The 132,935-nt window shown below is 50.7% G+C and overlaps 7 protein-coding genes, 1 long non-coding RNA gene, 3 other non-coding genes and 1 pseudogene across 13 annotated transcripts; 6 read left to right on the forward strand and 6 right to left on the reverse strand.

Moving 5' to 3' along the window:
- Positions 1 to 13,774: 13,774 nt before the first annotated feature.
- Positions 13,775 to 16,174, reverse strand: LOC110146412 (testis-expressed protein 19.2-like). The gene is made up of 2 exons (XM_020907265.2): positions 15,938 to 16,174; positions 13,775 to 15,669 (listed from the first exon to the last, which is right to left on the reverse strand). The coding sequence occupies exon 2, from the start codon at positions 15,411 to 15,413 to the stop codon at positions 14,358 to 14,360; it is 1,056 nt and encodes a 351-aa protein (XP_020762924.2). The 5' UTR covers positions 15,414 to 15,669; positions 15,938 to 16,174; the 3' UTR covers positions 13,775 to 14,357.
- Positions 16,175 to 34,323: 18,149 nt separating this feature from the next.
- LOC110146410 (testis-expressed protein 19.2-like) lies at positions 34,324 to 37,886 on the forward strand. Its single transcript, XM_020907263.2, has 2 exons — positions 34,324 to 34,400; positions 36,025 to 37,886. Exon 2 carries the CDS (start codon positions 36,293 to 36,295, stop codon positions 37,346 to 37,348), a length of 1,056 nt encoding a protein of 351 aa, XP_020762922.2. The 5' UTR covers positions 34,324 to 34,400; positions 36,025 to 36,292; the 3' UTR covers positions 37,349 to 37,886.
- A 10,772-nt stretch (positions 37,887 to 48,658) lies between these two features.
- On the forward strand, positions 48,659 to 50,340 carry UTS2R (urotensin 2 receptor). The gene has a single exon (XM_020907262.2). The coding sequence runs from the start codon at positions 48,718 to 48,720 to the stop codon at positions 49,870 to 49,872; it is 1,155 nt and encodes a 384-aa protein (XP_020762921.2). The 5' UTR covers positions 48,659 to 48,717; the 3' UTR covers positions 49,873 to 50,340.
- An 11,156-nt stretch (positions 50,341 to 61,496) lies between these two features.
- On the reverse strand, positions 61,497 to 76,625 carry OGFOD3 (2-oxoglutarate and iron dependent oxygenase domain containing 3). Its single transcript, XM_020907305.2, has 9 exons — positions 76,542 to 76,625; positions 73,756 to 73,973; positions 70,557 to 70,632; positions 69,367 to 69,409; positions 67,488 to 67,552; positions 66,510 to 66,566; positions 66,090 to 66,243; positions 63,893 to 64,016; positions 61,497 to 61,832 (listed from the first exon to the last, which is right to left on the reverse strand). The coding sequence occupies exons 1-9, from the start codon at positions 76,613 to 76,615 to the stop codon at positions 61,696 to 61,698; spliced, it is 948 nt and encodes a 315-aa protein (XP_020762964.1). The 5' UTR covers positions 76,616 to 76,625; the 3' UTR covers positions 61,497 to 61,695.
- Positions 75,452 to 75,558, reverse strand: LOC139039228 (U6 spliceosomal RNA). The gene has a single exon (XR_011492551.1). It is a non-coding gene; the product is annotated as a U6 spliceosomal RNA (small nuclear RNA).
- A 529-nt stretch (positions 76,626 to 77,154) lies between the features above and the next one.
- HEXD (hexosaminidase D) lies at positions 77,155 to 91,924 on the forward strand. The gene is made up of 14 exons (XM_020907302.2): positions 77,155 to 77,245; positions 77,566 to 77,615; positions 78,617 to 78,757; positions 81,939 to 82,048; positions 84,684 to 84,771; positions 86,018 to 86,182; positions 87,302 to 87,485; positions 88,355 to 88,426; positions 88,557 to 88,752; positions 89,498 to 89,580; positions 90,371 to 90,449; positions 90,525 to 90,626; positions 90,842 to 90,931; positions 91,534 to 91,924. The coding sequence occupies exons 3-14, from the start codon at positions 78,674 to 78,676 to the stop codon at positions 91,718 to 91,720; spliced, it is 1,440 nt and encodes a 479-aa protein (XP_020762961.1). The 5' UTR covers positions 77,155 to 77,245; positions 77,566 to 77,615; positions 78,617 to 78,673; the 3' UTR covers positions 91,721 to 91,924.
- Positions 91,925 to 92,989: 1,065 nt separating this feature from the next.
- CYBC1 (cytochrome b-245 chaperone 1) lies at positions 92,990 to 98,700 on the reverse strand. 2 transcript variants are annotated; one of them, XM_020907306.2, is made up of 7 exons: positions 98,610 to 98,700; positions 98,039 to 98,167; positions 97,180 to 97,221; positions 96,308 to 96,381; positions 95,643 to 95,739; positions 94,924 to 95,068; positions 92,990 to 94,522 (listed from the first exon to the last, which is right to left on the reverse strand). In XM_020907306.2, exons 2-7 carry the CDS (start codon positions 98,121 to 98,123, stop codon positions 94,402 to 94,404), a joined length of 564 nt encoding a protein of 187 aa, XP_020762965.1. In that variant the 5' UTR covers positions 98,124 to 98,167; positions 98,610 to 98,700; the 3' UTR covers positions 92,990 to 94,401. The 2 variants fall into 2 exon arrangements, with proteins under 2 accessions (XP_020762965.1, XP_020762966.1); XM_020907307.2 differs by lacking the exons at positions 98,039 to 98,167; positions 98,610 to 98,700 and having other exon boundaries at positions 96,308 to 96,377; positions 97,180 to 97,330.
- A 4,924-nt stretch (positions 98,701 to 103,624) lies between these two features.
- NARF (nuclear prelamin A recognition factor) lies at positions 103,625 to 122,280 on the forward strand. 2 transcript variants are annotated; one of them, XM_020907298.2, is made up of 12 exons: positions 103,625 to 103,970; positions 104,894 to 104,974; positions 105,058 to 105,166; positions 107,860 to 108,003; positions 110,288 to 110,420; positions 113,236 to 113,370; positions 117,196 to 117,314; positions 117,884 to 118,013; positions 118,211 to 118,274; positions 119,172 to 119,309; positions 119,583 to 119,740; positions 120,621 to 122,280. In XM_020907298.2, exons 2-12 carry the CDS (start codon positions 104,919 to 104,921, stop codon positions 120,860 to 120,862), a joined length of 1,428 nt encoding a protein of 475 aa, XP_020762957.2. In that variant the 5' UTR covers positions 103,625 to 103,970; positions 104,894 to 104,918; the 3' UTR covers positions 120,863 to 122,280. The 2 variants fall into 2 exon arrangements, with proteins under 2 accessions (XP_020762957.2, XP_020762958.2); XM_020907299.2 differs by lacking the exon at positions 105,058 to 105,166 and having other exon boundaries at positions 103,665 to 103,970.
- Positions 110,427 to 113,229, forward strand: LOC110146434 (ubiquitin-like protein 5 pseudogene; annotated as a pseudogene).
- A 2,163-nt stretch (positions 122,281 to 124,443) lies between the features above and the next one.
- TRNAQ-UUG (transfer RNA glutamine (anticodon UUG)) lies at positions 124,444 to 124,515 on the reverse strand. Its single transcript has one exon. It is a non-coding gene; the product is annotated as a tRNA-Gln (tRNA).
- A 233-nt stretch (positions 124,516 to 124,748) lies between these two features.
- Positions 124,749 to 124,820, reverse strand: TRNAM-CAU (transfer RNA methionine (anticodon CAU)). Its single transcript has one exon. It is a non-coding gene; the product is annotated as a tRNA-Met (tRNA).
- Positions 124,821 to 128,615: 3,795 nt separating this feature from the next.
- On the forward strand, positions 128,616 to 131,956 carry LOC110146432 (uncharacterized). Its single transcript, XR_002316556.2, has 2 exons — positions 128,616 to 129,676; positions 131,633 to 131,956. It is a non-coding gene; the product is annotated as an uncharacterized lncRNA (long non-coding RNA).
- The last annotated feature ends 979 nt before the right edge of the window (positions 131,957 to 132,935 follow it).

Here is a 132,935-nt window from a genome sequence, read left to right on the forward strand (position 1 = left end):
AGGTGGTGGAGGAACCTTCACACACAGAGTCTGCTCTCTCCTTTCAACTTTCTGCCTCCATTCCCAGAATTACCCGAGAATCAGGACGCTTCTCTGGGAAGACTCTAACCCCGGAGCAACGAGAGGGCATGCCGGGGCCTGGATGCGGCTTCTTCTGATCCCGGGAGATGCCCTCCCTCTGTGGGAGTTTCCAAGCGGCATCTCAGAAAGAGCGCTGCGGACAGAAGGAGACTCCTCAGATGTTCCTGGGGGAGGCAGGAGCTGGAAAGTCTTTCTTCAGGGGCTACTTGAAATGGTCCTCAAGCGGGGAGGGCCCCTGGGGTCTGTCGAGTGGCAGAGAAGGGCCCTGCTCCTGGAAGTGCCACTGACCTGGAGGAGCCAGTGCTCCTGGGACCACCTGAGGGTCTGTGGGGAAGCAGAGGGTCTGTTTGGGGGCGCTCCTGTGACAGTAGCTGCATCAGTTGCAGGTTCCATACACAGCTCCTGTGTGTGACGTGTCTGCTGTGGACTGAGGGGCTGCGGTGAAGCCTGGCACGTCTGACATTACTGTCAGGGCATCAGCAGAACCAGGCAGCCTAAACCCCGACTCTGCAGACAGCATAGTCCCAATTTCCATTTGAACGCCTACATGCGTGCATGCTCAGTCGTTTCAATCCTGTCTGACTCTTTGGGACCCACGGGAGTGCAGCCCACCAGGCTCCCGTCCATGGGATTTCCCAGGCAAGAATTCTGAAGTGGGTTGCCATGCGATCCTCCAAGAGATTTTCCCAATCAAGAGATCGAGCCTGCATGTGCTTTTATCTCCTGAATTGGCAGGCAGTTTCTTTACCACGAGTGCCACCTGGAAAGCCCCTTCCATTTGAATCCATAGAAACATATACTTCCAGAAAAGCAAAAAGAACAAAGAATGTGATCAGGAATTAAGGCTGAGTCTGGGGACTACAAGTTTTTACAGTGTCTTCAAATTTTTTTCTTCCAGAATTTCTACAGTGATCCTGTGCTCAACTAATCAGAGAATACTGTGTTCTTTAAGAATAAACAACAATTATTTGATTAAAGAGAGAGGGGTTGATGGGAGGAGAAGGGACAGTAGGATGACCCCTCACTTGGCTATTTCAGGCCCTCCCCAAGGCCCCGAGGCAGTGGGTGGAAGGGGTGGGGCCAGGTTGAAATGCCCACGGGCTCTAAGTGCAAAACCATAGGTCCTTTGAAGGCCATCACCTCACCCTTCTGACCCATCCCTGGCCTTTCCCAGGGGAGGAGCTGTGGGACCCTGGCACCACCATGCTGCCTTTCCTGGGTGGAAGGGCACCCCAAGACCATCTGGAAGGAGCGGGAGCTCCCAGGATCTCCTGGACGAGCACCAAGGCCGAGGGGCCATCCCCGAGTGACTCTGCTGAGGGTTCCAGCCTGGTGGGCCTGACCCTGCACACAAAGGAGGAGCAAAGAGTGTCTTGCTCACTGTCCAGTTCTGCAGAGATTGATCCTCTGCGGCCGCTGACCCACAGTGCACTTCTGTGCTCAGACAGGAATTAGAGACGTTACCGGACACTGTGTGCTCTGGACAAGAAGCCCCTTAGATGGTTAGATGTGAGCCTCAGGAAGAACTTAGGTGACCCCAGCTGGTTGCATTTTCCCACACAAAGAAGAGCACCATCATCCTTAACTTGAGATACATCTGTTCTTTGTGGCAAGCGGTAGAGTCACCTTCACCCAGACCTATCCTTGACCATCTGTGCATGCCAAGTCGTTTCACTCGTGTCCGACTCTGTGACCCTATGGCCTGTAGCTGGCCAGGCTCCTCTGTCCATGGGATTCTCCAGGCAAGAATACTGGGGTGGGTTGCCATGCCCTCCTCCAGGGGATCTTCCTAACCAGGGATTGAACCTGGGTCTCTTATGTTTCCTGCATGGAAGGCAGGTTCTTTACCACTAGTGCCACTAGGGAAGTCCACCTGTATTCCTGGCCAGAAGCCCCACAACAGCTGGTCTCTCCCATCTCTTGGGATGGAATCTCTCACTCCACTCATAGCTCCCTCACTGTGTGGTTTTCTTTCAGTCAACTGCATCCCCACCTAAAACACGCCCCCCAACTCCACCCTGTTCAGAGGCTCACTCAGCCTTGAATAGGGGTCGGGTATTTCAAGGGTCTTCCCGCCTTTCCTGCCCTGAGACGATTGGCCCTCAGCTCCAGGACACTTCAGAAGCAAAGATGCCCCACCTGTCCTCCCTAAACACAGGACAGTTCATTCATCCTCCCCATTCTCATTTGAACTCTGACCTCCTCTCCTGGTAGGGGCTTCCGGGCCCAGGGCTGGAATATACAGGTCAGAGGCCACCAGATCTAAGACTGACTGAGGGTCAAAGTTTAAAAGTGGGTGTTTTCCCATAAGGGGCCCAAGGAGGGCTGTGAGCAGGAGACTGACGGCAGGTGCCCTGGGGACGGTCCGGGTGCCCGGGCCTCAGCTGGTCAGCACACATCTGAGGGTGCAGGTCCCCACCTTCTGGAATGTGCCAGAATCAGCCTGAGGGGGAGGTCCATAGGCTGAGAGCAGAGCTGAGCCAGCTGACCAGGCTTCATGGGAGCCCCAGGGGACGGTCCACACTGAGGCTGGGCCCCTGGGGTCGGGGGGAGGGGGGAGGGAGAGTGCAAGTTTCCTGCTTTGAGGGGTCAGTAAACAAGGGTGTTTTGCTCTGATGAGGTCCCTGCTCTTCCAGCGGGGTGGAGGCCCGCCATCCTGAGCACAGCGGGTTCTCCGTGAATGGTGCTCAACAGCCATGGGTGTCCCTGGGACGGAGGAACAAGTGTTTACAGAGCGGCCCCGCAGGCCCTCCCCACTTTGGAGGTGGCCGCTGCTGTTTTATTCGCTAAGTTGCGTCCAACTCTTTTACCATCCCATGGACTCTAGTCCGTCATGCTCCTCCGTCCCCAAGATTTCCCAGACAAGAATCCTGGAGTGTGTTGCCATTCCCTTCTCCAGGGGATCTTCCCCACCCAGGGACCAAACTTGCCTCTCCTGCTGGGTAGACAGATTCTTTACTTCTGAGTCACCTGGGAAGCTTTTGGAGGCAGACTGCTAAAGAAAGGAGGTGAGTATGGTTTTTGGAAAACTCTGAGTCCCACCTGCTTCATAAAACATGCATCCTATTCACAAAATCTGGTTTGTTGCCATTTGGCACAGAATCTCTGTACTTGACTGGTGGCATGTGAATGGAGGCCCCACACTCCTTCACTCCATCATTTTTGCACATGGAGTATCTGCCACCCAGTTTCCATTTTACTGTTGGATTTTGACTGGCTCAGGTGATAAAGGGTTCAAAAAAGGATTCAGAGGCTAAAAGAATGTGGGGATTGTTTGCTACTAAACGGTCAGATGGGATTCCCTAGTGGCTCAGACGGTAAAGAACCTGCCTGTGAGGTAGGAGACTCAGTTTCCATCCCTGGGTTGGGAAGAACCCCTGGAAGAGGGAATAGCAACCCACTCCAGTATTCTTGCCTGGAGAACTCCATGGGCAGAGAAGCCTGGCGGGCTACAGTCCATGGTGTCACTAAGAGTTGGACATGACTGAGCAACTCACACACACACAAAGGAGCACATGGACCTGGAACCGATGAAGTGGACTTGGGCCTGGAATTCCTCATCACTCTTGCACGTCTCTGGTTTGCACTCTGCTGTGGGGAGGGGAAATGGGTGGGGAAGGCACTTGTTGGGAGCGGAAGGTCATCCTGTCTCGAAGCCAGACTAGGGACTAGACAGAGGCCTTGACAGAATGGCCAGCCCATGGAGCAGCCCAGCCTCCTGCCTCCATGTGCCCATGATGGCTATCCTCCCAGAAAGCTGAGACATTTGCGATGCAGGCAAGAAGATGTGTCAGAGTTGAGTGGTGGTGAGTTGAGTTCCTTCCTCACTTTTTCCAATTGGTCCATGTTTCCTTGTAGAGCCCAGTCTCAGCAGCGTCTGCACAGAAGAGATGAGTCAGCCACACAGCTTCTTCGTGCCGCCCGCCGTCCCACGGGCTCAGCATGCTGCCCTGAACTGTGTCCACTGTTCTGGGAACTGGTGCTGGTCTGACAGGCTGTCTGTGGCCTCAGCCCTAAAATCAGAAGAAGCTGGAAATGTGGGCCCCTGTTCGAGGATGCAGGTGCTGGGTGTTCAGGCTGTGAGCCCAGATGGAGACCAGGCACACGGCGGGAGGCCTCTACCACCCAGGCAGGCCTTCTCAGGATCAGTTTCATCACTCAGTCGTGTCTGACAGTTTGCAACCCCATGGACTGCGGCATGCCAGGCTTCCCTGTCCATCACCCAGAGCTTGCTAAAGCTCATCTCCATCGAGTCGGTGATGCCATCCAACCATCTCATCCTCTATTGTCCCTTTCTCCTCCTGCCTTGAATCATTCCCAGCATCAGGGTCTTTTGCAAAGAACTGACTCTTCGCATCCTGGGGCCAAAATGTTGGAGCTTCACCTGCTGCATCAGTCCTTCCAATGAATATTCAGGACTGATTTCCTTTCGGATGGACTGGTTGGATCTCCTTGCAGCTCAAGGGCCTCTCAAGAGTCTTCTCCAACACCACAGTGCAAAAGCATCAATTCTCTGGTGCTCAGCTTTCTTCATAATTCAACTCTCACATCCATACATGACTGCTAGAAAAACCATAGCTTTGACTAGATGGACCTTTGTTGGCAAAGTAATGTCTCTGCTTTTCCATATGCTGTCTAGGTTGGTCATAGCTTTTCTTTTTTTTGTTGTGTGGTCATAGCTTTTCTTTCAAGGGCAAGTGTCTTTTAATTTCACGGCTGCAATCACCATCTACAGTGATTTGAGAGCCCAAGAAAATAAAGTCTGTCACTGTTTCCATTGTTTCGCCATCTATTTGCCGTGAGTGATGGGACCATTGACTACAGCCTTGAAATTAAAAGACGCTTACTCCTTGGAAGAAAAGTTATGACTAACCTAGACAGCATATTAAAAAGCAGAGACATTACTTTGCCAGCAAAGGTCCATCTAGCCAAGGCTATGGTCTTTGCAGTAGTCATGTATGGATGTGAGTGTTGGACTATAAAGAAAGCTGAGCGCTGAAGAATTGATGCTTTTGAACTGTGGTGTTGGAGAAGACTCTTGAGAGTCCCTTGGATTGCAAGGAGATCCAACCAGTCCATCCTAAAGGAGATCAGTCCTGGGTGTTCATTGCAAGGACTGAAGTTGATGCTGAAACTCCAGTACTTTGGCCACCTGTTGCGAAAAGCTGACTCATTTGAAAAGACCATGATGCTGGGCCAAATTGAAGGTGGGAGGTGAAGGGGATGACAGAGGATGAGATGGTTGGATGGCATCACCAACTCAATGCACATGAGTTTGACTAAACTCTGGAAGTTGGTGATGGACAGTGTGTCCTGGAATGCTGCAGTCCATGAGGCTGCAAAGAGTCAGACACAACTGAGAGATTGAAATGAACTGAACTGACGGGACTGGATGCCATGATCTTAGTCTTTAGAATGTCAAGTTTTAAGGCAGCTTTTTCACTCTCTTCTTTCACTTTCATCAAGAGGCTCTTTAGCTCCCGCTGGCTTTCTGCCCTAAGGCTGGTGTCATCTGCATATCTGAGATTATTGATATTTCTCCTGGCAGTCTTGATTCCAGCTTGTGATTCAACCAGCCCAGCATTTTACACAATCTACTCTGCATATAAGTTAAATAAGCAGTGTGACAACATACAGCCTTGACATACTCCTTTCCCAATTTGGGACCGGTCCGTTGTTTCATGTCTGGCTGTAACTGGACAGGCCTTCTAGCAGCTGCTGTCGGGCAGAGGAGGGTGGGGGAATACCATTCTGAACTGGGCCCCTTGTTGGCAGGTCTGAGTCAGCATGCCTGGGGGGCCTGGTCTGAGGGTCTGCTCACGGTGAGGGAGACTGGTGTGCGGGTGACCCCCTGTGAACATGTGCACCTGACCTGGTCTCCCCTCGACTGCCCTGCCCTCTGCTGGAAGAGGGGCCTCCTGGTGCTGGTCTGCAGTGGGGCATCCGTGGAACAGGGGCCTCCACCCCTTCCCTGGGAGCCTGCGCAGGGGGCCTGCGCCACACGGTCCTTCACGGGTCCAGGCAGCCAGCGCCCCTCCCCCTGGTGACACTGCCGCTGTCAGAATCACACTTGGGCCTGCCCTGGCTGCGTGTGTCGCTGTCACGGTTGCAGGGCGGTTCACGGAGGATAGGGAGCGCCCTGGGTCACTTTTGCCCCGTGTCTCCTTCCAGCCCAGATCTACACCTTTTTCTCAAAACAGTCTTCTACACAGTGTGCATTTATTTTTTTCTTTTTTGTCTTTTGTTTAATCTTTACTTAGACAGCTTTGAGACTCTGCAGAGCGACTTGACCTTGGAGCTCAGCGTGGCTGGAGCCCCTCATGCCACAGGAGGTTGCCCCAAAGCACCCGGGGCGGTCCCGCTGGGCTCACCGTGCACTTCCGTTAGCCCACCTGCCCCATGACGGTGGCCACTGCCCTCGGGCTCGACTTGGCCCACAGCCGGTGCTCTCACAGGCCCGGGCTCACGTATGGTCACATGGGGCATGCCATGGAGCCACGGGGCTGGGAGCGATCTCTGCTATCCTAGTGTCAGACAATGAATAAAGCTCCATGACAGGCTTAGGGTTAAAAGTTTTCAGGAGAACCTTTTAGAATTAAGCACTGCTGAAGAGGAGAGGGCAGTACACTGCTCATAAACACACAGGAGACCACATCAGATCTCAGGACAGTGCCTGGTGTGAACGACCGTGCCTCGTGCCAGTGCATATCTCGAGCACCGGATCACATGGAAGCTTTGGTTCCGCAGGTCTGGACAGCTGCCATGCTGTGTGCTGCTCACGGCTGCTGCTGCTCCTGGACCACACGGGGAGAGGGGTCCAGGAGCCATGTCACATGCTGGCCCACACCTCACAAACCTGGTGGCCACAGATTTGCTTCAGGTGGGTCCAATCCACCGTCACAGGCAGGCACCTTGGCCAGCCCTCTCAGGCGCAAAACCTTCCCCTGTGGCTGGAGCCCAGAGGGAGAGGGGTCCCTAGCTTCACGGGCTGATCAGTGGCCAGAGCTGTCTCTATCACCCTGCAGGACACACAGTCAGGGCAGATCACAGCACAGCACTGGGCGAATGAATGCCAGAGACGCCAAAGGACTCGCGTTTTTCCTTCATTAGAGCTAAAGCCTTCTGACTTTCTGATTCCAGTTTCCTAAGAGGGGCTTCAGGTTAACCTGTCCTCGAGGTGGAAAAGTGGGATTTGGGTTTCTATTTCAGTTCTGAGTCCCAGTGGTTGGAGGGATGGAAGATACTAAAGCCTCAGGACACACAAAAGGGACCCAGAGTTGGAGGAACGGGCCCCCACCTGCTGGGCAGGGGAAAGGGGTCATCAGGGCTGAGGCCCCTCCATAAGTCTCCTGCGATTCCTTGGGCTGGCTACTACCACCGTCCTGCCCTGGCCATCACCTCACAACCTTTCTTCATCTCTCTCTCCTCCTCCAACTCACCCACCCCGACACCTGATGCATTTTCCCTGCCAGGTTTTCTTTTGAGACCTTCCTTTGACCAGTTTCCTTAGGGGAGCCTGGAAAGCACACCTGTGCTCCAGGGGCGAGGGCATGATGATCCGGTACGTCGCTGAGCCACCCTGCAGAGGGCGCCAACCGCACAGGTGTGGAAGGGTTTCCAGAGACTGGGAGGGGTTAGGATGAGGGTCTAAAAAACTCCATGGTGATCCACCGGATTCATTGGGATCACGGTGGAAAGTCAAGATCACAGGGAAGAAATGTGGAGCTTGGCAACCTATTGCAAAAGCAGCAAGTTCCTCCTCCTCCTTCAAACACAACTGACCAGAATCAGGGCAGCAACTAGCCTGGCCCTTCTGTGCCATTTCTTCCCTGTCTCTCCTGTTTCCTCCAGCAGTGGCTTGGAAGCTAAGCCTGAGGGGACAGCAATGGCTTTGATTAGTGAATGATTCTATTACCTCCTCCACCGCACTCCTGGCCCTCTCGGTTTTGGTTTCCTGACACCTGGGCAATGTGCTTCCTTTTCTGATTTGCCTGCAGCTTAGATTGGAGACCACGTACATGGTTTAATATCATCTTTCTCAGCGGTTTTCCTAATTATAAGACTGTTGCAAAAGGGGAAACATCTGCTAAGACCCACAAATCCTATTTTCCCAAATCATTGATATAAAGGACTTTTAAACTTCCTCTATTACTGAGAGAATGGCATTTAAATTGACAGAGAATTCCTGTGTCGTCTGGGTCTGAGTATTGAGTACATTTTAGCCCAAATGATCCTGAGAGCCCAACATCTAGAGTCTTGCTTTCCAAAAAGGAGCAGAATTTGCAGCTTTAACCAAGGGCCGGGCGTGGGGTGGCTGGGACAAGGCTCGTTTCTTCCTCCCCAGACAGGCCCCATCCCACCACAGGGACAGCGTGTCACTCTGTCCCATTACTCCGCCTGTTCGAAAAGCTTGGATGTGAAGAGAGTGTGTTTTAGGGTGTGACCTCCATCCACCAGGCCGATTACCCAGCCCACTCCCGAGTCACCGCTATGGTGACCTCCTTTCTACTGCGGCAAAGACGAGCCGGGGTACTGAAGACTGTGCTGCTAGAAGCCGGAGTGTTCTTAGCCAAAGTGGAAACAACGCTCAGTCATGGGTGTTTCTGCTGGTGAACTTAAAGTTAGGGCAGAGAGGGTCATTTTCAGGGTAAGATGCCCAGAGTGTGAACCAGTCAACACCAGACCCTGAACAGGCTGCACAGAAGATTGTCCCCATGAGAGTGACCTCTGGCGCAGGAGTCAGGGCTTTCGGTCTGACACGGCACTTTCTGTTTCTCTGGTTCTCTGTGGGCCTGACCCAGGCTGCAGCTGCTGCTGCTAAGTCACTTCAGTCGTGTCCGACTCTGTGTGACCCCATGGACGGCATCCCTCCAGGGTCCCCCATCCCTGGGATTCTCCATGCAAGAATACTGTAGAGTCCAGCTGAAGGGCCACACCCAGATGTGGGGGCCCTGAGCCCCACCAGTCTGGCATGAACTTGGCTGTTTTGAAGTTTCTCAATGCTGGCCTCACACCGTCTCGGGGTTGGATGCCCTGTGTTAAGCACACACATGTCATATGCGGCCTGGCACAGGATGAACCCCAGACAAGCATGACTGTTTCTGGAGTCTCATTACAGAGATGAGCTCCAGGACCCAATTTGGAAACCACCCCTGCCGCAGTATCACTTGCTCCCGGCATCGCAGGGAGTGTTCATGGGCACCTATGCTGCCAGCACATTCTGTTGAGATTGCAGAGAATCACAATTGTCACCGAAAGAGGTAAAATGGTCCTCAAGGATGATGTGCCACATCACACCTAGCTAGGTGACCTCAGACCCACCCCCTCCCCTCACCATTTTGCTGAAAGTTTTACTTTTGATTTTGGTTCGAAGGATTCATTAACAAAAGAAACCACTTGTCACACAATAAACACTTTCAATAATTACTAGGAGATTATCTGGCTTAATTTCAATATACAGCCATTAAAAGAAGAGAAATAGAATCAATAGAGAAAAGTAACAGCACATACATCACCACATGGGGCCGACCAACATCCAGACTTAAACAGAGTTGGAAAGTCCCTCAGCAATAGCCATATGGAGTCCCAATTGGGAAAAGGTCCACATCACACAGGTGAGACTTCAAATTGCAGTTTTGGAGGCTCCTGCTTATAATCCCAGGATGCAAGCTGATATTATTATCCGAGGGTGTGCAAAAATGCAGCTCTGGTTTTTCTTTAACTTTTACAATGTTGTTTGTTTCACCTTGTGGGTCACAAGATTTTCCGGACCCCAGGGAGTTGGCCAGAACTCCAGGGGCTCAAGAAAATCCAAGCCCCAGTCCCTTTCTTATCCAAAGTGCCACTTGACTTGCTGGTAACAATTTGTGTGTTTGCAAGCAGGCACACAGTCCAGGCAAGATCAGCAGTCAGTCAGAGGCCTGCTCTCCAGTTCTGAAACCTGAACAAGACTTCCTCCATTTTAATTTCCCTAACACCACCCCCTGCCCCTTTGGTGTCGAACCCAGCACATTGACATAGCACCCACACACCAGCACCCCACTCACAGTGGGGTTTCTGCATGGCCTGGGTTTTCCATCTGCCAGAGAAGGCTGGATGGGTTGCCCCTTTGTCCTTGATGCTTCTCTGTGTTTCTGCTTCACCCAGACTGTGGGTATAGGCTACACACTGGGTGAGAATGTTACAGTTGTGTGTTTTCTTATTTCCACAGTAGTTCATGTTCATTTTAGAAGCCTTGGAAAACACAGATAAGCAGAAAATCCTTCCCAAAAGTGGCCTTGGCCAACATCTGGTTCTCAGTCCTCTAAGTTTGTGGTTCCTGCCTTCGGGGTCCAGCCCTCTGCATCTCAAGGTCCTATGGTTCTTAATCAAGTCTTCTATCGACTTGAATTCACTAGACCTGGCCTAGGCAGGGGGGATCTAGGAACCAAGGTACCTGCTCCAAGGGCCCCGGGAACACACCCAACAACAGGGGCACATGCGTGCACACTTAGACACTGCACACCCGCACTCACAGACCAGCACACAAGTGCACACTCACAGCAGGTCTCTGGGGCTGGTGTGGCAGCAGGGCTGGACTGGGGGATGGCTTCCACATGCCCCCAACCCACCAGACAGGACTCTGCCGGGAGAGAACAACGGACCCTGAGGATGCCATATCAATATCCTGATTCCACAGATCAGACAATAGAGGCCAGAGCAGATCACAGTCGGGAGATCTTGGATGTTTTAAAGGACAGGCTCTTAGTTTCAGTTCTGACGAGAGCCAGGCCGGCATTGGGCTGGGGCTCCTTTCATGAGGCTGCAGTTTGGGGTGGGGACACACCAGTCCATGCAGCCTGAAGTCACCACCAGGGATGCCATCGGCAAACAGTAAGTCAGGACCAGAGTTCCAGGCCTGAGAGCCAATGCTGCCACCCCAGGGCTACTCCCCAGTGTCATTGGGATCCCCAGGAACTTCAGAGACCTGCCATAGGCCAGTGGGGCAGGTCAAGAGTTCCTGGAAGCCTCCAGTTTCCATAATCTTCTCATCACCCAAAGACTTATGGGTGTGATTCAGTCTTGTGTTTACGTGCTGGTGTTGTTTAGTCGTGGGTTTTTAAACAGAAGTGCAACACACAGCAGGAACAGGGGCACCTGAGAAGGGTCTTTGTCACATCTATGTTCCTGCTTCCAGGCAAGGTCCTCATTTGGCCAGGGGTGGGCATGTTCTTCCCACTTGCAGCTGGGAGCTGAGCCACTAGGTAAAGTAGGAGGCGTGGCTATGCCTCCGTGGGACAGTTTGTGTGCCTATCAATGTCCCCTCATGGCACACCCCCCTGATATCCCCTCCGAGAGTCCTCTCAGTGTTTCCCTCAAGTTCCCCACATGGCTGTTCCCCTTGATAGTCTCCTCGTGGCATCTCCTCAGGATGTTCCCTCCTGGCGTCCCCGGATGATGTTTCTTTCCTCATGGTGCCTCCTCCTTATTATCCCCTCATGGAGTCCCCTAATCCCATTCCTCTCATAGTGTACCCAATGGTTTCCCTCATGGCGTCTCCTCACGATGTTCCCTTCATGGCTGCCCTCATGGTGTCCTCTCATGACATCCCCCGATGATGTTTCCCTCATGGTGTCTCCTTGTGGCATTCTCTCATGATTATCCTTCATAGTGTCTCCTCTGTGGGTCCCCTCATGATTCCCCTCAAGACGTCCCCTCATGGACATCCCCCACCATGTCCAGCAGCAGAGTTCGTGGCGATGACGAGAGCTGCCCACGTATATCCTGTGGTTTCTCTGGTGTAGGATAGTCTACAGCCTATGGGCAGGATCATCTTGGAGTGAAAGCTGAGTGAGTGCGACCTGTGCCTGTTTCAAATATCTGAACCTCCCAGCTCATTCTCCATACTAGTTTGGTTTTTCTCTGACTTCAAAACAAATAAACTGAAATAAATCTTAGAAATTCTTTTTAACTGAAAAATGTGTTATTCATCGAGCACCTCAACCATCCACTCAGATGACAGACAGTGACGAGCCCGGTCTCCATGAGGGCAGGCCTCCAGTCACCGAGGCCGCATTGTTATGGTTTGCCCAGAATGTTTAATCTTCAGCATTTTCTGTTAACTTCCTAGAATGTGTGTTTTGAAGGAGATGATATTTTTACAGGGTGGTGAAAGAAAAAAAAGAAAGACTACCAAAAGCATCCCAAGTTTACGTGTTTCATCTTTGGTGTATTTAAGTGAAGGTCTATGGCTGATGGGTTCCGTATCTGTGGGGCCACCTCTCCATTTGTCAGGTGGGGCCAGAGTGGGAGGTTTCATCCAGATCAGCATCACTCAGGCCTTTAGGATCAGAGACTTTCCTTAATCCATGCAATCCAGAAGCATGAATCCTAAGTCCCCTTGGTGGCCTGGTAGGGAGGGGCGGGGGTAGCTGGGCCCAGGTCACAGAGCTCAAGTCCTGCTCTGTGCCTCAAGGGAATCAGGGGAACCCCAGCCTGGGTCACAGGGAGTATCTGTTCCTGCAGGTGGTGGCAGGGCGGACACGCGGAGACCTGAAAGCCAGGATGGAAGGGGTACCTCCCCCACCACCTGTGCATTGGGGAGGCAGCGAGGCAGGAGTCAGAGGGAATCTGAGCAGAGGTGTGGTGCTGCCTTCCCTCCTTGGGAACTTTCCAGCAGGGGAGCCTGTGGCCCCAACTCCAAAGGTACTCCAACTTCCACATGTCTCTAGGCATCTGGGCGGGGAGCACCGACAGGGCCATGCCCAGGGCACACTGGGCTGGTGGCAGAGGTAATGGCCTGACTCTTGCTGGAAGTGACAAGACTGAGCTTTCTGCCAGTGGTGGCAGCAGGGAGCCATCGATGGCAAACAGCTCTCAGTGACAGTGGTGACAGCCGCCCAGTCCCTTCTGCCCCCTCACTTGCCACCCCCACCCAGCCTTCAGTGACCTTGCCTGCCTCAGGCACCCATGAGACAAGGGGCATGATCCCACAGCCCCTCTCTTCCTACATGGGGAGATGGGCATGCTCACCATGAACTGGGAGAGCCGGTGGTCTGAAACCAGAACCCTTTGCAAGAATAGGTGGCTTTCAGCCATGATGGGGAGATGGACATTTTGATAAATCTGGTTTCAGCTGCTAGCTGCCCACATAAACTTTATGAAAGAAAAAAAACAATATTGCTATATTCCATGGAATTAAATACAGTAAGCCCAGTTCGTCTGTGTGGCCATGGGATGTGACTGGGAACCCCAAACACTGGAGGAGGCTCAGCCAGATGCAAAGGCATTTTCGACGGTCACTCTGTGGCTTCCCTGCTGGCTCATATGGTAAAAAAAATCCACCCTCAATGTAGAAGACCTGGGTCGATCCCTGGGTCGGGAAGTTCCCCTGGAAATTGGAAAAGGGAATGGATACCCACTCCAGTATTCTTGCCTGGAGAATCCCATGGACAGAAGAACCTGGCAGGTTACAGTCCATAGGGTCGCAAGGAGTCGGACATGACTGAGCACATTCACACCTTCGCTTCCATCTTTCCCACACAGGGTCACCCTCAGGTTTCCTAACCATCACTAATCTAGAAGCTAGAGATTCTTAGCCATCCTGTACAACTGTGACTCATGAAGTAGGGGTTGCTAGGATTGATTTGTCCCTGAGAGGGAGAGGACAAGGAGAACCAACAAAGATTTTCTGCGGAAGAGCTCTGAACAACAGTTCGCTGCAAACTCTATGACTTTATTTAGTTTAAAATGACACACAAAGAGACAGAAACTAAATAGCCAAACCACATAAAACAGCCAATCTTTGAAACAAGGTCTCTCACACTGCCGAGTCCTCAGTGCTGATAACCGGGTCCTGTGGAGCCCAGAGCCCACTGACTAAAGACAAGCACATATCCCTGTGGTCCCGAATCCACCACCATGTTCCCGGGAGTGAGTTACACTTCAGACATCCCTCCCCAGGGTAGGGCTGTTACACAGATCAATTCGCTATTCCCTTCTTCACATATCACACAACATCCATTCACCCAGAACATCCTGAATAGCTCAGATTCCTAACTCCATGACATCTGACAGAGAACTTCCCTCCCAGTTACAGGTATTTGTGTCCCTTGCCCCTGATGCTGTGGTGGGCCCCCATTTCTCAGTCTCTGGGCCACTCACCATTCTTCCTCTCCAGGCCCAAGTCCTCATTCATTGCTAATGGCTACCGGGGCTGTCGTGGAGAGGTCAGTCCTTCCCAGCCTCTGGTGTTGTAGGGAGGCCAGGACAATGGTGACCATGTGGGCCTCAGTCCCTCAGTTCTGGGACCCTGGGTTGAGGGGCTGGAAACGTGGCAGCTCTCCCAGGGCCGAGGCTCCCACAGCATCCAGGTTCTCCCCAGGCGTTCTGGGCCCACTGGTGCCGGCATCCCATTCTTGTGTGGAGGACTGTGGCCTAGAGGCTGAGTCCCCCTCCTCTGCCTCCCTCTTGGCCCAGGGTGAAAAAGAGAGGATGGTGAGTCCCCTCTTAAGCAGGACTGAGTCCACAGGCACCAGATCTACATTCTGCTCCAGAGAAGAGGATTCCAGAATACTTAGTTTCCAGTGGTGCAGGTCTTGCATCTGGGGTACATCTTGGAGTCTTACCACCCACCACTCATCAGGCTCCAGCAGTAGTTTCCAACACTGGCCTGGGGTCCTCCAGGCCCTTCTTGGCTTCATCTTCTGGAGGTAGATGACATCACAGCAGCTCACCAGGGAGAGAACCTGCAGGTCCAGTAACCAGGTCTCAGTCTCAGCAGGGTCCACGTTCTGGGTGGTGCCCAGCTCCAGTACCATGGGTTCCCCCAGGGGCAGGTCCACTTTGAAAACCCCCCGCCATGGAGGAAGGGGGCTTGGCCAGTGGGAGCAGATAGGGAGCCCCTCAAGTCTCCAAGGAAGGCCCTGGGTCCAGTCAGCATCTTCAGCATCCAGGTCCAGGGGTACCGCATCCTGAGGCTGCAGCTCGGTGGGCACAATGTGATTGTGCAAGCCCACATCTTCTGACTCCACAGGGCCTGATGCCAGGGTGCCTGACCCCCAGCCCACAGCCCCACCCTGTGCAGGCTGCCCTTGGCCCTGCCCCCAGCTTGGCCCCATCCCTGGGGATGACCCCTGCTCAGACCACGCCTCGGAATCGTCCATCAGCTCAGAGTCCCAGTCTTCATCTTCCCAATCTTCTGATTCAAGCATCCGTTTAAAGTCCAGAAAGGCAACCTTGAAGCAAGCAAAGCAGAGCCTTAGCTGGCTGCCATGTTGAAGCTGATACATCCAGGACACGTAGAGGTAGGACAGGCCCTCTGCCACATACCGCTTGCTGACTGGAGGGCACATGGCCAAGCTGCCTGCTTCCTGAGAGAGAGACAGCAGGAGCAGGATTGGCTGTGATCTTAGGGGGTCTGGCCCACAGGTAGGGGCACAGTAAGGTGCAAGGGGCAGGGAGGAGGGGCAAGAGAACAGAGGAGAAAGATGAGAATCACCAGGAGAAGAATTTGGGGTGGGGGTGGATGAACTGGGTCAAAATAGAGGTTGGGAGGGAAGAAACTCTGGAATTAACTTCAGCTGATGCAAGTGTTCTGTCCTCTGGGAGCTGCAAAGAAAAGCAGTGAGGTTAGGCCCCCACCAGCAGGCAGGTGGGCACAGGTGCCCTGCAGGGAGGAGCAGGGCACAGGGGGACCTTGGGCTCAGACCTGGCCCTTTTACTCTGTCTCTGCTCAGTTTAGCTGACCTGGGGCCTGTGGACCACACAGCCTCCTCTCACCCCTCCAACTCCCCACCCCACCCCCATCTCAGGGATCCTGAGACCCCGTCAGCCTCACCTGGGGGAAACTAAGAGAACCTGACAGAATCTGACTTACCCTGAGAGAATCTGTCAGAAACTGAGGAAACTTATCAGAATCTAGCCAAATGGTTAACCTGACTTAACCAGATGGAGCGTAACAGAACCACCAGCACCTGAGCTGGCCCGTCTGGCCTGAGGCCACACTGAAACCTCAGGCTTTTCAGCCTCCAAGCCCCACACTCTGCCAGCCTGTAGGCCCCAGACACACTTCTTACTCAGAAGGACTCTCACCCTCCCTGGTGCCTCCCTCCTGTAGGTAACCCTGAGGGGAAAGGAGGGATCAGAGCCAGCCTGGGCATTTAAAGGGCCATTCCCCATGGTGCTCTGGGCTCATTTGCCTATTTCCCATGAGCCTCAGCCCACCAGGAAATGAAACTGCTGAGTCATCCTCCCTCCCCACCCCCATCCCAAAAGAGTCTGTACTGCCCCCAGGGAGGGCAGTCTTATTCCCCTAACCCTGTCCCCAAGGTGATTGTGTCTGTGATATTCTCTCCTCGAGGGGTGAGAAGACTATCCACATCACTCTTTCTATCCACAGGTTTCTGAAATTGTGCGGGTGAGCGTCTCCCTTATGGTCATTGTCCCGTCCCGGGTCCTGGGTGACCTGCTTGGTCAAGGGCCCTGTCCTTCAGTGGTTGAAATAGATTCCTCCTTTGTATCTCTTGGTTACTTTTTTTTTTTTTTTAATGAATATCAGAAACTGATTGCCAGTTATTTACGTTTTAAGCACTGAGAAATGGAATATTTTCTGGGATATCAATAAACAAGGATGTCACTGTCATCAGTGGATTGCAGCCCTCCAATATGAGCCAGTGAACCCTGAGGGAACTCAGGAAGGAGAAGAATACCTGCCATCTGGACTGTAGCCAACTCCCTACCAGTGAGTCCTGAGGAAAGAAAGCACAGGGCATGAAAACAAAGGAAACTGGCCCCACAGAGTTGAGGTGCATATCAAAGGAATGATTTCCGGGAGTCCAGGCGGTTACATCTTCCCATATACAGAAACAGGCTAAATTCCTTAATTTGGGTTATCTCGTTTTCTTTAATTTACAAAAAAACTTTTGACATCCAGGCTACCTGTACTTTGTTGCAAAAGTTCTACATAACCTGCTCCCCCACCTCTGCCTCCTTGGAACAAACAGTTCTCTCATGCTTGTTTCAGATGCTATCTCCTGGGCTTAAGGCCTAAAAATTTCTGCTGAATAAAACATAACTTTCAACCTTTAGGTTGCGTGTATTTATTCAATTGACAGCACATTTCTGTCTCTTTAGCTCTTCTCAGAGCTAAACACTTTTAAAATAAAGTGTTCTTTAAACAAACACTTCTTTTGAAAATACATTTTAACCACATTTTACACTTTTGTGGTTCACTGTTTCATTTTGTTCAAAGTCTTTAGTTATGGTGAAATGTGTCCATCTGTTTTCAAGAAAATATTTTCTTGGTCTTTGTAAAGAACAGCTTCAGTTCCCCAAGAACACAATGTTGGTTTCTTGTATCTTCATATAAATGATTTCACATTTTTTTATTTCCTTTGCTTCTTAATTTTTAACTTAAGTTAAATGTAAGTAAGTTGCTTTTGTAAAAAAAGAAAATTGTAATACAAGAGAATACATACAGGTATAGAATCCCATGGATGGATGAGCTTGGTAGGCTACAGTCCACGGGGTCGCAAAGAGTCGGACATGACTGAGCGACTTCCCTTTCTATCCCCCGCTTTGCAAAAGTTCTCTTGATGCCACTTCTTTTTTATGAAAAGTGAAAGTGAAAATCCCTCAGTTGTGTTTGACTCTTTGGGACCCCATGGACTATACAGTCCATGAAATTCTCCAGGCTAGAATACTGGAGTGGGTAGCCTTTCCCTTCTCCAGGGGATCTTCCCAACCCAGGGATTGAACCCAGGTCTCCCACATTGCAGCCAGATTCTTTACCAGTTGAGCCACAAAGTCCTATGTTAATATCCATTTCTGAAATCCCAGGCTATTTCAGCTTATGAAAGGTTTCATAGGTAGTCTTTGCTTGAATAATGGGGGAAACCTGAGAATGGCTTTTAAAATAATTTGCTAAATTAATCACGTCATCTAGCCCTTCCTTCCAAACTTCCAACCAGTACATCCAGCTGCATCTGCATCATCTCCCCAAGGACATCTGACGAGTGTCCGCAAGTGAACGAGTTTTCATCTAGGCTCCTGGTCAAAACACATGGGTCTGCCAGAAGACCCACCCACCTCTGGAATTAGATGACAATAAAATTCCTTGGATCAGTTGTTTCCCAATTTTGCTGCATGTTAAAATTGTCTTGGGACCTTGAGAAATCCCACATCATAGCATGTGGCAGACACCCTGAGGTGACCCCCTAGGCAGTCATGACCTCCTTCTGATTGGAGGGGAAAATGTGAGTTGCTTCTAACCAAGGAAGTGGCAAGGTAATGGATGTCATCCCCTTGATTACATTATTTTATAAATACATACATACTGCATACATTATATATGACACATTATTTTCTATACATACATATACTATCAGATATTTCTATCTTTATACATATACACATCACCTACATGTACACATACACATGTGTACATGTGCAGACTCTCGGTTTGTCTCCCATGTACTTAGGGAAGGAAAGCTTCATGCTGTGAACTGTGGCTAGAGGCTGGAGGTCTGGGGCCCCTGACTCTCATCTGCTGGGCAGGGACCGCGAGGGATAGGTGGTTGCTTCAGGTGGTTTGGAAGAGCTGCGGACTTGGAAGCTAGGAACATTGTGTGACCTATAGGGACACCCCCTCTAAGCCTGGGACACTAATGAATAGCAACAGCCCTCAGGGTGAGTTTTCACTTGTTGAGCCCAGTGAGCCATCACCTCCCCACCACTGGTCTGTCTTCTCTACACATCTTTATCTTTTCCTCCTTGTCAGCCACCCAGTGGAGAAGGTAATGGCAACCCACTCCAGTGTTTTTGCCTGGAGAATCCCAGGGACGGGGGAGCCTGGTAGGCTGCCGTCTATGGGGTCGCACAGAGTCGGACACGACTGAAGCGACTCAGCAGCAGCAGCAGCAGCAGCCACCCAGAGTAGATGACTTACTTTGACTCAGGTCTCTAACATAGAGAAGAAACTCAGAACACAAAACTCAATCATTGGGGGAATCATTCTCCCATCCCTTTCTTAATACCCATGGTTGTCAGGCTTCAACTCCACCTGGGACATCTTTATGGCAGAGTCTGTGCCCCCAACCACTTACCTGACCCCCGCTGCCCTTTCCAGCAGATGAACAGTGCTGAAGCCTGGGGGGCAATGACCCCACAGCAAGGCTGCCAAGCACGGGCATCTGAACCCTGGCCTGTTGGAACTTCCTCTCGAGCGCCCAGGCCCCTTCTGCCATCTGATGCTGGGGCTCACAATGGAGGGGTCTACCCTCAACCATGATTTCTCCAGCATTCAAGGTGACAGCCTTGGCTCCTGGACCCTGGGTCTGAGTAGGGATGGCTACCTACCTGGCTTCCTGGCTGTGTGTGTGTGTTGTATAGGGGAGAGCATAGGCACTTAGACTCCCAGTGAGGGCAGCCCCCACCCCCCCACCCCTGCATCTTCCCATTCCCCTTCCCCTCCCAGCAACTCTAGATCAGAATAGAGGATTAGAGGACCGTCGCCTCTCTTCCTGTGAATCCGGTCATTGGTTTTTCATTGATCCATTTACATATCTGTTCAACAGGCACCAACAACCCCTGACCCAGGCTGAGCGCTCACCCCTACTGGATGCCCAGTTATCAGAAGAGGGGCCAGAACAAAAGGTCAGCACGGTGCCAGGACAACAGAAACAAGGCTCTGCAACAGCTTCACACACTGGGGGCTGGCACGGCTTCTGGAGCAGTTCCCAAGCTGGGAGGGATGGCAACTCAGTGTCATGGTGTCCTGGGCACGGGCTTCCCAACATCCACGCATCCTTCAGAATGCTCAAGAGAGTCCATGGGAGGAATGATATAGAATTTAGGACACCCTGGGGAGCCTCAAACCCATGGATTCTCCTCTCAGGTCTCTTCATAAACCAAAGGCAGTGGCTGAGGGTGAAGACAGTTATGAACACGAGAGAGACAGAAGGAAATGATCCCGCACTACAGAAAGACTACAACTCATTTCCACAAGATGTCAGCAAAGACACTGATGTTTACAGGAATAAGTTTAAAACTGCAAAACTGGACATCCATTTTGTAACGATGTGAGGAGTGGAAATCGGGAAACAAGACCAGTGTCCACCAGTAGGAATGCTTGTGTTACGGAACATGAACAGCTACAGACAACAAGCGTCAAGGAAGATATACTGTGAAGTGATCAGCATCTGTTCAATGAAAAGAAAAGATCAGGTTGTAAGTTATGTATGTAGTATTGCTTTGATTTTTTAAAAGAAAAAAATCTGTGGCCACCTGTGCAAGTGTCAGATGTGATGTGTGCAAGTGGATTCTTGTCTATCTGCACATGTAAGTGTCACGGGTCTGGGAGACTCTGTGCCGTGTACACACATGTTGGGTATTACATGTCTTTGAGGATGTTCAGTTCAGTTCAGTCACTCAGTCATGTCTGACTCTATGTGACCCCATGGACTGCAGCACACCAAGCCTCTCTGTCCATCACCAACTCCTGGAATTTACTCAAACTAATGTCCGTTGAGTCAGTGATGCCATCCAACCATCTCATCCTCTGTCGTACCCTTTTCCTGCCTTCAATCTTTCCCAGCATCAGGGTCTTTTCAAATGAGTCAGCTCTTCGCATCAGGTGGCCAAAGTATTGGAGTTCAGCTTCAGCATCAGTCCTTCCAATGAATATTCAGGACTGATTTCCTTTAGGATGGACTGGTTGGATCTCCTTGCAATCCAAGGGACTCTCAAGAGTCTTCTCCAACACCACAGTTCAAAAGCATCAATTCTTAACACTCAGCTTTCTTTATAGTCCAACTCTCACATCCATACATGACCACTGTAAAAACCATAGCTTTGACTAGATAAAGGAATGTCTCTGCTTTTTAATATGCTGTCTAGGTTGGTCATAGCTTTTCTTCCAAGGAGCAAGCATCTTTTAATTTCATGGCTGCAGTCACCATCTGCAGTGATTTTGGAGCCCCAAAAATAAAGTCTTTCACTGTTGCCACTGTTTCCCCATCTATTTGCCATGAAGTGCTGGGACCAGATCTCATGATCTTAGCTTTCTGAATGTTGAGCTTTAAGCCAACTTTTTCACTCTCCTCTTTCACTTTCATCAAGAGGCTCTTTAGTTCTTCTCTTTCTGCCATAAGGATGGTGTCATCTGCATATCTGAGGTTACTGATATTTCTCCTGGGAATCTTGATTCCAGCTTGTGCTTCATCCAGCCCAGTGTTTCTCATGATGTACTCTGCATATAAGTTAAATAAGCAGGGTGACAACATACTGCCTTGACATACTCCTTTCCCGATTTGGAACCAGTCTGCTGTTCCATGTCTAGTTCTAACAGTTGCTTCCTGATTTGCATACAGATTTCTCAAGAGGCAGGTCAGGTAGTCTGGTATTCCCATCTCTTTCAGAATTTTCCACAGCTTATTGTGGTCCACAAAGTCAAAGGATTTGGCATAGTCAATAAAGCAGAAGTAGATGTTTTCCTGGAATTCTCTTGCTTTTTTGATGATCCAACAGATGTTGGCAATTTGATCTCTGGCTCCTCTGCCTTTTCTAAGTTCAGCTTGAACATCTGGAAGTTCACAGTTTATGTTCTGTTGAAGCCTGGCTTGGAGAACCTTGAGCATTACTTTACTAGCATGTGAGATGAGTGCAATTGTGCAGTAGTTTGAGCATTCTTTGGCATTGCCTTTCTTTGGGATTGGAATGAAAACTGACCTTTTCCAGTCCTGTGGCCGCTGCTGAGTTTTCCAAATTTGCTGGCATATTGAGTGCAGCACTTTCACAAGATCATCTTTCAGGATTTGAAATAGCTCAACTGGAATTCCATCACCTCCACTAGCTTTGTTTGTAGTGATGCTTCGTAAGGCCCACTTGACTTCACATTCCAGTATGTCTGGCTCTAGGTGAGTGATCACACCATCGTGATTATCTGGGTCATGAAGATATACCCATTCAAATGGGTATATCCTTTTTTCCTTTGCCTTTTGCTTCTCTTCTATTCACAGCTATTTGTAAGGCCTCCTCAGACAACCATTTTGCCTTTTTGCATTTCTTTTCCCTGGGAGTGGTCTTGATCCCTGCCTCCTGTACAATGTCACAGACCTCTGTCCATAGTTCTTCAGGCATTCTGTCTATCAAATTTAATCCCTTGAGCATGTAAAGAATGGAAACATCAATTATCAGCGTGATTACCTCTGAGTGTGGTATTGTTAGGGGAAGCACACTGAATGAAACCTCCCACCCTGGTCAGGCCCTTTAGTAACCATTCACATGAGTTGTTTTATGACAGGAGATCCTGGTAAGGACTACAGAACTAATAAGCCACCACCAACCGGAAGAGTTCGGGAAAGCTCAAAAGGAGACACCTCGTGTCCGTCCACTTCCCAGAATCCCTTCGCTAGCATCCATCTTGGCTGAGCCATGCGTGCACCACCAGGAAATACTCTGAATTAGAATGATTGGCCAAAGCCACCCGGAAACTAATCCCATCACCATAAAACCCAAGACTGCCAGCCACGTGGCAGAGCAGTTCTCCTGGGTTCACTCACACTCCTGCTCTCCGCCCGGGTGCCCTTCCCAATAAAATCTCTTGCTATGTCAGCACATGTGTCTCCTCAGACAATTCATTTCCGAGTGTTAGACAAGAGCCCAGTTTCGGGCCCTGGAAGTGGTCCCCCTTCCTGCAACAGTATTGTGAGTTACTGAATTTTCTTCATTGATTTCCATATTTGCCTAATTTTCTAGAATAAGTATGTGCTATGATTGCCCTCTGGCAGCCGCTGAAAGCCCTTGGAAGTGCTTCAAGGGCGGTGGTGAGGTCTACACCAGCCCCTTCTGGTTGGAGTCCTGAGCATGGCTCTTTCCACTGCCTGCCTACCCCAGGCACCCTCCAGTGCCTGCCTGTCAGGCTGTCATGGACTGTGAATCCTCACACTCCCAAACTCCACTGAGGGACTGGCATTCAGTGAATGGACAAGAGTGTAGGGTGAGCACTGTCTCCAAAGGGCCATGACAGGGCTGGGATCTCCTTTCCAGGGGCCTTCCAGTGCCCAGAGCCCTTGGAGGGATAACTCTAGAGCCTCTGGAACCATCCTTAGGTTCTTTCATGTCAACCCTTGTGTCTGAAGTTCCACAGTAGCCATAGGCACCACATCCATTCAGACTGTGCGGGTGTGCACACATCCATCAGCTAGGCCGTTGACACGGTTACCTCTAGGCATTGGAGGTTCCAGTAGTTGTGGTCACCATAAGAAGAGCCAGATTCAGGGTGAACATCCCCCCAGCAAGTGATCATCACGTCCTCCCCATGTTCCCACAAGCAGTGATCATCAGCCCAGCCCAGCCCTGTTCATGCACTGCTGGGAGGCACGTATCCCCTTGACACTGTCCTTGACACAGCTACTTCAGGGAGAGATTTGAAAATGGGGCATCTCGATGTCCCCTATGCCAGAGCCCCCCAGAACCATCCAGGGAGAAACACGTTCATCCTGTGAGTTTGCAGTGGCTACCAAGTCATCACCACTCAGCAACTTGAAGCCACATAATTTCTTCTCTTGAGTCTGTAGGTCTTGCATCTGCAATGGGCCCAGGGCTGGCTCTTTCTGGAGGCTCCCAGGGAGAACCCCTCCATCCCTGTTTCATCTTCCAGAGGAGCCACATCCCTTGGCTTGCAGCCCCTTCCTCTGTCTCCGGGTCAGCAGTATAACATCATCTCCTGTGATCTCTGCTTCCGTCCTCACACCTTCTCTCTCTGACTCTGCCCTCTGTCCCCTCTCTTGTAAGGATGGTGATGATACCATTGGTTCCAGGCTATCCACCCACACCATGGAAAGGTTCCTAACTTAATCACACCTGCAAAGCCTCCATTGTGTGTAGTGACATAGTCATAGGTCCTGGGATTAGTGGACATCTTCGGGGACATTGTCCAGCCGTCTGCTGACCCATCCTATGCTCTCACTGATTCCTGTCCAGTTCTGAAATTCTGGAAAGATCTTATCTCTCAGGACTCTTGGGAACTGCCCTGACTTTCAGGATCTGACTTCTTCCACAGGACCAAACTGGACACTCACATATGTCAGAAGTGGGGGCTCAAGGCCACCCTCTGCTCCAAGTTCTGGCACAACTTGTCGCAAGCGTCTTCTCAAGGGGCTGAGAAAAGCTAGGATCTCGGAGCACACACCTCCTTTCCCTTTTGCTTTGGCCCTTCTCATGCCCCACAGCCGACAGAACAATCTTGTTGTTCAGTCACTAAGTCATGTCTGACTCTTTGATACCCCATGGACTGCATCACGCCAGGCTTCCCTGTCTCTCACTATCTCTTGGAGTTTGCCCAGAAGATAGAAAAATCTGAAACGATGATAAAAATCTCCCTTCATTGTCAGATATGAAGAGGGTTCTACCTCAAAATGACATCTCTGCACAAACCATCCATGTTTCTAAGGGGCATCCGGACAACCCTTGACAAGAGAAGGAATTCATCCAATTATAGTCAATTGGGCCCACAAGACCCAAAAGGCGCATTTGCTGTGAGAAGCAGTAATAGAAAAGAAAATGAAGAATTAAATGGATTCCCTGCCTCTGCCTGGCCAGAGGCTCAAGTTGAGTCTCAAGTCTCCAACGCTCATTCCCCTCCTGCACACATCCTCTTCTTAGTTGGGATCCTGGGATAGTAACGTCAACTCCCGTGGTGGCCCCACTGTGTCTGAGGTGCCCCTTCCCTAGAAACTTTGCAGCCCAAGTTCCTGTTATAAGACATGGCCTATTAGCATCATACAACAAAATCATTTACCTCATTCTGGTAAACCCTTGTGGTTCAGATGGTAAAGAATCTCCCTGCAGTGCAGGAGACTCAGGTTCGATCCTTGGGTGGGGAAGATACCCTGGAGAAGGTGAACAGCTACCCACTCCAGAATTCTTGCCTGGAAAATTTCATGGACAGAACCTGCTGGGCTACAGTCCATGGGGTCACAAAGAGTGGATATGACTAAAGGACCAACACTTGCATTTTTTCTCAGCCCCATATCTGAGTCTGGCAGGTTTGTATGGAAAGCTGGGCATGTCTCGCCACACATGAAGGTCCAGCTGCAGTGACATAGTGTGACTGAATTCTAGAGCCCATTGGGACCCCGCCCATTGGGACTGACAGCCCACTGCCCACCTGTGGGACAGTACATGCTGAGGGCCTGTCCTGGGCGGGGGAACTCAAGAGTTAAAAGAAAAGGGCAGGTCAAATGGGTAGTTCCATGTTTAGTTTTTAAAGGAAACTCCATAAGATTCTCCATAGTGACTTATCAGTTTACATTTCCACCAACAGTGCAAGAGGGTTTCCTTTTCTCCACACCCTCTCCAGCATTTATTATTTGTAGATGTTTTGATGATGGCCATTCTGACCAGTGTAAGGTGATACCTCATTGCAATTTTGATTTGTTACTGATGAACCTATTTCCAAGGCAGGAATAGAGAGACACACCTAGAGAGTGGACCTGTGGACACAGGGAGGGGAGGGAAGGATGGGACGAACTGGGGGATTAGGGTTGACATATGCCCACTACCATGTATGAAATAGACAGCTAGGGGAACCTGCTATAAAGCACAGAGGGTCAGCTCAGTGCTCTGTGATGACTTAGAGGGGAGGGATGGGGAGAGGGGGAGGGGAGTCCAGAAGGGAGGGGAAGTATGTATGCATATAACTGATTCACTTCATCGTATAGCAGAAACTAACGCAACATTATAAAGTAACTATATTCTAATTAAAAAAATTTTTTTAAATGAAAACAAACAAAAGGGCTATTTCTTGCTCTGCAGGTTCCATTTTAATGAGGTATGTGTGTATGCTAAGTTTCTTCATTCATGTCCAACTCTTTGTGACCCCATAGACTGCAGCCTGCCAGGCTTCTCTGTCCGTGGGATTCTCCAGGCAAGAATACTGGAGTGGGTTGCCATTTCTTCCTCCAGGGGATCTTGCCAACCCAGGGACTGAACCCATATCTCTTAGGTCCCTGCATTGGCAGGCATGCTCTTTACCACCAGCGCCACCTGTGAAGCCCTTTAGTGAGGGGGTCTAACAATTATCTCCTCAGCAGAGAAACACCTTAATTTCAGATGGTAAAAGTCCAGGTTGATGTTAAGGAGAGTGTACCATGCATGGGGCATGTCCCTGCAGTGTGTAGCACGTGAAGAGGCGAAATACATAAGGAGGCACAATCTGCATTATATTATCCCCAGGAAGTCCCTGAAGCTTGTGCTGCCCAGAGACTGAAAAAGGCACAAGGCCTGCTTGAGGGGAAGGTGTCCTTTGAGGTCAAACCTCTAATTGGAAGCAGCTAGAAGCAGAAAGGATGATGGGGCCATGCCTGGATGTGAAACTGGCCAACAAAGACCAGTCAGGCAGAAGGGGAACAGACGCAGCTGAACTCTTTAATCGCATTAACTTCTAATGGTAAGAGCGAAACAAGTGAAAATGACTTATGCCTAGGTGCATACATTATGAAAATGAAAATCCAAGACTCTTGATATTTCTTCAGATTTATCACAGCATTCAAAATTTAATGTCCCTATAGAAGCATGTGCCTCTAAGGAAAATTGGAGCATGATGCTGGAGGCCCCCACTAGTATGTGACTCCCGTTTTACCCCCAAGGGGTGCAGAGATAGAAACCAGTGGCTCTGTACATTATTTTTCAGTAAGCTCATGAGCCTTATTCATTTTTATGACTGACTTTGAGTCCTACTGGCGTAAGTTGGTCAGAGAATTCTTATGTGTCCTTGTCTTTATGGCTTCCTGTTCCTTTTAGAAATACGACTCTAATTTTATCAGTAAAATCAGCTTAAAAAGAAAGAAAGAAAGAAAATTAACTGTCAGGCAAACTTTGTGGAGCACATATATTCTCCACAGCAATGATGGTGTCTCACATCCTCTGGGCCTCGCTGGGTGCCTGCTCTCTGTTGAAGCAGAGATTTTCCTTTCCATCAACAGGCAGCATCCCTCTGAAGAGCTCTCTGTAGTGAACTCATGCAAGAAAGTATTAAACCGTTCATCTTCTTTATTGCCTGAGAGGAGGAATGAGAGGGGAAAGCCAATAAAAATCTAGTGAAATGCTTGGGGCAAATGATCCCTGGTTGGGCTTCCCTGGTGGCTCAGATGGTAAAGAATCTACAATTGTAAAGTAATAAGCCTCCAACCAATAAAAATAATGGAAAAAAAAAAAAAGAATCTGCCTGCAATGCAGGAGGCCAAGGTTCCATCCCTGGGTCAGGAAGATTCCCAAGAGAAGCAAACGGCAACCCACTCCAGTATTCTTGCCTGGAGAATTCCATGGGCAGAGGAGTCTGACAGGCTACAGTTCATGGGGTCTCAAAGAGTCGGACACAACTGAGTGACTAACATTTGCTGTAAATATGGAGACAGGAGGTGAGGGCTGGACTCTGCTTTATAATACAAGAGCAACGATGTAAATGTTTAAGATTCAAGTACTTGGACTTCACTGGAATAGGCAGTGATCCCTTCCTCAGCTTGATTATTACAATACTTTTCAAGAAGGTTCTATTTGGTGAGTCATTTGATTGTCTAAACACACTTACTTCTTGTCAGGGCTTGACTCCAGCTGGGTCACTTGCCCTCAGATCCAAGCCCACAGGAGTTTGACGGCTTTGTGGGTTGGGTGGTTTCTCTGGGCATGGCTGGCCGTCTTGAGATCAGATTCCCGGACACGCTGGCAGAGGCTGTGTCTGGGAAAGGCACTGGCCTACACTGACTCTGAACCAGTCTGGGGAGACAGGGGCCATGCCTGGGAATACAGCGGGTCAGGAACAGTGTGACAACTGGCTATCCTGAGGATGGAGGTCACCAAGCCAGAGAAGGAGCAGGAATGTGTCCACCCCACAAACATCTCTGGAATGTTCTGAGCCTCAGGAACTGTGGAAGGCTGAATGGGTGAAACCAGTAACTTCTGCTGCAGCACAAAGGTGCGGGTGAGCCGGCAGCACATGGTGGGGCTTCGGTCTTCTTCCTTCCGAGAGTCTTAGCCAGTGTTTGCACTCAGCTCCCCATGCCATGGGGCACTGAGCTGGACCAGGGCAGTCATCCTGGTGCCTTTCTGGCCTATCAGCCCTGCTGATCATCATCTTCTCTCTCACCCTTCTCCATTAAGAAAACTCCTGTGTCCGGGGTTCATGGGGCTGGTCTTTGAGTCATGGGCAGGGTCTAGGTGTCCTGCACGTTCTGGGCCCTACTGGCTTCTGGACCATGACTCTGGCTGCATGAAGGCCACGTGAGTCAGGAACTCAAGAGAGGTCCAGTCACTCAGCCTGTGGCAGGTCACAGTGGGTTATCTGAGTCACGAGGGGCCCATTGGTCATTGATGGGCCATGGCTACTGAGGGTCCTGTGGAGACTGGCTTGGGTATCGATTGAACTCAGACCAGGTTTACTAGCAAGAGAGGAGGGATCAAAGGACCCAATACATGGGAAAAGTTCTAACATCACCCAGTGGCCTAGGTACTGGTTCTTTAACTGGACAGCACTTTGGAAGCACGTGCAGAGATTGAAAAGACATCAATGCCTGTGTCTCATGTAAGAATTCTGATGTCACTGGTAAGGGGTGAATGTAAATTATCTTTTGCTTTGTAGCCAATTACCAAACTTAGTGGTTTACCAAATAGCACACATTTATTTTTTAAGTTTCCATGGGTTAGGAGTTGGGACATGCTCTGGCTGGCCCCCTGCTCAAAGTCTCAACCAAGGTGTTGGCCGTGCTGTGTTCTCTGCTGGCAGAATTCACTTCCTTGTGGTTTCAGGGCCGATGGCTTTGGCTTTTCTGGCTGTCAGCTGGTCCCAGAGGCACCCCACAGTTCACAGACAGCACGGCTCTTCTCCCTCTTCAAGGCCTCCAGGAGAGAGCAAGAGCTGGGTAAGAGTCTTACTTAATCTTAGAGTAATATCATTGCAGAAGGGACACTTTGTCCCATAATATAACCTCCTTATAGCAGGAGGGACATTCTTCCACATAATGTAACCTCATCAAGGCAGAGACACCCACCACCTTTACCACTGCTCTTGGTTGGAAGCAAGTCACAAGCTCCACCACTAATCACAGTGAGGGTGTAACTGACTGTAACTGAGGGTGTAACACACCTCAGGTGTGTCTGCCACATGCTATGATGTGGCCACTGGGACTCTTCAAAGCTCCCAAGAAAATTTTAACCTGGAGCAAAACCTGGGAGCCACTGGGAGCTGAAGAACCTTTAAGTTGCCTGATTCTAGAGGTGGTCTTTTCTCCTTCCTGCAGGCACTGCCCAATCCAGGCCCAGAGGCCGACTACAGATTCCTTCATCCTGGGATGCGCCACAGACATCTCGGGGGAGACACTGCTGGTGTGCTTGAATATACCTGTTTAAGTTTGGAAAGAAGGATTGATTTACACAATTAAATTGGCAAATCATTGTAAAAGCTGTCTATCTACATTCTTAACACTGTTAATAAAAGCAATTCCCATTTAAATTACATTTTGTACACAAATGAAAGAGAAGTACTGTAAACTAAATAGGTCCCTCCAAAATTCATATGTTGAAGCCCTAGTCCTCACTAGGACTACATTTGGAATAAAATCTTTAGCAGATAATTGGTGGTAGTGGTTCAGTCGCAAAATCGTGTCTGACTATTTGCAACCCCATGGACTGTAGCCCGCAAGGCTCCTCTGTCCATGGGATTTTCCAGGCAAGAACACTGGAGTGGGTTGTCATTTCCTTTTCCAGGGCATCTTCCTGACCCAGGGATAGATCCCAGGTCTCCTGCATTGGCAAGTGGATTCTTTACCTCTAAGTCACCTGAGAAGCAGGAGATAATTAGGGTTAAATAAAGTCATAAGAGTGGGGCCCTAATCAGATAGGATTGTGGCCTTATAAGGAAAGAGAGCTAGATCTCCCTCTCTCTATTATGTGATGACACAGCAAGAAGGTAGCAATCTGCGTAGTCAGGAAGAGGGTTCTCACCAGAACCCAACCATCCTGCACCCTGATCTAGGATTTACAGACTCCAGAACTGTGAGAAAAGTTTTTGCTATTTAAGCTCCTTAGTCTGGTATTTTGTTATGGCAGCTCTAGCTGACTAATACAAGAAGCAAACTAACAAAAGTATTCCAGAATAAGAATTAGATGAAGGAAAGTAACATCATGGCCTTGGAATTGTGGGATACACTTAAAAGCCAAAAAAATTTCAAAAGAAATGTTTAACATTTGATTTTCAGATTCTAAACAAGTCTTTGTTACCAAGAGACTCAGATGTATAGAACAGACTTGTGGACTCTGGGAGAAGGCGAGGGTGGGATGTTTCAAGAGAACAGCATTGAAACATGTATATTATCTAGGGTGAAACAGATCACCAGCCCAGGTTGGGTGCATGAGACAAGTGCTCGGGCCTGGTGCACTGGGAAGACCCAGAGGGATCGGGTGGAGAGGGAGGTGGGAGGGGGGACTGGGATGGGGAATACATGTAAATCCATGGCTAATTCATTTCAATGTATGACAAAAACTACTGTAATGATGTAAAGTAATTAGCCTCCAACTAATAAAAATAAATGGAAAAAAAAAGTGTCTGTTACCTACATAAATATAGTCCGCTGATCTTTGACAAAGAGGCAAAGGCAATACAGTAGAGAAAAGATAGTCTATTTAAAAAACGGTGCTGGAAATAGTGGACATCCACATACAAGTATATGAATCTATTCACAGTTCTTGCACAAAAAACTAACACAAAGTAGATCATAGACCTAAATATAAAGTGCAAACTGTGAAATTCCTAGTAGATAATAGGATAAAATCTAAATGACTTTGAATATGGCAATGACTTTTTAGATGTAGCATCAAAGAGAGAGAATCAGCTGGATTTAACTAAAAATAAAACCTTCTGCTCTGCAAAAGACACTCATGAGAATGAGAAGACAAACCACAGACTAGGAAAAAATATTTGCAAAAGACGTGCATGCATGCTAAACCAATTCAGTCGTGTCCAACTCTTTGTGACCCGAGGGACTGTAGCCTGCCAGACTCCTCTGTCCATGGGATTCTCCAAGAAAGAATAATGGAGTGGGTTGCCATGCCCTCCTCCAGGGGATCTTCCCCACCCAAGGATCGAACCCACATCTCTTACATCTCCTGCAATGGCAGGCGGGTTCTTTACCATTGTGCCACATGGGAAGCCCTTGCAAAACACACATCTGATAAAGAACTGTTGTCCAAAATATACAAAGAACTCTTAAAACTTACCAATAAGAAAATAAACAACCTGATTTAAAACTAGGCAAACAACCTAAACAGAAACCTCACCAAAGAAGGTATACAGATGGCAGATAGCACATGAAAAGATGCTCCACATTATATGTCATTATGGAATTGCAAATTAAAACAATATAAGATACAATTACATACCTATCAGAATGGCCAAAATCCAGAATACGGACAACACCAAGTGCTGGCCAGGATGTAGAGCAACAGGAACTCTCAATCACTGCTGGTGGGAATGCAAAATAGTGCAGCCACTTTGGAAGACTGGGGATTTCTTAAAAAACTAAACATACCCTTATCAAATGATCCAGAAATCCCACTCCTTTGTATTTGCCTAATGAGTTCAAAACTTTTGTCACACAAAAAACTTGCATGTGATTTTTATTTTGCACATGATGTTTATAGCAGCTTCGTTATAATTGCCAAAACTTGAAAGCAGGCAAGAAGTCCTTCAGTAAGTGAATAGATAAATAAACTATGGTTCATCCAATCAATGAAATATTCAGCGCTGAAAAGAAGTGAGTTATCAAGCCATAAAAGACATGGAGGAAACTTAACTGCATATTACAAAGTGAAGGAAGTCAATCTGAAAAGGCTACCTATTGTATGATTCCAACTATCCGGCATTCAGGAAAAGGCAAAACTATGGAGACAAAAAAATATCAGTGGTTGCTGGGGTGGGGATAGGTAGGGTTAAATGGGGAGAACAGGGACAGTAAAACTACCACATATGTATGTCATTAAACTTTTGTCTAAATCCATAGTTTGAACAGCACTGAAAGTAAACCGTAATGCAAACTGTTCACATTGAGTGATAATAGTGTATCACTATAGGTTCGTTGATGGTTACAAATGTACCATGTGGTGTAGAGTTTGATAGTGAGGCTGTGTTGTGTGGGGCAGGGGTAGTTATAAGAATTCTCTATAACTTCTCCTCAGTTTTGCCATGAAGACAAAACTGTTCTAAAAACAGTGCCTAATTCTTTAAGTGTTCATTTAAAGAGTCTTTATTTTATTTTAAAATTTGATTGAAGTATTAGTTGATTTACAATGCTGTGTTAATCTCTGCTGTACAGCAAAGTGATTCTGTTATATATATATATATATATATATATATATATATATATATATAGAGAGAGAGAGAGAGAGAGAGAGAGAGAGAGAGAGAGAGAGACTTCCCTGGTGGCTCAGATGGTAAAGAATTTTCTCACAATATGGGAGACCTGGGTTCAATCCCTGGGTTGGAAGATCCCCTGTAGGAGGGCATGGCAACCCATGCCAGTATTATTGCCTGGAGAAACCATGGGTTTATCCATGGGGGGTCACAAAGAGTCAGACACAACTGAGTGACTAAGCACACACACACATATATACACTATTTTTCATATTCTTTTCCATTATGGCTTATCACTGGATATTGAATATAGTTCTCTGTGCTATCCAGTGGGTTTCCCTGGTGGTTCAGATGGTAAAGAATCTGCCTGCAATGCAGGAGACCATTATTTGATCCTTGCATCAGGAAGATCCCCTGGAGAAGGAAATGGCAACCCACTCCAGTATTCTTGCCTGGGAAATCCCATGGACAGAAGAGCCTGGCGGGCTACAGTCCATGGGGTTGCACAGTCGTACATGACTAGGAGTCTTTCACTTTCACTCCTATACAGTATGACATTGTTTACCCATTCTCTATATAATAGTTTGCATCTATTAATCCCGAACACCCAATCCTTCTCTCCTACATCCCCCATCTCTCTTGGCAACCACAAGTCTGTTTCCTATGTCTGTGAGAGTGTTTCTGTTTGTGTTGTATTTTAGAGTCCACATATAATATCATATGGTATTTGTCTTTCTCTTTCTGACTTCCCTTAGTATGATAACCTCTAGGTCCATCTATGTTGCTGTCAATGGCAATGTTTCATTCTTTTTTTTATGACCAAATAATAATCCATCATCTATATATATATATATATATGGCTTATATATATATATGGATTATTATATATATATATGGATTATTATATATATATGCTAAGTTGCTTCAGTCACGTCTGACTCTTTGCGACCCCATGGACTGTAGCCCGCAAGGCTCATCCATCCACAGGATTCTCCAGGCAAAGATCCTGGAGTGGGTTGCCATTTTCTACTCCAGAGGATCTTCCCTACCCAGGGGTTGAAACTGTACCTCTTGTACCTCCTGCATTGGCAGGTGGATTCTTTACCACTAGTGCCACCTGGGATACATCTTCTTTATCCATTTGCCTGTCAGTGGACATTTAGGTTGTTTCCATGCCTTAGCTATTGTGAATAGTGCTTCTATGAACATTGGGGTGCATGTTTCTTTTCAAATTACAGTCTTCTCTGGATACATGTCCAGGAGTGGGATTACTGGATCATATGACAACTCTATTTTTAGTTTTTTGAGAAAACCATCCTGTTCTCCATACTTGCAGTACCAATTTACATTCCCGCCAACAATGTTTTCCTTTTCTCTACACCCTCTCCAGCAATTATTTATTATTTATAAGAGCTTTTATTTTAAAAGTGAAAATTCAAAGGGACAGAAATATGCCTAAATTGTAAATAACTGGCAATTAATCAGTTTCTGGAATTCATAAAGAAATTTTCATCAAGAGATACAAGAAATAATCCATTTTAACCACAGAAAGACAGGCTCTGTGATCAGGCAGTCACCCAAGGGACCCACAAAGTGACAATAACCATAAGACAGAGGATCACCCACACAATTTCAGAAACCTGCAGAATGAAAAGAACAATGGGAACAGTTTTCTCAGCCCTCAGAGGAGCAAATATCACAGGAGCAATCACCCTGGTGACAGGGTTAGAGGAACAAGACTGCCCTCTCTGGTGGCTACACAGGCTCTCCTGGGATGGAGGGAAGTGAGGATGACTCAGCAGTTTTATTTCCTGGTGGGCTGAGGCTCATGGGAAATATGGAGCCCAGTGCACCATGGGAAACGGCTCTTTATATGTTCAGTCAGGATCCCTTCCCTCCTTTCCACACGTGTACCCACAGGAGCGTGGTACCAAGCTGGGTGAGAACCCCTTGAAGTAAAAGAGTGAGGCCTACAGACTAACAGTGTGAGGCTTGGAGCCTGCAGTGCCAGTGTGGTCCAGCATGGCCTCAGGTCAAACAGGCTAGCTCAGGTGGGGGTGGTTCAGTTAGGCTCCTTCAGGTTTTATAAGGTTCAGGTTCTGACAGATATCTCAGGTTCTGTCAGTTTCCATCAGGTTCTGACACATTCTGTCAGGTTCCCTCAGGTTCTGACAGCTCTATCAGATTCCAAGAGGTTCTAACTAGTTCTGTCAGGTTCTGTTAGATTTGGTCAGGTTCTGACCAGCTCCCTTGGGTTCTGATATTCTCTCAGGTTCCAATAGGTCCCTTCAGGTTTTTTCAGGCTCTATCAGGTTCTGTTAGTTTTCCTCAGGTCTTCTCATTCTCTGGCAGGTTCTATTGGATTTGGTGAGATCTGACAGGACCCTCATGTTCTGACTGATTCTCTGGTTCTGTCGGGTTCTGACAGATTCCATCAGGTTCTGTCAGATTTAGTCAGGTTCTGTCAGATTGGACAGATTTGGTCAGGTCTGACAGGATCCCTCAGGTTCTGACTGATTCTCTCAGATTCTGTCAGGTTCAGTCAGGTTTTGTCAGATTTGTTCAGGTTCTGACAGATTCCCTCAAGTTCTCACAGATTCTCACAGGTTCTAATAGGTATTATCAGATTTGGTCAGGTTCTGACCAGCTCCCTCAGGTGCTGACATTCTCTCAGGTTCCAACACGTTCTTTCAGGTTTTGTCAGTCTCTGGCAGGTTCTATCAGATTTGGTAAGATCTGCCAGGACCCTCACGTTCTGACCAATTCTCTGGTTCTGTCAGGTTCCCTCAGGTTCTGTCAGATTCAGTCAGATTTGGTCAGGTCTGACAGGATCCCTCAGGTTCGGACTGATTCTCTCTGTCGGGTTTTGACAGATTTCCTTAGGTTCTGATAGATTCCCTCAGGTTCTGACCAATTCTGTCAGATTCTGTCAGGTTCAGGCAGGTTTTGTCAGATTTGGTCAGGATCTGACAGGTTCCCTCAGGTTTTCACACATTCTCAGGTTCCAACAGGTTTTGTCAGACTTGGTCAGGTTCTGTCACATTTGGTCAGATTTGTTCAGGTGCTCACAGTTTCCCTCAGTTTCTGACGGATTTTGACAGATTCTCTCAGGGTCTGATCAATTTTATTTGTCAGGTCCTGACAGGTTTCCTTTGGTTCTGACAGATTCTCTGAGGTTCTGACATGTTCTCTCAGGTTTTGTCAGATTTGGTGTGACTCTGACAGGACCCTAAGGTTTTGATTGATTCTCTCTGATTCTATTAGGTTCTGATAGGTTTCCTTAGGATCTAATAGACTCTCTCAGGTTCTGAAAGTTTCCCTCAGGTTTTGTCAGATTCGGTCAGATTTGGTCAGGTTCTGACGGATTCCTTTAGGTTCTGACCGATTCTCTCGGGTTCTGTCAGATTTGGTCAGATTCTGACAGGACCCTCAGATTCTGAGTGATTCTTTGTGGTTCTGTCAGGTCCTCAGGTTTTGTCAGATGTGGTCAGATTCTCCTCCCTGTGTGACTTGCTCCCTCCTGCCTGCTGGGGGCGCCCTAACCTCACTGCTTTTCTTTGCAGCTCCCAGAGGACCGAGCCCTGGCATCAGCAGAAGTTATTTCCAGAGTTTCTTCGCTCCCAACCTCTACAGGTCCCTGTTGGATTGGGACCCAGTTCATCCACACCCACCCCAAATTCTTCTCCTGGTGATCTTAACTTTCTCCTCTGTTCTCTTGCCCCTCCTCCCTGACCTTTGCTCTTCTGTGCCCCCTTCTGTGGGCCAGACCGTCTAAGATCACAGCTAGTCCTGCTCCTGCTGTCTCTCTCTCAGGAGGCAGGCAGCTTGGCCATGTGCCCTCCAGTCAGCAAGCGGTATGAGGCAGAAGGCATGTCCTATCTCCATGCATCCTGGATGTATCAGCTTCAACATGGCAGCCAGCTAAGGATCTGCTTTGCTTGTTACAAGGCTGCCTTTCTGGACCTTAAGCAGCAGCTAGAGTTAGAAGACTGGGAAGATGGAGATTGGGACCCTGAGCTTATGGATAACTCAGAGACAGGGTCTGAGCAAGGGTCATCCCCAGGGATGGGGCCAAACTGGCCGCAGGGCCTATGGCAGCCTGCACAGGGCGAGTCTGTGGGCTGGGGATTGGACACCCTGGCATCAGGCCCTGTGGAGTCAGAAGACATGGACCTAGATGATCACTTTGTGCCCACCGAGCTGCAGCCTCAGGATGCGGTACCCCTGGACCTGGATGCTGAAGATGCTGACTGGACCCAGGGCCTTCCCTGGAGATTTGGGGGAATCCCTACCTGTTCCCACTGGCCAAGCCCCTCTGTTCCATGGGAGGGGTTTTTCAAAGTGGACTTGCCTCCAGGAGAGCCCATGGTTTTGGAGCTGGGCACCACCCAGGACATGGACCCTGTTGAGGCTGAAGCCTGTTTACTGGACCTGCAGATCCTCTCCCTAGTGGGCTGCTATGATGCTGTCTACCTCCAGAAGATGAAGCCAAAAAGGGTCCAAATGACCCCAGACCAGTGTTGGAAACTGCTGCTGGAGCCTGATGAGGTGTGGGTGGTGAGACTCCAAGATGCACCCCAGAAGCAGGAACTGCACCTCTGGAAGCTAAGCATTCTGGAATCCTCCCTTCCAGGGCAGACTGAAGAGCTGGTGCCTGCAGATTCAGCCCTGCTTAAGAGGGGATTCACCATCCTCTTTTATTCACCCTGGGCCAAGAGGAAGGCAGAGGTGGGGGACTCAGCCTCTAGGCCACAGTCCTCCACCCAAGGAGGGGATGCCAGCACCAGTGGGCCCAGAGAGCCTGGGGAGAAGCTGGCTGCTGTGGGAGCCTCGGCCCTGGGAGAGCTGCCACGTTTCCAGCCCTTCAACCCAGGGTCCCAGCACTGAGGGACTGAGGTCCACATGGTCACCATGTCCTGGCCTCCCCAGAACATCAGAGGCTAGAAGGACTGATCGCTCCACAGCAGCCAGGGTAGGCATTAGCAATGGATGGCGACTTGGGCCTGGGGAGGAAGAATGGTGAGTGGCCAGAGGTTAAGAAATGGGACCTACCACAGCCTAACAAGGAAACAACACAAATATCAGTATTGAGGAGAGAAGCCACCTATCATGGAGTTAGGAGCATGAAGCCGACAAGGATGCGCTGGTGTGAACGACTGCTGTAGAATGTGGCATGAAGAGCAGGGTGCAGAGCCGTGCCCTTGACTTGTAGAGAAATGTCATGGGTGGGATACATACTCTCAGTCTTGGGTGACAGGGTCACCAGGTGGTCTCTGGGTCTCCACAGGACCCTGTCAGCAGCACTGGACATTCTGGTCTGTAGTGAGAGAAGGCCTGGTTTTAAATGTTGGCCTTTTAATGCAGTTTGACAGTTTAGTTCTTGTTTTTTTTTAATTTAATAAAGTATTAAGAGTTGTGCATCAAAGCCCTGTCTTGATTCATCCTCAGCTAGTCCTTATTGTCTAAGTGTCCCAGTCAAGTCACCTTTACAGATTTAAGTCCCCTGGAAGCAGGGGACAGAGGGGGGAGCAGCACAGGCCAGATGAGGATTCTGGTCAGTTTTTTGGCTCCTAGTGCTTACAGGTATTTATCACATTATTTGTAAACAACAAATATATACACACATGCTTAAAATAACAAAGGGCCATGCTTTGAACAATGAGACTGTGTCATCAAATGCAGATTTTAGTCAATCTAAATTTGTGCCCCTGATATTTAAAAACAAACAAAAAAACTAGAGGTAGAACCATACACAAAAATTGCTAATGATGTTCATGACACGGGGGAGGGAAATGGGGGACCATGTGCATCAGCCTCTCCATTCTTTGCACAGACTTACAGGAGAAGGAAGCTTTGGAGGTCTTGTCCAAGTGCTAGGAAGAAGCTCTTAATTGGTGACTTCTCTTCCTTATAAACAACCAATCTAGAGGGTTCCACAATCCTCCGCTGGAAGTTTCTGGTTAGCAGAGCCTCCAGTCATTCAAAGATGAGCTGTGTCCCTTTCAGTGAAAGATGCCAGTCTAAGGGTCTACTCAAGGTGTGGGAGTTGGGGAGTTGCTGCCATGTTAGGTATTGACATAGCAGTAAGGTCCTTTCATTGACATTTGGAAACAGTCTTTTTCTCTCATATCTTTCAGATGTGAATCTCCAGGCAGGTCTTAAAGACATCTGATGCTAATTAGATGGAGGGAAGGCATTGATACAGCAGTCACTCAAAATACTTCATTTCAACATGATCTCATAACTCTGTAGGCATTTATCAACTTGGAGTCTGTATTTGAATACACATATGGCTCTTCTTCCAAATAAAGAGTGTGATCTTGCCTTCACCCCCTTCTTTCTCTGTCCCTCCAGGTTAAACAGTCCATTTATTCATGGCTCCAGCAAACCCTAGTTTGAGGCAGGCTATCTTTTTTTTTTTTAATGACCCAGCTGCTTTGCAGTACTGCGGTGATGCTGAGGTCAGGAGGAGGCAGCCCTGAAATAGCACCCAAGCAAGAGTCCCAGCTCTTTGCCAAGAGGCTACAGCTAGTTCCTCAGCTCTTCTCATCTGAAAATGGGGAAAACATCAATTCATAAGGTAATGGTGAAGATGAAATAAGATCAGGTGTATCCTAAAAAAAATTAGACATATAATTTCCATATGACCCAGCAATTCTACTCCTAGGTATATACCCAAATAATTTAATAACATATACCCACATGCTTATAACAGCATTATTCACAATAGTCAAAAGGTGAAAACAACCCAAAAGTTCATCAACTGACAAATGGAGAAACAAACTGTGATCTAGCCATACAGTGGGGTATTATTATTCAGCCATAAAAAGAATGAGGCTTCCCTGTTGGCTGAGTGGTAAAGAATCCACCTGCCAATGCAGGAGACACAGATTCGATCCCTGGGTCAGGAAGATCCCCTAGAGAAGGAAATGGCTACCCACTCCAGTATTCTTGCCTGGGAAATCCCATGGACAGAAGAACCTGGCGGGCGACAGTCCACAGGGCTGCAAAAGAGTGGGACAGGACTGAAGCGACTAAAGCAAAAACGAAAAGGAGTGACGTTCTGATGCTGCAACATGGATAAATCTTGAAAACTGTGATAAGTGAATGGAGTTGCCACAAAAGAGTTTGCATTGTATAATTTCACTTATGTGAAATACTCGGAATAGGCAAATCCATGGAAACAATAGCAACGAATGGTTGCCAGAGACTGAGGGAAAGGGGGAGGAGGAAATAATTGCTTAGTGGGTATAGGGTCTCCTTCTGAGGTGATGAAAATATTCTGGAACTAGATGGAAGTAATAGCTGCACAATATTGTGAAAGTACTACAAGCCACTGAATAGTTAACTATGTTATGTGAATTTCACTGCAATTAAAAAAAAATCAAAAGTAAAATATGTAGAACATTGGCCCAGAGTAGGGATAATTGTCTGTTCTCTCTTTGGAGGACCTGTGAAGAACAGTGCCAACAATACCCCCAGCCCCTCCATACCGCTCCAGTGTGAATTAATCCACTCTTTCCATTAAAACAGCAACAGTCAACTTGGGCCTTTAGTGGAGACTTTGGCCTTCCCACTGTATACAATTACATGGTGATTTTCTCTCAAATCCAGCAGCAGCACAAATAATTATGCTTATTGCATTCACAGCCTGGGCGCCTGTGGAGGGATATTCCTGTCAGGTGTCCCAAACAGCATTAAAAGTAATTTGTCATTGATCAGCAATTCAAATTTAACTGGATTCTGTACTTTATCAGTCGATGGCGCGCCGGCCCCAGGAGGTCAGACCTGGTGTGAGACTCCGTGAGGAACTAGGCCGAGAGCACTGGAAAAAGCACAGGACAGATAGGGTGGGGTCCAAAGGGAAGGGAGAGGGCACGGGCATGTGGCATCCCACCGTCTGTGGTGCAGGCCCCTTCCAGAAACATCTGCTGCAGTGCTGGCAGCATTCCCAGCCCTGGGAAGTGCCGCAGAGAGGGTTGTACAACGTACGCCATGGTTTTTCCAAACCACCCTGAGAGCAGCTGCCCATCAAGTGAGGTGGGGGTGGGGACCTATGACCCCAGAGCTTCTGGTATTTCTGAAGGAAGCAGGAGGACAGGACTGGCCAGATCTCCTGCTATTCTGTGCAGGGAAGGAGCTTGATGGACACGATCAAGATGCGTGTCCATGTCGCTGACCACAACCAGGCCTGGGGCTCCTCCCGCCTCTGAGGGACCTGCTCCAGTCCAAGTCAACCCTGCCCCTGGGGCCTGGGGGCATCTTTGTGTTGCAGGAGCCTCTGTTTCTGCGGTGGTCCGTGATCTCCAGTGCCCAGACCCTGGGCCCTTGGTGGAAACACCGCAGGAAGGATGAAGTGTCTCCACAAATTGTCCTGCCACAGCAATGATTTCTGTGTTGGGGGCAACATGGGTGAAGCACGTGCTTTCAGGAAAGGGGTTCCTGCCCCAACCTACAGACAGAAATCTGCTAACGTTTCTGGGGCTTCTTTAGAAGTATCTGTGTTAGGCAGGGAAGACAACTACAGACTGAGACTTCCCTACCCCAACCTCAGGCACCCCCTCACCAGCTGAAGGCTGGGCTACAGTCACTGCTAGCACCTGAGGAGGTGACATGGGGTCCAGATGTGGCCTGTTCCCGTGGGGGCCCTAGCATGGTATGAAGGAGGCGTGCACCCCCTCCCCTGCAGCCTGACCCTCTGAAGGCCCAGGTCTCGGGGCCTCTGGGCCTTGTGCTATTGCTGCTGATGGGCCACAGCCTGACCTGCACAGGCCACAGTAGCACAGGGCAGATGTCCAGGCACCCAGGACCTCACTGCACGAGGGGACGTTTGACCACTCCTTGGCTTGAGCTGAGACTGTGGCCTGTTCCAGCTTTAATCGCTGTCTTCTGGGGGCTTCAGCCTTGTGCCTAGCAGGTCATACCACACGGACCCCTAAGATTTAGGAGAATCACGTCCCCCTGCCATGTCCTAGCAGTCCCACAGCACAGAGAGCCCCCTCCTCCAGGACCCCCTCCTAGACCAGCCCGCCTCTGTGGTTAGAGGGGATATCTGTCTCTTCCCCTCACTAAGCCAGGAGCCAAACACAGCCCAGATGCAGCTGCCTTTCTGTCTTGGGAAGCCACATGAAAGGTGACCGTGGCTCTTCTCCTTACTAGACCGAACATTTCTTAAAGGCAGGGGCCATGGCGTCACCTTCGCCTTCATTGCCATCATTGTCTTGACCACCAGTGGTTACTGAGAGCCACCAGCACTAACAAGCATAAACTCCTTTAAAGCTCTCAACATCGGATGAGATAACGTCTACTTTTAGTCACATTTTACAGATGAGGAAACTGAGGCACAGAGAGACGGTAGTTCCCCTGAGGCCACGCAGTGGCCCAGGGAAGGCACCCAGATCCACACTGAGGCAGCTGGCGTCCAGACGTCCTTGGCCATTTCCGTATCTGGTCCAGGGCTCTCTGCCTGACTCTGGTCAAAATCTAGCCCTAGGAAAGGCCAGATTAGTTGATGTGTATGGCGTGGAGAACCACAGAGCCTTTCAGAGGGCGAGTGAGCTCATATCTGTCAGGTTAAGAGAAAAAATAAAATGCAAAAAGATAGGTACAGTATGTTCCATTTACAAAAATGTTAAAGCACATTATGAACTGCACATGGAAAAGACATGATCAAAAACAAAGTCTGGGAGTCACCACAAAGTCAGGACAGCGGTGCCTCTGGGGAGAGAGTAGAATGGGAACTTGGAGGACTGGGGATGCATAATTTCCTTAAACAACCATTGGAAGCAAATATGGAAAAATACCATCACTTGAGCTAGACAGAGGCACCCAGGTGTATGTTATGTACAGAGAGAAGGTAAAATACTGCCACTGCTGATCGTGGTGCTGCTGCTGCTGCTGATGGTGATGGAGGTGGTGGTAAAGTTGATGGTGATGATGGTCCTGGAGATTTTTAAACCTAAAGTCTATCTGAGTGTGCGCTTAAATACTCCAGGAGAGACCTGTAGGAACAGGGACCCCCTATCTCAGATTCTGGCCGCAGCAGAGGTGCCTCCATTAGTTTAGAGGCCCAGGCAACCCACTCCACTGCTGTTTTCAGGGGTGGGACTAAAGGGCCTCACGAAGGTGGGGCCCTGACCTTCTGGTTTCCCAAGGAGGCAGGAAGGAGCGTGATGGCCATGCTGAGGGGAGCAGGGCCTCTGTACTCTGCTACCTAGACAGAATCAGGAGTTAGAGCCCATGGAGAATGTGAGGACGTGGCCTTGGTTGTCCTGCTTTCAGGACAGAACTGGAAGCCCTGGGGTTTCTACCCCATCCCCTGCACCAACTCCCACTTTGCCATCCCCAGAAGGGCTCTTGGGGCCTCTTCCTCCAGCCTTTTCACTCAGAATACACAGTTTCATGGATTCTGAATTGGGGCCCTTTTCCACAGGCTACCCGGCCTGTATGGCCCCCTGGGACCTGGGAGGCAGCAGCGTTGGACCTGCAGTGCCTCTCCTCTAGGCAAAAGGGCCACAGGGCTCCCCTAGGGGCCCCAATGTCAATAATGAGAGAGACAGTGTTGTGTGTACTTGACATTTCTCCTCCCTCTCCTGACATCCAGCTTTCCTGAACCCGGATATTTACAGTTGGGACCTCTCTGAACTCTCATGCACTTCAGTCACGTGGATTGCTCAGAAGCTGGAGGCTCTCTGCTAGTCTATAGGGGCCCGCCTCCAGCTGGAGACCTGGACATGTTTTAATTGGTTTGATTGCAATACTCATCCCTCCAGCTGGGTCTCATATCTTAAGTATATGAGACAAGGATTGGGGAAATTGTTTCTGAAATTGAAATCAAGTAACAACATTAGCAACAGCATCAAGGGAAGAATCTCCTGGAAAACACAGTTAGCTACTGACTGCAGAAGGGCCCTGGGCTGGGGGAGGGGTGGCCAAGCTGGTGTGTCCCTTCTAGGACCTCCTTCTGGGGCAGGGGCCCCCCCTTGGGCCTCAGAAAGTCTCTGTCAGTGACTGGTGAGGCTACATGGGCCATGTCTGCCCAACTCTGGACTCCTTCCAGTCTTTGCTCTCCTGCAAGGGGCAGGCCTAGACTCTTACAGGTGCACTGAGGCCTGTTTTCCCTCCACCCCCAGTCCTACTCCCTCCCCTTTCTCTTTCCAAGGCATTTTTTTTAGGGGCTGAGGGGACAGGACAGTGACAAGACGTGCCTCTGACAAGTCTGTGGTCAGGCTGGGTGGGCACCTGTGAAGAGACCCCATGAAGCCAGATTCAGCCTATGGCATCTCATTTTCCACCTAATTTAGTAATCCAGTTGGAAAAGAGTTCTTGCAGAAAAATGATCATTTCAAAACATAATGAACACATTATATGAAGAGCAAAGCTTTAAAGTCACATTTGGGGAAAGTAGGAGCTTTATGATTATGATTTATGATTTAATGGTCCATAAAAATGAATCAGAGGCAGGCTCAGTCATGCAACTCTTTGTGACCCCATAGACTGTAACTCACCAGGCTCCTTTGTCCAGGGAATTCACCAGGCAAGAATACTGGAGTGGGTAGCCATTCCCTTCTCCAGAACATCTTCCCGACCCAGGGATCAAACCTGGATCTCCTGCATTGCAGGACGATTTCTTACCATTTGAGCCACCAGGGAAACCCCATTACATGCAGAGCAAAGCTTTAAAGTCACATTTGTGGAAAGTGGGAGCTTTATGATTGTGATTTAATGGTCCATAAAGTGAATCAGAGACAGGCAGAGTTAAGTTTGCAAAGAGCAAACTTAGGGAACCTTAGATCTTAGGGAACCTGAGGACAGCAGCACCAGCTCCCTGCAGAATCCTGGCCCTCTCTCCTCAAGCCCCAAGCCCCACCATTGCAGGCATTCAGGTCCTCTCAGGTCCAGGCTAAGGACACAGTGCAATAGAGGAAGAGTTTCAGATAATCTCCCTGATGACGTCCCTTGAGAGGACATATCAGCCACGGTCACCTTCAGGTTTCACGATATTTCCCCCTCCTTCCATTGGCTCCTGTCACTCACACTCAGGACAGCCCAGCCCCTCCCCTGCCATCCATGGGGTCTGTCTAACATGCAAGATGGATGGGTGTCTGTCCTTCCCTCATGGTGCAAACAGAGAGGAGGCCATGGGCTGTGTGGCCTGTGTCTCTGCAGGACATCATGACCAGGAGATGAGACCAAGGCTGCTCTGAGATGGGCAGGGAGCTGACCAACACCTAAACAGATGCTGTCCTTGATCATCCATATTTCTCAGCCTGCAGTCCTGAGGGCCTATGTCAAGCCAGGCTGCTCAGTGACCCCAGCAGCTAACCCTGGCTGTGTTCCTGGAAGCTTCTCTCTGTGACCTGGGCTTGCCCTTGGTTACAGGGTGCTTGGACCAAAGGCAGCAGATGAGCCTGAACACCATGAGGCCGACCAGCCTGAATCACCTGTCCACAGGGCAGGAGGATGAGAAGAAGACCTGCCTATGAGTCCACCTGTCCGAGAGTAGCAGTGGGGTGACTCAGGCACACCCCCATACCAGGAGCCTCCAGGCTCAGGGTCAATGAGGAGTGGAGAGCAGTGCTCGGAGGGCCCCAGGGTCCCTGAAAATGGAGTCATCTGGAAAAGATCTGACAACTAAGGGCGGTTAGGATTTTTCAAAGAAATAAAGAAAGGACCATGATGCATAAAAGGAACAGAAAATTATAAATCAAAATATTCATAGCAGCATTAGCCACCATCACCAAAAGAATCCATCAGGGATGAAGGGAAAAACAAAGTGGTTTATCTTCAATCAGGAGATACTCTTCAGTCTTCACAGAATACTCTTCAGTCTTGAAAACGATGGAAACTCTGACCCTTGCTACAACATGAAAGAAGCTTGAAGACATCGTGGTAAGTGAAAGAAGCCAGACGCTAAGGGACAAATGTATGGTCCCACTCGCAAGGGGTCCTTAGAGTAGTGGAATCCATGGAGACCAAAGGAGAATGGTGGTTGTCAGGGTCTGGGGGAGTGGGATGTTGAGTTGTCTAATGGGGACTATAAAAGGTTTGCCTTGATAAAAGGTTTTGGAAATAGTGACGAGTGCAGATTATGAATGTCTTTAATGACACTGGGTCCTGGCCTCGCATGGGTCTCTCAGAACCACCCTCCACCCACTGCGTCCCCACCAGGTGCAGGGGAGGGTCCAGGGCTTGACTGACAATCTAAATCCGACTCTGAAGCTCAGTGTCCGGGAAACTGAGGGGTGGTGGAGTGCAGAGGGCGAAGGGAAGCAGAGACGCTCCGCGGTGGGGCCAACCAGGCTGGACTGAACTTCACCCCACGGATGCGTCTGGGGTCCCAGCTGCGATCGTGATCTGCCTTCTCGCTTGGCCACCCCCCGCTACCGCCCCTGCTGCCCTCCCCTCCCCGGGCCTCCGTGGCTCCCCCCACCGCAGCGCATCCTCGCCCCCTCTCCAGCCGCCCCCCTCCCCCGGGTTATTAATATCCGGGCCGGGCGCTGGGCCGCCGCGCATTCCCAGCTGGCAGTAGGGCAGGTGGCGGCGACGACAGGGGCCTGGGCGCGGAGCGCGGCTCTCCGGGCGAGACCGGCGGGCGGGCTCCCCTCCACCACGCGCCCCTGGGAGCCCCCACGTCCTCTGCGCGCCTCTACCGGGCAGAGCCCTCGGAAAGGTTTCCGTGCCGCGCTGAGCGTTTGGAGACGCTTGGCGACGAAGCGCCAGTCCAGAGCACGACCCCGGGGGGCTCGGCGACCACACCCGACTGCCGGGTGACGGAGGTGGGCGTAGGCACTGCGAAGGTGCGGGGCGGGAGCAGGGGCCGGGACCCGGGGCGCGGGGCGCCCTCCCCGCCGGCCCGCGCCGTCCCCGGCAGGATCTCTTGGCCACGAAGCCCTCCCAGCGCCCCCTGGGGAGATGCGCGGCGCTTCGGAGGGTGGCGAGCGGTGAGGTGTGCGCGGTGGGCTCGGCGGCTGTTTCGCGTCCCTCCTGGGAGGTCCTCCGCCAGGTTCGCGGCAGCCTCTGCGGGAGGGCTCTGGAACCCCGACCCACTGGGGGCTGCGGCCGTGGAGGGCGCCTCGAGCCGGTAGGAAGGACCCCAGCTCCCCTTGCCAGGCCCGATGCTGGGCCAGGTCCCACGGGCAGGGGGCCTAGGACAGCGTCTCTGCACCCAGGTTGCCCATTTGCACCGAGGGCTCAGACCACGCCACGCCGGTTGGACACCCCGAGTTTATCCATGTTAGTGCGAACGCTGTACCTGTAGAGGGAAAAAACCGGGAGCCAGTTTTATCCGGCCACATTATCCCTGGATGTGGGGAGATCGGGAGATAAAGGGGCCTCTCCTCTCATTCAAGTATTCAAGTTTTAGCTCTTTTTTTTTTTTTTTTTTTCTTATGAGGGTAATTTTCAACAGTAAGCACGGGTCATGGGTATGCAACTCCAGGAGTTTTTACATGTCTGTGCTTAGTCGCTCAGTCCTGTCTGACTCCTGGGATCCCCATGGACTGCATAGCCCGCCAGACTTCCCTGTCCATGGGGAGAATACTGGAGTGGGTTGCCATGCCCTCCTCCAGAGGATCTTCCCAACCCACGGATCAAACCCAGGTCTCCCGCACTGCAGGCGGATTCTTTACTATCTGAGCTACCAGGACACCTGTGTAACCAGCGCCACGTGAGAACATAGCAAAAGTCCATTCCCCCGAGTGCTCTCTGGTGCCCCCTACCAGTTGGCACCCTCTTCAACCACTGGTAGAGATGTTGCCTTTTCCCCAGCTTCAGGGAAAGGGAATAACAGTGTGTACTCTTCGTGTGTGCTTCGTTTCTTCCCCGCCCCCCACCCCCCCCCAACTCAACAGAGCATATTTGAGTTTCATCAAGTTGTTGGCTGTTCAATAATTTCATTTCTTCTTCGCCTTGGAGCATTTTTATGGGGGAGGGGGGGTGTCACAGTTTCTTTATCCACACTGCTATTCATGAACGTTTGGGTGTTTTCCAGCTTCTGACTGCTATGAACGTTCTCACTCTTGCTTTTTGCGGCCATTTGCACTTATTTTTCTTGGCATAAACTTAAGAGTAGAACTGCTGGATGAGAGCACAGACGCGTGTCCAACTTTTCTGAGGATGCCAGAGTGTTTGCCACAGGCGGCTGCACTGTTCTCGTCCTCCACTAGCAGTTCAGGAGTTCATTTCCTTCATGTCCTCCCAGCAGTTTTATGAATTTCCTGTTCAAATTTTGTCTTTTTTTTCTTTCAGTTGAGTCATTGGTCTTTATTGATTTGTAGTTCTTTCACGTATTTTGATTACTAGTTCTTTGTCTGATATGTGTCTTCAGATAATCTTTCCCAGTCCATGGTTTACATCTTTTACTCTCAGTGAAGTTCTTAATTTTCATGAAATCCAATTGGTGGGTCTTTTACTACAAGTACTTCATGCTCTTTTTTTTTTTTTTTGAGAAATTTTTGTTTACCCACGGTCGTGCAGATATTCTCCTACATTTCTTCCAGAGCTCGATTAATTAATTGATTTAATCTATTACATACAGGTACACAGTCCACCTTGAATTGTTTTCTTGTGTGGTGGGAGAAAGGAGTCAGGTTTATTTCCCGCATGTGAATAAAGGAAGATTATGAGGGCTTTCCCCTCTTTATCTAACTTATTTTCCTATTTGAACTTTAAAGTTGGCAGATACTACTTTTGCAATCTGAACAAAATGTATTTTTTAAAAACATACAGGAGAACTAAATGGGGAGGAAGACACAGGGGTCAGCCCGGCTTCCCTGCCCTTCATGGATGAGGAAGTGAGGAGGCCTAGTGAGGACTGCTGGTTCATCCAGGAGTGAAGCATCCTGGATTATGCCTGCTGTGGCCTGATTTTCAGGAGAGGCCAGCCAGCTGAGAGGCCTTTGAACTTGCATTGTGGCCCAGGGTGGGAGTGCTACTGGGGCATGCTTGGGGGCAACTGGTCTGGGTGGTTCTCTGGTCTCCCTGGATAGCTGGGGAACTGAGGCAGAGTGTTAGAGTTCTGCACCGGAGAGTCCCCAAGGGGGTGTCACAGTTGGTGAGCCCTGTCCCTCTGCAGGCCTCCCCAGCCCGGTGAGAACTGTGGCCTCTTATGGCCTCTTGGGAGTGGGAAGGGGTGCCTGACCTGCATCTTTAATGAGCATCCTCTCCCGCAGGACAAGCTTGTTACCCACAGATGCCCCCTCTCTGCCTAAAGGAGCAGCCGGCCCCAGCCCCAAGCCCAGTGTGAGGTGGCAGAGATGGCACTGAGCCCAGAGCCATCGAGCAGGTTCCCGGTGCTGGCTACGATGGGCAGCGCCATGCCCGAGCTGCCTGGTGCCCCCAATGCGTCCTTCAACAGCTCGTTGGCCAGCCCAACGGAGCCCAACTCCCTGGAGGACCTGGTGGCCACAGGCACCATCGGGGTGGTGCTCTCGGCCATGGGCGTAGTGGGCATGGCCGGCAACGTGTACACGCTGACGGTCATGTGCCGCTTCCTGCACGCCTCGGCCTCCATGTATGTCTACGTCATCAACCTGGCGCTGGCGGACCTCCTCTACCTGCTTAGCATCCCCTTCATTGTAGCTACCTACGTCACCAAGAGGTGGAACTTCGGCGATGTGGGCTGCCGCATCCTCTTCAGCCTGGACTTCCTGACCATGCACGCCAGCATCTTCACCCTGACCCTCATGAGCAGGGAGCGCTACGCCGCCGTGGTGAGGCCACTGGACATGGTGCAGCGTTCCAAGGGCTACCGCAAGGTCCTGGCGCTGGGCACGTGGCTGCTGGCACTGCTGCTGGCACTGCCCATGATGCTGGCCATCCGGCTGGTCCGCAGGGGCCACAAGAGCCTCTGCCTGCCGGCCTGGGGCCAGCGCACCCACCGCGCCTATCTGACGCTGCTCTTCGGGACCAGCATCGTGGGGCCCGGCGTGGTCATTGGGCTGCTCTACGTCCGCCTGGCCCGGGCCTACTGGCTGTCGCAGCGGGCCTCCTTCACGCAGACGCGGCGGCTGCCCAACCCCAGGGTGCTCTATCTCATCCTGGGCATCGTGCTGCTCTTCTGGGCCTGCTTCCTGCCTTTCTGGCTGTGGCAGCTCCTTGCCCAGTACCGCGGGGCCCCACCGCTCGCTCCCCGCTCCGCCCGCATCGTCAACTACCTGACCACCTGCCTCACCTATGGCAACAGCTGTGTGAACCCCTTCCTCTACACGCTGCTCACCAAGAACTATCGTGACTACCGCCAACGCTCGCTCCACAGCAGGGGCGCCGGTGCGCCTGTGGGCGTCCGCAGCCTCCCGCAGGGCCACACCCGCTGCCAGCGTGGCTCGGGTCGCTCCGTGTCCTCCAGCAGCCAGCAGGCCACTGAGACCATCGCGCTGTCCCAGGCGGCCTGTGGGAGTCTCTGCGTCTGAACAGCCCCAGCCTCCCTGTGGGCCCTGGGGGTAGGCCGTGGGGAGTGGCCCCCGGAGCCCAGGTCCTTCCTGGACCACCCTCACCACTGTCTGCTGCCCTCCCCCAGTCCTCTTCCAGAAAGCTCCGGGCTCTCCCTCACCCCTCACTCACTTCAGCTCTATCAGCGCAGCCGCTTTCCTCATAACGCCAAGAAGTGCCCCCTGCCCTGTCCATCTGTGAGGGTCTGCAGGAGGCTCGGGCCCAGGGCCAGCTCCTAAAGGCCGTGGTGAGTGGAGTCTTCAGCGGCCCCCTGCAGACGTGAGTGCGTACCTGACGTGTGACCGGGTACACTGTGGCAGGTCACCATGTCCCCACACAAGCTGCCTGCCTGGGACCCTCCTCCTGGCACGAGCGCGGCCCCGTGGCACCCGTTCCTCCCAACTGCCATGAGGCTCCATCCCTCACGGCTTCAGCACCTGGAACAATAAACGCCGAGCTCCCTGAGCCTTGTCTGCCGCAGCAGTGTGGGTGGGCTGTCAAGGGAGGCAGGACCCCCAGGACGACCTCCTGCACTTGGAGGAGCCCATCCGCCTGACCGGGGAGGGGACACGTCCAGCCGTGGTGGAGGGTGCCGTCCGGCCTGAGCCAGGCCCTGGCTGTGGGGCCTGAGACCCTGGGGCGACTGAGGCGGGGAGCCACCGGCCTCAACCTGCTCGGGGAGGACGGGTGGCTGGGACAGCACTCCAGGGCAGGAACTTGGAGCCCAAACTGAAACCACGAGCCAGAATTACCCTCCTATTTGCAGCTCACCTGCCTCTCCCTCCCCAGACCTTGGGGGGGGGCGGTGGGGGGTGGATCACATACAACACACGTAGGGGTTTAATCTCATGCCTCCTGTGTACAGCATCCTGGTTGGACCTCCTGTGTACACCAAGACCATCAGGCCCTGCCCACAGAGAGCCAAACCCATGGGGAAAGGTTTTGGACCTATCCCAACACCTATCCCACTCTCTGGCAACCAGTTCACTCCACACATGCCCCTAATTCACATCCCACATCTGGGCCCCAGCCAAGGTTGCACGCACACCAGACTCAAGGCCTTGACTGGATCCTAATGTGTGGGCAGGAGGAGATCTGGCCCCTAAGTATGGAGTGTGAGGGGCCCCACTTGGGACCCCCAATGTTTTGGGAAGAAAACAGCCCAAAGTTTGCACCTTGATCAAGACCCCAGGTCTCTGCTTCCTGAATCCTGACTCCAGGATTTACCCAGAAGGCCCCAAACTTGGAAAACAGAGGCCCTCCCCCACCCAAGTGTCCCTGCAGTCCCCATTCATCTGCACATGTGAAGGTATTCTTTGCACTATTTCTTGGCGTGATGCTGAAGAACTTACATTTTTGGCCCCAAATTTAAGACCTGAGTACCCTGGTTAATGCTCCCAGGTGGGCCGGCTGAGCTTCCACTGCCAGGCCTGGGACAGCTGCAGGGGCTGTCTTCCCACCTCCCACTTAGAAGTGCCCCCCACCATCCTGCCAGCCTCTGGGGAGCCTCATGATAACAGCCTGAGTGTTTCAGAGTGCTTAAAAATGTCCAGCAGGCTCTCACGCCTGTGTACTCACTCACACAGCCACGTGGAGACTCCTGGCCTACTACATCTTGGCCGACCTCCCTGGATCCACTGCCCACAGCCCCTCCCTCTCCCCTCACCACAGGCCCCCAGGACCCACCAGTCAGGGACCGGTGATTTATGGAGGCTTAGTCTGGCTCAAGACCCACAGTCATCCGCCCATCAGGCATGGTGCCTGGCCCTTGGCAAGCCAGACAGCAGAGAGCCCTGGGGTGAGGGGCCAACCGGGGCGAGCTTGTGTGTGGCTAGAATAGGGCTCTAGAATAGCAGGTCAGGGCTCCTGTTGAAATGCTACAGCTTTATTGGGGCAGTTTCACACCATAAAACTCACCCACTGAAAGTACAAGTAATGATTTTCAGTGAAAGGACAGAGTCATGTAACCAACATCACAGTTCAGTCTCTGGGCATCTGTCAGGCCGGGTGTGCGTGCTCAGTTGTGTCTGACTCTTTGTGACCCCATTGGACTATAGAGCCCGCCAGGCTCCTCTGTCCTGTCAGGCAGGAAGCTCCAGAGATATCAACCAATAAGACAGATGTATAAATATTAAAACGTTCTTTGAAGGAATAGGCATAGTGATTAAGGGACTGGCATGTCTGGGATCCATTGGCGGGTGGGGCAGCAGGCCTGTGGGCTGGAAACTTAGGCAGAAGACACTGCAGCCTTGGGGCAGAATTCCTTCTTTCCCAGAAATCTCAGTTTTTACTGGAAGACCTTTAAGTGCCTGGAGGAGCCCCACCCACCATGTTCCGGGAACAGACGCCCTTTTGTAGCGTGGGCAGAGCTGAATGTGCCCCCGTGGATGAACACATGTCGGTTGTGGGCATTTGAGGTACTTCCACCTTTTCCCTAAGTGAACAGGGCCACCGTGACCACTCGTGTGGCCGTGCGTCTGCTGCCCCTCCAGTCACCCTGCGTGAGGGCTCCTGGCCTCTTGGCTTCATCCTGCCCACCCTGCCCTCGCTCTGGGCAGGCACCGTTTTATGACAAAAGAGCAGCTGTTCTGGGTAAACTCGGATTAGAAACAGGTGGCCCTGTGATGGTGACCGTCTCTCAGAGTCACGCATCTGCAGGGCTGGGGCCCTAGGCCTTGCTCAATGGGTGGTGGCAGGCTGGTGGGGGGCAGGGGCACCCTCCTTCCCATCCGTATCACCTTGGCTCCCAACAGGGGTAAGTCCAGGCTTCCTTACCTCCAGCTCTGTCCCAGGAACCTGGAGCATCCCCACCTGGTAACATGTACTGAGGGAGGGGCAGGCAGCAGGACCCCTCAGGAGAAAGGGACATCATCATGGCCACCTTCACTGTGGATCGTCTTGGTTCTACGGGTCATCTGAACCCTTATGACCAGTTTCCCATGTCCCCAGAAAGGCACTGGACAGGTCACTACCCCACATCCCCACGAGCTGGGGAAGGCCATGACCAGGTCTCCTGTCCCCTGTCCCCAGGAAGACAATGACCAGGCACATCCACAGGCCTCACATCCTGCTGGGAGGCTGGGGCTTCTCCAAGTGCCGAGTGTTTCCCAACAGTTCAAAGGCAGGGAGGAGGGCTTTGAACCCAGGGTTCGCTCTGCAAATTGCCTTGTGTTATCTGGAGCTTAAGACCACAGGGCTTTGCTGGAGATCTGGCAGTGTGGATGTCATGGGAGCAGGTCATAGGGAACAGAGCCAGGGAAGCCCCAAAGGATTGTTCACCCCTGGGCGCTGGGGCCCTCTGACCTTAACCCCACACACCGCAACCACAGTTGGGGCCTGATAAACCCTGGGGCCTGTGGTGAGGGGCCTTGTCCTGCAGAGCCCTCCCTGGGGTGGGCTGCTCCCTGCCTGCCTCCTGTCCCTTCCCTGCCTGACGCAGAATCTCAGGCCCCCACAGGTGCCACTGGGCCTGGGCCTCTGCTCAGGCATCCTTCCCGCATTGTCAGGGTCCCCAGTGACCCAACAGTCTGCACTGGACGTCCTGGATGACAGCCTCTGCTCGTCCTGAGCAGGGGACCACCAGGCTTTACATGCAACTGGGGAGGGAGGGAGCGGGACATGGGCCACCACTCCAGAAAATGGTGACAGTGTCCCTGTCCACTCCACAAGCATCAGACCCAAACTGAGCTGCTGAAACCAGGTGGAGGTCTCACCTGGGGCCACCGCCTTGCTGGGCAGAGGGGCCAGTAGGGAGTGTGGAAAAGGGAGGAGGGAGGAGGAAAGGGGAGGGATGGGGGAAGAGAGGAGGAGGACGGGATGGCAAGTGAGTAGGGAGGATGGGAGGTGCAGTGGGTGCTCCTCTGCAACAGCACAGGATGTCAGGGGCTAAGGGCACCTGCTGTCTGAGTCCAGCCCAGGCCTCCGGGGCCGTGGTGGTTAGCCGTGGGGATGAGCAGGCTGTCGACTGTCTGATGGAGGAGCGTTCAGGCTGAAGGTCACCCAGGGTGATGGATGAGGTCTCGGCATTTAAATGCCAGCCACCCAACCTCCAGACTTGCAGATGAGGAGCCAAAACGCCAAGGCCAGGCTCAGTGCTGGCCACAGTGCTCCTGACAGCTTACAAAGCACCACTGCACTGACTTGGGTCCCTGACCACTGCCCAGGGCCACTGTCAGCCCCCACCCTGCACTGGGGGAATGAATTTCTTTTCGTAGAAGATTGCCGGGATCCCTCTGTGAGACACTAACTGTGCTCCAATGGAATGTTTTGTGAATGTGGATTTTGTTCCAGCAGGGCTCCCGTGAATCTGGGTTAATAGGGTACAGGCTGGATGGGGAGGTCTTTTCTAGGGTTGGTACGTGAAGCTCCTCTGGAAGACCTTGGGCACAGGGCCATGGGGACTAGGTGCCCAACTGTATCAGTGCCAGGCCTATGGGCATGTCTCCCCATCCCATCCTCAGCTCCTGCACCCTCTTCCCTGAGTTTTCCCACCCCACTCCCCTCAGTTCCTATAGCAAAAACAAAGAGTGGGGACAGTGATCAGGCAGGCTGTGCGGCCTGTGACTAGGACAGTGGTGGCCAGCACCCACTGGGGAATGAATGAATGAATGTATGAGTGGACAAACTGTGTCCCTCTACTAGGGACCTGCTGCCCTCTCATATTCTGTCGTCGGTCTTCCTGGAGATGGTGGAGGAGGGGGGAAGGAACCAGGGGCGGATGAGTTCACAGCCGAGTTCACAGCCAAGCTCGCAGGAGGCAGGGGCATCCAGGAGCCTAGTGGTGGAGGCTCTGGTGATGGATTTACCAGGTGCAGGCACATTCCTGCCCCGCAGGCCGGACAGTTTCCAAGAGGCTCAACCTTGGCCAGGATTTGGTTGCTGACCCGCGGGCTTTTTCAGACCCAGGAGAGTGGCCTGTCCCAGTCCACAAACTTGTGCCGGGAGTCCCTCCCTCCCATTTTCCGTGGGTCCCCAAGGGTGGGAGGAGGAGAGAGCCCAGCTCTCGCATCAGCACACGAAGTGCTCAAGTCACCAGGTTACATGCCCAAGACTGCCGCACATGGTGTAAATTTCTCATCAACAAAGAAACACACATAGGCAAAGTTTCTGCTACCCCTAGTTTTTTCGGGAACTCATTCTTTGGGAATTGGATTGCACCTACAACCAGTAGACACTGCTGCTCACCTGCCCAGGGAGTTATCTCTGCTTCTGTAGACCATCCTTTTCAAATAGAGTTCGGGGGCAGGCAGTACCAGCGACAGGGGCCCTACCTGGTAGGGTGGCCCAGCCAGTTGGCAGAGACCTGAACTCTCACCTGATTCCACACCTGAACACACCCACCTGAAGGGCCAGGCTTGGGGGGCAGGACGCTGGGGTTCCTTTCCAGCGTGGAGAAAACCCTCAGCTCACAGGCACCTCCACTTACATACCCACGAGGCAAGAGAGAGGAGGGAGCTCAGCCAGCAGAAGGTGGGAGCCCCCACCCCACGTAGGGGGTGGGGATGGCCAGAGTCTAGCCTGGGCCCTATACACCCACAGACCACCAAACTGGGAATCTGAGAGCCCCGGGGCCACCTTCAGGAGCAGGTTTTTCCATTGGAATTCCAGACAGATGACGCTCTGAGCAGGAAGACCGAGAGGTTGCCAACGGCCAGCAGCCAAGAGCACCAGACTCCTGCCTTTCCCAGGCTGGCCGAGGGACCAACCTTATGCAGGGGGTGGGGTGGGGGGTTCCCCTGGGGCCAAGCGAGGAGAGCCCCATCCCCTGAGCTGCACAGGGCAGGCCCCCAGGCTGGATGGCTCTGTCCTGCCACCTTTCCCCTCCTGGAGCTGTGGAGATGGAGGCCTGGTGGGCCTGAGTGCTGAGCGGGATCAGAGCCAGGAGGCAGCTGGGTGTTCGGTGGCCCAAGAACTCCAGTCCACCCCCTCTGCCCTTCCTCCATGTGCAAATTCCCTGGCCCCCCAGGAGGGCCCCTCAGCGAGCTCACCATTGGGTCATCTTTTTTTTTTTTAACAAAATATTCTTTATTCCCACTTCACAGCTGAGGAACCAGGCCACGCGGGACCCACAGGAGCCAGGAGCACCCATCATCAGCTCAGTGGGTCCACCCGCTTTGCCCTTCATGGCCTGGGGCACCCCGCAGTGTGATTGAAAGCCCAGAGCCTGGTCTCAACCCAAAACTGTGTGTCAGTGTGAAATACCGAGGCTGCCTGGGCATCATAATTGACTGCCCCGTGCCAAGATTCTTCCCCAGGGCCACGACGAGTGGAGGCCAGGTCTGGGGCCTGATGGGGGATGGGGAACCTCCATTTCTGCCCTTGGTCTCCCAATGTTCCCCACTCCTCTTCTCATCCTGCGCCCTCCCCAAGCCGCAGCAGATGGGCAGAGCTACGATGGACCGTGTGTGCCCCATGATATGCCAGGCTGAGCAGTGGGCAGCTGAAGCCCAGGAGACGCGGCCAGGAGGTGGTCCTGGTGCATGAATGATTACAGGGACGGGGGAGGAGCTGAAGGAGTAACGTGAGCCCACGTGCCCACCTGTAAGGGATGTGGGAGGGCTGCCTGAGCTGACAGTGAAGTTGGGGCGCCAGCTGGGGTCTCCTGGGCAGGTCCTGAACCCAGTTGAGGGGTCCGGATCCCCCTCTGAGGGGTCTGTGCCTGAAGCCCAGCTCCAGGAGGCAAGACCCACGCACCCTGGATGCAAGGCCTCAGCGAGGGTTCTGAGGAGCTGGTGGGCATGGAGGGCGGGGGTCCCCAGGAAACAGAGACCCCAACCCAACCCTGCACTGTCCTCATAGAGACACAGGCACAGGAGGACACCTGATAGGGCCCACACGGGGTCTCACTGATAAGACGGCTTGTTATGTTGACCTTGCAAACAAAGAATAAATCACAGTGATCCGTGAGACTGACCAAATTGCCCAAATGGCATCCTGTTATCTCACTGGCACCTATCTTCTTAAAGCTGTGAGATCACCAGATTCCAGAACTCCAGGTACATGATCATCCCTTCAGTGAATTTTTCATTGGTGGGGTATAAATAGGACTCCGTCAGAAATGGAGAACATTGGTTCTCCTTAGGAGCCAGTCACCCTCTCTTTTCCCTCAGTAAATTTCCTTTTCTTGCCTGACCACCCTGCTCACTCTCTTTTTCTCTGCACTCACCTTACAATACCCACTGCTCGGCCCCTACCTCCCTGCCACATCGCCCTCACCCCACAAACCTTGCTAGTGCCTCGGAGTCCCTCCAGGGCAGGGAGAAGGGGAGGTTTGGCTACGTGGGATGGGCAGGGAGGGCGTTGGGGGGCTGGGGACTCTGGGAGCGGGCAGCAGGTATAAGCACATGGCCCGCTTTTACCTGGGAAGGAGGTCTTGGTCCAGGACCCACCCTGGGTGTGCAGAGACCCTGGACAGCATCCACCCACCTCCCCTTCCTCTCTCCCTCCTTCTCCTCCTCCCTGTTCACCAGAATTTTTCAGGAATGAGGTCCTTCCTGAGTGCCCCCCAGCTCTCTGTTCATTATCAAGGGGAATGGGAGGAGATGCGTAAGTGCCCCCATGTCTGGGAAACCCAGGGACAGTTGGCAGGGGCAAGGGGCTCAAGCTGGGCACCCGGCCAGGTGTGTGGCCACAGCAAGATTCCAAGCCCCTGCCTTCTGGGTTCACTGGGATGGAGGGTAGTAGCCACGACCCCCAAGCTGCAGAGGGGAGTGGTGTCCCTGATGGCCTCAGGAAGAGGGACTGACCTGCACCCCCAGCTCCACTGGGATCTGCTTGACCTCAAAGGTGCTGAGATGGAAGGAACATCAAGGTGGGGCCACAGATATGCAGGAGACAGAGCACGGCCATCCACCCTGGTCCAGAGCCTTCCCACTACTCTGCAGGGCATGGTGCGCTGGCCAGCAGGGGTGGTTCAGGCCCCCAGGGGTGAACAGTTACAGAGGGGTAACTGGGGGGCAGGGGGCGCTGGGATGCTAGAAGCCTGAAGGGTCTCTTCCAGGGAGGAATGGGGGCTCTACACTTCTCCTGAAACTCAAGATCAAGATAAGAAACTGGTATTTACATGTCAGTGCATCCGAGGAGACCCCGAGATGGGTTGGATGTCTCCCTCTTCCCCGGGGCCACCAGGAGTCTCCAGCCTGAAGTCTGACTGATGTCTGGTTCACTGGTATGTTCCCCTGCTTGGCCTCAACCTGCTATTCCATCTCATCTGTTTTACTGGTTTGTAATTTGTCAACATGTCTCAGATTGTACACATGCTAGGGGTTAAAATCTTGCTGCTCCCTCCTGCTGCCCATCCCCCTCCACCCCAGTCCCTCCTTTCCAGGCTGAGCACTGCCAGGGCCCAGAGTTTAGTGTGACTGGCTTGGTTTTTGGAAGATGCTGCATCACTGCAGACTCATGTCACTGGAGTCTTAGGTCCTTTGGTCCCCTAGTCTCAGGGATGAGCAGAAGTGTCCCCACACTTCTCCTCCCTGTGAAAACCTCTAGAAGGTGTGGGAGGCCCTGAGATGCCGAAGGTAAATGAGACTTCAGAAGGCAAATGAGCCAGTGCCCAGCTGGCAGGGCAGAGATGCCACCAATTAGGGGGCTGGGAGTGAGGACCACTTCCCTAGACTGCATGAGAAAACCCTCAGTGCAAGCCAACAAGGTGCCTGGGAGTTGGTGCTGCCTGGGGGCTGAGGGCTGGTGGGGACTGGGGTGGCTTGGTCCCAATTCTCATGTGAAGACCGTGTTGTAGGGGAGAACACGGAAGCAAAGTGGATCCAGGCTTAGAAGATCCACCTGAGAACCAGCATGGATCCCAAGACCCTTCAAGGTGCTTCCAGTTGTAACTTGAAGGGGAACAAACAGACTGGTGTTTCGCTCTGGATCAGCCCCGAGATGGGGTGGACAGCTGTGGAGATTTCTGTAAATCCCCTATCCCTCCAGTAAAGCCCTGTGGCCCCTGCAACAACCCCCTGAAGCCACCACCCCCTACTCTGCGGCCCCTTCCCATGGGCCTCATGCAAATCATGGGGATGGCACAGCCACGTCCTTACCGCTTGCTTGTGCTGATGCCTGGTCCTGCCATCTATTGCTGCTGAGCACCTTCCAAGCTTCCCCAAACCCCAAGACCCTCCTCCTCCCAGGCTGCCCTGAGGCCCAGGCACTACTGTGCTGGGCGAGGCATCAGCTGCACCTGCCTACCCGGTAAGAAGGCAGAGGCCTGGCAAAGGGGAGGCGCCAGGCTGTGACCGGCAAAGCCAGCCTCAAGGTGGACACAAGCGACCCCACCCTCCCTGCACTGGCTGAGCCCAACTCTCGCACAGTTGGTGGGGCCACACCTGCCCTGGACGCCCTCCCTGGCACACTGCGGCCACTTCTGCAATCCCTTGCCCTTTTCTCCTGTGCAGGGCAGGAAAGGTAACTTTCAGCATGAGGGAGGAGGCCAGCTCAGGTCCCATCCCACTGGATCAGCTCCTGACCTGACGTTTCGGCTTCAGCTCTCATGGAGGCTCGGCCGTGTTCAGGCCTGGCCCTAGTGGCTGGCTCGCCAAGAGAGCCAGAGTGGCAAGGCCCACTTTCCAGCAGTGAGACCAATGCTCACATTCTTTGATCCAAACAGATGCTAACACTTTTTAATAGGAAATAAGTCACTCAGCAGAGGGTATGTCGGGACCCCCACTTCTCCCTGGAACAGACCACATCCACCCTAGGTCAGGACCTCCCTGCAGGACTGAGGAGCTCACGAGGCCCCAGGTGAGCACTGCTGGGGGCCACCCAGCACATGCGCATACATCTCCGGGGTTTACACTTTTTTTCTTAAAATGAAGGACATTCTTGTTTTCGCCCAAATCTTTCTTTGTCCAAGAACCTCTGTGATGAGTATGAATAGGATAAGTAGCAAAGACTGTCAATTAAAACCAGTATCTTAAAAAACAAACAAACAACAAAAAAACCCAGTGTCTTAGTTATTTCCAAAACACTTCAACCACAACTAAACCATCAGACCCACAGCCGCCCTGCCACCACCACCCCAAGATGTAGCAAGTGGCCATGTGGGCCATGGGACACCCAGGGATGTCAACCCATCATCAAATTGAGGGTACAGCATCACTCAAATAACTCAAAAGTTACAGAACAGAGAGAAGCCCACACTGGGCTTTCCTATCAGAGTTCACAGCATCCCATTCCGAGACCAGGGCAACCAACCTCTGAAAAGCCAAAATGGGAGAAGCCAGAGGACAACCCGGATGAGAGGAGATAGCTTTTCCTGCACAGACTGAGGCCGCTGGTCCAACCTAGAGACAGTGCGTCCAAGCATCACGACCCTAAGGTCACCCCGGTCTGCCACCCACAGCCTGACCTTCATCCTTCCCAGATCTGCCCAAAGTCCTTTCAAAACAGGAACCATGATCCAGGCTCCTGTGGGGGTGGGGGCCCCACCTCCCCACAACCTGCAGTCATGATCCAGAGGGGAGCACACCCCACGTCATCGTCTGCATGTGGAAGCTTGGCCCCCTCATCGCCCGTGGGCAGGAGGGACTCCCAGAAGACCAAGGTGCAGACCCAGGGGTCCCAGCTTCCAGACTCCCACTGAAGCCTTACAGGCCTTGCAAGGGTTCATCCCAGGGTCCAGAAACTCTGCCCCTCCCTGGAGGAGCCTGATGGCTGCGGAGCCTGGGGAACCTGTGGGGCTGCGGTGGCCAAGGCTGCAGCCTTCTCTAGCATAGGGGGCAGGTGTCCACACTGGGTGGGCGGAGGAGAAGGTGCCGTGGTTCCTCCTGGGCCAGGGTCGCCCGGAGAGTCCTGCCCCCATAGCCATTTCTGGGGCTCTCTTTGTACTCAAGGCGGGGGGGGGGGGGGGTGGGCAGGATGACTAACTCTTCTCCCAGCAGGCATCCAAACCCCAGGCCAGATGCTTTGTGGGGTGGCCCTGGAACCTTGCCAACCCTGGTAGAAGCCAACTGCTGAACACAACCCTCCCCCTGGGCTGTGCTGCCCAGGCCTCCCCCACGGCTGGCCTATTTACCATTCCTGGCTCCCCCGACCATGACTTTTACGTAAAAGGCATGGATGGCTCTGAGACGAGGAGGGGGTTGTAAAGACCTGAACTTGTGCAGACAGACCCTCAGCTGGACAGGAGGCCCCGGGTGAGCTGAGGATGGCCACATTGGGAACACACTCCAGGCTTGTGTCAGGGACCCTGGCCGGTGATGGAGCAGAGCCCAGCCTGGCATGAACACAGTGTCAGGGCCCCTGACTCTCAGGGGCTGGCAGCATTGGGGTGCTCTGCACAGAGCTACCAGAATATCAGATGCTCACCTCCACCCAGAATCCAGCACCATCAGCCCTCCCAGGCCCCCTATTGCTGCCCCTGGAGCTGCCTTCCCTCCAGAACCTTCTCCAAGGTGTCATGATCACTGATTCTGCTTCCCCGAGTGGAGGCTGCTGGCCCTACTTGGCTTTGTCTGCACTTAAGTCGGTCTCCAGTGGCCAGGGAATGACCCTCTGTCCGCTGACAAATGGGACTCCACCCTAAGCACAGGATTCCTTCCTGAGAAAGGAAGGCATGGCTGCCCTGCCAGCTCCCGGGCCCCATGTCAGCACAGCACAGTCAACATTGATCCTTGTGAGGGGAAGCTGGTCCCCTCCATTTACTCAGAGTTGAAAAATGATCAAACATTAGCAAATCAAAATTCGGGATGATTCATAAGGCACCTTGTTCAGTGGAAATGGTAGAAATGAGCTGACCGGGAGGGAAGGGGTGCATGTCCAGCATGGCTGCTTCCGGGCAGGGCTGCTGGGCAGGCCGCCTGAGGCTACGTGAGTGTTGGGTCCAAGATGCCATGGTCGGGGTTGCAGGTGAAGGCAATGGTGATGGCGTAGCGGGTGCCCCAGTGGACCTTCTCCACCCGATGCAGGTTCTCAGACCCGGAGGTGAAGAAGGATACACGACCTGGGAGAGGGGAGAACAGAGCATGACCTCGAGGTCACACACATAGCCAGGCCTCAGAGGACCTGAGTTCAGGCTGACGCAGGGACACAAGGAACCTGGTGGGCTGGGAAACCACTGATACAGGAAGGCGGGGCTTGGAGTCAAACCTGCAGGATGAAGGATGCCCCAGGCCTGGGCACAGCCTCTCTGTGGGTCAGCCTAGAATTGCAGTGAGGCCCTGCCACCCACCCCAGAGGCCCCTACAAGCCATGTGACCTCCCCAGACACACCTGAGGATCTTATTTCTAATCACACATGGAACAAAACCAAACCCTGGAGGGTAATGGCAATGTTTTAACAGAGAATTAGGAAAAACAGGTCAAGGCACACACCCAGCACCTATAGCTCCCTCCCAGGGCAGCTAAGACAGGACACAGGAGGGGGCTTCTGAAGTTCTTAGAGTGGGCAGGTCCTCCAGCCATCTGTGTTCAGAGAACCCAGTGTCTATGTGCTTCAATATTGAACTGGCCTCACATATACCACTGTAGATTTTTTTTTGAGGACAAATGGAGCTGACCCTAATGGAATCATTAGGAAGGAGCCCTGGGATCCCACAGATGCCACGTTCCTACCACATGGCCCAGCACCACATGTTCCATGACAGGGACTTCCTGGTGATCCAGTGGTTAGAATCCACCCTGCAATGCAGGGGACATGGGTTCAATCCCTGGTAAGGGAACTAAGGTCCCACCTGAAACTAAGCCTGCAGGCCGCAACGAAAGATCCCATGTGCCACTACTAACACCAGATGCAGCCAAATAAACAAACAAATTAATTAAATTAAAAAAAATTTCCATGACAACTTCATTTCCCTTCAAAGGTCACTGCCAGGGACTTGACTGCTAAATCTTTGAAAGAGGAGAGATGTCTACCCCAGAGTCCACTGTTTTCTGGTTGTAAACAAAAGAACCGTGCTCTGCCCAAAAACAGCAGAACAAAAGGAAACATGTAACAACAGAAACCTCTGCATGGGGGCCTAGGGACACTTAGAACTCAGACCCTCCTCTGGACCAGCCAGGCTGCTCCTGACCTGAAGGAAACACTCTTTTCCAGAGCAATCTAGAGTCACACCACTTCCTGAGGCCCACGTTGTTAAAGGACATTTTGTCCTTTGTTTCTCTGTTTTCAATCACACCTGAGACATCAGACAAGCAGCCAGGCCAGTCTGCACAGTGGGTTCAATGGCCTCCTTGCCCATCCATGCCATCTGTGCACCCCCACCCCTGCAGACACGGTTATCAAATATCACTGACTTGTAGCAAGAGTGGGGGGGTTCTCTAGGGGCCCCCAGTGTTTCTGCACACTTCGCAAACAGAGGCGCCAAAGAAGAGGAGAAAAGACTGAGGAAAAGTCAATCTCCTCATGGCCTGTGGGACATCAGGAAACCGTCCACCCCTCATGTTGGAGCTCTGGAGGGAAGAGCTCATATTGGTGCAGAAAAAGGTGATTTGAAGAAATAATGACCAACACTTTCCCTACTGTGATGAAAACTTTGACTTTTAACCCAATAAGCTTGGCAGGATAAATACTTCAAGTGGGATAAAAAAAAATTCACACTGAGGCACATCATAGTCAAACTGATGAAACCAGAGACTAGAGAGCAGCTTGCAGGTGGAGAGCAAAGAGGCAGCTTCTACAGGGAAGTGACTGTGGTGATGGCAACAAGGGAGCCAGAGGAGAAGGAAAATGTTTTTTTTTTTAAAAAAAGAAAAAACCCACCAATCCAGAATTTCACCTCCAGTGAAAATATCCTTTAGAAAAAAGCTGAAAATAAGAACATTTTCAGAAAATCATCACCAGAAGACCAGCACACCATGAAATGCTGAGGCAGAAGAGGAATGTACCTATTGGAACCTGGATGCACAGGAGGGTATGGAGGGGGCTGGAAAGTGAATAGGTGGGAAAACTGAAAACACTTGGCATATTTCCCTATTAATTTTCATAGGAGATAATCAATTGTAAACTCAGCATCCCAGGAAAGGCCACAGTCAAGCACCCCAGAGTCCACCTGTGAGTCCTACCTGCTCTAGGCTCCACCGTCTTGTTGGCCCCCTCCTCCATGAACACAAACCGCCCCCCACCAAAGTCATCCAGGTAGTCGGAAAGGTACAGTAGCGACGTGTAGTCAAAGGAACCGTAGGTCACCTGTGGGCAAAGCATGAGGGTATGTCACCATTTGCTTGTGGGAGGATTTGGTTCTCAGGAAAGGACAGAACCCAGGCCTCACACTGCCCTCCCAATTGCAGAAAACCCTCTGCTGAGCACCAGCCTGCCAAGGTGATCAAGACCCTGTCACCTGGTGAATTCAGTACCGCACTCTCTGTGGAGCTGGACTTTCTACATTGACCTGGGCTCCCTCCACATCCCCCACCAAGACCCCATTTGGGGGTCCCTTATCTGGTATCAGGGTACCAAACAAATATCAGAGTGGCTTAAACCTGGGAACAGCTCAGGGCAGCGCCCTTGAGTTGCTTCAGCAGTGAACCTCACATCCACTAAGCTGCACAGAACCTAAAAGAGACCGGGATGGGGGGTGTCCAGTAGCCTCACCCTCTCCTACCCACCAGCTCAGATACTGCAAAGGAACCACCCCAAACTCATGTGAGCACAGTGACCTGGAAAGGAGGCAGGTTCTGGCAGGTGGTGGGGATGGCAGAGGCTGGTGGGGCCTGAGCTGTCCTGAGTCAGAGGCTGGAGAGCTCCACAGCCAGGAGCAGATGCTTCACTCCTGGAGTCCCCTCATGGGAGGACATCTTTTTGCCACATCCATGCATGAGCGACCCCTTGGCTATGACAAGCACCCAGGTCCTATACACCCTGTCACAAGACCTCCTAGCTCTAACACGTCTGAGGCCACCCTGCTCATCACTATTGACTTGCTTTCCCTGCCTGAAGAATATCTTCCTTATCTTTCTTCCTTCGAAGTTGGATCACAGAACCAGGCTACCTTCAATGTTGTCTCTCTTAAACCCACCCTTCCCAGTATGTGGAAGGCTGCTCTTTCTTCATGCAGGGAAATTCTCCCAGACTCCATCCCAACTCTAGGTTCCCTTCCCCATTTGCTTCATGAACCTGTCTGTCCTCTGCACATGCTGTCTTTGCCCTCAACCCCATAGAACTTTGTTTTCCCCTCTGCAATGTCTATGATGATCTTACACTGAAGGTCTCAGCCCTGGTTTCCTAATGAAATAATGCATCTAGACAATGGTTATTCAATGAGTCGGTGGCTGCTAAATCTGTGAGGTGACAGCAAACAGGAAGCTTGATCGTGGATGGATGAGTTTGAACCCAGTGATCAACCATAAGCCCACAGGAGCACCCACGGAAGTTTGGGGTGATGCCCAAACTTCCAACCTGAGTCCCCTCGAACCCCCTGAGCTACACTGGCTCAGATGAGCCACTGGCCACATACAGCTGCTTCAGTTCAGCTTAATTAAATACTGGGTTCCTCAGTCTCACTAAGCACAGGGAAGTGCTCCTTCCTCCGTCAAGCTCAGACAGTCGAGATTAAATAAACACACGAATGTCTGACCGAATTTCAGGCAGAAGCCCAATCTGCGAGCTTCTGCCCAAACCCTCAGCTTATTTTTCACTTCACTTCCTTTGTTCCAGCATCAAGCAATGCAGAGATTATCTGGGTCACCTGAGCACACTCGCAGCTGGGGTGACCGCCAACAGCCCTCAGACGTTTCTGTGGCCAACTCTCCCCTGGCGCCACGCTGGGCGTGCTGGCCAAGGAGGTCAGGGTGGGGCTGAGGGGCAGGCGGGAGAGGGCTTCAGCTGTGGCTGATGAAGACCATTGATAGATTAGGTGTCACCGTGTCTAGGGAACAACAGGAGGTCAAAGAAGAGGAATCCAGAGTGGTCAAGAGATCTCCCCCCCCAAAAAAGGGGGAAATGGGAGCCTTCTGGGCAGTGGGGGGACACATGTCCAAGGAGAGACCACCCAACAGAAAGGCTGAATCAAGGCCGGGTCAGGTGACAATTGATGAAGCTCATGGCTCAGGCAGAGACAGCTCTGCATCTGGGAACAAGTAGCAAAGGATGGTCCCCATCAGGCCCTCCCTGTTCCGTAACATGCGTTTCACCATCTTCTCTCACCTCACCACATGAGAAACAAGTCTTATTTCCTCGACAGCATCACCAGAGAGGAAACGTCTAAAACCCCAACTACGTGAACAGATAGCACTTCAGTGGACAAGCCCCAAGTGCACTCACCTTGTCCACGTGCGCGTGCCAATATTCGTCGTGAGCCGTCCGGGCCTCCGTGCTGTTGATGCGGGAAAAGAAGGTGGGCTTTGTCAGGTGTAGCGAAGATGCACTGATGCCAAACGCCTGGGCAATCGCCAGCTGGACCTTCTCCCGCACATCCCTGCCGAGAAGACACACGTGTCACTCGGAGCAGCTGGAAGAGGAGTCTCCACAGGTCCATGGGACCCATATCAAACACCACCACAAAAAGACATGAACTGGAGAAGGAGGAAAGGTGAGCAAATACACACGTGGGTTCACACACATGTGACAGGGTATCATGTGCAAAACCAGAAACCTGAGTGCCAGTTCTCTGCAGGACTCACCCCAGCACTCCCAGGCCCCCACTACCTTCCCCACCTCTGACCCGGGTGTTCCTTCCCTCACCGGTACAACTGGAAGTCCTCTTCTGAGAAGATAGTTTGTATTTTATCCCCAAAGTATCTGAGAAAAGAATAAGGAGTATTAACAAATGAGACATTTTATTAATGTTTCCTTATTTCCTTTGGGTCTTCCCTGGTGGCTCAGACGGTAAAGAATCTGCCTGCCATGCAGGAGACTCAGGTTCAATCCCTGGGTTGGGAAGATCCCCTGGAGAAGAGAATGGCTACCCACTCCAGTATTCTTGGCCTGGAGAATTCAATGGACAGAGAAGCCTGGTTATGGTCCATGGGGTTGCAAAGAATCAGATGTGACTGAGCGACTAACACATTTCCTTTAAATTCAGTCTTTCCTCCAGTTAACCAGCAAGTCCTTGAGAATCAGCTGGTCCTTCTTATCTTGCAGCTGCAATAACCATGTGAGAAAAGGGAGGGGGGTGGGAGGGCGGTACCTGGCAGGTGAAACTGCTGGTTGCTCAGTTATGTCCAATGCTTACTGACCCCATGGACTGCAGTCCATCAGGTTCCTCTGTCCATGAGATCTCCAGGAAAGAATACTGGAGTGAATAGCCATTCCTTTCTCCAGGGGATCTTCCCAACCCAGGGATCGAACCCAGGTCTCCTGCACTGAAGGCAGATTCTTTACCGTATGAGCCACCAGGTAGGGTGACATTTATTAAGGTTGGGAGATCTCTTGCTTCTCCTGGCCCTCAGGAGGCAGCTCTTAGGAGCCTGGCCTGCCACTCACCTCTCCCTCCGACCCCATCCCTCAGCCCCTTCCCTACCTAGACTGTTTCATAAAGCAAGGTGAGCGAGTACACAGCCAATCAGAAGAGCTTAATCTCCCAGTCCTCTCTTGGCCGCAGTCTGATGGCAAATGTCGAGGTTTTCCCAAGACTTGAAGCCCTTCTGATCCATACACACAAGTCTCACTCAGGTTTCCCCAGATAAAAAATGGGCAGACCCTCCCACTCCAGGTTCTCACCTGTACAGATTTACAAAGTGCTTCCCAACAGACAAGGCCCCTGAGTGCAGGTCCAGGATGGACGCCTGGAAAAGACATTGGCAGAGTGGTGTGAGGGTTGCCTGGCAGGTGACTGAGCTCTAAAAGCCACCAACATTAAACACGAGTTCCTGAGACCTGTCCTCGCACACCCAGGTCAGGGCGACAATGCACACAGGCTGGGTTTCAAGACATTTGGACAAAGGTGTGTGAGGTGCTGGTTAGTTTCTAAAACAGGAGGCCCTGGAGTCATGCAGGTGCACTTGATTTCAGCCTAGCTCCTCCCTGTGACTAACTCACCGGGAGACAGACATGTGGGCTGCTCCCAGTTCAGCTGCAAATAAAGCAGCTGTGACACTGGTGGACAACGTTTTTATCATGGGAGATGCTCTCGTTCTCCTGGGTAAATGCCCAGGAGCGGAATTGCTGAATCATCACTCTTTAATGAACCACCAGTGTTTCTGACCCCTGCCCATCCTGCCTCCAGGAGGCCTTCCTCATGTCTTAAGTGGAAAGTGGGCATAAGCACGGACCCACCTCTGTCTGAGTGCCTTTTCTCACTGATGCAACGACCATCCCAGGGGGTTTGTTTGAACACAATCTGGGCTTAAAAAATGTTAACTGCCCTTAAAGATATCAAACCTGGATGATTCCCTGCAAGACAACTTTTCACGTAAATGCTGAGCAGAGAGTAAAAGATGAGTCCACACACAAGTAGGTTTTAATAAATATTCCCCTTGAACTGAATCAAAATAAAAGGAGAAGCTTAATTTTTAGAACTCAAAAGGAAAGAGTCTGCAGGATAAAAGTCATAGAGATAATGACTGAACTACCCAGAGGACAGCAGATGTTCCCCCAGGACCCACACACTGGGCAAGGAGATCCCCACTGGGGCCATGTGGGAACTCCAATGTAAGGTGCTCTCACATATGGACTCTCAAGGCTACCCAGGAAGCAGATGAGTTGCAGAGCTGCACTGGCCTGTCTGAGTTCCCTGTAGTTGCTGTAAATGGCAGGCTTAAAACAGCAAGAATTCACTGTCTCAAGGTCTGGAGGCCAGAAGGCTGAGATCCAGGTGTCAGCAGGGTCCCACTCCTTCCGAAGGCACCAGGGGAGAATCCTTCCTTGTATCTTTGGGCTTCTAGTGGTGCCAGGGGTCCCTTGGTTTGTGGCATTTGTCACTCCACTCTGCTCTGCCTTCACATGGCCTCTTCTTCAGTCTCAAACCTCCCTCTGCCTTCCTCTTACAAGGACTCTTTTAATTGGATCTAGGGCTGCCTTGGGAGAAGGCAATGGCAATCCACTGCAGTACTCTTGCCTGGAAAATCCCATGGATGGAGGAGCCTGGTAGGCTGCAGTCCATTGAGTCGCTAGGAGTCGGACACGACTGAGCAACTTCACTTTCACTTTTTACTTTCATGTATTGGAGAAGGAAATGGCAACCCACTCCAGTGTTCTTGCCTGGAGAATCCCAGCGACGGCAGAGCCTGGTGGGCTGCTGTCTATGGGGTCACACAGAGTCGGACACGACTGAAGTGACTTAGCAGCAACAGCAGCAGGGCCACCTTGATAATCCAGGATGGTCTCATCTTGAGACCCTTAACTTTTTTTTTTTTTTGAGACCCTTAACTTAATGACATCTGCAAAATACCCTTTTCCCAGATAAGGTCCCATCACAGTTCTGGGTGGGTGCATTTTTCAGGGGTCACTGCTGGACCCCCTGCAGTCTCACTCAGTGGACCACAGTCTGTACACTGCATCTGTGGGAGCCTGAACATCCTGTACCCTCATTTCCCCTCAGAGGGAAAGCAGAGCCAAAGGGGTAAAAAGAAAACTGAAGCAAGAACGACACACAACTCACCCCTCCATCGGATCCTCCCAGGGACAACCCCTTCTCGGCTATGCTGTAGGAGAAGATCTTATGTCAGAATTCAGTTAACAGCATCATCTATGATACCTCTAGACACACGCCAATCACACAGCTAACACAATGTTAACAGACCACTTAATGTTTATGACAGAATCGTGTGTTTAGACCAAAAGACTCAACTTTAAAGCTGAGTAAATGTTAATATTTTGTCACTATCTTGTTAACAGCCTATGACCCAGTTTGGGGACAAGTGGGCTTACTTTACATCTTTAGTTCAGAGACCTGGTGCTGAGTTGAATGGGTTCCTCTGGGCTGGAAAGTCTCTCTCCTGTCATCACAGGCTGGAAGGCAGACTTTGTAATCACCAGCTCAGGAGGCAGAGGCCATGTGGTACCCTGGGCTGGACCTCACAGGACCACCTGCATCAGTGAAGACGCAGGGGCTTCTGGTGCCTCTGACAGATGCTTCATGGCCACCCTGGAAACTGATTAGGGGCTGGATTCAGCCCTTATACCAGTGACACCCCCATACCCAACTGGCCCCTACAAGGTTATCTAGAAACAGGAGGAGAGTCTCCCCTTGGGACTCAGCTCAACACACAGACTAGACACTGCTCCACTAGGCACATGCTTGTGTCTGAATTCCATGTTGGAAAAATCAAAGCATCAAGATCTGCTTTTGAAAGACAAGGAAGAATCCAATGCCAACTACTTATAAGTTAAGACTTCCTGCCTGGTCATGAGTTACGGAGAGCTGGTGGGAGGGCTGATCCCAATCAGTTTTGGACAGGAGACTGAAATATTGTCTAGGGACTGCCTGGGGCCGCTGGGTAAACCCACTGTCTCTACACAAATGTCCACTGGGCCCCTCAATGGCTGATGGAAGAGCATCCCCCCCACCTCCCCAATGGGCCAAAACAGAGCACCCCCTCCACCTCCCCTGCTGCCCCTGGAGAGGGCCTGGACCTCCGGAAGTTTCCATCAGCAACCACATCACTGAGGGCAACAGCCTTTCCTCCTGGAAATCAGAAAAGCCCATCTTGGCCTTGGAAGTATGCAGGGGAATTCTTAGGGAATTCTAAATGAATCTCTTGAAATCTTCCTTTTAGTAGTAATTCTCTGCTCCCTACCCCAGCCTCACTCTCCCACTCGTTCAGGACAGAAGCTCAGAGATATATGTACCTGCGAATCCTCCGGGCTTCGTCCCTTGTGATGACGGCATCGCTAATGCCCCGGCCACACTTCCTCGGGGAGCAGCCTGGAAAGAGTCAAATCAGGATGTCACACAGCCTCCGCTAAACCCTGACAACACAGTAGCATACCATTGTCAAGGATTCACCTGTGGGCCCCCCTTCTCAGGGACAACAGAATTTTGTGGGATGGGGCCTTGCCTTTCACAGGATTAGGGGCCCAGGTTTGGAAATTACAGGCCATGTGGTTAGAGTGAATTTCAGATAAGCAATGGTGACTTTCCAGTTCATGCACATCCCCTACATCAAATTTCACTGTGAAATTTCCCCTATAAATTTCACTGTGTTCCTGGCGGCCTCACGCCAGGCAGGCCACTCTGGAAGCACCAGGCACTCTGCCCAGAGGAGGCATCCATGACATTCTTGAACCATCACTGACCACAGATCCAGACCTTTGGCAAGTCCCTCCTGGATGACCAAAGCTGTGCCTGCAATTGTAGCTGCTATCCTTTTGCAGAGCTGTTCTAAGGCGCTCCCCACCCTGCCTCCCTCTGTCCCTGCAGCCAGGACTGAGCTGCTTAGAGGGAGGAGGATGGGGGACCTTGGATGGGGATGGGGCCAGAGTTGGGGTGAAAGTAGTCAGGGTTGGGTGGATGGGGCCATGGTTGGGGTGAAAGAGGCAAAGTGGGATCAGGGTCAGGGTGGACAGGATCAGGGCCAGCAGGGGACACAGCCAGGATCAGCCTGACAGGCCCAGGGGTAAAGTGGCCAGGGTCAGGGTGGACAGGGCCAGGGTCAGATGGATGGGCCCAGGATGAGGCAGAGCACCAGAGGTGGACGAGCTCAGCAAGTGCCTTGTGTCTTGGCGCAAAGGGCAGGCTGACTGTCTCGAGCTGGATGGACCATAGGATATGTGGCCAATGGAATACTCTGAGGACACGCTGGGCTGGCTGACCTTTAGCTTTCATCCTCCTTCCCCTCTTCCTGCCTGAAACGTGCCTGGAGGTGTCCTGGGACCACATAAACCACATGCTGAGGGGGAGAGCTGGGGGCTCGGCACAAAGGGCTCATAGGGAGCCAGGCTGACCTGGGGTGACTTTCTCTGGGTCTCATCATGTGGAAAAAATAAACTTCTACTTGGGGGTTATTAGAGAAGGGGTGCCTCAGTTCCATGGAGCTAAATACAACCCTATTAATACAAGATCTTGGGTTCTATTAAAACACAAAAATGCTTTTTCTGAGGGTTACTCCCTAAAGGTTGACGATAAAGGCAAAAACAACAATAACCAAACAGCAGCTTGGGGAGTGATACCATACAAACAAATACACGTAAAGGCAAAAGAATTATGAATATGAGAGGGGAAGAGACTGATAATAGGAACGATTCACTAGGAAGATGCAGGGGCAACAGAAGCACCAAATGACATCAGTTCAAACACGTGAGTTGGCCACCAGACCCACCACTGAGGTGGAGACCCTGCCTCGCAGCTCCCGATAACTGAACGAGACAAGACGTCCAAGAAGACAGTTTGCCCACAGGAGTGTAGACTAGGAGACACTCCAAGCTTCACAACAACTGTTCAAAAACACACATTTTTCCAGGTATACGTGCAACATTAACAAAAACATATTAGCCCAACAGGAAAGGCGGCTCTCTCCCATACAGGTTATGGTCTCCAGCTACCGGGCAATTAGAGAGAATTCAAACTCCACCAACCCTGAAATCTGAAAATCCAGCAGCGACACAACATGCTGACTGTGAATGAGCGTTGAGTATCATTTGGACAAGAAAGTGAGTTGTGAGTGGTTGATGATGTTCGTGCATATACACAAGGGCACAGGACACAACCATGCAGATGTGCCTACCAGACACACAGGTCCAGGGCAGGCAGAGTCCCTGTCAGCTATGGGAGGCAAGAAGGGTAACAGAGGGGGGAGTCCAGAGACTTTGACGCTGTGTTTTTCTGGTAAAAAATATATAAAACCCCAAATTTACCATTTTAGCCAGCTCAGGGGCATTAACTACATTCACATTTTTGTGTGACCAACACCACCATCATCTCCCGATCTTTCTCACCTTCCCAACTGAAATCCCATCTCCATCTACACCAACTCCTCCTCTGCCTAATTCCAACTGTTTTTAATGTTGATAAATTATTAAAGGGGTATGAGAAATAATGGCTCAGCGGTAAAAAATCCGCCTGCAATGCAGGAGACACAGGTTCACTTCCTGGGTAGGAAAGATCCCCTGGAGGAGGGTATGGCAACCCACTCCAGTATTCTTGCCTGGAGAATCCCGTGGACAGAGGAGCCTGCCGGGCTTACAGTCTACAGGGTCACAAAGAGTCGGACACAACTGAAGCGACTTAGCACAGAAAAAATATACTCTGTCAAAAGCTGGGACTTTACAGGGAAAAAGCTCACCAAGACAGAGACAGCATGCCCACAACAGAACCTGTCCACTCCTGACCCCAGAGGGGAAAGGGAACCCCAGTTCCTCAGCATGTCCATTTTTGCCAAGGGGCCCACACACCTCCATTCACTTTAACCCAACTTGTGCGTATCACAACAGCGCCGCTTGGTGGAATGACTCAGCAATCTTTTTCTTGGTTCAAGTCCAAAGCATTGCTCTGAATAGAAAAATAAACTAAATTCTGTCTCTAAGACCCACTCACTCTGGCTAGGCTTTTAAAACTGCTGCCCTCCACAGAGCAGGCAGGCGCCAGGATGGGACAGCGGACTCTGGTATCACATTTCCTGTTGCCCTGTTGCAACATTTTCTAATGTAACAATCCCCTAAGACAGAAAATGCCTTTTCTCAGTTCAACCTGCTCATTGATATTTTCCCAATTCTGCTACATTCTTCCAAGCAAACCACCTCTTCCACCAGATGGAATCCACACTGAGGTGGGGAGCACCTCAGTAAAACACTGGCCATAGCCTGGACAGTGAAGCCTGGCCTGCCCCTACACAGGTGGGGCCTGAAACACTCACACTTCCCGGAACAGGTGTGAGCTAACCAACGTTGGGGGGCGTGGGGGAGGGGAGGAAGGTCACCTGCCCCACCCCACACCACACTACTTTCAACCTGATTCCCACCAATTCATCGAAGTAAAAAAAGACGCATTTTGAACACACTGAATTCCATGTTAACATGCTGCTCTTTCCTGAATCACCTCGGCACCGCGTACCTTCAAACCTTCGGTGACTGTCATAGTCCTCAGAGCAGGGCACCTCGATGAACCTGCCTGGCAGGATCTCGCTGCGGTGAGCCAGGACCTCAGTGATGCCGTCATCACCCCCAAGGCTGCCCCAGAACAGGCAGGCGGCGAGCGCAGTGCAGGACCCCAGGACAGCGACTCTCAACCACTTCTTGCGCACATCCTGAGGCGCCCGGATACTCTTGGTGCTGAGAACAGAAAACAGCTGTGGTCACCCGAAGGCAACTGCGTGTGCTGAAAACACAGACCACAATGACCAGAGGCCACACCCACACTTAGTTACAGCCTTAAACGGTTCCCACACTGGTCATCATCAGAGCTACTCTCCATCAATCCAAAGGCACTTGCCAGCATAGGAAGACATGGTGGGAAATGTGCCCCTTGCTCCATATGACCAGACAGGGCTCACTATGCCCCTGAGGACAAGATGAACTGCCAGTCGGGGTCCCTTCCAGCTTGCCCATGTCCATGGAGAACCATCTGGGAGATCCTGACAGAGCCTGTGACATCAATCACATTGCCTGCATCTGAAAATAACTGACACAACCCCATGCATTGGCCCTAGGGTACACACTCACACACAATGTGAACTAAGGTAGTGAAAGTCGCTCAGTCATGTCCATCTCTTCCAACCCCATGGACTATACAGTCCATGGAATTCTCCAGGCCAAAATACTGGAGTGGGTAGCCTTTCCCTCTCCAGGGGATTTTCCCAACCCAGGGATCGAACACAAGTCTCCTATATTTCAGGCGGATTCTTTACCAGCTGAGCTACCAGGGTGAACTAAGGTAAATATGAACCAAACTCATTTCACTGAAATCACCAGCCAGCCAGGAAGGGAATGCAAGTACAACAGAAATGATTCAACACCGAGGCACTTTCTGTACCACCTGGGTTAACTGTTGGATTCACACCGCCTATGCAGAAGTTGCAGGCATGTCTCTATGTGTGTGTGTGTGTGTGTGTGTGTGTGTGTGTGCATGCACACGTGTATCTATGTGTGTTCAGATGGTGTATGTGTTTTCTCATATGTGTAACTGAGCAGCCGTGTACTCTGTTAACTGAGAAAAATGTGTAGGGCTTGAAGGACTGGCAGGAATGAGAAAAGCAATCCGGACATTCTTTCAGGAGGTGCACCTCGTATCTTCAAGTATATGATTAATTCCTGAAAAGCAGGGAGTCTGCCTTCTATTTTTATATGTCCCTCCACATTTCAAATTGCTTTATATATAAAACACACACGGGCTTCCCTGCTGGCTCAGAGGGTAAAGAATCTGCCTGCAATGGAGGAGACCAGGGTTTGATCCCTGGGTTGGGAAGATCCCCTGGAGAAGGCATGGCTACCCACTCCAGTGTTCTTGCCTGGAGTATTCCATGAACAAAAAAGCCTGCAGGGTACAGTCCATGGGGTTGCAAAGAGTCGGACATGACTGAGCGACTAACACTTTCACACTTTTACTTTATAACACACAAATACCGATTAAATAAGTCTCAATGTGGGCACAGCTGAGTCAGACCATATTGGGTGGATACGTGGTCATTTTATTTTATTTTGCCTATTCACTAGTAAGACTTGATTTTATTTTATTTTTTCATTTATTTGTATTAGTTGGAGGTTAATTACTTTACAATATTGTAGTGGTTTTTGCCATACATTGACATGAAAAAAATATGGAATGCTTCACGAATTTGCGTGTCATCCTTGCACAGGGGCCATGCTAATCTTCTCTGTATCGTTCCAATTGTAGTATATGTGCTGCCGAAGCAAGCACTACATGGTCATTTTAAACAGGGAGCATAAAGACCCCCCCCACCCTCACCCCTAGAACTGCTGTCTAGCCTCTAGCCCACCTGGTCTCCTCTAACTACACAAGGGTGGACCCCTAACTCCAGTGGGGCCAATATTTCTCTTCCCCAATAGGGCAGGGAGACTGCCAGCCCATCTCAGCAGCAGGGGCTGAAATCCTACTGTGGACACAAAGCTGTTGACACCTTCGCCTGGGACACCCCGGGTGCTGAGACAGAAAGGGACGGAGAGAGAGGTAGAGACTAAAGGGGAAAAAACAGCGTCCTGGGCCAGATTTGGAAACAATACTTCCCTGAGGTGTCCTCAAAATAAGCACCCCTGTTCAGGGTAAGCTGGCCCAAATGCACACTGAGAATCTTGCCAAGACAGAAGTGGGTTTGGAGCAAGGTCCATGGCCCATGGGGCAAGCACGACGAGAAGGTAATTTATTCTGGAGTGAATACACTCCGGCTCTGAAAGCTTCAGGCAGAATCCCCTCGAAGGCAACCGTATGAGATCATTTATTCATTCATCGGGTCCCCCAACGGAGAACCATCACGTGCACAGCCCTGAGAAAAGCACACGGAGACCAGACGATGGGGACCTCTGAGTACCAGTCCCCGTGCGTAGTCTCGGCAGAAAGTCCTCGGTACACACTGGAGAGGAGGTCAGGGAAGGTTTCCCAACCGCCAGCTCCGCCCAACCCCGCCCAACCCCTTCCTGCGCGGTCCGGGCAGGATTCTGCAAGCTACGCCCTCCGGACGACCACGCCCCTCTAGGCGCCCGATTACGGCCAGGCCACACCCACACTGCAGTGCCTTTCCCGGAAAGGCCCTGCCTGCACCAGATCCACCCTTTTCTGACCGGGCCACGCCCACAGCCACACCACACCACGCCCCTGTTAGGCCCCGCCCCTCGTCCAGGCCCCGCCCATACCACCGTACGCGCGCTCCTGGCGCTGTCTGGTACCTGCTCTGGCGCCGGCGCTCCGCCGCCCCGCTGCTCTCGGGGGCCTTGGGAGCACCCCTCCGCTGAGGTGCCATTAGCCACGCTGCCGCGAAGCTAGGCCGAATGCGGGACCTGCCACAAGCCCGGGACAAGTGCTGCGAGAAGTAGCGCGAGGCCGGCGCGGCCGGGCACACGAAGCGACACCCTCAGCCTTCAACCTCCGGGCTGGTGACCAGGCCTGAGCAATCGGAGGTCGAGCGCCGAGCGGGGCGGGGCGGGGACCCGAGCGCGGACCTGGCTTGCTCCCCGCGGCTCACCTGCCTTGGCCGTAGCCCGCCTCACCTGACCTCCGCGGAACCTGATGAGCCTCCGAACCTTCTACTGAAGTGTGTCCTTGCCCCGCCGTGCGTGCTCTATCGGGGTTTCCAATTCCTCCTAGAGTCTTGAAGCCTTCTCCCCGCGGTGTCCAAGCCCTCCTCCCAGGGTCTCCGCACCCTCTCCTGTGGGATTTCCAACGCTCCTTTCCCTGGGCCCATGCCACACCTGAGGGCACTGGGTCCTATTGGTGCTCAGTATCTGTGAGGCCTGCTGTTTAGTTTACAACATTCAGTTTCCTGTCCAGTGGGCAAAAAGTAAGATCTTAACCAGTCCTGTCAAGATACCTAAGATTCTGAATGAGTGGAATTAGCGGTGAGGTTCATTCATAAGGATTAAGTCTAAAGAAGGTAAGTAATTTATTGACACAGAGGGGGAAAAAAAAACCTGGACTCATTGAACAAGAAAAGAGATCTGCCCAACAATCCCCAAACTGGGGAAATCAGATGCCATCGCCTGGCAACTTACCTAGAAGCCCAAGAGACCAGGACAATTGCAGACCTACCTACCAGGTTGTCTGATAACAATGGTGACAATTGACCCAAGTCTGAAATAATTATATTTCTATAGACCTCGTGCAGGAGGGAATCAAAGTAAAGAACTACACACTTGCAAGAGGGAATACACTTGCAAGAGGGAATACTAACTTCTCTCTCTCCTTTCCCTTTAGATTTTGCAGCAATTTACTTTGGTAAACAAGTCTGAATGTGTCTGAATCAGGTAAGATGTTGGTGTTCATTCCTGCTGTAGGGCTATAGGAAAAGTAAGAAGATTTCTCTCTAAACACAAGGAAGCACACCCAGGACTAATACAGACTTCTCAGCTCAAAATTTTTTCTTTTAACTCTATTCTCTAGAAAATACATTTGGGTTATGAGTTTTCTTTTTTATTATTTATTTTTTCAAAATGTAAAGCAACTCAGCTTTGAAACATTTCAGTTTTTCAAAATGCTTTGTCTTAAACTCATCCACTTCTCAGATAGCAGTTTAGGTAATTGCCTTAAGAACTTTGTCATTGAGATTGTTTTGAATATAATTTATTTTTTTCAATCAAACTGGTTGATTTCTATGTGCATTATGTTATTGTCTTTGCTATATTATAAAGTCCCTAAGGTTAGGGATTTATGAATCTTTGCACAGAATGAGTAGTTTGAATTGTGGAGCTGAATATATGACCAATATACAGAGATTTTCTTTTCTTTTCCTGTCTAATTCTGTGTGTTTTATGCTTCATCCAGATACCTCCTCTAGTTTAACATAAACTAGTCAGCACTGATAAACTTGTGACTTACCTGTTTTTAAATTATCAATGGCCTATTTTAAATCCTAGACAGTTTTCTCTGACCTAGGATAAATTTTTACAGTTTCTCCCTCCCTGCAACCAAGCTGACTCAAACTCTAAAAATGCAAATTATTTTTAATACTATTTAAAGTAGAATAAAATTGAGGATCAGTTTTCTACAGAAGCATCATATTGTGGGGCCTGAAAAATGTTTAAGAGATATTTGCCTGTTTTCACTGGCATAGTATATATAGGATAAGACAGTCTTTAAAACAGGAGATTATTTTGCAGTCATTTGTATTATTGTAGATTATAGCCATCTTATAAGGAAACCAGTGCTGTATGACAAGGGTCCTTGTATTTGAACATGAGTTTTCTCCTAGTTCATATCAGAATTGAAACAGACATTGGAAGGACATAACCCTGAATTTCTGCACTAGGAAGAAGTGCCCAGAAAAGAGATTTTTTAGTTATATGACTTCTCAAAAAATAGTGAGATGTCGGGTTCCTCACCATTTAAGATGCGACTAGTTCATCTGGACCTGAAAGGAGCCCCACCAAAGGTCTGCTACCTCTCGGAGGTAAGAGCTCCCTTTCTTCTCTAGAGAATCACTTTGCTCGGGTTTGGTTATGCAGTTGTGAACAGCGTTCTGTAGATACATTCTTGGAACACAACCATGGGTTCCGAGTTGAGGCGTGGTGGCAGCAGCGTAGATCTTGAATTTCCCCCATATCCCCTCACAAAGCAGATAGCAACCAGGATAGCAAAAGGAAAAACAGAAAAGACAAAAACCCACAACCTCTGTTGTGAACCAAATCGTGTCTCCTAAAAAGATATGTTTAAATCCTAACCCTGTGGACCTATTAATGTGACCTGTGATTTAAAGATAGGGCCTTTGCAGATGTCTCTGACGTTAGATGAGGTCTTATGGGAACAGGGTGAGCTCTAATCCAATAAATGGTGTTTGTATAAGGAGAGGGGACAATAGACACAGGGAAGATGACATGAGAACATAGGAAAGGTACCACATGAAAACAGAGGCAGAGACTAGGATCGATGCATCTGCAAGCCCAAGAGGCTTAAGGATGCCAGAAACTCACAGAATCTGGAAGAGACAGGGAGGATGCCCCTTACAGCCTGGGAGGGAGCATGGCCCTGCTGACACCTAGATTTTGGGCTTCATCCTCCCAAGCTGTGAGAGAATACATTCTTACTATTTCAAGCCCCCCGGTTTGTGATGACTTGTTATGGCAGCGACAGGAAAAGCATGTACTCTAAAACAAATGTAAGTTATCAGGGTTTCCCTGTGAATGCCAAAATGCAAGGGGCAGGGCCAAACCACGGACAGCTCAACATGGCTGTGGGGTTAGCAGCTGGGCAGGGGATGGTAGAGAAAAGATAAAAAAGAATTTAGGATCTTCCCTGGTCGTTCAGTGGCTAAGACTCCAAGCTCCCAATGCTTGGGGGAGAGGGGGGGCCCAAGTGTGATCCTCAGTCAAGAAACTAGATCCCACATAATGCAAATAAGAGTCTGCATGCCACAGCGAAGATAAAAGATCCCACATACCGCAACTAAGACCCAGTGCAGTCAAATAAATAAAAATAAATATTAAAAAAAAAAAATTCAAGATGACTCCAAGACCAGGGAACCCACAAAATAGCCCAACAAATAAAGGTAAGTTAGAAACTGGATGAGATGTCACTGGCTCCAAATTGAGGATGAGTGCTCAAGACCTCAAGGCATTCCAAAATACTTTCCAGAAACTTCTTCCAGAAGGACAGAATCCCACACTCAAAATGCAATGTTGGGAAAAGACTCCATCTTGAACTGGGGAGTAACATTGAGGTAAAGGAGAGAGAAGTTTCAAATGCTGGAGGAACAGGATCCAGAGGGAGTGAAGACTGAGTGCTATGGAAGTAGCTGCACAAAGTCCGTAACTGCTAATCCTTTATGTAACAGCTGCAGAGGGAGCCTGGGCTGGCCCAGCTCCATCCCAAACATTAGAACCTGCTCTCCAAAATAGAAGAAAACACATCTCATTGTAAAATGAGCAATCGGAAAGGATTGTGTGGTTGTGCCATACAAAAATAGTGCCAGAAAATAGAGGACAATGATTTGAGTAACCATGAAGGTGCACCAGGACCACATGACTACAAAGCAGATGACACAGTTCTTTAATATTTCAGAACGAGATCAGAGATACTAAGAAAGTGATAGAAGCTATGGAAGAACACCAAAAGTTAGAAAAGCCCAGTCCCACATGCTGCAACTAACGACCCCCCGTGCCGCAATGAGGATCAAAGATTCCCGCATACCGCTCTTAGAACCCACGGTAGCCAAATAAATATTTTAAAAAGTCCAGAAAGCAACAGTCAGACAGAAGTAGATTGTGAAAAGATTGCCTCCAGACTCAGGGATGAATTATAAGAAAAAAAAAATCAGAAATAGAGACTAAACTAGAAAAAGGACAAAAGTGAATAAACGCCATGGGAACCAGTATTGAGAAAGCAACAGCGGACAAGAAAAAAAAGTCAAACATGAAGAGAGAAAAGCACGGTGACAAATGGATAGATGTGAAAGACAGGCAAAGAAGACCTAGTTTATGTGTAGCTGGAGCCCCCTGCTGCTGCTAATGGACAGAGTCAGGTTCAGACAACAATTTCTTATTCCTCCTGTCCGAGGATTTGCTGAGTGGCTCCCTCAGGCTGAGCTTAGCAGCCTGTCAGCCACCCAGAGCACCAAGGATCTCTACCAGCCCCAATAGAAATGCCAAAGAGGCCACCCAATGGTCAGATGGCCAAAGGCTACAAGGGATACCAGGAACAAAAACACTGCAGAAAATATGGAAATGCTGTAACCATTATGTTTCATTTGTGCAAGTGACAGACCTGGGTTAGTCTGACTCGTTTCCAACAATCAGCCTCCTCTTATAATTTGCAGTCAATTATTGATGACCCATTTTATAAATGATCCTAGCGAATTATTGGTCCCAAGCTGATTTCCTTCTATCCAGCATGTTTAAGAATGTTCCCATACTCTTGGGGAAAGAAAACGTTGACAGTAACATCAGCGAGAGTGCTACAAATTGTGTAAAACCTGTAGTGGCCCTTGTCTGGGGGTGGTTTTATATTCTAAATACGTGAAGGAGCCCCCCACCCCTGCCTGTGATGTCAGGCTAGAAGAAAATCTCAGTGCTGTGTACAATAGATACAGCCCTAAAAGTCCTGGAGGATAGGAGTCCATGTTCTCGAGATAAAGGTGGAGAAAGAAATGGGAGAGCACCAGGGCAGGAACCCCATGAGCACAGAGGGACAACCTCTTTCCTCCTTCGTCTCCCTTCTCTAGGTTTCTTCCAGGTGCTCACCACTAACCCTCCAGAGCCCTGTAGGCTCCCATCGCCCCAGCCTGCCCCTTCCCTGTGTTCTAGGAGGCCCCCACGCTACAAGTCTCATCCAGATGAGGTGCCATCTAACCCTGCTTGCCCAGCCCTCCCTCCCCCAGTTAAGCCACCAGGAAGCTGCTATTCTATAGCATGCAGAAACCCCGTCCCTTGTGTCAAGTGAACATGTCACTGTGTTTGTGTTTAGTTGGCATAACACAGGAGTACACATATCAGGTGGAAAGTTTCCAGGAGAATTATCAATCCAAAGATCAGCTATAATCCATGTCCATCAGCTGAAAGAATGAGTCTGTGACCTGCATGTGTGTCGTTTTCCATTCAAATAGTCATTTTTTCGTGATGTTTCTGTCTCCTCCCCAGATTTTCCCCCTGTTCCGTGCCCTGGGTGCAAATGGCGTCCTCATTGAGTATGAAGACATGTTTCCCTATGAGGGCCACCTGAGGCTGCTGAGGGCCAAGCATGCGTACAGGTATCTGAGCTGCCAAGCAGGGTGATGCCTCTGTAGAGAAAATGGGATGTGCAGGGCAGCAACCTGGAGGGGAGGGAAGGGGAGATAAGAATTGTTAAATGCATGTTTGTAATCATAAAAATAAAGCACGTTCACTGAAGAGAATTTGGAAATGTTTAAAAGAAAATAAGCATCCTTATAGTCAAAGCTATGGATTTTCCAGCAGTCATGTACAGATGTGAGAGTTGGACCATAATGAAGGCTGAGTGCCAAAGAATTGATGCTTTTGAACTGTGGTGTTGGAGAAGACTCTTGAGAGTCCCTTGGACTGCAGAGAGATCAAACCAGTCCATCCTAAAGGAAATCAGTCCTGGGTGTTCATTGGAAGGACTGAAGCTGATGCTCCAATACTTTGGCCACCTGATGTGAAGAGCTGATACATTAGAAAAGGCCCTGATGCTGGGAGAGATTGAGGGCAGGAGGAGAAGTGGGCAACATAGGATGAGGTGGTTGGAAGACATCACTGACTCAACGGACAAAGTTTGAGCAAGCTCTAGGAGATAGTGATGGTCAGGGAAGCCTAACATGCTGCAGTCCATGGGATCACAAAGAATCAGACATGACTTAGCGACTGAGCAACAACAACCACAAATGATCCCCCAGAAGGAAGTGCTGTGATATGTTTCAGTCTTGTCTGTGGATGTGAAATGCATGGAGGACACTTTGACAGGTGTCCATGCAGGAGAAGGAGGGAGGGTCTTTAAGGCCCCGGGTGGGATCTTCACCAGAAAAGTGAGGATTAACGGGGAAAGGATCAGAATCAGGAAAGTCAGATAGCATGGTCATGGGCATACCGCACTTGGCTTTAAAATTATGGGTATCCATGTAAATCAATAACAAATAGCCCAAAGGAAAATTGGACAAAGAACATTTTGATCCCCTCCAAAAGAAAGAAGTATATGATAATAAAAGAACAATGAAATGCCATTTTGGCTACCAAATTGGAGAAGCTTTTAAAACAAAATGATAGTGCTCTATGTCCACGAGGGTGAGCAAAAACTAGCCTCCCGCTGGTGGGCTATAGAGCAGCCTAACCATTCGGGAGGGCGCTTGGCTCCATGTGACAGAACTCCCAACACACTTCCCATTCCTGTGAATGGGAAACAGGAAAGGCGTGATCCAGAGCATTAATGTGGTATGATGGCAGAGGTATTCGTGTTTCTTGGTACAACAAATGTGTTCTGTTCCTTTGTTTTTTAAAAGTGAAAAAGGTACCAGGGTTCCAGTGAAGCTTGAAAAAGGTATATTTAAAGATAGAACCTTATATAATCAGTTCATTTATAAAACTGGCTAACTTTAGAGATGGTTCAAACACAGAAATCGAGATGAATTCATAAATGACAACTCAGAGCAGAGTGGTCAGGGGCCCTTCCGGGATGGCATCCTCAGTGGCAGGATGTTGACCTGGGCGAACACTCAGGCGTGCTGACAGAGACTTCCTTCCAAGGGTTTTATCCATTTGTAGATGGATAAACAAATGCACGCGTGCTCAGTCATGTCTGACTCCTTGCAATCCCATGGACTATAATCTGCTAGGCTCCTCTGTCCATGGAAATTTTCCAGGCAAGAATACTGAAGTGGGTTGCAATTTCCTACTCCAGGTGATCTTCCCAACCTGGGGACCGAACCCACGTCTCTTGCATTTCCTCCTGCATTGGCAGGCAGATTCTTTACCACTAAGCCGCCTGGAAAGCCCCAGTAGATGGGGTTACTAACCGCCTCAGATGACCCACTCCACCTAGTCTTGGAATTCTATTAAAGGGGTCACCAGTCTTTTCTGTAAAGGGCCAGACAGTAGATATTCCAGTCTCTGCAGCCCATCTCATCTCTGTTACAACTGTTTGTGGGGTAAAAGCAGCCACAGGTGATAATAATGAGTAGGCATGGCTATGACCCAATAAAACCCTATTTGTGGAAACTGAAGGATGAATTCCATACAATTTTTGTTCTTTTGTCAGACACTCAGTCATGTCCGACTCTTTGCCAGCCCATGGACTGTAGCCCGCCAGGCTCTCTAGTCCATGGGGTTTCCCAGGCAAGAATACTGGAGTGGGTTGCCATTTCCAGGAGATCTTCCCAACCCAGGAATTGAACCCGTGTCTCCTGCATTGGCAGGTGGATTCTTTACCGCTGAGCCATCAGGGAAGCCCTCCCATACAATTTTTACAGGTCACAAAATGTTTTTCTTCTCTTGATCATTCTCAACAATTTTTAAATGTTGAAACCATTCTTAGGTCATGGGCTGTACAGAAACAAGCGGTGAATTTACCCTCAGGCCCTGTCTTGCCACCGTTGTTCTAGACTATGATTCCTTGTGTGGCTCAGTTTCTGGTAAAATGACTTTAGCTTCTTGTAGAGTTTGAGTCAGAATAGTTGGTAAGAAGTAAACTGTTACTTGATGATATAACAGAGCATCGTTTTCCTGAACTGTAGCATGGAAGTCTTCTCTGAAAACTTAAGAATACCTGTTGGGCTTTTCAGAGTTAGTGATCCTACTGGTTTCCTCAGTAGAGTCCCCCAGGAACCTGACAAGCGAGGATTGGGAGCCTAAATGGAGGCCAGCCTGCACCTCTTAGGGTGGTCTTTGTCTCTCTAGCCCTTCCGAAATCAAAGAGATCCTGCACTTGGCCACACTGAATGAGCTGGAGGTCATTCCCTTGGTGCAGACATTTGGGCACATGGAGGTAAGTGGGAAGAAGGGAAGTTACCTCGCACCCGGGTGTGGAGTTGAGGGGTGCACGGGCAGGGCCACCCACCTGCAGGGGGCAGCTCAGTGCTGCACAGAGAGGCTCTGTGAACAGCTGAGGAGCTGTTGTCTGATAAATACAGCATCTAGGCCCTCTCAGCGTCAGTTTCCATAGACTTGTTTTTCCTTTGAGTGTCCATCCCACTTTCCAGTTATTTGCATGTCTCAATTTTTGGTTGACAACTGGACATTTCAGATCATATGTTATAGTGAATCTGACTTCTTCCCCCATGGGTGGTTGTAAATTGCCTGGATTTAATCTGTCTCCCCAGCTGTGTGTGGCCACAGATGCCTCTGTTGGGTTTTTATTCTTGTTTTTATTTTTTGCTCTTAGGGGGTCACTCTTCTGTCTTGACAGCTGGTGATTCCATGCAGTTTGGGCAGTAGTTGTGCCCAAGACTGTAAGGCTCCACGTTGTACCCCAGAGGCTGGGGTGCCATACTTAAGAGCTCAGCCAGTGCTCAATCTGCCGTGGCTTCTGCTTTCCACCCAGCCTTCTCGGGCCCGTGTGTGTATGTGTGTGTGTGTGTGTGTAGCTGCAGAATCTCTGTTTTTACCCAAAGTTGTGGCAGTCTTTCATGAACAAACATTTCCCAATTTGTTGTTCACCTTTGGTTGGTTTCTGGAGGCCTGAAGTTGTTGTTTCTGACAAATGGTTCCACTTTGTACTTGTTTTGTGTGTGTGTGTGTGTGTGTGTAGCTGCAGAATCTCTGTTTTTACCCAAAGTTGTGGCAGTCTTTCATGAACAAACATTTCCCAATTTGTTGTTCACCTTTGGTTGGTTTCTGGAGGCCTGAAGTTGTTGTTTCTGACAAATGGTTCCACTTTGTACTTGTTTTGTGTGTGTGTGTGTGTGTGTTGGGCAGGGTGGTGGGAAGTGGGTAGTTTGCCAGCCTCTTCACTTGAGCAAGAAGTCCACCCAGATGTAATTCTGTTGTGAAGGGAGATTGTCTTGTCCACTTTCTTACTCAGCCCAGTTAGAGGTGGAAAGGAAAAGGGCTGTTGACCAAGCAGCCAGGTTGCTCAGAGCCCTGGCTCTCGTGCCCAGGGCAGCCCCAGTGGCCCCTCTGGGAACTCTAATGGACACGAGGCTGGTAGGGTGCTGGGGCAGGAGCCCAACTGCGGGGAGCTCGGGCACAAGCTTCTCCCCAGGGTTGCCAGCTTTCCTGTTGTCTCCCCGCAGTTTGTGCTGAAGCATGAAGCTCTTGCTCACCTCCGGGAAGTGGCACGTTTCCCCAATACCCTGAACCCCCACAAAGAGGAGTCCCTGGCACTGGTCAGAACCATGATCGACCAGGTAATGGAGCTGCACCCGGGCGCCCGGTGGCTCCACGTCGGCTGTGACGAGGTAGGTGCCTCCCCTTGCCAGCAGGCAGCTCCCCCAAGTCTGCGGCAGCCCCTTCTCTTCGTCTCAAGGTCACCTGCTCCCACCTCGTGGGGTCTTCTCTTAAATAGAAAAGTAGTTCCAGGAATAAAGAGAGGCTGGCTGAGATGTGCCCCAGTGAGGGCCTTGGCCCCAGCTGACAAGTGATCTCCTGTGGGCAGACCTGCTGAGCCAAGCAGGGTGCAGTAGGGTTCACGCACGGGACAGCCGAGCAGCCCCTAGTTACCGCACGTTCATGTCCTTGGGGCCAAGGTGGCCATGAGTTTGAGCCGGTTAGTTTTCTCCACCTGAAGCAGTGCAGTTTCAGACAGTGAGAGAAAGGAAATACCACTTTAGGGTCATGGAGTACTGGCTGGAAAGGCAGTTCCCAGGGGTGCCCCCACTTGTCCTCAAGAAACCCAGGGTCTTAGGAAGATTACAAGCCACCGAGCAGTGACCCAAAGACCTCTGCTTGTCTGAGCTCAGGCATCTGAGCTGGGACAGTGGTTTGTGGACATTTTATTCCAGAGTTTGATCCTCTTTTTAAAAAAAAAACTTTTTTTAAATAAAATACACGTAATATAGAATTTACCACTGAAAGCAATTGAAAGTGAACAATCCAGTAACTTTTTAGTCATTCTCAGTGTTGTGCAGCCCTCATCCCTGCCTAGTGCAGGGCCTCTCATCTCCCCACCCCCTCGCCCTCTGCCCCTGCAGCCATATCTCCTTTCCATCTCTGCATTATCCCCCCACCCCAGCACCCAATAAATGAAATGCTGCTCCATGCGTGCATTTACCTTCTCCAGCTTCATTCATCTGCATGGCAGCTGAGTGATATTCTAGCATGTGAACAGGCCACACTCTGTTTATCCATCTTGTATTGCTGGACATCTGGTCATTTTTACCTTCTGGCTCCTGTGGTGCTCCTGTGCCCAGGCTCAAGGGAGTCTTTGAGCTGAGTTTGGGTGTCAGTGCAGAAGGCAAGGGCACCCTTCACTGCCCCCTCCCCATGGGCAGCTGCCCAGAGATTCTCCCAGACCACAGCATGAACCCATGGGTGAGAATGTATGGTCCTGGGGCCAACCCACCTGTGTCTCCTCCTAGGTCTACTACCTTGGAGAGGGTGAGACCTCGAGACAGTGGTTGCAGCAGGAGCCCAACAGCAAAGCAGAGCTATGTCTGTCCCACATGGAGGCGGTGGCCAGCCATGTGCGGGCCCGGTACCCCACCACAACACCCCTGATGTGGGACGACATGCTGCGGGACATCCCCGAGGACCAGCTCTCAGGTTGGTGGACCAAGGCCCTGGCGAGCAGGGGGTGGTGGTGGTGCAGGTCACACTCAGCAGTGGGGCTTCCTGGTGCCACGAGCGGTGGAAGCCAAGTGCTCCGAGCCCCCAGCTGCTCAGGAGAGACCTAGACCCTGTCATAGAGCTGCACTGAAGCGTCTAGTTCCAGACCACTCCCTTATTAGGACCACTTTCACGTGTTTCTCATATGACAGTGCTATTTCCCTAAAAGGTCTTGCAGGAGGGTGGTTGTGAGAGACCTGACCTGGAGGCTAGCATGAGGCCCGGGGGGGGCATCGACTGTCAGGAGCAGGGGATGGGTTGTGGAACAGCGGCCACCAGCAGACCATGAGAGCATCCAGTGCTTCTAGGGCCCTCAGCCCCACACGCGCCTGCATGGCCAGCCCTGTAGGGGCCTCCACTGAGGTTCACACTGGCTGGTTGAGGGACGCAGAGGCCCCCACCAAGCCCAGCAAGGCCCAGCCTGAGGCTCTGGGGTGAGACGGGGAGATTGCCACGAATGCTTCTGCAAGGTCCAAGTGTCCTGGCTGCAGCCATTACCACATGTGGCCACTTAGGTTTTAATTCACTATAAATAAGTCCGCTTAGCGGTGCATTCCTGCTGCACCTGGGCCTGCCCCGCGTGCAGACAGTGCAGCTCCCTCCCTCGAGGGAGCTCCGGGCCGCTGGCCTGGGGCTCGGCCCTAGCAGCTCCAGCAGTGTCCAGTCACTCCCAGAGCTGACTGCCTGGCGGGTGCAGCGTTTATAACCAAACGCTTAGCGCAGTACGGAGTCTGTACTTAAATCCATTTTAATGCAAGAATGGAGGGCTGAAGGGACCCACCCTCATGGCTTCTCTCCACTCCCAGGGTCAAGGGTGCCGCAGTTGGTGGAGCCTGTGCTCTGGGACTATGGGGCTGACCTGGACATCCACGGCAAAGGTCAGTACCAGAACGGAGCCTGCCAGCCATGGGCTCCTCTTGGTTGTCCACCCAGACAAGCGAGTGTCTCAGGCTTCGCAGCTACACCTCCTCAGGGCCTGCCACTCATACTTCTTACTTGCTCACCCAGCGCTCCTTGTGGAGAAGTACCGGAAGAGCGGCTTCTCCTGGCTCTGGGCCGCCAGCGCCTTCAAGGGGGCCACAGGAGTGAACCAGAGCCTGACCCCCATCGAGCACCACCTCAGAAACCACCTGCAGTGGCTGCAGGTGGCGGGCAGCGTGCCAGCGGACACACTGCGGGGCATCATCCTGACTGGCTGGCAGAGGTGAGGCCACATGGGCCCCAGGGATGCCCTCAGTAGGGTCGAAGTGGCTCCCGTCACTCAGGACACATGGCCCTCCTCAGCCCATCCAGTCTGGGCCTCAGTTCTCTCCTTCTGTCAAGGGGAAGCAGCCAGCACTCTGAGGAGGGTGTGGGAGGACCAGTCACACAAAACAAGCCCCTTGAGGTCAAGCCCCTCACACCACACTGCTGAGGGGATGCGGCTCAGGGTGTTAGCGCCCCGGGGCACTGGCCCTCCTGGTGCACGCTCTGCACCATGCGTGTCTCTGTGTGTTCACACCACCCCGGCCACTTTGGGAGACGCGTGAAGACAGACCTCAGCTCATTCAGAATTTCACACCATCTGAAAAATAGAGTTACAAGTTAACCACTGGTCCCAGGCAAGTCCTGGCCTCAGGTCCCATGCTGAGGGGGAGGCCAGGTGACCCCAACACCAAAAGCGGGAGGCCCTGACCCCATGGGAGGCAACTGGAGGCGGGGCTGGCTGCTGACCCTCAGCCCGCCCTCACAGAGCTGAGTCAGAGATGAACTCCCAAGAATTGCAAGGTGGCAACTGCAGAGCATTAAGCCCAGGCAGGTCCCTCAGGGTGGGATCCGAGTGTGACTGCCAGCTGCACACCCACAAAACCAAGGAAGCTTCAGGAAGCAGCAGAAGTTTCTCCATCCCTGTCCTGTCTTATGGTGGCTCACGCCCGAGCATCCACTGAGTCCCTCTCCCGCGGACTTAGGTATGACCACTTCTCCGTGCTGTGCGAGCTGCTGCCCGTGGGAATCCCATCCCTGGCCGTCTGTCTGCAGGTGCTGCTGCACGGTATGGTCCCCTGCTCCTCCCAGGAAGCCAAGTCCTGGGGCCTCCAACTGCCACCTCCACCTGGCTGGACTGTGGTCTTCCAACCATTGAGGGCGAGGGGAACACACCATGGCCCTGATTCACCTGCCCACCCACCCCAGTACAGCCTGGGTCTTCAAGCCTAAACCCAAGACAGAGGCCAGGAAGGTAGGGGGACGGGCCCCTCAGGCAGAGGGAGCCCACAAGAAAGCTCATCATGGACAGGGTGCAGGAAAGGGCCCGTCCTCACTGGGTAAATATCCTGAGTGCCCGGTTAGTGGGTATGGCCCCCAGCGAGGGCAGCTCCCTCACTTCTAGTTCTTGTGGGAGCAGCCAGGTGCAGGCAGAGATGCTTAGAGGTGGAAGAAACCAGCAGACATGCTTGATGGCGAAGCCCTGGTTATATAAACTCCCATTTGAGATGAGGTGGGAATTTAATTGATGATGTATGTGGTGTTGGAGCAGAAAGATGTTAAGGTGGTTGAAGAAAGTGAGGACTGAATAATGAACACACTTAGGATTGTGCTGAGCCACAAGGATGTGGAAGGACAGATACTGGGACTTTTCCCTTTTCTAACCTTCCTGCCAGGCTGCAGTGGCCTTGGGCTCATCCATCCCTGAGGTCAGCATGAGTGTGGCTGGACCTGGCCAGTGGTCCTTCTTGACTGCTTTGCCCACCACCCATGCCCAAAGGCCGGGAGGTCCAGCCAGCACAGGGTCCAGGCCACCTCCTCCAGAGGCCCTTCTGACTTCCATCTATGGTTGGTTTCAGGAGACTTTGCTGAAAATGTCAAAGCAAGAGTGGAGAACTTTCTTGGGGTTTCAAGCCTGGAGGAAATGGATTTTAGGAGGTAACACCCTCACCCCCTGCCCTGCCTCTCCCCTCACATTTGGGCCCTTCCTCAGTACGTCGGCTCCCTGTGCAGTGAGGGCGCCGGCTCCTTCCCTGGCAGCAACATCCTGGCCCTCGTCACACAAGTCAGCCTCCATCTGTGCGGCTCCGTGGACGTGCTGCTGGAGAGGGACAGGTGAGCAGGCAGGGCCGTGACCCCCACCACCTCTTGGCAGGGCAAGGGCCACCTAATACTGCAGGGAAGCTTCCTGGATGGAAAACAACTTTTAAAAGTCTACCAGATTTTCAAAGGTCTTATTTTACAACCACTGAGGCTGCCTTATGAGCCACAGTGCACCCACCTATGTGTGTTGATTTGCCCCCTGCCCCCCGGCCCCCACTCCACTGCAGGTATGTGACTGGTTGGTTCAGCCCCTACCATCGCAGGAGGAAGCTCATCCACCCCGTCATGATCGAGCACATCCAGCCCCAGGCACTCAGGTAGCCCACGGCCCACCCTGCTGTGTCCATCCCCGGGGCTGCCCACCCTCCACTGCGCACTGGTAGCCTTCTGGACAGCTGACTAGGTATCACAGCCACCAACTCCTGGGTGACCTGACTGAATCAGCTGTGCCCTTAGGTGTTAGAGAAGCTGGGGCATTCCTGCCTGAGAGGGTTGAGGGTCACCAGACGCCCTGAGCCAAGTCCAGGGCTCCTGGTAGGACCAGACTGCCTAGGGCTGTGGCCGCATGTGTCACCATGGGGACAGGGTCCCAGCCGGCCCTCCCCACCACTCCCCCAGCTCTGTGAGCAGAGGCCAACACAGACTGTCCGCACTTAGTATAAGATGCCTTCAACAGTCATGGCAGGTTCAGGCACCAAGAAAAACCCTGCCAGCCAGTTGTGAAGTGCCTGTTAGTTTCAGAGGTCAAACTGACAGTCACTCATTGATTCCCAACAACCTTATTAGGCCGGTGCAAAGGGCCCAGTTCCATGGATGAGTAAACTGAAGCCCAGGATGTCCTGACCTGTGGGGTTCTGGAGGCTATGAGGTATGCCCCAGGGCCCTCACTGGGCAGGCTCACTGTCTCACTGGTTCTCAGTCTCCTGGCCAGGTGGAACACCCTTGCAGGGGAGCTGGAGGCTGCCCTGCAGCGTGTCTTCTACCCGGACACGGTGGAGGAGTGGCTGGAGGAGAACGTGCACCCCAGCCTGCGGCGGCTGCAGGCTCTGCTACAGGACCTGGGTGAGGCGGCCGGCCCCAGGCAGGACTCAGGTCAGGACCCCTGAGGGGAGAGGCCAAGAACAGGCTTTCAGCAGCCCAGCACCCTCGTCTAGCTGCACCCGGCCCCATGCGCCCCTCCTGAGTCCTGGACAGCCATGCCAGCGGGCAGCAGCCACAGAGTAAATATGGAAGCAAAAGGCCCCCTGGGCCTATGCGGTGATCAGCATTAGAACTTTTTTTGAAATAAAAAGGAGAGTGGAATCCAGAAATCATGCTGCTAGGAATTTGAAAGGCTTCATTACTACTCTGGCCCGGGCTGCTTACAGTGGGACCCTCACAATGCTCTGGAGACCCTTCTCACCCAACCCAGCTCCCAGGGAGAAGAGTCAGCCAAACACTCTCCCTCTGGTCCTGGAGCCTCCTCCAGCCCTGGGATGAACACACCAGAAACCAGTGTACAGCATATCACACCTTTTAAGAGAAAAGCACTCCAGACTTAACCATTTGGAAACCTAACTTTGGCATGTTTAAGTGACTGTGTCCCCATAGGTCTGGCTGGCAAGCATTACTTAGAAAGGAGAGGATCTCCTCTCTCTGGAGTTCCCTGAAGTTGCTCTCATCCAGGCAGCCTCGGAACCCTGGGTCTATGGGTCTTCCAGGCCATTCCCAGTGTAAGCCTTGTGGATTCCCCCAGAGATGCTCTTGGCACATGCTATACCTTGGAGGAACTTGGGTTCAGAGAAAGCAGAAGAAAACCAACAGCGCAGGTGAGGGTCAGTGTGACTGGCACCCAGATTCCATGGGGGTGGCTGCAGCCAGCTGCCCAAGCCCTGCTGAGGGGCAGTCATGAGCCTGGCCCATTCTGGCCACATACAAACAGGCCCAACCACCAGGGTTTGAGAGAAGCTGGGAATATGGGTTCCAAAGGATGGGTGCACGTTTTTAAATGACTCGATGGACATGAATTTGAGTAAACTCCGGGAGTTGGTGATGGACAGGGAGGCCTGGCGTGCTGCGATTCATGGGGCCGCAGAGAGTCGGACACGACTGAGCAAATGAACTGAAGAGAAAACCTCTGCCTACAATGGGGGCAGGGGCAGGTTATCCTCCCTGTGAGAGCCCAGCTGTAATCCTGATTGTGATCTGGGTGAGGCAGCAGTGAGCGGTGGTATGAAGTGAGATCTTAATTCCCTTAACACCCAGGAATTGAACCTGGGTATCCTGGATGAGAACCAGCAATCCTGGCCACCAGACCAGCAAGGGCTAAAAGGCTAGAAGCTGGTTTTCCCTTGATCTTTGCCCCTGGTGAAAAATGCATTTATCAAGGAGGCAAAAACTGTTAATGCAGGTACGTTTATTGAGACGTAACAACAAGCGGAAGAGCACACAGAACTGGTTTGTTAGGGGAGAAGCAAGGCAGAGATGCACACCCAGAGAGAAAGGGTGCAGGCGTCCCCCTCAGGAGGAGGAGCGCTGTAAAGAGGCGGTTAAGTCACATATATAGGTCAGTTCTTCAGGTCTTTACCTTCAGCCAGTTATCTGGTTTCTTTTCCACACCTGACCCACACTGAGACACTCCCCTGGGTGTGCCTGCACCTCTCAGCCAAGACAGATCTCCAACTGAAGGCTTCTGGGAGGAGCAAGACTCATTATGGCCTGGCATTATCCCCTGACTTTTGACCCCCAAGGAACCTCTCTGCATATGTGCAGTGTCTCCCTTGTCCCCAAAAGAAGGAGTGGACATCCCTTAATCCTTTACTCAACACAGGGTTTTGCCTCTCTTTGTCCTTGCATGACTATTACCTTAAGGTGCTTAAAAGAGACAAACACTGGCTATTTACCCTGTTTCTGTTATTATTCCATTGTGGAGAGCAAACAGGAGGCTAGTTGTACCTATATATCCTGAAGCCCATTTCTTTCTGCCCCACGAAATGGCTCTGCACCTGGGAAAGTTAAATGCCTTACTTGGAGCCCACCTATCTCTTGTCTCAGGAAATACAAGTTCCTAGTTGTAGGTATACATCCTTAGGCCCATCTTCCTGCCCCATGAAATGCAAACAGGAGGCCAGTTGTGAATGTCTAACCTGGAGCCCACCATCTGATTCCTGCCTCAGTTGGACTCGAGATGAGCCATCTGGGGTTGTAGAGGCCTCACTATGGCAACAGCACACCAATCAAATGGGCCCCTTGGCATCCACCCTGAGCACCAGGACCTCACAGGTGAGCACCTCACTTCCGACCACTGACGGATGTCTGGCTGGTGGGAAGGATGAACATGGGGAGCAGGGCAGGAACTGGGATCCACAGGAACAACAACAGAGAGCATCCTCAGAGGCTGACCCAGTCAGGCGCCACACCCGCCTGCCAAAACCTTGTTGCAACCTGCAGGACAGTGTCCTGGCCAAGACCCTGATCCAGAGAGCTCAGTCCGACACCTCGTGCCCTGGGATCCTGGGTGTCCATCCCATTTCAGAGGCCTTGAGCCCCACATGGCTAGCAGGTCTGGCCTGTCCACACCAGGCTACTGCCCCAGCAGGCTGTCTGATTCCAGGAAGAGGCAGATCAGCCTGCAGAGAAGGTCCCACTGTGGTTTTGCTTGGAGGACAGAAGCAAGCAGCAGGAATGGCTGAGGGTCCTGCCCTGGGGCTGCCAGGGACACAGCCAAGAGCCGAGGAGGAGGACTCGCAGGCGGCCCATCAGTCCTGCTGGGGCTCCATCAGAACCCTGCTGAGGGGCACCATGGAGGTCAGCTCTGGTCTCCCGGGCCGTCAGCCTCACTGTCACTGCTCTGAGACAGCTCCACAGGACTCTCCAGGCGGTGCAGCTCCAGGAAAGTAGTGATAAGCTTGGCAATGGCTTCCACATCGCTGGTCCAGGCCGGCACCAGGAGGGAGGACAGGTCACCGTGGCAGAGGTCCTGGCCTCCCAGCAGGAGCCAGAAGACCACACCAGTCTCCTCACAGGCATCACCCTCTAGGGATCCCCACCAGGACCACACACCTTACGTCCCGGTCCCCACCCTCACCTGACCTTAACCCAGGCCTCTATGCCACTGGGCACCCCTGATGTGCCCCTCCCCTCTCTATCCCTGCAGGGACCCCTGATACTCCCTAGCAGGTGGTACCATGCCTGTCTCCCCAAGCCCCACCTCCTCCATGTTCCCGAATCCTCTCTCTCTGTCCTGCCACAGTCCCTTATGAGGGCCACTTGCCTGGGGGTAAGGGCATAGTGGGCAGCCCTGGCCCATTGCCTCCTGTCTTTGGCTTACCTGCGGTGGCCCATAACAGCACTCTGGGTGAGGGGGTGGGAGAAGCCTGTGGCAAACCGAAGCACCACCACGTAGCCCTTCCCGAAGTACCGGACCTTCTCCTCCTCCACGTTCACGTCCCGGATGTCACTGAGCAGGACCACCACTGTGGGCGGGGCCAGGTCAGTGGCCATGTCCCCCGCCCACCCTGCCCCTCTCTCCTGGATGCTGGCACAGTGGCTTTGGGGACACAGTGCAGAGGATTAGAGCCTGCTTGTCATGAAGGAGCGCGTGTCACTCCAGGTCGGAGGCCCAGAGGATGCCGGGACCCAGCCTTAGATGTCACAGGAAGTGACCACAGCACAGGGTCATGTGACTGCCAGTTAACATCCAGTCTGAGTGAGAGGGAACATCCGGCAGGCCTATTGCCTTGAAAAGCCCACCTGTTCTCAGTCTAACATGTCAGGGGGTGGCTAAGCATGGTACTGCCCAGCTTTCTGCCTCATTTTCCTTAACTGCTAGAAAATGCCTTCCTGGTCTCTAGTGGCCAGTCACTGAGCTGGGGGCTGCCCAGCAATTTTCTTTGGTCCAGGGCACATCTGGGTACACACAGCATCCACGAGGCAGGACACAGCTCCGGTCACCGAGCAGCCAGCTTCCCCTTCCCAGGTCACACAGACTCTCACTGCCTTCCGTCCACTCCAGAGTAACCCATGTCCTGTTCACTCCCCACGCCTTACCTTGGTCATGGCCTGCTCTGCAAAGAGTCAGCAGCTTCCTATACAAGCTGAACGTCTTCAGCACTACCTTCCCGGTGCTCTTGTTGAAGACCGCTTCCTAGAACACCAGCCACAAGGTGGTCATCTGGCTGCTGGCCTGTGCGCCAGTCCAATACACGCAAACTTGCCAACTCTGTCCCCACCCTCCCCAAAGCAGACACTCAAGGAGGCAGCCCTCTTCCTTCCCATCCCAGTCAGACCCCAGACCCCTGCAGCTGGACCCCTCCAGGGTCTCGGGTGTAAAGAGAAGCAGGTACTTCTCCTCTCCACAATTGAGAGAGGTGAGTACCGAGGATAAGGTTATCAAATGAGGGAACAGGTCAGAGAGCAATACTGGGGCCAAGCAACCCAAAGGACGCATGAGGAAGGACAGAAGGGAGGCGAAGGAGGTGGCCTCGCCCTTCTAGAACATCTAGGAGAGCAGCTTCAGAGGATTCTGTGGCCCACAAATGGTCACAAATAGGCAATGTCCAGGGGCCAAGTCTAGCTGGCCAGAAACCACTGGGCTCACATTTCAGGATTGGGGTGGAGGGCATTAGACCCCTGGAGTCTTTCTTCCTTTGACATGCACTGCAAGGAAACCCAGGAGCCCCAAAGCCTGGGCAGTCTTCCTGCATCAGCCTCACCTCCCAGTCCTCCAGGTTCTGCACGGCCACAAACAGACAGCCCGTGACGTAGAAGAGCTTCCAGCCCAGGCTATCTGGGAAGCAAACACAGGAGGCCGCGATGGGTAGGCAGCAGAGGGGCAAAAGTCAAAGTGCCCGCAGGGGGTGCCTCCTCCCAGAATAGGTGCTTCCCAGACACTGGGCAGGAGTGGCCCCGGGGGCCCAGTGACTGCCCATGACTCCAAGGACACCCCAACCCTGTCAAGGCCGCCGCTGTGGGCCCTATCACTCAGGACAGGGCATGGTCCGCCAGCTCTGCCCTCAGCTCTCCACCGAGGTGACGCTCATGGCACCGTGTGTGAGAGCAGGGAGGGGGGACTCCTTCCAGGGAGCTGCTGAGGGCACAGGCTATACCTGCCCCAACACCTGAGGCAGACATCGGAGTGCCTTTCTAAATACTTTATGACATGAAAATGCTGATGTAAATGAATGCAAGCTGTGGGGGAAACACCAGCACACGAAGGTGAGACCGTGCCTGCAACCCATTTAGAGGCAGAAAGTGAATGTGTCAGTTGCTCAGTCACGTCCAGCTCCTTATGACTCCATGGACTATAGCCTGCCAGGTTCCTCTGTCCATGGGGTTTCCTAGGCAAGAGTGGATAGCCATTCCCTTCTCCAGGGGATCTTCCCAACCCAGGGATAGAAACCAGGTCTCCCACGCTGCAGGCGGATTCTTTACCTTCTGAGCCACCAGGGAAGCCCCATTTAGAGGCAGAGGCAATCCCCAAAACCATGCCTGTCAGATTACAAATGACAGGGTTTCCTTTTTTCTCTATTTTCCAATCAGCTAAGGAAGCTTCTAGGGACAGGGCAGAGCAGATGACATTCCTCACCTCCACTGTAGTAGGCAGCAGCCAGGCCGATCGACAAGATTCCTGTGGGGAGAAAACAGGTACCTTCCCATTGGGTCACCACTAGACCAGAGACCACCTCCTCCCAGGACCCGCAGACCCAGGTAAGCAGCCCCTTCCCGTTGCCAGGGATGGCTAAGAGCAGGGAGTAAGAGGGCAAGAAAACCGCCAGGCTCAGAAGTTGTGGAAACAACCAGGAAGTCTGTTTACAGGAATGTTCTACATCAGTCACAGTATTCACTGGTCACATGTCTATGTTGAGGTTCCAGAGCTGACAGGGGAACCAGAAAGAGGAACCTGATGTGGGTTTCATCCACTGACAGCACATTGTGTGGAATGAAGACAAGATTGCAGATAAAGAATCACGACCCCGCACGAGACAAAACAGGAGAAGTCCCGGGAAAGAAGGCAAAGAGCCAGGCTGCCAAAGGTGCAGCAGCACCTCCCCTCACACCTCAGTTCCAATCAACACGTGTAGCTGCCCAGGGAGTGCAGGGCAATGGGGATTGACAGGGATAGAGAACAAGGGGCCTCCCAACCCTTACTCCTCACTGTCTCCATCACACAGGCCCTGACTTAAATCATATACGGGAGACTGGGTGTATGAAAGCAAGCAAAAAACGAAATACAGGGACCTCACAGGAGCATGGAGACTATTAACCAAAGGATGTTAAATGGTGAAAAAACACAAGACTGACCATCTGTAAAAGCACTTGAAAAGGATAAAAGCTGGAAAGAGATAATAGTTGATATTTCTTGGGGTAGCAGAGCCAAGGAAAATTTCAATCTTCATCCTTTTTTAAAGTTGGATCTTTAACTTGAGAAATATGAACATCCGTACCAACCAGCAGGGACCAGGATCTGATGCCTGGAGCCCTCTTCAGATGGAGGCGGGAGCTGGTGCGCGACTCTACCTGCATATACATCCCTGGAATGTGCTGCCACCACCGTCAACAGGAGACCACGACACCTGGGGAAGGACACAGAGACAGCTGCAGCCCTCAGGCCACTGCTAACAGAACCCAGTTCCTCTCCAGGACAGGATGCCCAGCTGCCCACTAACAAGGCCCACACAGGTTCAGGAACCAGTCAGCCTGTGCTGACTGCAGTCTCTGTGGTCAGGCAAGTCAACCCCCCAGGGACCCATGTCCTCTGTAAGGAAGATTCTTTGCGCAGATGTAATGGTTGCACTGGGGCTATATCCCCTGCTCTGGCTCACAAAGCATCAACACTTGATCATCACCTGTCCACTTCCTAACTGGAAACCTCAGTCTCTTGGAAACCGTTAGCCCCCAGCAGCCTTCAAACTTCTGGCACCCTATCACAACGTACCAGAACACCCTCATTTCCCTGTACAGGCCTATGAAAAAGAGAAGTGAAAGTCTCATCATGGTTTGATGAGAGGCACTGACCGAAAAAGTATGCTCCTGCAGCTTCGGAGACAACAGTCCTCACCCAGCAGGGTTTGGACGGTCTGGACCACCAGCTTAATGAACAAGTCAGCAAAGGGGATTGATCTTCCACACGTGGAGAATTCTTCCCTGCACGATGCAATACATTCAAAATGCTGGCTCCAGGGTCCCCGTTCTGGGTCGCTTTTCAGGTATTCTCTGTAAAGTTAAGTCAAATTTCTGACAACAAAGAGTGGATTCAGTTCACACACACGAAGCCAAGATCCTGCGATATCCCAGGCTCCCTCCCCTTGACTGGCTTCGCCTGTCTCCACGCGCGACTCAGCCGCCCGCGGGGCGAGATCACTCCTGTCACCCGCACGGGCCACTGAGGACACTCTTCACTGACCCTTGCAGCCACACTGTGCACCCTCCTCGCCTCGAGCATTACCAAGCCCCCGGGGCATCGACCCGGGCCGGGTCCCAAGACCGCGCTCCCAGGAGGACCCCGGCTGCGGGAGCCGCCCCCCAGCACGCCCCGCGCCCCCAACTCGCAACCGTGGCACGGCCCGGATGCTCAACGCGGACACAAACCTGCAGGCGCGGAGGCGGGACAGGCGGGACCTCTGGACTTCAAAACCCGCCGGCCGCCAACTTCCGGAGCTGGGGGAGGGACCAGCTGACTTCCGGACCCGCGGGGGCGGATGGGACAGTAGGCTTCCGGACTCGGGGGCGGGGCGCGGCGGGGCGCGCGGCTCCTGACTTCCGGGGCCTCGATTCAGCCCGCGAGAGGAGAGGACTGGCGGGGCTCTAGAATAAGGTTGGCTGCAAATCAGTAGAGATTGCGGAGGCTGCCATGGGTTTTGCGGGCCCCGGCGCTCAACACAGAGCGCCTGGGGTTACAAGCTTTAGAAGATCCGCAGAGGTAGGTGAAGTTGTAAGCACGAGACAGCCATTTAAGATGGTAAGAATACGTGAAGTATGTATTTAAACTCACAACGGACACGTACAAACATTATGGTAGATTCTGTAAAAACTTTAGTGGGAAGCATTAAAATAGAACTACATAGTTGTTCATGGTTTGGAAAATTATTGTAAAAATGTGAATTCTCCCAACGTGCTCTGCAGATTCAGTTGCGAACCCAGTAAGAGTGTCAACAGGTTGAAAAATCTGCACAGCGCTGCAAGGCACTGTGGAGGAGGGTAGGGGAGATCTAGAGATCCTTGACCCCAAAAAAACTCGGTGTAGCTGGGAAATTCACATTTTCGTGAGGGCAGTTTTTCTGCTCCTCCTAAACTTGCCCCAGTGCTGGGGAAGGAGGATTGTAGTAAGAGACAGTTTTTCCAGGAAGACCTTGAAATGGCCGCTTAGGTGGCCTCCCTGCTCCACTCCACCAAAACGCTCACTATGTACCACCACAGCCCCTAGATTAGGCCCCAAGCAGGACTCTGATTTTCCTATTTCCCAACAGAGAAGGACCCTACCTGAAACAGGAGAGCCTCCACCACACAGCCACTGCCTCCAAACTGGGATGGTCAAGATGATCTATGGAGTGCTGGAAGAACATAATAGAGCTTGTATTCCTACTTTTTATGTCTATTCTCATGTGTCCCATAATTTACATAAAATATATACACAGTGTATAAAGAAATATACACACATAGGTATGCATAACCCTAGTTGTTTTACCAATATAGGCACGATGTCAAAAATTTGGAGATGACTTTTCTGTTTCACCAGTCTCTATGTACTCTCCGCCTGTGGTTCAGAATCACCTGGTGGAGCTCTTGAAACACAGACCACTGGACCTGTTCCAGCAATGGATGGGGCTTGAAATGTGCGCATGCTGGTGCCTGCTGCTCTGGGAACCACACCCAGAGAATTTATGCTCTCAGCTGTAACAAAAGTAGGTTTTGCCTGAATGTGGCAGGTTCCCTGACCTAATGCCTCATCTCACATTCCGTTTCCTTGAAATGCCATCTGTGGTAAGATCACATGCCATCTTTTTTTTTTTTTTTTAATATTTATCTGGCTGTGCTGGGTCTTAGTTGAGGCATGCAGGCATGTGGGATCTTAGTTCCCCAACCAGGGATCGAACCTGTCTCCCCTGCACTGCAAGGTAGATTGTTAACCACTGGACCACTAGGGAAGTCCCATCACATGCCATTTTGAAGGTCCATTTGAATTGCTTAGCACCTCCTTTAAGTCCTCTCTGCTTGTGATCTTAATTCCTTAGAATTTAGGGAGAACTGAATTGATACCCAGAAAATTCCACTTTGCATTACAGTTCTTGACATAACTTTTTGTACCCGAGTACAAGCCATTTAAAAATGAAGCCTACACTGGCTTTCTGTTAATGTTAAATGAGAGAACAAATGATGTCTGATTTGATTAAAATCCTGCTGTATATAGGTAAGAGCAAAAGACTGGAAATAAATACAAAATTCATAAATAGGGGACTGAGTGAATAAAATCTGTACATTTTACCAGTTATCAATACATTACATCTTTGTTTTAAATTCAAACTGCATTGCCTGTTCTATGAAAATGCATCTGAGCCTTTTTCCTGTGCTCTCTGGCATGATGTTAAGGTTTGTCAATGGAAGGTGCGAGAGACGCTTCAAGAGGAAGAGTTTCTCTTCTCGGTCTGGTTCTGTTGTCCTGGATCCACAGTGCACAGGACTTCTCCAGTGTTCAGCTCTTATAGTACACACTAGCCAGCTGCACCCAGTATCCCCCACCTTTCCCAGCAACCCATTAAGTGGTTTTGTAGCAGAGTGCCTCCAGTGATATAGATGTCAGGTCTAAAGTAGGAAATGTACAAGGAAATGTATCAAAAAGGAAAGAGACTATTAGTGTTGTCAGAAGAATTCAACAGAAGAACCAAATAGTAAGATAAATTTCTCATTATGGAAGCAGTCCTGCTAATAAATGAAAAAATGGTAGGATTAAAACATCAACCTAATGAAACTAGGCCATCTCATTAATGGTTGCAAATTAACATCACAAAAGGACAGGCACTAGAACTGCCTGAGGGATTTCACACCACCACCTAGGAAGTAGTCTTTCCCTGGGATTTCCCTGGCAGTCCAATGGTTCAGACTCTCTGCTCCCAATAAAGGGGATACAAGTTTGATCCTGGTCCAGGAACTAAGATCCTGCTACGCTTTACTGAAAATTCAGAACAAGAGTATGCTAAAGAACTCCACATGGATGCAGTCAGCAATTGCTGAAAACCCTGCAGTCAAACAATCTGAGAAGTGAAATTGCTCAATTGTGTAGCCTTTTTGCGACCCCATGGACTGTAGCCTACCAGGCTCCTCCGTCCATGGAGCAACCTGATTTTTTAACAATGATATGCAAGGAGAGATGGGGTATGTGAATGGAACCTGCAGATTTAACAAACAAACCCCCAAAACTTTAGAACTGGGAATTCCCTAAACAATATTTAACTAAGTGAGACTAATTTTATTTTTAGAAACAAAATTTTTGTAAGAGAAAGAAACACACAAACCAATTGAAATACAGACTAATAAAACAATGAACTTTATTTACATACAGATTGAAACTAAAATGAAGAGACGTTTGGGGAAACCTGGACACTAACTACATACAGCCCACCAGGCTTCTCTGTTCATGGAATAGATAGCTCAGTTGGTAAAGAATCTGTCTGCAATGTAGGAGACCCTGGTTCGATTCCTGGGTCAGGAAGATCTGCTGGAGAAGGGAAAGGCTACCCACTCCAGTATTCTGGCCTGGAGACTTCCATGGATTGTGTATAATCCATGGTGTCACAAAGAGTTGGACAGGACCAAGCGACTTTCACTTTCTTCCCCTTCTCCAGGGGATCCTACCAACCCAGTGATAGAACCCAGGGGTCTCCTGCATTGCAGGTGGATTCTTTACCATCTGAGCCACCTGGGATTGATGAAATTAAATAATTGTAACTTGCCTTTTCCACACATGATGATATTGCATTACACTTTTAGAACATTTACAAAATATAAGTGACAACCTAAATTCTTGTAAGTTGCTAATTGAAAATGTTTTTTTTTAAGTAATTAGTTAATTTGGCTGCCTTGGGTATTAGTTGTGGCATCCAGGATCTTTCCTTGAGTCACACAGACTTCCCAGTTGCGGTGCATGGGCTTCAGTAGTTGGGGCACTTGGGCTTAGTTCCCTGACCAAGGATGGAGCCAGCACCCACTGCACTACAAGACAGATTCTTAACCACCTGAACCACCATGGAAGTCCCTTGAAAATGTTTAACAAGAGGAGGTGCTGACACAGACTTGAATAATTTATTACTCTGGCAGCCAGATAGGACCTCCTGAATTTAACTGACAGCAAGTTGTAAAAGAGTGGTATGCACCAAAAACTAAAATTAAAAAAAAAAAAAAAATTTTAAAGGGGGAATATTTTAAGGTTTGGGGACTTGGAATACCCTCGAATGTTTTGTTGACCTGTGACCACCCCCCCCTACCCCCAGGTGAGGAGAAAGAAAATGCCCATTTCTGAGATTCCCGTTAACTGCTTGGTTTTTGATGGACACACCCTAGTGCTTTATTTTCCAGGCGCAGTTCTCATTTCCGATGGTGCCGGGATGACCATGCACTAACTACATAAAATGTTGCCAGGGGACAAAGGTCAACGTCATCATTTGGTCCCGTATCCGCCTTGATTTGCTAGCGGCAGCGGAGGGACGGAGGTTCGGCGACCTACGCTTCACACGTTCCTCGCGCTCCCGACGGCGCCACCCGCTCCCAATGGCGCCACGTGCTCCCGACCCGCCGCGCGTGCGCACTGCCTCCGCGCCGGACATACGTGACGCGCCTCGGGGCGGAAATGGCGGCGGACCAGGGCGGCGCCGTCTCTACCAATCTAAACCTGGAAGGTGGCGCGGGTCTGGCGCTGAGCTGACGCACCAGAACGTCCTGGTAACGATCTCGGCCCGCCCCCTGGGGTCCGTCAGCTAGGCCACTCAGAGCCGCAGCCAGATTCACACGCCGCGGAAACCCAGGGGAGAATCGGCCACTGCCTCCGCAAGGTCCCGACGGGGCGGGCCAAGCTCCGCCCCTGCGCGCTCCGACTGGCTCTAGGTCCCGATTTGCCCCTTTCCCTCGTTCTCATTGGCCTAGGTATAGCCCAGTAGCATGGAGCCGCACCGCTCTCTCCGCGCTCCTATTGGTTCAGGGTTGTAGCGCATCCGCTCCCAGAGCTTTCATTGGTCGAGCCGAGCCACTAGGGGTAGGGCAGCACTGGAGCGACGACAACAAAGGGCGGCAGGCGGCGGTGACCGCGTCTCCTGGTGCTCTCCTCAGGCTGCGCACCCAGACCTGCCCGCCTGGCTCCAGATGAAGTGTGAGCACTGCACACGGAAGGTGGGCTCCGCGCTTTTGGTCCGGGGCCGGGTTGGGGGCAGGGCCCGGGGCGCGGAGGAGCCTGAGCTCGCGGAGCCCGGAGCCTCGGGGGTTTCGGGAGCTTCGCAGCTCCGAGCGCCTCTGCCTCCCTATCAGAACCTCTGGGCGCTGGCCCGCAGCTCGAGTTTTCCGGGGTTGGAGGCGGCTGGGGGTGGGCCACCAACGCGTCCGGTTCCTGTTCCCCTGTACCGGAGGCGACCGTGATGTCGGGGCGCAGATATACCCTTTCAAAGTACTTTAGAAGGCAAAAGCTGCCAAAAAAGCCTAGCAACATCAGCTACCAGTCCGCAGTCGTTGCAAACACCGTCCTTGGTGTGAATGAGGGACACGGTGATCAAAAGTGATTTTAAGGGATTTTATGCCACCAAAATACTTTCCTGTTTGACAGTAACGAAAACGATACAGAAGTGCAAAAAGGAGACGGGGGCTGGACCTCCTGCCACCTGAGTAACCATAGTAACTGTGAAAGCCTTATCCACTTGTTTCTACTCTGTAATGCACAGGGACTTTTCTGTTTATCTCAAAATTCGATCCTGTCATAAATATTGTTCGATCACTTGCTCTTTCTTTCAGTTAATATTATACAAGAGATACATTTTCTGAGCAGTACACACAGTTCTAATTTGTTATATTTTAAATATAGAAGCGTCCAGGTGGTCGGGCACCAATTTACCTGTCATGAGAGACCACATTGCTTCTAGTTTTCATTTCCTGCAAACAGTGCAGATACAGAGATGTGTATGGGTGTGTGTGTCCACAATTATAAGTGCTTCTATTTCTGTAGAAAAGGTTTCTAGATATGAAATGAATTTGTCAGCTAGTACATACAATTTTTAAAATTAGATTAAAAGTTGTTCTTTTATATGTGCCTTTGCCTTTTCAAGGAATGTAGTAAAAAAACAAAAACCGATGACCAAGAGAATGCATCAGTCGATGTACCAAGTCCAGCCCAGGAGAATGGAGAGGCAAGTAGTATTTCAGTTCTTGTGTCAACCTGGAGTAAACAGCTACTGCTATTTTTCTCCTCTTTGGGGGCTCATGTCACCAGGTACATCATTGCTTCCAAGAAAAAAAATAATCAAAAAATCAAGAAGGGGCTAAAAAACCCATGCCAGAAGCCAAACATGCAGGTCAGTTGGAGGCACACGATCTTCAAGGTAAGAACTTGTCTTCTCAGAATACACGAAGCCAAAGCATACCAAGTTAGGAACAAGGCAAAATGTCATCCTTGGCTGTTTTTTTCGAAATAGTTTTGTAACATTTAAACCGCTGGTTTTTTGTTTTTTGGTTTTTTTTTTTTTTTTTTTTAGCGAAAAGACAGGGCTTTAGGTAGGAATTTATAAAATAACTTGGATTTCTTGATTCTGTAAGTTTTATTTTTCTAATGGTTTCTTCTCTCAGTTCTTGAGTTTTTAAGTTTTTCTTAGCTAGTAGTGACGGTTTACATTTATTGGATACATACCCTGAGCTAGGCAGTCGAGAAAGTGCTTTATACATGTGATCTCATGCCGTGCCTAGAATGAGCATTTCAGGTAAGCCCTACAGTTGTCTTCGTTTTATAGAGGAGGACGCAGTGCTGGGAGGTTAAGATTCCTTCCCTTAAAAAGTTCTGGTCCCGGTTTTAGAAAAGGAGAATTGGCAACATTGGAGAAGCAAGCAGCAGGTGTCTTCTTGAGTCTAGTAGTCCTGATACAGTATTGAGTCAGACAGGCATTGGTCTGGTCCTCTCGTGTGCCAGCTCTGCTCTGTGCTCTGGTGACTGTAGGGCTTGGTGAGCAGCAGGGGATAAGACAAGTGCCTGGGACACTGAGGCAGAAGAGAGGCAGGGAGCACCGAGGACTCTGCAGCCCCAGAGCAGCCGGCCCAGGGCCTCCCACGCCTGCCCTCTGTCCGCACTGCCTTGGACAGACATCTCACCCTGGGAGCCCCAATTTCCTTATCAGTGACATGGGGAGTTGGGTTACTTCCCTCCAAGAGCCATGGTGGCTGGGAGATAATGTGTGTTCATAGCTTAAGTGGGCACCCCTCCAGCACAGTGGGCGGACGCCCTGATAGGATGAACAGATCAGGAAGGTGGCTACTGGAGTGGGTCCTGAGGGTGGTGGGTGCAGGAATGGGGTGAAGGCTCACCAGGCACAGCGACGGTGTGAAATGTAAGGAGACAAATCGGACTCATGTCTTAGGGCTGGTGGCTTAAGCTGGCTAGGGTAGGGGAAGAATAGGAAGGAAGCTCCTTGGGGAGGCTGAGGGTGGTAGGCCTGGATGGACCAGCCAGAGTGGCAGAAGCAAGAAAAGAGGTGCAGAACAGGGAGAAGAGTGCAGTTTGAGCTGCGTGGACACGAGCTTTGCAGGATATCAGACTGGATATTGGGAGGGAGAGAATTCCCTAGGGGCAGAGATTGGAGGGGTTGAGTGGGGGCCTGATAACTGCTCTGAGAAATGTGGCTAATTGGAGAGAAGGAGAGATGGACAGGCTTCCGTAGAAAATGCCCATGATTAGGATGGAACAAGAAAAAGAGGAAGGACTGTGACAGGCGGGAAGGAACCAGACCTGGCCCATGAGGTGCTCTAGGAGGATGAGCATGACATGTGGCTAGCAGGCTGAAAGGAAGCTCTGCTTCCCCTTGCAGGTCAGAGTGTTGTCCTGGGCACCTCTGCAGGGGCAGCGGAGGCAGAACTCTCAGTGCAGCTCAACAGCATCTATTAGACGCCAGCTGTGTGCCAGGCCACGTGCTTCAGACCCTTGGAGCAGCTGCTCTGGCCCCCCCTCAGGGTTTGTTAGAAGGGCAGACTCTGGCCTCCCATCCATACCTCGTGAATTAGCACCTGCAGCATAACAGGGGCCCAGAATGAGCACTGCACAGTGACACAGGCGCCTGGGGAGGAGGGAGGTGGCAGCGTGCGTTCCTGTCGGGCGCTGCTGTGGACAGGAGGGCCAGCCTACCCCCCGAGTCCTCGCTTACCAAGTCATGTTTGAAAGAGCAGGGTACAACCAGCTGTCAGGAGATTCCATTAATTTGTTGCAAGGGCTCTAATAGGCCTCAGAATATTTGTATGTTCATCCACCACATATTTATTGACACCTTCTGTATACAGGGGATGTCAGAGAACAGAAGGGCATGAGACAGGGTTCTTTCCTCAGAGCTTGCATTTCAGGGAAAAGAGCCACCACATAGGTGCCAGGGGTTGCTCAGAGCTGTTCTGGCAGGTGTCCATGAGGGTCTGAGGAGTGAACCAGACTCTAGGGAGTGTTTCCCTCAGGGAGACTCAGAGCAAGGAGGGCCAGGGTGACTGGAAGTTAGAGTGGGGAGAGTGATGGGGAAGGGGATCTCTAGCAGCAGAGGTGTGGCTTGTCTTCTGGTGGACCTCAGCCTGGGGAGTGGGCTGCAGGGAGTGAGTGGGCGCAGGTGCAGCCAGGAGAAGACGACACAGCCGAGGGTTGTCATCTTGGTATCCAGGGGAACAGAGTCACTGAGATGTGAGTTTGAATGTCCCAATTCAGACTTGGATGGCGTGACAACCCTGATGCCCACAGGTCAGCAGTGAGCTATTCCAGTTCTAAGCCTGTCAGGGAGGCTTCTGAGGAGAGTCCAAGGACTAGGCGAGCTCATCGGGGAGAACAGAGCAGACCCACGCAGGAGCCTCCAGAGGCAGCAGGGAAAGATATGGGGGCAGGAGAAGCTGCATTTGATGGTGCCAGTACACTCCCCACACATTGCCATCTATGGGACCCTCAGAGAATTTGTGCAGTTTTCTGCATTATGCTTGTGCTGATACTTTTCATAAAGAAGCAAGTAGTAAAGAGTTTCTGTTGAAGAATCAAGCCATAACATCATCTTTTCTTTCACAGAAGGGAGAATTCCATAAATTGGCTGATGCCAAGATATTTCTGAGTGACTGCCTGGCCTGTGACAGCTGTGTGTCTGCGGAGGAAGGAATCCAGGTTTCCCAGCAGAACGCCAAGGACTTCTTCCAAGTTCTGAACCTTAACAAGGTAGGGCCTCCTGGGCACTCACTGGCACCAGAGGTGGGTGGAGGTCAAAGTGAGGCTTGAGGCCTCTGCTGGGACTTGGGGAGCGCATCTTGGCCCTGGCTTGTGTCCCCTGTGATAGCTGACCCTCTCCGCAGCCTCTCCCTGCCAATAAAACCCCACCCACAGTCACACTCCCTCACTGATGTGGGCAGCAGCTGTGGCTGGCACCACCAGCCAGGCTCCCCTAGCTTGGGGGAGGCCTCCGCATGCTTGGTCATGGGATGGCGTGGTGGCCGAGCTGCTGCTCCTCTGCCTCTGGGGCTTTCTCAGAGGTTAGGGCCACAGTCCATTAGCTCATTCCTGCAGACCCCTGTGCAGATGGAACTCCCCGAAGTCACTCAGGAAGACGGGTGAAAGGGAAAGACGGAGAAGCGGGGGCAGACGAGGCTGAAAAGCATGTCTTGGTTTGCCCTCAGTCTGACCTGGGGAACAGCCCTCACAGCTGCTTTCCAGGAAGTGCTTGTACGGGCTCTGAACATGGCGCTGGGTGCTCCGGCCCCCGGGGCAGTGCAGCTGCCACATGAGGCCCGGGTTGCTTTCTGGGTGTACTGACTGCAAATTACAAATTTCATTCTTTCCAACCTGTATACATTTTATTTTTTCTGATGGTATGGTATGGGTCCTTTAAATCAACCTGAAATTACATTGGTGGTAGAAATAATACTAACATCCTGTTTCTGATGTCACTGGGAATGCTGGTGAAGTTTTATTATTAAGTAGATTTTTACAGTCTTTTACTATTAAAGAGACGTAGATACTCACCAATCAGCATATCAGCTATAGAAAATGGGTACCCAAGTTAAACTAGCCTAAAAAGGAAATGCTTAGTTATTTTATGAAACTGAAAGCTTAGGAATGGAAGAGGTTCTGGGTTTGGCTGAGTCAGTCACTCAGGACTGCCACAGGAAAAAGCAGTTCCTATTTCTCTGCTGGTCCTAGGGCTCTGGGGTTCCTGAGCTCTGGGGCTCAGGCTGATTCCCTCTTGGTCACAGATCAGCTCCCTTAGAGGAGGTGAAATTTAAGTGAGAATGAAGTGAGGGGTGAGCCCTTGAAATTCCCTGGACAGGGTGTCAGACAGAAGTACTTGAATTGCCAAGTCTGACTGCTCAAGCTGGGGACAGACCACCCTCTTCATTAGCATTTGAAACTTGTACTCTCTTGTCCCCGCTTCCAAATTTACATTAGGTTGCTCTTGGTCACAAACCACAGAAACCACGCCTGGCTGACTTGGGCATCATAGGAGCTTGTCAGAGAGCTGGAGGTCAGTGTGTGCCAGGTTGATGCCCTGATGGCCCTGTCAGGTGTGGGCTTCCCAGGCATCACGTGAAGGTGGGGTCCCATCCAGAGGGGACAGGCAGCCTCAGCATTGTCTTACCTGAGCTGCTAGGCAGGGGTAGGGGGACAGGACCCAGACTGTCCTGTCTGTGGCCAGTCCATAGGTAGACTGCAGTGGATGGTGGCCACTGAACACTGCTGTCCCAGTTTCCACTTTTCCTAATGTGCAGGTGGTGTCTGACCTGAACAGCCTCTGTCATGATAATCCTGCATCTTTGTGACCCCAGGTCAGGGGATCCCACTGCTGACTTTCTAATGCCCAACATACTCGCTCACACTGCACCCCAGGGTTGCATCCTGCATGTCTGTGATGAGTCAGCACACCTCTGAACTCAATTTGTTCATATTTTTCTAGGGATTTCTTGCACTGCCAGCATCTGGTTTTGGTTTCAGGGTGTTGATAGGCTGGTTTCACATTTGTTTGTTTGGTATTTATTAGAAGAGTTCATAGAAGATGAGAATTATCTAGGAATTAAAATTTTAATTTACCACTAAGTGACCTGGGCTTGAGGCCTCTTGGGGACAGACCTTGGGACCCCATTTTCATTTAACTTCATTGTTATGGATTGTTTCAGTTATTTATGGATATGTAATTTTTATTTTTCCTTTTAAATGTGTTTATTTTATCAAGATATTTGCCTTTATATGTAATATTGATGTATATATTCAATATTTTTTACTTAACATTGTTCTTAAAATTGACAAAAAATCTCTTGGGATGTCTCATTTTTCATTTTAATTTTTTTTCTCCTTTTTCCTTAATTACGCTTGCCAGTATCTTGTGTATTTTATTAGTCTTTCCATTGGGCATCTGTTACAGTCTGTTTGTTCTAGACTTTTCATAAAAGTGTCTTACTTTCACTCCTTTTGTAATCACCACATACACAATGTTCTTCTTTATTTCTCCTAGAAATGTGATACCTCAAAGCACAAGGTGCTGGCAGTGTCAGTGTGTCCTCAGTCTTTGCCTTATTTTGCTGCTAAATTCAGCCTCAGTGTGACTGATGCATCCAGAAGGCTCTGTGGTTTCCTCAAAAGTCTTGGTGAGCTGCCTTTTGATATTATTTATAGCAAATAGATTTGGTATAATTCAAATTTATAATTTGAGTTTTTATCTGCCCTTTTTATCTCTAGAGTTCAATTTTCAAGGGCACAGGATAGATAAGAACTTCTTTGAGAGTCTTGTGGAACGTAAGAGGACCATGCCCCTGACCCACGCATGGTAGGCAGGTGTCACTTACCCTCTTGCCATGTAGATGGGGTATTGTCTTACAGCCAGTGCCGGCCCCTCTGGGGACAGCAAATGACCATCTTAGGGCATGTAGCTGGGGACACCTGGGACCTACACTTGCCCAGCAGTGTCGAGTTGCTTGGCTCACAGGGGTTACAGTTATCTGATAGAGGATCACGTCTGCAATGATTGGCATCTGGTTTGCCAGGACACTCTCTGAAGAGCAGAGCAGGAAGGGAATGGACTGTGTCCTTTGTGTGAAGAGAGAAAGCTCGTCATTTCAGTACCTGAGGACTCAAATGTGAACGAGTGCTTGAGTAATACTGCCTCATAAAGGGCGGTAAGAACGCTTCTGGCTAGTCTGTCATGTCACACTCTCACTTCCCCCTGACTGAAGTGTCCCGCAGGTGGGCTCTGAAGAGGAAAACTTGAGCCGTTTGCCAAGTAAGAGTTTTTGTTGTTCCTCAATGGCTTTTTAAAGATGTAAACACATTGGGATTAGCAATAAAGTGACACGTAGACTAAATGTCCTCGCGCCAGCCTGCCTGCCTCGCTGCTGCGTGTTGCTTTCCGTGCAGAGCTGTTTGTTGGTGCACAGCGTGCCACAGCCAAAACTGCAGCTGCAGACGAGGACTCCTTAAGTCATCCCTCGTGCTTTTAATCTTAAAGAGCCTGAGCTTAGCTGAATTTTACCAGAGATCAAAGTTTTAAAATGCTCTGCCTTCTCATAGTGAAAGGCCCTATTTTGGAGGGGATGGGGGATTTTTTAAGACTAGTTGGATGTTATATGTTAATAGAATATATCCACAGTGAAACTGATTTTTTTTAAGGGAACTCTTTAACTTGATATAATATTTCTTTTTAAGAATAACTGGCTGCTATTAAGGTTTACCTGGTTGCAGATATTAAAATTATTTGCTCTATTTATTTTATTGTAATTATTTAAAGTATATTTTTTTGTCTTAGGCTTATTTTCCAATATTTAGAACTTATTTGTAGCCACATAAATGGACTTGGTGGATATGATACCAAATGAAATAAGTCAGACAGAGAAAGACAAATACTGTATGATATCTGTTACATGTAGAATCTAAAGAAAAATACAATAAACTCGTGAATATAACAAAACAGAAAAAGACAGATGTCGAGTACAAACTAGTGGTTACCAGTGGGCAGAGTGGAGGGACGTGATAGAGGTGGTAGATTAAGAGGTACAAGCTTTTAGGTATAAAATAAGCTACAGGGATATATTGTACAACACAGGGAGTATAGCAAAAAAAACAAATTTTGGGGGGGCCGTGCCATGAGACCTGCAGAATCTTATTCCCTGACAAGGGATTAAACCTGGGCAACAGCAGTGAAAGCGCCAAGCCCTAGCCACTGGACCACCAGGGAATTCCCTATAGCAAATATTTTATAATAACTATAACTGCAGCATAACTTTAAAAAATTGTGAACTGAGTGGCGACTCTGGTCTGGGCTCAGCAGCAGCGCGAGGAGGTTGTGGCGTCTGCTTCATCCAGGCTGTTTGAGCCCGGATGATCGAGGTTGTTTGCAATGACCGTTTGGGGAAGAAGGTGCGCATTAAGTGCAATACAGATGACACCATCGGGGACCTTAAGAAGCTGATCGCAGCCCAAACTGGCACCCGTTGGAACAAGATCGTATTGAAGAAGTGGTACACAGTTTTTAAGGACCACGTGTCTCTGGGGGACTATGAAATCCATGATGGGATGAACCTGGAGCTTTATTACCAATAGAGCAGAATTCCTTCTTCCTGCCCTTCCCCCTCCTCCCACCCTCACTCCCCACACTAATATGGATTCTTGTTTTTGGAAACTCATGTTAATAAAAACTTAGAGGCTGAAAAAAAAAAATTGGGAACCACTACTTTGCCCATCTGTACCTTATACTGTATATCAGCTGTAGTTTAAAAACAAAGAAACATACACTTATTAAGAAGACAAGTTAGGGATTTCCCTGGTGGTCCAGTGGTTAAGAATCCGCCTTGCAATGCAGGGGACTCAGGATCGGTCCCTGGTCAGGGAACTAAGACCCCATGTGCCTCAGAGTAGCTAAGCCCATGTGCCCTGGAGCCCTCGATCAGCAACTGCTGAGCTGGTGCAGCACAACTAGCAAGTCCAAGCGCTGCCACAGAAAGATCTGGCATGACACAGTGAAGACATGACACAGCCAAATCAAATATTAAAAGAGAGAGAAAGACAAGTTAAAAATCAACATAGTAGTTAATTAAGACCATTATAAAGCTATGCTCAGCCAGTTTACTCATTTTATTTAGAGCTATCAAAGACTATTGCAGACTGGAGTTTAATTTAGCCAGTGAACTGGAAGAATAATACCCTGTAAAATTACATTAATTTGTATATGGAATATGGCAAGGTATTTATGTAAATATAGATGTAAAGGGAAAAGAAGCAGCAGGAGAATATATGCTTTATTGTGAAAAGTGATACGTGCTGCTGTTTGAGAGAGCAAAGGGCACAGTCCTGCACTTGGGCATCTAGCAGTGTCTGTGGAGTATGCCCTTTTAGTTTGTCTTCGAGGCAAACTGAGGGTCGATCTCACATTCTGTGATAAGGAGCCCAACGCGCCTCTCTTCCCCACAGGGGTGCATTATGTCTTCGATACAACCATCGCTGCAGATTTCAGCATCCTGGAGAGTCAGAAAGAGTTTGTGCGTCGATTCCGCCAGCACAATGAGGAAGAGCCCACGTTACCTATGCTGACCTCTGCCTGTCCCGGTGAGCACAGGGCTGCTGCCAGGCCTGCAGGGCCTGACGCGCCCTTTCACATCAGTCTGCGTCTGGGCGCAGGCCTAGGCAGTGGGCAAGGTCAGGGGCAGTGGGTCTCGAAGAGGAGTTTGGGCCTTGAGTAGTTTTATGTCGACCAACATATTTATTAATTCTGGGTGATTTAATGGGGAAACCTAACGTCGAGTATTAATTGCTTATCTTCATTTGTCCATATTTCTGAAGTTTGAGACAGACATATCCTATGTTAAGAATAAATCTCTTTTCAAAGTATGATGTATTTCAAACATCCAAACAATTATAGGTAATATGGTGAACACCCATGGATCCTTTGCCAGCTTAAGTAGAAATTACATGATAAAAAATATTACTTAAAAAAATTATTTTACATTAATACTAGATTCCATCTTGGAGCACTTTTTAAACAAATCTTTAATTATTATATAGAGCCTGATATCTGAAGTAGAGAAATTTTATCACAGGTTTTTTAATTCTGAAAAAATAGAATGTTTTGGAATAAGAAAATTCTAAAGATGATGCATAAGGGAAGGAAGGCAGTACTATACTGGTGACATTTAGTGACATTTAGTGAAAAATTATTTCTAAATCAGGTCTATGAGAGTTGTGGTCTACTTAATCTTGGGTTTTTGCTCACAGTTCTCATCTCAGTTTATCCCTCCTGGTTCCAAATTTTTCTAGCATTTTATATGTCACTCATCAGTCACTGGGACTACGAGTTAATAAGATGGAATGTTGATGTATGGTTGCTTAGAATTTGGAAATACTTTCCATCCATTTGTAAAACCATGGAGAGGAAACTTGCTATCTGTCTAAGAGGCACATGGATTGACTCATTAACAGCGTGTTTTTCAGTGGCCCACAGGCTGGCAGGAGATGCTCAGCATCAGGTGGGGCTTATCCTTCTGGAAAGATAACCCCCAGGGGGATGCTCCCAGTTCTCCAGGCATGTCAGGCAGTGACTGGATCCAGTCACATAAACTGACTAAATGCACAGTTTGCTGGACCATGGTGTTCACTTTTGTGTTTATGTCCTTGTAGATGTTTGCACAGCTGCTTAAGAGTAGGTTTGCACAGCTGAGGCCTCGGGAAACCGCCCAGCGCCCTAGAGGCCTTGCAGTGGTACCCCTGCCCCTGGAGTTCCAGCACCGGCTCCTTGCAGGACCCTCACTCAGTGGCACACTCAGCTGGCTCAGTCCCTCCCACCCAAGAAAGAGGCAGCATAAAATGACCCAAGCTCAGCCTGTGCCCCTGGAGCAGTGATTCCAGAGTTCCCGTCCACCCTCCAGTCAGCAGGATCACAAGGATTCCTATGCCGTCCTGACACTGTCCCAGCAGATAGTGATGGATCCCTTATGTGAGCAGCCCTGTTGAATGGAGCCTAAACGGAAGCCTCCACTCCTGGCAGGAACTAGCACAGCTGATGTGGGTAGTAGGCAGGTGGTGGATTCTTGCAGAAAGCACATGCCCTCTGTCCAAGGAGTGAGGGCAGCGCTGGTGGAGACGTGGGCCACCTGTTGCTGCTGCACACCGATTGTCCCTCCTCCACCAGCCTGGAATTTGCTGCTTTCAGTGGCCTCCTTGAGCTCTTCAGGGCTTTCAGATGATAAGGCTTTCTCTTCCAGGAACTCTTTGTAGCTACGCCAGTCAAAGCTGTAACTGTTCAGGTTTATGCCCCCTCTCAAATTCAGGGAGATGAGGTGAGATCTGCTTCGAAACTAACCCTTTTCTAGGATTTGGCGCTGACGTTTTGCTTTCCTATGACAACTTAGAGAAATTAAAGCAGCATCAAGGTCGGATGATCTGACCTGTTGTGCAGAATCGGACTGTGGATGGCCCTGGACTGACTCACCAGCTTCCGCACACAGGGTCCCTGTGTCCCAGCAGTGCTTCCTCAGACTGCTTGGAGGGCAGCGCATCCTGGCTGGAACAGGGACATCTGGGTGGGCCCTTGCTGCCCACAAGCCGATGGAGTGCCACCTCACCAGTGCACCTTTGCCTGGTGGGGGTGGGTGGGCAAGGGCATATTGAGTTGCTCAGCTGTGGACGTGCTCAAGGGCTTTGGGCTTTGTGAGAACCTGCCAGGAGCACTCATTGAACTGGAGTGTGGGAAGTAATCTCTCCAATCCAAGGAGAATAGAGTGGGTACCTTGCACTAGGTACTTCTTGGAGCAGGTTTCATCTCTGCCTTCAGAGAGGGTCCCTGAGAAGAGGTGGGTGGTCTGACAGAGCAGGATATGGGTGCTCTGACCACGCCACGCTGCCACAAAGCTGGACAGCCAGCAGGGCTGACCAGGCCCCAGGCTGGTGCTGGTAGCAAGTTCTGATCAGGGGTACCATTGGGAAAGGGCTTGCCACTCCAGTCTCATGCCAGGTGCTGTGGATCCTGTGACCTGGTTCTCCCTCCTCATCCCTGTTTGGTCCTCTTCTCTTGCAAGCCAGGAGGTCCCCCAGGGCCCTCGCCTCTACCAACCTGTGTTCTGCCTGATCTTGTGCCAGGCCTTCGCGGCACACATCCTGCAGCTGGGGTCTGCCTGAGAGCCGTGTGTGCTGGCGCCGAGACCATGGTGCACAGGCCCTTACAAAGCCAGACCTGTGGTGGGAGGGGCCTCGGGCCCCCAGAGGCTCCACGGCCTTTGATCGTTTTCCTTTTTCCTTTTATTTATTTATTTTGGCCATCCCACACTGTCCAGGGATTGAACCAAGGGCCCTGGCAGTCAGAACAGTGAGCTCTAACCACTGGACAGCTGGGGAATTCCCTAGTTTTCTGTTTTAACATGAACCATTCCATGCACACGTGCAGAGGTTGGGAACGAGGGGAGCCATCCTGCAGCAGCATCTCTCTGTGGGGCTTCTGCTGGTGACCATGGACATTCCCTGCATGTGCTCCGGCCGGCGAGCGGGTGATGGCTGTGTTTTGAGTTCAGACGAGATTGTCTGGCTGGTGCCTGCTGCTCCTCCATACAGGAGTGGGCATGGGGAGGTGGACTGCCCTGGGGATCTTGTGGGCAACTTGTCTCTAGGTTTCCTCACCTTCCCCACCCTTCTCATGATGCTGTGGTATACATGCCACTCTGTCACCAGACACTCATTACCGTACCCAGAGGGAGAAGGGGGCGAGCTCTAGCCCCTCCAGGTTGAGCTGTTGGCTCTGGTCCACTGGCCTCTCCATCCTGCATCCCCTCTGGGAACCGTGGCAGCAGTGGTGCACTCAGGGCATGGTGGGAGTCAGCGGCTCAGGGGAGATGCTCCGTGCCGCGCTGGGCATGCCGTGGGCACACTGCAGGTTGTGCTGTTTATTGTGTTGCTTGAGGGGGTGTGGGTTTCTCGTATTTCATCATCCTAAAAGTGGGCAGTTCCTGGGCTGTTAAATTTCCAGTAGATGGGTGAAGCTTGTGGGCCTGGTGGCTGTGGGCCCCTGTCAGCTGCAGCTGCCTGTCCCGGCTATGAGAGCGGCTCAGCAGCTGGCAGGGTGGATCGGGAGCCAAGCTGCCCAGGACAGTGCCTCGGAGCTGCTCCTCCAAGCTTGTTCTCAATTTTGGGGAGCCTGCTACCCCCACTCCTCCTTTTCTCCTGCTCTGTCCTCTCTGATCTGGGGCCGAGGGAGGCACCCATCCCCAGCACCCTCCAGTCTTGTGACACATGCCCCTGGGATTCCCATGGCCAAGCCTCTGAAGAGAGGCGGCTTGATGGAGGGGGCCTGGCATGCACACCTGGGGCTGCCGGAAGATGAGGTGTCCCAGCTCTACTCCGGTGGGGCAGCCATGAGGAGCTGACATGGGCCCCTTCCCTCCTCAGGCTGGGTCCGCTATGCTGAGCGGGTGCTGGGTCACCCTGTCACCCCCCACCTCTGCACTGCCAAGTCTCCCCAGCAGATCATGGGGTCCCTGGTGAAGGACTACTTTGCCAGACGGCAGGTAAGCTGGCCTTTTCCCCAGGGGAAGCGTTCAGTTCAGTGACAAGCTTCCATGTGAGGACAGGTGCTGATGGAGCTCAGGGAGCCAGGGAGGATGGAGGAGGCTCCCGCAGGCGTGTGCACGGCGGGCTCGGGCCCACGCCCTGATGAGAGAGGGGGTGCCCAGTCACCTGGCTCCAAGACGGTCACTCAGCTGCCGGCTCCTCGTGGTGCCAGCGATTCTGGCTCAGCCGGGCACGTGGAGAGGGGCAGCCTGGTTGCATGGGAAGCGTCTGGAAGGTGTGGGGAAATGGCCGTGCATTCATTTACAGCCCAGCAGCAGCTGTGGTCACCGTGTTTGATCATTGTGCCCTTGGTTCAGGGGACACAGGTGGCGAGCCTCTCCCTGTGAGTGTCCGGGCAGTGGTTCTGCAGGACGGTGACACTGTGGGTGGACTTGGGGGCATCACGGCTCAGGAACTTGGTCTGTGGGGGTGGAGCTTGGACCCAGGAAAGCACCAGGCCCGCTCCGTTCTGGCTGCCTTCTCCCTTCTGCACGGCCCCCATCATGGGTTTGCTCTTTCTACACAGAACCTGTCCCCAGACAAGATTTTCCATGTCATCGTGGCACCGTGCTACGACAAGAAGCTGGAGGCCCTTCAGGAAGATGTCCCCACGGCCTCTCGGGGTTCTCGGGGCACTGACTGTGTGCTGACCTCAGGTGAGGGGGGGCCTCGGGAAAGGCCGCTGGGAGGCCGGCCAGTGCACCGGCCCGGCGGCTGCTATGTCCAGGATGAGGGCCTGACAGCCACACCCACACTGGAGACACAGCGAAGCTTCCTCCTTCAGGGCAAAGCAGAAGGCACACGTGTCCCCAGGGACATTGCTGGCGTCTTAATGTTCCTTCTTTGCTTGTAGGTGAAATAGCTCAGATGATGGAGCAGAGTGACGTCTCGGTGAGAGATGCTGCCCTGGATACTCTGTAAGTGCTTCTGCAGGGAGGGGCACTCTTGCCCCTTGGGGGCTTCCAGTATGACCTTGTGATCTCTACCAGGGTCTCATCCCAGGACCTTCCTCGTTTATAATGAGGCCACCTGCCCTGCTGAGGCATAGGTGTGGTATGGCCCCTGGCATGGCGAGCTACCTTGTCACCCCTCTACAGCCTCTTGGCTCTGAATAGGACATGGCCAGTACCATGCTGAGTGGATGCCATTCAGCCTGTGGTGTGGACACCAACACCCTCCTTTCTGAACTTAACATGTTCCTGACATCACACCTGGACCTACCGAGGGATAGAGGCAGAATCTCACGGGGGATGGAGGCGGCACCCCCACACAGTGGCTCCTTGAGGTCCGTTTGCCCGAGAGGAGCAACCTGGGTTTCTGCCATCAGTGGTCGCCCCAACCACCAACCGCATTCCTGCAGGATCCTGTGCCTCAGGGCACGGACTGCATGGCAGGTCCTCCAAGCAGTGATGTCAAGACCACATGTGGCCCTGGTGTGGAAGGTGGACTGAGGTCCTTAGAACAAGCAGCTGGCGTCCTTACGGCCAGAGCCCATGCTTGGGCCTAAGCGGACCCAGAGGCCTCCTCCTGGCTGGCCACAGATGGCGGCATGCTCTCTTGTGTGGCCCGCAGATGCGCAGTTCTCATGCCCCGAGTTGTGAGGTTCTCAGGGTCAAGCCTTGATGCCTGCGCACTCAGAGGAGTCACTTGGGCAGTGGTGGGCACACCTGCAGGCATCCTGTTGGCCAGTGAACTCCAGCACAGAGGAGGTTTTTGCCCTAAGTCTAAGTACTTACAAAGGGTTTTGCGACCTTGGATCATAAAACTTGGAGAGTCAGATTTAACTTTTGCCCTCGCTTTTCCTGCCTGGTGAGGTTTGGTGACGTGAAGGAGGAGGAGCTGAGGCGCCATGATGGAGCCGGCTCTGACGGGTACCTGGCACACATCTTCAGACATGCGGCCAAGGAGCTGTTCAACGAGGACGTGGGGGAGGTCACCTACCGGGCCCTGAGGTGCGTGGGGCTGGGGCGACCTCTGTCCGTCTGCCTGTGTGGTCAGCACTGCCTATCAGGTGTAAACTCTATAATAGGACCCCCCGCCCCCTACAGCCAGCTACAGGTCTGAGAAGGGAGATCCTATTTACAGAATTCACACCAGTCAAGATGGAAAGGTCTTTGATGTGTTACTCACAGACTTAATTTTGCTAACATCCCTAACTTAGAAATAGTTCTCTGACCACAGAGGAAGGACCCTGTGGGTCATAGTTTGTATTGTTGATTTCATAGGAACAAAGACTTCCAGGAGGTCACCCTTGAGAAGAGCGGAGAGGTCCTCTTGCGCTTTGCTGCAGCTTATGGCTTTCGAAACATCCAGAACGTGGTCCTAAAGCTGAAGAAGGGCAAGTTCCCGTACCACTTCGTGGAGGTTCTCGCCTGTGCTGGTGGTAAGACTCAAGAGGCCAGGCTGAGCTGGGCCCCTCTGAGCCCTGTGGGAAATGAGGAGTGAGATGTGAGGGCCAGAGGGTGACCGTTGGGTGCTGCCAAGGGGTAGGGGTAGGGAGGTTGGGAAATTTGCTGCAAGTTCTTTTAAATGAATTTTTATCTTAGAAATCACATTATCTACGTGTTTGAGAATAAGTAGCACAGGTGGCGCTAGTGGTAAAGAACCCACCTGCCAGTGCAGGAGACGTGAGAGACTCGGGTTCAATCCCTGGGTCAGGAAGATCCCCCTGGAGGAGGGCATGGCACCCCACTCCAGTGTTCTTGCCTAGAGAATCCCATGGACAGAGGAGCCTGGTGGGCTACAGACCATAGTGTCACAAAGAGTTGGACATGACTGAAGCAACTTAGCACACATGCACACATGTACAGCACTAGTATGTAGAAGGCATGTTCTTCATTCAGTCCGAGGTGTTTGGGTGTGGGTTTGGGATCCTGTGTGGTTCATGGGTCCCCAGCCCCCGTCTCTCCCTGATGCAGCCCACATGTGGACTCACACACTAAAGCTTTATGCAGACACCAGTGATTTAGCTGTTCATTAATACTTTCTGTGCTCTCCTGTGATGAATTCTAAGAGAAACTGGAAATCCAGATGGGCATGCATAGCCATCCAGTTCTAAAAGGTTGCCAAGTAATTTCAGCTTTGGGTAAAAACATTTCCTGGGTAGTATAAAGAGGAGAGAATAGGAAGCACCTGGGGTTGTGAGCCTGTGCCCAAGCTTTGGCCACAAGACACTGCACACTGCCATCATCGCTCTGCTATTCCAGAATCATCTCCCCTTTAAGATGAAAACAGGGGAAGAGTAAGTGCCCTGTGTTTTTCAGGATGCCTTAATGGCAGAGGCCAAGCCCAGACCGCAGATGGACGCACAGACAAGGCCTTGCTGCAGAAGATGAAAGGGATCTACGCTGACATCCCCGTGCAGCTCCCAGAGGCCAGCACCCATGTGCAGGAGTTGTACCAGGAGTGGCTGGATGGCACCGACTCCCCCCGTGTCCAGGAAGCCCTGCACACTGCGTACCAGGGCCCAGGGCAGCCCACTGACAGCCGAGACATCAAGTGGTGAAGATCGAGGAGACTGGGAGGCGGGCCTATCAGCTGCCTGAGGACGGAGGAGCTACCCTGTGTGGGTATCAGAGACACTTGAAGAAAACAGCTCAGCTTTCCTTTTACCACTTTGGTTTTTCAGAATCCTCTGCTACCCCCATTTGTCAGCAGCCCCCTCCCTCAGTTCGATGTGGTGCTATCTTCGTAATATGTGTGTAATTGGAATATTTTAACAGGAGAGAAGAGTTGCCCCAATTTTGAGTTTCCTTTAAGACTAAAATATTCCAAAGAACAAGAATGGAGACAGACTACTGTCTTTCAGGCTTAAAAAAAAAATCCAAAAAGTGTCCTATGAAGAGTTAAGACCCCAGAAGTTGTGATTCACATGCCCCAGAGAGATTTGATGTGGCAATGACAGGAAGCAGGCAGGCTGCGGGGGTTGTGGGCCATGGTCTGTGGTCTTCCCAGTTGGCTGTTGTTTTTACAAACCATGTTTTTTATTCCTGAGAATGGTTTTGCCAAAATTTGAATAAACTGCATCCTTTTGGAATTGGGGGGCTCATATGAATCTGGGTTTTCAGTTTCTTTAGAGAAAAGTTTTAGCAACAGTGGGCCGTGTTTCTCACTGCCGCAGTGGCCGGAGTGCAGTGGCAGCCGCCTCCTGGGACCAGCCCGTCTAACTGTGGGCCCGGCAGGCTCTGGCCGCTTATACCCCAAACTCATGCTTTCACATTCAGTCTTTAGGTGAGCTCACCTCGAGGCAGAGGGAGGCCTGCGAAGGGTGACAGGTGTTACATATGGAAGGACGGGAGAGGCAGCTGACCTGCTTAGGCCAGACTGTGTGGTCAGGAGTCCGCCTGCTTCGTTCTTCTCTGGGTGGGATCAGACAGGTGACAGCCATTCTGTCCCCAACCTCAGATGAGGCAGCTTCTCGATGGTCTTGCCTCTCCCCACCCGCCCCCGCCATCATCCTCACATACTGTGGGCCTGGCTTATCCACATGGCTCCTGATGGGACCCCCCCTATCTGGCATGTAGTGCTCGTGTGAGCTCGCCTTAAAGATAAATGGAAGAGAACAGTTTTCCTATAAACAGAAAGGGCTAGCAAAGAATTGGAAATTACAGAATCACAAAACTCCATATCAGGGCTCATCCTGTGAAACGAAAGACATCTGTGGACAGGCCTCCAGTTGGTTCTTCAAAGCACTTGAATTTTGTTAACGTGGATGGCAGCGACGTTCTTGGATTCCTCAGTGCTTATAAAGCCTGAACTGTCAGATTTCCTTCATTGACTCTATGTTGTATTGTACCTGTATGCCTATTGGGGTTGAAAACTGGATATATTGTGTGAAATTGTATATTTTTTGCTTTCAACCTATGTATAATTGGATTTCTCTCTTCTGCAGTAACTGATGATGAAATAAACACTTCAGGAGTGTCTGAGTGTGGAGTGTGAGTGAACCAGACACTTACTCCCCAGTCTGGGGCCTGTGTGTGCCCTCCCTCACCAGCACCCCCCAGGCGACCTCCCTCGTGCTTTCGGAGCCAGCACAGCCCCAAAGGGCCATCTTTGCCTGAAGCCTTCTGTGGGCGGGGGATGCCAGGAGTCGGAGTGGGCTCTTCTTGCCTCAAAAGCCACCTCTTCTGGCTAAAACGAAGGCACTCCTTGGCCAGGGGACCGGGTATTCTCACATGTGGTGTCAGGTCCTAACTGCAGCTCACCTTTGGTTATGGCTGCGTGAGAGGAAAGTAGGACAAGGGTTTGTTTTCCTTCATTATAACTCAAATTATACGAGCAGTCAGTGAGAGGCAGCCCCACAGTCGGGCTAGGGTTGGGTGCAGGGGCTGTCTGTTAGTGAGCAAAGCTGTGCTGGCATGAGGAAGGGGATAGACTAGGTCCAGATTTGCACCACACGCAGCAGCTGCCCTCCAGGAGTGCTGTTGCCTGAGTTCTGGTGTCACGGGTTACCTGTGTGTGTGTGTTTTGGACATCCTGGCAAGTAGCTGCTGTCTGGTGCCCTTGCCCTGGACCAACTTCTCAGAATCCAGATTTCTCAGTTCCATTTCTGCCTCGCCTCTGAGCTTAGGCCAGTTGTAGCCAGTGTACATGCTGGTCCTTCCTTCGCACCCCTGCTGGAGTGAGGATTGGAGTTCATGTACTGCTCACACATCAGTTTGCTGCTGACCTTGGGTGTGGAGCAAGGGCACTGCCTGTCTAGAGGCTCTTAAGCTCTGCCACTGACTTAAAGGTGTTCTGTGGCCTCACCTGCTGGCCCAAAGCTGAGCAACAGAAGCCTCTGGACACACCGCCTGCAGTGAGATCTCAGGTCCTCACAGTCTAGTCAGATGCATTAGGCGAGGGGACTGCAGCTCAGGCAGGCAATGCACAGGCCACTTGGCCACCAAATGTGGGCTCCCACCTCGGGCCCAACCTTGGCACTTAACACGCCACCTCCTTCCACACGGCACTGGCCTTTCTCCTGATTAGTAACAGCAAGCATAGAGTCCGTCTAAAGCAAGTGAACCCTCAACTCTGATGCTCAGGGAAGTAAAGGACCTGGCCTCAAATTTGGGCAGAGGCCCCTGGACTTTGAATAAGGATAAATCATGTGTTTGGGGATTTTTTTTTTTTTTTTTTTTTTGTCTTCGGTGTTTTTGAGTCATAGGTATACTGTATTGGATAAAGAACCAGGCACTCATTGAAGGCTACTACTTACGAAGCTATGGAAAGCCTGGCTTTTTAATTGAGAAAAACAGTATCTTCTTTTCCATGTCCCTGTAAGAAGTGTTCCACATTAGTTTTATGTGGACGTTTCCAAAATCTTGATGAAAGAACTTGTACGCACAGTTCTAAGGGTGAAGTGTAGTTACTCTTAGTGAGTCATGCAAGTAGTAAATTGTATGAGACATACTAGTATTTCTAAAGCTACACTGAAGCTGCAAAAAACCTGGATTTATTCAAGGAAAAACTATCTTCCTGTCTCCTTGTAAAGACTTGCTTTTAAATCAGATCTATGTAGACATTTCTTACACGCTTCATGAAAAGTTCTAGGCATGATGTTCTTCCCTAGCCACCCAGGTGCCACGTGGGCAGTACCTGAAAGGACACTTTTCTGTGTGTGTACAAAGAGTAAACAGCCTGCACTGAAAGCTCACCAGTGGAGAAGGTTAAGTAATTGTCCTGACGTGGGATTCCAGAGGTTAAAGGGTGCATGATGAGCCATCTCAGGACAAGAGTATTAGCTCCTTTGGTCTCTTTTATTTTACTTTTTACTTTTTGGCCACATGGCACGACCTGTGGGATCTAGTTCCCTAACCAGGGAATCGAACCTGGGCCCTTGGCAGTGAAAATTCAGAGTCCCAGCAGCTGGACTTCTGGGGAATTCCCCTGGTCCTTTAAAAAAAAGAAAAAGTCAAACTGGGCAGGGAGGACATTAAAAAGAACAAAGACATCCCTAATGTGGCTTCTGGGGGAAGGGGAGCACTGGCGATCAGATAGACCAGGGTCTCAGAGTTGCTGCCTGTCCTGTGCCAGACCATGTCCCTGTGTCCCAGTGCCTGGGACACAAGAGGGGAAGACAAAAATGGCCACAGGCAAAACAGGTTCTACCGAGATTTGAACTCGGATCGCTGGATTCAAAGTCCAGAGTGCTAACCATTACACCATAGAACCATATGCCACCATGTCCCCTTGCAGGCCACTCTTGGCCTAAGTGCCCCTGGGATGGGACAAGAGGGGTACACAGGTCCCATTAAGATTTCGACATATCTCTGGATTCAGAGTCCAGAGCGCTGATGGTGACGCCATAGAACTAGCTGTCACCCCTGGACACCAGGGTCCACAGCCCAACCTTGTCCCACAGCTGGGGACACAAAAGCCATATAGCAGGCAAAAATGTGAGCCTATAGCAGAGGATGGTTTCGATCCATCGACCTCTGGGTTATGGGCCCAGCACGCTCCCGCTGCGCCACTCTGCTGTAATGTACTCCCTTCCTGAGTCTGCCTCTGACTACCCCAAGCTTCCCTGGGCGCAGACCAGCAGACGAAACTGGACTCAGGGAAGGACCCTCCTGCCAGTGCCCATATTCATAAAGTGGATTTTTGCTCTCCCTCCCTCAACTGCTTATCAAGAGAAATTTCTGACCTTTTCTGCTGTTTAGTAAATGTCAAGCAGCACAATCTTTACCCAGAGTGTCCTTGGACGATGGTAGCAGGATTTGTATTGCGGTGATGCTGGCCGGATTTCAGAAGAGAGCAAAAGCAGCATTTCTCTCCATCATTTGAAAGGTTCCTAATCTGTCCAATTGTCAGTAACTTTCCTTTTAATCCAGTTTCTTCTCTTGACCTACTTCTTCCCCCATAGCCAAGGAAGCTGTTTCTTTCATATGAAACTGCTTAAAGTGTTACAAAATCTTGCTGTTCAGCTTTCTAATTCAAAGCAAAACATTAAAAATAACTTTGCATTTCAAAGAGGTAAAAACTGTTCTCCCAAGAATATTCTGAATATAAATCCTTTGGTGGGGGGGAATCTTTGAATTTGTGTTGAAACTTTTCATGTAAGAACTGTCCATGAAGCTTACTGTTGCAGATAGTAAGCTGTCTCCTTTCTTACACCAACAGAATCAACAGGAAAAAGAAATACAGAGACTGAAACTACTGGAATTCTATGGCCAAACTCTGAGCACCACACCAATCAAAGGATTGGAACTATTTTTTTTTAACTTCTTATTTTATGTTGGAGTATAGTGTATACCTCAAAGTGATTCTTTTATACATAGTCATGTATCTATCCTTTTCCAAATTTTTTTCTCATTTAGATTGTTACATAATATTGAGCAGAGTTCCTGAGCTATATATACAGTAGTAGGTTCTTGTTGGTTATCCCTTTTATATATAGCAGTGTGTACATGTCAGTCCCTAACTCCCTAAGTATCTCTCCCCCCCTCTCCCTTCTCCTCTGGTAACCATAAATTCATTCATTCATTCTATGTCTGTGAGTCTGTGTCTGTCTTGTAAATAAGTTCATTTGTATAATTTTTTAGCTTCCAAAGGGATATCACGCCCAAAGCATCTAGGATATTGTTTGAGCCAGATAAATCTAACTACATAGGTACATCGGAGAGAAAAAGGTAGCCTCTGGGCCGCACATCTCATCAATGCCCGGGGCAGGGCTTAGACAAAACCAGATTGGAGGATTGGGGTCAAAGAGCTTTCTGATGACATGTGCGGAGGGACTTCTCCGAATGGGTGCAGAATTTGAGAAGATTCATGTTCCACGCGAAACCTCTTCCAAAGGTGTCTACTGTAGGAAAGGCTGACCCAGGTTGCCTAGCTAGTCTGCAGATGTCTGTCAGACTCTTTTCAGCCATCCTGCTGATGTTTCACCGTTGGACTGAACTGGCTGTGGCGACAGGGAAACAACATGGAGTTTCCCACCAAGCTTGCCTTGGCTGACTCCCACGTACAAGTTTTAGTGACCAAGCCTCCATCCCAATGTTGGCTGCGGACAGAGCGGGCAGCCAGCCACCTAAGAGCTAGGCCACGTTGGAACAGACCCTAAGTTCGCACCTGGACTTAATCTGCTTTCCCTTCGGGACCCCCACTATCTTCACCACACCCTACACAACACCGCTCCCGGCAAACCAGGGGGCTTTACAGTGACAGGATTCTGCTCTTGGGAAAGGATTTCTCTTTTCAGTACCTCACCGCCCAGAGGCAGTGCCCTAGAAAGGCGTGACGGCGCCTGTGTATTTCTTCAGCACACCCGAGAAGTGAGAGCGCAGGAGCAAAGCGAAAGAGCTGGGGAGGAGGCCGCCTCGCTTTCGGCCTAAAGCCCTGTCGACCCGTGACCCTGGGCCCACGGCCAAGCCCGGCACCCGCTCCACTTGTCCGCGACTGAAGCGGCGGACGGCGTGCGCCCGCCCACGGATTAGGCCGGGATCGCGCCGGGTCTCGACAGAACCAGGCTTCTCCCTCACGGCGGCGCCGGCGGTCCTGTGGGAGCGGTCACGTGGGAGCGGTCACGTGGCTGGGCAGTCACGTGTCCTGAGGACGTCTGCGTGCGACGCCGCGCTCCCGCGCTCCCGCGTGGGATGTGTGCGTTTCGCAGCTTGCGGCGTGGGTAAGGGTACCCTGCGTGCCGCACGTTAGACAGCTTGCCGTCCGGAGCTGCCCCTCCGCGGGGACGCGCTGATGGACGCCCGGGCCGTGTAGACCCTGCGGGCTCCGGGTCGGGGTCCAGGTGTCCCGCTCCCCGCAGGGCCCAGGATGGGTGGGGTCTCCAGTTAGTGCAGTTTCGAGCTCCCTTTTTTAAGAAGAATGCGAAATTAGATACGAAGGTGAATGTTGATTAGAATAAGAAAAGTCAATTATACACAGCTATTTAATATCACAAACTTCAAACAAAGCACAAAGCTTTTCTCTAACTGCCTAACACTTCTCATTTGTTTTTCAATTTTTAAATTGCAGACCTTAATTACGCCTTCATATGGAAATAATTTGGTAATACTGTTTGTACAGGATAAACAGAAAGATAATTCACTTTTGAGCAGGGGTAATCAAATTTTTCTCTTAGTAGTAGTTTTGAAAAGATTGTTAGTCTTGCCTTCCTTTGGTAATGTTACTATTCTTTTAGGGTTGCCCTCAGATTTGGCCAAACCTATCGGTGGCTCAGACGGTAAAGTGTCTGCCCGCAGTGTGGGAGACCCGGGTTCGATTCCTGGGTTGGGAAGATCCCCTGGAGAAGGAAATGGCAACCCACTCCAGTACTCTTGCCTGGAAAATTCCATGGACTGAGGAGCCTGGCGGGCTACAGTCCATGGGGTCGCAAAGAGTCGGAAGCGACTGAGCGACTTCACTTTCACTTTCATCCTGTGTTTGGAGCCAACGATCCATCTCTAATCCGTGGTGGCCTCCTAACAGTGGCTTGTTAGGAGCTTTGTGTCATGTATTCCATGATCTATATTTCATGTCAGATCAGGAAGAAATGGAAAATGCTTTCCATGTTTGCTTTACTCATCTAAAATAATTGGATCAGGTGTGTTTCTGCCCTCCTAGCAGAAGGAGCCTACTCTGTTCTTAATGTGATTGGTGTGTGGCCAAACATGGATTTCCAAGGTGGCTCAGTGATAAAGAATCTGCCTGCCAATCCAGGAGACAACAGGAGGGGAGGGTTTGATCCCTGGATGGGGAAGATCTCCTAGAGGAAGAAATGGCAACCCACTCCAGTACTCTTGCCTGGAAAATTCCATGGTCAGAGGAGCCTGGCTAGCTGCAGTTCATGGGGTTGCAGAGTCAGACACAATATTCAAGTAAGCATGCTTATATGCTGTGTGCAGTCCATGAGTTTTGACAGTTCTAAAGATATTCACTAAAATGAAAGTCTGATGTAAGTGATCTGTCTTGTTGAAAACTGTAATGCAAAACAATACAGGCAATGTTTAGTCTTGGAATAGGCTAGCCAATATCATGTAACAGATTTCCTGTTAAAAAATAACTCTTTCAAAATGTTTCAAGAAGTATCTTTTTTTGTCCATTGTACCTTGATTCTTTGTAAATGGGATTACAATTTTGAACAAACAGATTTTTCATTAAACAGAGTTGAGGGAATTATTGTTCATTCTAACAGGTTTAGTGAAGCATCACAGTAATCAATGAAGTAGATAATCAGTGGGTGGGGCCACCTGGTGTGTCCTGCTGACTGGAGGGTTGTGGTTTTCCTTTCTGTTACCATCTTCTTCCTTCTGCTTTTTTTTTTTCTTGTTTTTTTTTTTTTTTTTTTTTTTGCTTCCTGTTAAGAAGTGTTCTGACTCTCATAATACCTTTCATCTCTGTGTTGTCATTTTTATTACCCATATTTTCTTGGCTATCATGATTCTTCCATGATTTTTATCATTATAGTTTTTAGTTTCCATTGTGGTATACTTTTTGATATTTTGAAATTTCTGCTAGACTTTTTCTTTTAGTTTTTTCCCCCCTTTTTTCCTTCTTTCCAGTAAGATACTTCCTTCTGTTTGAATTTTTATATGGTCAGTAATTCTTTAAAAGTATACTAAGTTAATCTGAATTTAAGGCAACAAGTGCAACTCAAATACATTTCTTATTGCCCCTACAAGTACTGAGCTTCGTGACTATGTAATGAAATAATCATATACCACATCCAGTGATTTATTGGTGAATGAGTAAGGAGTTCCACCACAGGAAAATTAATTTCTTCAGGCCCTTTTGCTGTGTCATATGAAGGTTGAAATGAGTTCATACTGATGTTTCCAGCTCTAGTCCGGAAACACGTGGTTTCCTCCAGCCCCTCCTTAACTTCTCTGTAGCTCACTATCCAACATAAGAAATCTTCTTCGCCCACTTTTAACAATTGTGGTATTTGATTTGTGTAGAGGCAGGGCTTGTGTCTCATCTTTTTATTTCCTAAATGAAGCATAGTGTCTCCTGTGGATGTAGCTCTGCATTGATGTTGAATTGACATGTTTAACTTTGATTTTTGCCATCTGAATTCTCTACAAAAGAGTTGCATCAGCTTCCATGCCCATGTTCTGACTGCCTGCTTCCTCTCAATTTCTCATCCCTAACCTAGGGCCAGCAGGATGAGGCAAGGTTTTCATCTTGCCTTGCAAGATGTTTCAATCCAAAGGCTCAGAGAAGTTTTCTGCCTGGGCCAATGGACAGTAACTGATTGGAATATAATCATTCACTCATTATGTCACTTTCCAAAACTTACTCTGCATCAGGCCAGTGCTAATCAGGAGCTCCACCTCCAAGCTCAGAATCCTGTTGGAATAATGTGCATAATGACTGTCCCAGACTGCGAGCTGAGAACCAGGTGGGTATGAAGCAGGTCCAAGGGAGGAGCAGTTCTGGTGGCAGGTGGCTGGGGTGGCTGATGGAGGCGCCATGGGAGCAGGGTCTTCCATTCGGGTAGCTTGGTGAGCGAGTGAGGGGAGGGGAACCGGGGAAGGGGGCTGACCATGTGTGAGGGAATTTGGGTTGCTGGTCCAGGTGAGGAGTGCTGAATCAAGGCTGCCTCCCTTTCCTGGACTAATGAAGGCAGGGCCTGTGTCCCCTTTGCTCCCTGTGGGTCAGGGCATCCAGCACTGGGCCCAGCATGAGGAATGTTTGATGAGTGAACAAGCTAGTGAATGAATGAATGAAAAAGTGAATGCATGAGTGGGCAATGAGTAGCCCATAAATCAAAGTTTGCCCAGAGGTTTAGAACTCAGGCAATGAGAGGACCAGGGATGCTTAGACAAACACTAAGAAGCTACAGCCCAGGTGGAGTGGGGCTGGAGCTAGGTCCCCTGAGTCAAGGCAATAGAAGCTCCTTTATTCAGAAGCAGCCTTTAGCTATTGAATTTTCTGTCCTACTGTGTTTTGCCCGTTTCCATGTTTCTGTGTTTTGGGGGACGCTAATGTCCTTGACTGGAGAAGGCAATGGCAACCCACTCCAGTACTCTTGCCTGGAAGATCCCATGGACGGAGGAGCCTGGTAGGCTGAAGTCCATGGGGTTGCGAAGAGTTGGATACAACTGAGCAACTTCACTTTCACTTTTCACTTTCATGCATTGGAGAAGGAAATGGCAACCCACTCCAGTGTTCTTACCTGGAGAATCCCAGGGACACCAGAGCCTGGTGGGCTGCCGTCTATGGGGTCGCACAGAGTCAGACATGACTGAAGCGACTTAGCAGCAGCAGCAGCAACATCCTTGACTGGAGATGATGCTAAGGGCAACTGACCTGGCTGGCCCTGGGACACTGGTCACTACAAGGGGCATGAGCCTCATACCTTCATCTCCTGCTTCCAGGCTGTCCTTGGTGTTTTTTTCAAACTTTGGGAAATATGGCTTAGAGCACAGAGGCACAGGGGACAGCCTGTGCAGGGCCACCTATCCCAGGGCACATTCTGAGGGCTGTCTTTCCAGAACCATTGCCTTAATCCAGGAGGTAAGTACTATACACATAGACAAATATGTAAGGTTTCTATGATATGTGTGAAGAATTACATAGGGACACACCCACAGACCTGCTTTCTGCCCTAGGCGTACAGAGTGATCATGCCTCCCCAGTTTCCAAATCACCTAAGGGAGGCCTTTGGAGAAGAGATTTTGGTGGAGGAGGATTAGAAACACACTTTCAGGTCCAGTTTATACCAATAAATTTAAGGGTATTTTCAGAATTTTCTTTTTTAAATTGGTATTATAAGATTTATCTCTGAGGCTCTCATTTTTTTAAAGAATGCAATTCAACTAGGAATGTGTTTATTTTTCACCTATAAAATTCAATTTCCAAAAATCAGATGGAGTTTAAAACATTTTACCAATTTTTAGGTGCTCCAATGAAAATGTAATTTTAAGTTGCAGTTACATTAGTGAGACATGTGAGACTTCTCTATTGGTCCAGTGGTTAAGACTCTGAGCTTCCAATGCAGGGGTTGTGGGTTCAATCCCTGGTTGGTAAACTAAGATCCCACATGCCGTGCAATGTGGCAAAAAAAAAAAATTTTAAAAAGTGAGACATGTTTATTCTCTTTTATTAGGGAAAAGGGCAGAATCCTAATAAGCGGAAGTAGCTCATGTGAGCAGCTGAGTGAGGGTTGTTCTAGGCCTTTCCTGGTGAGCAGGTGGTAGATCAGCCCTGACTATGGGGCACACACATCCCCATTACCACACCTGGGCAGAGTCACCCCTTCATTTCTTTAATGTGTGGGTGTCCTAGTATATTCAGCTGGCTGCCACTCATGTACATTACAGAACTGTGTCGATTTCCATTTTGAACCCTGCAGGAATCAACCAAGCACAACTGTGCTGGTAACTTGTAAATTCCTGCACCTGGAACATCTGGCTCTGAAGATACCACACTCCCAGCTTTGCTCTATTTGAATGACCTTTCTGTGGAAACTCAAAACACTTTCCACAAAATGCTGGTACAAGGAAGCACAAAAGGGCTTAAGAGAGCCTGCACCACCTCCCTGGAATCCGGGAGGCACCCCTGTCCCACTGTGCTCACCCCCTCCATTTGTTTCTTACTTGCCTGTTAAAGGCGCTTGTGTTGTTTCAGCCTTTGGTTGTTATGAATAGAGCTGTTATGAACATTCTTAAATAAGCAATTTTGCAGGCATCTGCTTTCTTCTCTCTTGGGTAAATACCTAGGGATGGAATGGCTAGAGCTACACTTATGTGGTAGGGGTCTGTGGTGTGTGTGTGTAGGACTTTATGTATTAATAAGGATTAATAATTAATACATAAAGTATTAATACAGCCCCAACCAGTTTCCAGATCACCTAAGGGAGGTCTTTGGAGAAGAGCTTTTGGTGGTGAGGATTAGAAACATACTTTCTATCCCAGTTAATATCAGTAAATTTAAGGGTATTTTCAGTATTTTCTTTTTTAAATTGGTATTATAAGATTTATCTCTGAAGCTCTTGATGATGAATGAAATTCAACTAGCAATGTATCATTCGCCTATAAACTCATTCTTTCCAAAAATCAAATGGGAGTTTAAAACATTTTGCCAGTTTTCAAGTGATCTACTTATGTTTTCCCACCTTAATTGTATTTTAAAATTGCAATTATGAAAGTGAAACATGTGGGACTTCCCTAGTGGTCCAGTGGTTAAGACTCTGAGCTTCCAATGCAGGGGACACAGGCACTTTATCATTCTTTATCATTCATTCTCTTCCCTGGTGGCTCAGACGGTAAAGAATGTGCCTGCAATGCAGGAGACCTGGGTTCAACCCCGGGTGTGACAAAAAAAAAGTTAAAAAGGTGAGACATGTTTATTATTCTTTTTTATAATGGAAAAGGGCAGAATCCTAGTAAGTGGGAGTAACTCATGTGAGCAGTTGAGTGAGTGTTGTTCTGGGCCTTTCCTGTTGATCAGGAAGGAAGATCAGGTCAGGAAGATCCCCTGGAGAAGGGAATGGCAACCCACTCCAGTATTCTTGCTTGGAGAAGAATTCCATGGACAGCCCACAGGATCATAAAGAGTCAGACACAACTGAGCGACTAACATTTTCTTCTTCACTTTATAATTCTCTATCGTTCATTCTCTAATTAATCAATACTTTATGTATTAATAAGGAAAAT

The sequence above is a fragment of the Odocoileus virginianus genome, chromosome 17 (assembly GCF_023699985.2).
Source record: "Odocoileus virginianus isolate 20LAN1187 ecotype Illinois chromosome 17, Ovbor_1.2, whole genome shotgun sequence".
Taxonomy (NCBI): domain Eukaryota; kingdom Metazoa; phylum Chordata; class Mammalia; order Artiodactyla; family Cervidae; genus Odocoileus; species Odocoileus virginianus.

Excerpts from the sequence above, each read along its gene's own strand:
- HEXD (XM_020907302.2), top strand. The coding sequence starts at position 78,674 with ATGTCGGGTTCCTCACCATTTAAGATGCGACTAGTTCATCTGGACCTG. Across the intron at positions 88,753-89,497 it reads ATCCTGACTGGCTGGCAGAG|GTATGACCACTTCTCCGTGC; the intron begins GTGAGGCCACAT and ends CCGCGGACTTAG. Across the intron at positions 90,932-91,533 it reads ATCCAGCCCCAGGCACTCAG|TCTCCTGGCCAGGTGGAACA; the intron begins GTAGCCCACGGC and ends ACTGGTTCTCAG.
- LOC110146410 (XM_020907263.2), top strand. The coding sequence starts at position 36,293 with ATGTGCCCTCCAGTCAGCAAGCGGTATGAGGCAGAAGGCATGTCCTAT.
- CYBC1 (XM_020907306.2), bottom strand. The coding sequence starts at position 98,123 with ATGTATATGCAGGTAGAGTCGCGCACCAGCTCCCGCCTCCATCTGAAG. Across the intron at positions 97,222-98,038 it reads ATCCTGGTCCCTGCTGGTTG|GAATCTTGTCGATCGGCCTG; the intron begins GTACGGATGTTC and ends TTCTCCCCACAG. Across the intron at positions 95,740-96,307 it reads AGAACCTGGAGGACTGGGAG|GAAGCGGTCTTCAACAAGAG; the intron begins GTGAGGCTGATG and ends CTGGTGTTCTAG.
- UTS2R (XM_020907262.2), top strand. The coding sequence starts at position 48,718 with ATGGCACTGAGCCCAGAGCCATCGAGCAGGTTCCCGGTGCTGGCTACG.
- LOC110146412 (XM_020907265.2), bottom strand. The coding sequence starts at position 15,413 with ATGTGCCCTCCAGTCAGCAAGCGGTATGTGGCAGAGGGCCTGTCCTAC.
- NARF (XM_020907298.2), top strand. The coding sequence starts at position 104,919 with ATGACCAAGAGAATGCATCAGTCGATGTACCAAGTCCAGCCCAGGAGA. Across the intron at positions 108,004-110,287 it reads AAGTTCTGAACCTTAACAAG|AAATGTGATACCTCAAAGCA; the intron begins GTAGGGCCTCCT and ends TATTTCTCCTAG. Across the intron at positions 118,275-119,171 it reads GATGCTGCCCTGGATACTCT|GTTTGGTGACGTGAAGGAGG; the intron begins GTAAGTGCTTCT and ends CTGCCTGGTGAG.
- OGFOD3 (XM_020907305.2), bottom strand. The coding sequence starts at position 76,615 with ATGGCACCTCAGCGGAGGGGTGCTCCCAAGGCCCCCGAGAGCAGCGGG. Across the intron at positions 69,410-70,556 it reads GAAGCCCGGAGGATTCGCAG|CATAGCCGAGAAGGGGTTGT; the intron begins GTACATATATCT and ends CTTCTCCTACAG. Across the intron at positions 66,244-66,509 it reads GAGGACTTCCAGTTGTACCG|GGATGTGCGGGAGAAGGTCC; the intron begins GTGAGGGAAGGA and ends TCTTCTCGGCAG.